Source organism: Cryptomeria japonica, chromosome 9 (genome assembly GCF_030272615.1).
Source record: "Cryptomeria japonica chromosome 9, Sugi_1.0, whole genome shotgun sequence".
NCBI lineage: Eukaryota > Viridiplantae > Streptophyta > Pinopsida > Cupressales > Cupressaceae > Cryptomeria > Cryptomeria japonica.
The window spans coordinates 271,458,939-271,603,117 of record NC_081413.1 but is presented as its reverse complement, the minus strand read 5'-3'; the positions used below and the strand labels follow the sequence as shown (position 1 = coordinate 271,603,117).

At 36.2% G+C, this 144,179-nt stretch overlaps 1 protein-coding gene across 1 annotated transcript; it reads right to left on the bottom strand.

Moving 5' to 3' along the window:
- Nucleotides 1-39,638: 39,638 nt before the first annotated feature.
- LOC131061892 (rho GDP-dissociation inhibitor 1) lies at nt 39,639-134,775 on the bottom strand. Its single transcript, XM_057995745.2, has 7 exons — nt 134,304-134,775; nt 114,246-114,312; nt 113,879-114,097; nt 113,590-113,714; nt 113,426-113,490; nt 40,239-40,269; nt 39,639-39,988 (listed from the first exon to the last, which is right to left on the bottom strand). The coding sequence occupies exons 1-7, from the start codon at nt 134,541-134,543 to the stop codon at nt 39,878-39,880; spliced, it is 858 nt and encodes a 285-aa protein (XP_057851728.2). The 5' UTR covers nt 134,544-134,775; the 3' UTR covers nt 39,639-39,877.
- Nucleotides 134,776-144,179: the final 9,404 nt, after the last annotated feature.

Genomic DNA, 144,179 nt, shown 5'->3' with positions numbered 1-144,179 from the left:
GAAGGAAATGGTAAAACTTCAAAGATAAGAGATAGGATAGAGGTAAAGAGAATCATGTTGCTACCCCAAGATGTTTGAAATTGAAAAACCACCACCTCTAATGACAAAGATCCCCCAATTAAGTTAACTACTTGTGTCATAAGGTGAGGAGAAACATGAGGGTGAGAGGAGTGATGAGCTACCTTTTCACGAAGAAAGAGAGCAAGATTTGTCGAAAGACATATAGGAGAAAGATCACATTGTTCTTGAACAAATTCCTTAAATGCTTTACACTTTCCAAGAGAATGAGAACCACCATGATGAAAAAGATAATATTCGCTACCTTCTTTATGCTTAGTGCTAAACTTCACAAAGGAAAAACAACTTTTTTGTCATACTTCAATTTCCAAAAGATTCTAGTAGCTATTTGTTCGTGATCATCAATAGGTGTAGGCTTATTCTTTTGACATTTAGGACAAGGGTTGTTATTAGAAGAATAAGGATTGTCATCAATGATTTTAACTGCCACTATCAATAAGTTCTTTCATTGCATTCTGAAAATGATGATCATGAGTTTGATGAAATAAACAAAAGAATTTTTTTTTTTTTGAAGAACTTTTAGCTACACGAATGGATTGTTGTCTTGCAAGACGGTCTTTGAAATATTGAATCCTAAGGAGGCCATCCATAGGAGATTTATTATCTTTTCCTAGGCCTTTTGTATTAATTTGTGTAGGAGGGTTTATAGGGACTCTAATTCCTTGTTCAAAATTTCCAAGTCCTCGTCCTCTAAAACCTTGTTTTGATATTATGTTAAAGCCACTCCTATAAGAATATTTTAATTGATAAGGTGGAGAAACATTATAATAAATTTATTTGAAGTTTGTAGCACAAGGATGTTTAGAAGGAATGAAAGGATTAGTAGATGAAGGAGTATCTTGTGAAGTAAGGTTTTCCTTTCTTTCATCATGCATATCCTCTTTGGTAGATTGGGAAATAAGATCCTTATCATCTAAGGCATCATCTTTACTTAATGCTATGCGGGGAGAGCGATCATGAATGAAATGCATAACATCGTCTTCTCTACAAATGTTTTGATGATTAAGATAGGCTCTAGGAGAATAAGGAGGATCTAGAGAGATGGAAACACCAATGTTTTGATCTTGCCCCCTTGCGCTAGGGTATGTGTATGAGGAGAAGATGGGGAAATGTTTCTCTTCAATTCTTTCTCTCCATTAGAGAGATAATTGATAGGAGCATTAGCTCTTTCTTAATTCACATTAGATACCCTAGGAGAGGTACAAGTATTACGTTTTTCATTAGCATCTCTAGAATTGAGATCTACAAAAGCTTTGAGGTGATCTATATATGAAATGCACTTTCCTAAAAATATCACCAGAAAACAACATGGACTATAAATGAAATCTTTGAGATAAAATTGATTGAAAGGAAGGAATTTTGAAACTCTAATAACACAATATGCCAAAGTGCTATGAAAGAGAACAAGCAATGTGAAATGGAAGAAGCCATTATCCAACACATGATTTTGATAAATATAATTGAAAAGCAAGGTAATCATATGTGAAATAGAAAATAAATTAGATCTATTAAATATCATAATGAATGTTTTAAAATTAGATTTGAAAATTGATGTGAGAAATGAAGCAGTCCACAAATCAAATTAATCAAAAATAAATTAAAGTTTTTATGAATTAAACCTCTAAATTTATATAATTTGATTAGAATGAGATCTATGATTTCGAATTTGAATTTTTAAATATTTCTAAATCAGTTATGAAATAATTAATCCAATTTAAACATTTCACAAGCTCAATTTTAGAATTAAAAATTAGGGTTTTGGTAAATTTAACCCCTAATTTTTTAAAATTTAATTGGAAATTGAACTTGTAAATGTAAATTTAAATTTTAAATTGCATAAACACTCATATCTAAGAACATAAATTAGAATTAAAGGTGTAAGGAGTCGAGTTCACCAAAATGTAATGGGTGAAAAATGTTAGGGTTTCCACCACAAGAAGAATGAAAACCACTAATATTTTTACTTACGGACCACTACATTCAAAAGAGGGTTGAATCCAATAGATTTAGTCACAAACCAACAAAGATAAGGACTGAAAAATACTAATTGGATTCAAGGGATGAATTAAATTTGCCCTCTTTTCTAAGTTGAATTGTTGAAATTAGGGTAAAGTGTTGAAAATGAAGGATGAAAATATAGAAACAGTGAGCTATAGTTGTCGGATTGAGACATGCACATGGATTTGATAAATGTAAGCATATTCAAACCCGATCCCAAAAAGAGCTCCTAAAATGTCAGGTGTGTGGCAAAATTCGCCCTGGTCCTCCAAACTTTTCGCACACCAAATGGGGATTGATTCGTCACTGTAAATAATGTCGATTCTAAAAATCACAGCTCTGCACCTATTTCCTGCACATAGAAAGAAGGGGAAAATGGTTGGGAATAGGGGCTTGCCTAAGTCAAACCCCACTTTAAGAACTAACCTTGATTGAAATATTGCAAATATTGAAATAAATAATGGAAGGATATGCCTTAGTTCTACAATGTCTGATAATAATGTTTTTCTTCTTGAATGTAATCACATATGTTGTATGAAATGACGTGAACACGACAAAACCCTAATCACACACACATTCTTGCATATGAATGATGTAATGTTGCTCCACAATTGATGAATAAAGAATGCAACCTTGAAGACCTCTAGAAATGCTTGATGATGAATACTTCACTACTTGAATGAAATATTGCTTGAATGGGCACCTTATGATCTCCAATTATCATCATGTTTGTATATTGAAAAGCGAGGGGAAAACCTCCTTATATACTTTCCCATCAAAAAACATGTTAATTTTCCAACATAGGCTGACACGAGGCTATGTTTCTTGCTCAAATTTGAAATAGAAAAAAGGGTTCAAAATGGGGCCCAAATAGGCAAGACCAAGACATGGTGCCATGGTCCCAATGAGCACCAAGGTGCCATGCCCTAGTCCTACCCCATTTTAGGGTCAGGACAAGGGGGCCATGTGGTGTATAAAGTGAAAACAAAGCCATATTTACATGATGTAAGCATAATCAAGTCTTAATTAAGAATTGGGAGATTATCACTAAGGTGAGGGCCCAAAATGTGGACTAAATTGTAAGGGAGTAAAATTTAGGATGCTACAATTTGTACACAACATGGTTGAACTCACAAAGCTGGTTCTGACTTTTTGGTACGTCCTGATTTTGCTGAAGTCCTACATTTTTTTATAAAATATAGTGATTTAAGCTTTAAGAGGTACCATTTGAAGTAATCAATTGAAGAGAGTTAAATCAAAGGCTCTTAGATCAAAATTTCTTGGATAGAACCTCTCTACTTCTAAATCATACTTGCAATGGAGTCTCCTTTGCATCCATCAAATGTTGATAAAAAACCAATTTTACATTAGCTTTTGGGGGGTCAAATTAATTCATTTAAAAGTTTTTTTTTTAGTATTTAGTCCTTATTATAAGCTTTCCAAATAGTATAACTTTTAATTTATTTAATTTGATTAATATATTTTTATTTTATTTCTTATGAATGTAGGTTTTTCACCGAACATGAACTTCTTTGTTCAATGCATTGGGAAAAATAGTAAACTAACTCAAAAAAATTCTGAAAAATATCTATGCACTAGGTATTGATGTTTTCTTTCTAACAAAAAAAAGAAAATTGAATTTTGATATATATAGAACAAGATATGTGTTCAAACATACATCTATATCTAAATTATAATTAGTCAAATTTCAAAACTTAATAAAATGAAAAATATTCAACATATCACTATCAAACCAACTACATGCCCTAGGTATAGATGTTACAAACCAAAATTTAAAAGAATTAAGTTTTTATCATTTATTGAAAAAAAAAAGTGTTTTGGGATACACATCACTTTTAAAAAATGTTATTTGTTGTAAAAAATTACTTTTTGAGGGAGATGGAAAAATCAATAAAATTTTATTCAAATAAATTTGAAAAAAATATATTAGAATCTACAAACAAGATGCTAAAAATCACTAGTTTATATCATCTTCAAATCCTTAACAGTTTAAAAGTTATAGGTGTTGGAAAGTGGAGGTTATTTTCAAAATATTCATCTAAGTGTCAAAGTTGGTCAAAAAGTGGGAACCAGTATTGTGAGTTCACCCACATATATATAAACATAAGGTAACAAACAAGTGAAAGAGAATCACAACATCACATCTTGCTTAGAAATGAGTGATGTGACATCATCCCTTTCATGTCCACAATAATAAGACATCATAGAAAAGAAATAACATCATCGATAATATCAACATCATAACTAATGTGAACATGAAGTAAGGGTTGGAACATGAAAAACATATTTATAAATAAATATAAGCCACATCACATGATAATAAGTAAACATAAATAAATAAATAAATCATAAAGCTAACATCATCAACAGTCCTAAGTATGATATCATCCAACATAGAAACATAGTGTATCAAAAGTCACCACAAGGTATCTCAACATAATGAGTCTAAAACAAGTCCATAAGTAACCATAATATGCATCATAAAGGAGTGTGTCATGGAAGGGCACTAAAAATTCATCCCTATGATGGTATCACTAGCAAACAAATAGGCAACGAACAGGAAAGGATAAAATCAAGTCATGGGATCAAATGGTGACTAAAACTTTACCAATCAATCACCATATTAACTTGTTCAAGAAAGTTCATAATTTGAAGCAAAAGGAGAGTAGCGTTGAATAATATATTGAAGGGTTTTATTGATTCAAAATTAGAGTTGGTCATGTTGAGGATGATGTTGAGCAAGTTTTGAGATATTTAAATGCACTATGAATACCAATTCAATATGAAATCAGTTTGGCCAACATACATATTGTCGAGGAGGAATACCAATATGTCTTGAAGGAGAAAGAGAAACTCAATATGAAGCAATAGAATAACTCCCAAGGTAGAGGCAAATTTTCACATGGAAGATAACAACCAAATAGTTGAAGAAGTTACCAAGGAAAACAAGAAGAATAAAGCACATGAAATGCAAGCACACACAAAAGTAATCCATAAGAGGGGATTCTTTAAGAGAAAGAAGTGACTAATCTCATGGAAGAGGATCATCTGGAAGAGGTAGAGGAAGGAGCTTTAGTGACACATATTTTCATTGTGGAGGAGTGAGGCATCAAGAATTTGAATGTCCACAAATCCAACAAGATGGAGATAAAGGAAAGAAGGCAGGAGTGCATATAACACAAGCTAAAAAATGAAAAGGAAATCACCACTCAGAAAGGAGAAGATATTGAAGATGGAGAATCATTCATGTTGTGAAGGGTGTTATTGAACCCTAAAAAAGATAAATCAAAGCCAATCCAAAGGCAAATTTTGTTTTGAACAAGGTATAGGGTGAATGGAAAGTGTTGCAAGGTTATTATGGACAACGGTGACACCGATAATATTGTGTCTGAAGAAATGGTGAGCAAGATTAAATTAAAAATAATTAAGCATCCTAACCCATACAGAGTTGTATGGTTGAAAAAGGAGCATCACTTATTGGTGAATGAACAAATCATGGTGAGTTTTCAGATTGGAAATACAAAGATGAAGTCATGTGTGACATAATGCTAATGCACACATTTTATGTTCTCTTGGGAAAACTATGTAAAATTTATAGAAAGGCTATTCATGATGGTGATTCAAAGAATACATATACAATCAATAAATATGGGAAGGAGTGCACCTTGAATCCAATAAAGATTACAAAAGGGAAAAATGAAGATAAAACAAAGGTATGCATAGTTTCAAAAAAGCAATTATTAAGAGAATTCAAAAGGGAGAAAGCATGTTTTACCATCGTTCCTAAGTTTTTAGCGGTTGGTGTATTGATGGAATCACCAGATGGATTTCCACCAATCAGGAACATTAGCCATTGTATGGATTTGATTCCAAGTCCAAGCTTTCCAAACAAGGCACCATATAGGATGTCTACAAAAGAGAATGCGGAAATAAATAGGCAAGTGTAGGAGTTTCTCAATAAGGAGTTCATTAGAGAGATTTTGAGTTCGTGTGTTGTTCCAAACAATGTTGGCACCAAAGAAGGATGGAGATTGATGAATGTGTACAAACTCAAAAGCAATAAACAAGATAACCATCAAGTATCAATTTCATCTATCAAGAATGGATGATTTAATGGATTGTTTGAGTGGAGCTAGATACTTCACTCAGATTGATTTGAAGAGCAATTACCATCAAATATGGATAAGAGAAGGGGGTGAATGGAAGACCACAATCAAGACTAAAGACAAATTGTACAAATGGTCGGTGATTCCATTTGGATTGATGAATTCACCCATCACTCTCATGCGGTTAATGAATGAAGTTTTGAAATCATATCTTGGTAAGTTTCTAATTGTGCATTTAGATGATATTTTGATATTTAGTAGAACAAAAGATGAACATTTTCAGCATGTTAGAGCAATCTTGCAAAGGTTGAAAGAAGAGAAGTTAATGGTTAATTTGAATAAGTGTAGTTTCATGAAGGAAGGCTTGCTGTATTCGGGTTTTGTGGTTTCAAGTAGTGGTTTGAAAATGGACCTAGAAAGAGTAAAAACTATTCTTGATTAGCCTTCACCAAAGTGTATTTTTGAATCACGAAGTTTCCATAGATCAACAAGATTCTATAGGAAGTGTATCAGAAATTTTAGTGGGATTTGTGCATCAATCATGGAAACAATAAAGGGTAATAAAAAGGAATGTGTTTGGACAACTGCAACACAGAGGAGTTTTAATATTTTGAAAGTAAAGGTGACAAAGTAGCTTGTGTTAGCACTTCCCAATTTTGGAAAAGTGTTTCAAGTTGATTCTGATGCAAGTGGTACATCAGTGGGAGGAGTTCTAAGTCAAGACTACAAACCAATAGCTTATTTTAGTGAGAAGTTCATGCAAAGAGGAAATACTCCATGTATGATCAAGAGTTTTATGCAATCATGCAAGAAATCAAGAAATGGAGACCCCATTTTCTACTGAAGGATTTCATTTTGTACACCAATCATCATGCATTGCAATTCATGAATAAGAAAGGTAAGTCGAGTCAAAAACATATGAAGCGTTTTGAGTTTCTACAAAGTTATTCTTTTTTTTTATTGAAACATGGAAGTGGTAAATCAAATAGAGTTGTTGATGCATTAGTAGGAGGTGTTTATTGTTGAATGAGATGAGAGTGAATGTTGTTGGTTTTTAATACTTGGGAGAGTTGTATGAAGAGGATGTAGATTTTAAAGAAGTTTGGGCAGCATGTAAAAGTCAAGTTGAGACAAATAAAAATCCATGGTTGGAATATTTTATACAAGAGAACCTAATGTTCAAATGGAAGAGGTTGTGCATACCTTAAGGTTCAATGAGAGAAAAATTAATGAAGGATAAAGATAGTGGGGGTTTGAGTGGACATTTTGGAGTGGATAAGACATTGGCACAATTGAATGAGAGTTACCATTGGCTATGGATGAGTGCAGATGTAAAAGGAATGGTGCAAGGTTCTTGGATATGTCAACATGCCAAAGGGTTGAAGCAAAAAATTGGGTTATACTAGCCTTTGCCAATACCAGAGAAACCATGGGAATGCATTAGCATGGATTTTGTTTTTGGATTACCATAAATACAAAGAGGTAACAATTCTAGTTTTGTTGTAGTGGATAGATTTTTAAAAATGGCTCATTTTATACCATGTCACAAGTGTAATGATGCTTCTCATATAGCTACATTATTTTTCAAAGAGATATTAAGGTTGGTTGGCTTTCCAAAGAGTATTTTTTTAGATAGGGACACCAAATTTGTTGGTCATTTTTGGCATACTTTGTGGAAGAAGATGGGAACACAATTGTGTTTCAGTTCAGCTTACCATCCTCAAACCATTGGTCAAACTGAAGTTGTAAACCAAAGCTTGATTAATTTGTTGAGGTGTTTGGTTGGAGATAAGCCATTGATATTAGCAAAAGAAAATTTTGCATATAATAACTCCATAAATCAAAGCATAGGAAAGAGTCAATTCCAAGTTGTGTATAGGTACAACCCTAGGAGTGTAGATGAGTTAAGAGATAGTGTAGATTTGAGTAGGAAAAGTGTTGTAGCGAAGAAAAAGTAAAAGAAAATTTAGAAAAGAGTGCTTCCAAATATAAAGATGTTTTGATGTTTATAGAAGAGTGCAAGAATTTAAGGTTGGTGATTTGGTGATGGCACGTTTGAGGAAAGAAAGGTATCCACAAGGAACCTACAACAAATTGAAGTTTAAAAAGATTGGCCCTTATACGATTTTGTGGAAGTTCTCATCAAATGCACATGAGATTGAGCTTCGAGTTGGAATTGATATTTCTTCAATATTCAATATCGTAGATTTGTGCAAGTTTCATGAAGTAGAATTAAATGGGCAACAAAATAGATTTTTAGATTTGGTAGACACACCAGTATGGGCATATCAATTGTCTGAGGATTCTAAGAAAGTTGACAAGAGCATTGCTTCACATGTAGCTAAGAAAATGAGGCAAAAGGAGTATTGGGAATGTTTGGTTTTTTAGAAGAACTGTGCAACAAGTGACTCTTCCTGGGTCAATGTAACAGACTTGGTGAATTATGGGATTCTAGTTCTAGCTTTACCAAAATGTTCATAAGTTGCACATTCATGGAACATTTCAACATACCCAGGGTGTTTGATGTCAGAGCACTTGATTTCATGAGGAATTTGCATCGCCCAAAAAAAAAAATCATTTTGTTATGTGATTTTTTGTTCAATGAATTTTGCTTATGATCTTTTGTTGGATGTTGTCAATTCTCTATAAAATTGTTTGAAGGATAGTTATTCATTCACCTTAATTTCTCCTCACTCAAAAGACAAAAGAGAAACTACCTACATAAGGGATAACTCTAGCCACACCAAGTTTACAAGCATCACATTTGCAAAGTAACACCTTTCATTATTGGTATAATGGCTTGACACCTACAAGAATAAGGAATGCCAAAGGATGCGCTAAGAGACATTTTCTTCATGGAAAGACAAAGAATGATTTGGTGCTACATACGTTAAGACGTATTTTCTTTGACATGTCTATGAGGAAGTGCTCAAATAGCTTAATAACCATGTAAAACTAAGAAAAGGGGAGACATTTTGAAATAAGTAGAAGTTCGTGGAGACGAGGAAAAACGAAGAGTGAGGGAAAAAAGAAGCTAGCACAAGAAATGGGAGAAGAACACACCTGAGAAGACCCAGATGAAATTGGGCCATGTTTTATGTGAAAGGTATGAAACTTTGTGTATTGACAAGGCTGCAGATAGAAGTTAGAAATCTATGCAAGGAAAATAAAAATGGATGTGTAGGAAAAAGTGGGAGAGAGCATTAAGAGGATTATATAAAACAATGGTAATCTATGTGTGAGAACTACTTATGAAGGAGCATATAGTGGGTAAGTAACAATGTGGGGTGATTGAAGTCAGTGGAAATTGCAATAGAAAATAAGGCAAGTGATTTTGTTTGTTGAAACTAAATACGGTTTAACCTAGAAAATTAGAAATCATCCCCGATTTGTAATCAAATCCTAACATTTAATAATTAGAAAGGTGTTTTTTTTTTGTGCTTAGAATTTCATGTTGTGAATGAGTTGTGTTTACTGAATGAGTTGTGCTTAGAATTTAAGTGGTGTTTAAAAGAGTAGTAAAGAAAAATCGCATAAAACACTACTCCAACAATGGTGGGCTACAAGGGTGCCCCCTCGAGAAATTGGGTGAAAAAATTAGAAAAAGTCCAATTTATCAAAAATAATGTCAAGATTAGACCAAGCTGATTGCAAGGACAGATGGAAGAAATGTTAGTAAGAGGAAATTAGACATAGAAGAATTAGTGGTGAAGAAAAATTGCTTTCACAGATGCACAATAGTAGGTGAGAACCTTTATTTGATATGGAAAAATGGATGTAGCACACCATGGCAATGAAGGCCAGGAAGATAATGCAATCCCTTTGCGTAAAGCTGACATTTCGTAGACAAGGAATGGATAAAGACATTCAAAGACATTATGTGTGTCAAAGGTCGAGGTATGTGCGACGTTCACAAAGAGAACGTACTTATCACAGACACCCAAGACATACTTGCCCCACAATTTCATGAAACACTCCTCAAATAGAAAAGAAAAAAACAAAAATGATCATGAACCATCCCAGCCACTCTAAATCACTCAGTGACATCATCGAGTGACATAGGAACATGACCACAAATAAATCAAAGAAAGAAAAGACTCGCAAATTCAAACAAGTCAAACAAGCATCCTGATCTTGGTTGTCAAAAGTGATAATGTTGTGGTAAAAGGATGATCATGCAGCCTGGTTTCAGGGAATGCAGTACCCCATATATGACCCATGATAATGCTAACAAAAGGACCGATAATGTTGACGTTGTTTAGTTGATAGGACAAATTTGACCAGTTTGAATATTTGGTTGGTTGAACAATTCATCTATTAATGTGTGATTTGTTCAAGCACAATGTTTAACTATATTTTTGTCTGTTGTCTGCTCAAAATGTCTGTCTATGTACAAAAGGGACAATTTATTAGTGAAATGAAATGAAAAGATTGTTTTTGGATTTTTTGATATTTTTCAATTTTTAGGGTTTTTGAAGTTTTTTTATTTTTTTCTATTTTTTCGAACATTGTACAATTATTTGTTTGTGTTATTTCAAGACATTTTACAATGTTTTTGTGTTATTTCAGGACTTTTTTTTATTTTTTTGTGTTATTTCAGGACATTTTACAATTTTTTTTGTTTTATTTCAGGATGTTTTATGATTTTTTATTTTATTTTTTAGGACTTTATTCGCTTTTTAGGGATTTTTTCAAGACTTTATTTGCTTATTAGGGATTTTTTCAGGACTTTATTTTCTTTTTAGTGATTTTTTAGGACTTTAAAGGTTATGTACATGTCATAGCTTCTGATTTGTTCACAATGATAACTCCATCAATTGATCATGACAATGGATTTGCCCCCAATTAAGGTCCAAAATATGTACAATGACCAGGATAGAAAACATATGTACAAGGATTGGTAATTGACAAGAAACAAACATGGATGTTGACCAATCACATGCCTAGACAGGGACACTGGGTCAAATCAGAATGGATAGGAATGATATAACTATTACTATATACAGGTAGAATCAAGATAGAGGTGAAGTGATGACCTTGCTACACGTGGCACCTGTTTTCTAGGTTTTCACCATAGTACTTGCCCAAAGCGCCTATTTGCCAAGTTTTCACTAGAGGGCGAATGATTTTTCTTTTTGTTCTTTTTTTCATTTTTCATTTTCTTTTCACTTTGTTTTCTTTCACACAAGGCGCTTGTTTACCAGGTTTTCACCAAGGTGATATTTTTTTTCTTTTTCAATTTTTTATTTTTTTCACTTTGTTTGCTTTCACAGAAGGTGCCTGTTTACCAAGTTTTCAGCAAGGTGATATTTTTTCCTTTTTCATTTTTTAATTTTTAATTTTTTGTTCTTTTTACTTTTTGACTGTTTTGACCTTTTGGAAGAAAATGGACACATGATAGGAGATGTAAGGAGGACTCAAGCATCTTGTTGTTTGGATAGTAGTTTTGAAAAATAGACCATGACCATTAAGGTATGCTCAAAAATGTGGGTAGGATCATGACATAGAAATGAGATGGGACTAAGGCAAGTATTTATGTGAAGGATTGGATTAGAGGAATGGAAGGATGGAAAATATGCATTGGATAATGGATAGGATATTGGAATAATTGGGCTTGAGGGGATGGAAATGCTGGCAAGATCAACATTGGCACACACCTTGAGGGGTGATGGACTGATGGAGGAAAAGTGGATTTGGATATTGGGATTGTGATGGAGGAATAGCTATGGATTTCGGGACATAAGGACCCAAAATGGATGAAGGAGGTGATGGAGGAATAGACTTGGAAGGTTTGGATGGAGGAATAGCAATCTTGGATACCAAGTTTGATGCTTCTTTATACTTTTGTGCTTCAAGGAGCCACTTGGGAACCCACATGGTTTTTTATGTTTCATTCTTTTGTGGTTCCTTGGAATGCATTTCTTGCACAAGGGATTTAGGAACCCATATAGCTTTGACTTTTTTAATGAGAAATGGGCCTTTGTGGCCTATGAATGTTGCTTTTTCTTTTTGGATTATATTTTTCTTTGTTTTGACATGTCGATTAGATTGGACATGTTGATCCTTGAATACAAACAGATTGTTGGACTTATTGATTTTATACTTGGCATCCAAATTGCTTAGAGGGGGAAAGGAATGTATGGATGGATAGGAATGAAATGGAGGCCTTTTGGATGGGTGGAAGGTGCTCAAAGATGTGTGCCTTTGTTGACCCTACATAGAGGACGAAGGGATATAAGGACCTAAGATGGATAGAAGGGATGAAGAGGAAGGCATATGTTTGGATTTTAATGGAGGGACACCAATGCCTTGAGAGTGAGTTGTGTAGCCATGACCATTAATATTTTCTTTGATATAGAGGGGTTTTTGCTCATGAAGGTCTATCCCTTTGCCTTTATGAATATTTTGACTTGAATGATACTCTTTGCCTTCGAAAAACAATGTGAGTCCATTATGAGGTGGATATGACATGATGGGTGTTAGACACAATGCACCACTGAGAGGGGGGTGAATCAGTGGTTCTCAATATTTTCCCTTTAACTAACCTGTGTGTGTATACCGGTTATCAAATCTAAGTCAATGCGGAATTATCGATTAGTGGGGAGACTAATCACAAATGCATTCACACATAAAGGGACATCTCATAACACTAGCATATGCGAGGAAAACCCAAAATGGGAAAAACCTCGGTGAGAAATGTTGTTGGAGAATATTGCTCCAATCCAACCACACAATGAATCTCTGATTAAACTATTTAGGGAACCAACCCAAGGAGAACCAACCCAAGGATCACCAACCCCTAATTTTAGGGTACCAACCCAAGGAGCTACAACCCCTACACCAAGCTCCAACTCAGTGATTACAAAAACATATTTTGATACTAAAGTTATCTTCTTGTTACAAATGGATTTTGTAACTCTTCTTCAAATCTTCCTACTGGATCTTCTATCAAGTTCACTGTCAATTCTCTCTTTGGTTGCCTCTTCTCTCTGTTGTTCTGCTTCTCTCCACCGGTACTACACTTTGTCGGTTCTATGCCTGTCTTCTCTACAGTTTCCTTCACTTCTTCTCTGCCGGTATGGTCACTGTCGGTTCTGCACCTCTGTTGTCGGTTGAACACTTCAACTCGATTCTCCCTCACACTTAGTCTCTTCTTCTTCCTCTTCTTCTTGATGAGCACTTGAATTATTTATTATCACATGCAGCAACACTACCTCATCCAATAGTGGCACTCAATGATTTTGTCTTGCATATTTATAACTTGGTTTTGTCCACCAAGAGCCAATTCAAATTCAGGTGGTTAGGGTTTTCTCATCAAACTCGAGAGAAACCAAATCCAATCAGATCTCATCCAATCTGATCACCTGGATTGATGAACTGTAACTCATCAATCAATGCTGCCATTGTCGTGCCTTCTTGATCATGCCTTCTATCTGTGGCAACCTACTTTTGACCTGTTAGCAGATTTCTTGGTCGATCACCAAGATTGGTTTTGCGGTTTCCTTCATCTTCCTCGATCTTCTCAAACAATTTGTGTTGGATCTCTATTGTTCATTGACCTTGAGCCACAAACCCCTTCTTTACAACTCATGAATCTCACAATTGATATAAATGTCGATCTATCACCATCTACCTCACCGCCTGACACTTCACCGACTTAGCACACCGACTTGTGCATGCATGTCACTTCACCTCCACATGGCAACTATGTCGATATCCACCTTTTCTTGAACACATGTGTCAGTATGGATTGGATAACCAACCAACTCCATTATCGGGTTCATCTATCAGCTTGCTAACCCTACCGGTTAAACCCTTAACCGGTATGTCATCAACCTTGCACTTTGCTTCTCTTCCAGTGCAGCACTCAACCGGTCATCACTCTTGCTAACCTACCTCATGCACATCTTCATCAGATGGGAGTCTTTTGCATCTGCACTTTGTCTGCATTACCGATGGACATATATATCAGTAAACACTCTTGATGACACCATGTCATCAACCTTCAACTAATTCCATCTTAGGCATCTGCATGCCGGTTGTATTCTCTTATCTACAGCTTCTCAGCCTTGCCTTCATCATCAATTCAGATAGCATCTCAATAGGTTTGTCAAAGTGACAAACCCATTACACTTCATCTATTCCAGCAACTCAATCATGCCTTCTCTGTTGGTCCAGTGCATATTCTTGGTTTCATGCACTTGAGACATCCCTTTGATTCACTAGTAGATCTGGTGTGAACACATTCATTGTCAGTCATCTCTTCACATGGTGACTGCATCTTTATCTAGTGGGAGTCTTTTTGTCTTGCATCCACACAACATACTGATGACCTGTACATCTTTCTCCTCCTGTGTTGATGTGATTCGGGTAACATTCTCCCTCTTCATCACAAACAACAACTCAAGCACCTTGCTCATCTTGCTTGTACACTAGTCATAAGCTTGTTGATTGGCGGCTACTCACTATCAACACATCACTTAACAGTTGACATCCTCTCCTTACAGGTGATAGACTGTATCGGTAACCTGTCCATTTCAGCAGCACAAGTCAAACACTAACTTGTGTACCAATGACTCCAGTGATCATTCCTTCGAATGACATTCTCTTCCTTACCGATGACCTACAACACTAGTTGATATCAATGATTGCACATCAACTATATTCCCATACTGGTTGTCCTTCTATACTAGTTGACATCAATGACAACACAATGCCAACAATCTCCCCATTTGGCATTGATGTCAACTCATGTAGTATCTGACATACTATATAGTCTCTTTCATCCTTTGCGTGATCCAACTATCCCCCTTTGTATAATCCATGGATTCTCACACATGTAGTATGCGGTGTACTATAGAATCTTTCTCCCCCTTTGACAACAATGGAAAAGGGCACTATCAGGGTTGCACTCCTACTTGTATCTACCAGGCACTGACATAAATCTTTCTCCCCTTTTTCTTTACCAGATATATCTCCTCCTTTGATACCATTTGTTACATCTTCTCAAGTCACAACACTTGAGATGGGGGCCTCAACCATCAACTGACACCAATTGAGTATGAAAATTTGATACCAATTGTTAAAGCACTCAATTGCAAAAGGATGTGTCGGTGAATACTACTCACCTGTCGGTCATACTGCTTTAGCTCCCATTTGATCCCAAATTTCTTTAGAATCAAATGTGATTGTACTACAAATACAACCAACAAAATGACAAGTAGATACCCTTAACCATGAAATTCTCCTGGGTATTCCTACAACAATTTCCATCATCTACAGTTTAGGCAGTCAGTACACTCACAAGTTCAAGCATGTTGGCTCTGCTCCATAAGCACTTGAACTCCCCCTGAGTTAGATATCTTAGGTCCACAATGTCGGTCAAATCTAATACTAGGGATCCACTCAACTCTATATGTCAGTTGAGTTGTGCATATATGATCATCTGATGATCTTTCTGCACCATTATATCCACCACAGCCTTATGATATGATCTTAGATCTTCACAATGCCATACAATGTCATCATCATGCCAAGAGTTAAACCGGTTAGCCCCAAAACATGCATGCCTGCATGACCAACCACCGGGCCAACATATGTCATTCAGGTCTTTTCCAATACCACCTGGGACATAAAATCCACATTCTATGCCACCAGGGCTAATGCAATGATCTCCAACCTCATTGTCTTACATAACCTACAAGTTCCTATTAGCATTCATGTCGGTAACATCCTACACATATCGGTTTCCTATACAAGTCCATCATCACTACTAGAGTACCTTCCTGTAACTCCATACATTTTGTGTTACGATGCATCTGATTTCAATTTATAATCTCCATCCATTGACACATGCAGTAGTGATCCAACACTGATCTATAGGTGTGTAGTCAAGGCAGCCACTACACACACTTATCTTCTCATTTCCATCAGTCATATCGACAACATCATGTTCTTTCATATGTCCTTCTTCACTGAGGGGATGAATGATAAATTTAGTGTACTACTCCCCCTAAGGTTTCACATCTCCTTTAAGCCTTAGAAGATATCACCTATGCATTGAATGAACAGTGTTGATCCATGGTTGCATCTTCATGCTTCTTTCTCCATACCTGCTTGGTCACATTCTTCTTCCCATTTTCAGTCTTGGGAGAGGGTCTCACCTTCTTTTGCTGATCGGTCCTTCCACTTCCAGATTCTTCAACATAACTGGAAGTAGTGCTATAGTAGCACACAACATCCATCCCAACTTCATGATTGGGGAATCTCTTAGCATACCGGTTTAACCATCTTCTTTTGGTCATGTTGCTATGGCTGGCAACCGAAATTGGTGGACCTCTTGATCCTACAAGGACATTTCTCCTTTGGTTCCATGCAGGCCTCTAACTTCCATATGCTTTTGTATCCATTTCTATGTTGAGCATAGTTTCTATATCAACTTCCATATGACTGTAGGTCTTTCTTCTTGCATTCATAACTTCTATGGCCAATTCCATTGCAATTATAACAAATAATATTTGCATAACCGGGAGAGGGGACATGCATGTATCTACTCCTTGATACATTTTTCTCATATGCATGATTTCTATGAGATCCTAGATTATTCCTTCTATATCTCTTCTTACATTCTTGTTCCCTATGGCCATGACCATTACATGCAAAGTAATAACTAGTAAAGGATGGCATATGACTTACAAATTTATTCTGCCATGCATGGGGAGATCTTACCAATTTAGCATCTCCATTTCTGCTTCTCCGGGAATGGATCCTAGGTTATCCATTCTCTACAACTCTTCCATCTGATCTCTTCTTCTCCCATGCTTTCCTTTTCTTGTGGGCGGTAGCACTTCCTTGTCTTCTACCGGTAGGAGGTCTTCTTTGTTGTCTTCTCATGTTCCTACTTCCGGTGAAGTTGTCTTCTCCCATCTTCCCTTTTCCTTTGGGATCTGCATTGTTCCTCATTCTTGTAGCACCGATCATCATTCTTGTCTGCAAGTCTTGATCGGTTGTGGTTAGGTCAACCTTCTTCCCGGGAGCATTTCTAACTGTGAAGGTCTATCCCTTGTTCTCTCCATTTGAGGAGACAAACAAAATGTCATTGTGGGGGACATTCTTGCTGGTGAAATATTCACCAGCACCACTTCCTAAACCTTCAATGTCCTTGGAATGCTTTTTCTTCTTCAACATCTTGTCCAAGGCATCACTGTTGCTATCAAACCAGATTCTTACCTTGAGCTCATCCTGACACTTCTCAAGGTCATTTCAGAGCACCTCCATTTCTCCAAGTAGCTGTTGATATTCTTTATCTTTTACTTATAGCTCAGAGGCTAAATCATTGCACTGGCACTCCTTGGTGTCTTCATGTTGAATCTTTAACTTTGAGATCCATTTCTCAGATTTTTCAAGGCACCTGATCAACCGGTTGTGCTTCACTATTGCAGCATTCTTGAATAGCTTGTATTCCTTTTTTACTCTACTGAGTTCTTCAAGTTCATTCACAAGCTCACTTTCAAGATCAACTTATGCTTCCTCTTCTTCTTCACCTTGACTATCACTGCCAAACACATCTTGCCGGTAGGAGTGATCTGCATGATCATTCTCAGATGTGTGCCTCTCATCTTCTCATTCTCGAGCCATGAAAAGGTGGGTTCCTTCATCATCATTATTGCAGCTGCTGGCAAATCTGCCTTCATCATCTGCAGATTCATGAGATGTATTTCTCATCCTATCATCACATGTTGGCTCTGCAATAGTAGGCTCATTTCCATAGAGCTTCTTCAATCTATCCCATAAGATTTTTGTCGATCTGCATCTATCCACTTGAGAGGAGACATAATCTGTTAACCCATAAAGTATAGCCTTCATTGCTGCTTCATTGCACTGGTTTCTTCTTTCTATATCTGAATCGGTGGGAGGACTGACTTTACTAGGGCAACCATTTACAACAAACATCCACACATCAAACCCTAGAGAGGATAGGTAGACTTCCATTCTACAACTCCAAATGGAATAGTTTGAACCATAAAAAACTGGAGTAGGGATTGACACTAAACAAACCATTGTGTCCTTAAGCCAGAATCTACCCAAGCTGGAGAAATCTCGTTTGATTAGGAACCTAGACTCTGATACCAATTGTTAGACACAATGCACCACTGAGAGGGGGGTGAATCAGTGGTTGTCAATATTTTCCCTTTAACTAACCTATGTGTGTATACTGGTTATCAAATCTAACTCAATGCGGACATACCGGTTAGTGGGGAGACTAATCAAAAATGCATTCACACATAAAGGGACATCTCATAACACTAGCATATATGAGGAAAACCCAAAATGGGAAAAACCTTGGTGAGAAATGTTGTTGGATACTACTACTCCAATCCAGCCTCATAATGAATCTTTGATTATAATATTTAGGGTGCCAACCCAAGGATCACCAACCCCTAATTTTAGGGCACCAACCCAAGGAGCTACAACCCCTGCACCGAGCTCCAACTCAATGAATACAAAAACATATTTTGATACTAAAGTTATCTTCTCGTTACAAATAGATTTTGTAACTCTTCTTCAAATCTCCCTACTAGATCTTCTAACCAGTTCAATGTTGGTTCTCTCTCTAGTTGCCTCTTCTCTCCGTTGCTTTGTTTCTCTCCACCGGTACTGCACTCTGCCAGTTCTATGTCTACCTTCTCTGAAGTTTCCTTCACTTCTTCTCTACCGGTATGGTCACTGTCAGTTCTATACCTCTATTGTCGGTTGAACACTTCAACCTAATTCTCCCTCACACTCAGTCTCTTCTTCTTCTTCTTGATGAGCACTTGACTGATTTCTTCTCACATGCAACAAAACTACCTCATCCAACAGTGACACTCAACGATTTTGGCTTGCATATTTATAACCTGGTTTTCCTGCCAAGAGCCAATTCAAATTCAGGCGGTTAGGGTTTTCTCATCAACCTCGAGATAAACCAAATCAGATCTCTTTTGATTTGATCACCTAGATTGATGAACTATAACTCATCAATCAATCCCACCATTGTCGTGCCTTCTTGATCACGCCTTCTATCTTTGACAACCTTCTTTTGACTTGTCAAAGTATTTCTTGGTCGATCACCAAGATTGGTTTTGCAGTTTCCTTCACCTTCCTCGATCTGCTCAAACAGTTTGTGTTAGATCTTTGATGTTCATTGACCTCAAGCTGCAAACCCCTAATTTGCATCCCGTGAATCTTGCAGTCGACATAAATGTTGATCTGTCACCATCTACCTCACCGCCTAACACTTCACCAACTTAACACACCGACCTATGCATGCATGCCACTTCACCTCCACGTGGAAACTATGTCGGAATCCACCTTTTCTTGAACATCTGTGTCGGTATGGATTGGATCACTGACCAACTCTGTTACTAGGTTCATCTATCAGCTTGCTAACCTTGCCAGTTAAACCCTTAACCGGTTTGTCATCAACCTTGCACTCTGCTTCTCTTTCGGTGCAGCACTCAACCGGTCAACACTCTTGCTAACCTACCTCATGCACATCTTCATCACATGGGAGTCTTGTGCATCTACACTTTGTGTACATTACTAGTGGACATATATACCGATAAACACTCTTGATGACACCATGTCATCAACCTTCAACTGATTCCATCTGAGGCATCTGCATGGCAGTTGCATTCTCTTATCTACAGATTCTCAACCTTGCCTTCTTCATCATCAAACCAGAAAACATCTCAACCGGTTTGTCAAAGTGACAAATGCATTACACTTCATCTGTTCTGACAACTCAATCATGCCTTCTCTATTGGTCCAGTCCATATTCTTGGTTTCATGCACTTGAGACATCCCGTTTATTCACCGATAGATCCGATGTGAGCACATTCACTGTCAATCATCTCTTCACATGGTGACTGCATTGTTATCCATTGGGAGTCCTATTTTCCTTCATCCACACATCATATCGGTGACCTGTACATCTTTCTCCTCCTATTTTGGTGTGATTTAGGTAACATTCTGCCTCTTCATCACAAGCAACAGCTCAAGCACCTTGCTCATCCTACTTGTACACTAGTCATAAGCTTGCTAATTGGCAGCTATTCACTATCAACACATCTCTTACCAGTTCACATCCTCTCCTTACCGGTGATAGACTGTACCGGTAACCTGTCCATTTCATCCACACAAGTCAAACACTAACTTGTGTACCAGTGACTCCAGGTGATCATTCCTTTGAATGACATTCTCTTCCTTATCGATGACCTGCAACACTAGTTAATATCAATTACTACACATCAACTGTATTCCCATATGGGTTGTCCTTCTATACCGTTTGACATCAATGACAACACAATACCAACAATGGGATCATGAAGTGAATTAGACCAGACCAAAGTGGAGGAACCCATTGTGCATGTAGGGGGTTCTTGAACATCTTGTACCAACATGTTAGGATCAGGAGGGGGACTAGGATCAATGACAATCTCTACATGATATGGAATGGGAGGAATAATGAGATCATTAAAAGAAATGAGATCTTGGAGTTTATATGGAGGATTAAGACATGGAGATGGAGGGATGACAACATCTTGGTGGACATGAAGCTAAAAGGATACTCTGATCTTGACAAGGAGGAAGATCATTGGATTCCTCTTTAAAGGTGCTTTTCTCTTGACTTTGAATGGGATTATTAGGAAGAATGGAAGGGACATGTTGATCTTTCTCAAGGAGTGGAATAACAATAAGACTTAAAAAGGCATTGTGTTCTTGGATAGGAATAGGGGGATCATCAAAGGAAATGAGATCTTGGTCAAATGTAGTATACAATGGAAAATTTTTAGGGTCTTGATCTTGATCCATTTCAAGACTTATTTCTTTGTGGTCTAAATCACCCTCTTGACATAGGGTTGGACTTTGGACATACATGGGGGATTCTGGCAAGGAATCAATTCTTTGACATGAGGGAGATGGAATTTGTATGTGATTCTCTAAAAGAAAATAATCTTGTGGCATTAAATCTTTCATTTCCAAATAGTACAAGGGATTTGTTTAAATACATAGATTAGTGTATGATTCTATTGCAGAGATCCCTTGGGAGGATGCATTATTAGGTGTATCCTTTGGAGGAGATGGTGGAAATTGCTCTTGAAAAACTTTGTGAGATGGAGCAATGGGAGGAGAAATGGAGGTAACTTCAGGCTCAACTTCTTGATGGATAGATGAACCATTGCTATACATGGGTTGAGTTTGTTCCTGGTATTGGACAAGTGGAATTTTTGTCTCTTGTTTTGAAATGTGATTCTAGACTTGATTTGTTTGAACTTGTTGTGGCACACAATTTGCTTGCTCACATGCCAAGGCCCATTGTAGGTTTGCATCAATTACAAAATATCGATTCTCGGGACTTGAGGCTAGGTCTCTTATAATGCGTGGAAATTATTTTTGAGGATTTCTTAAGACTAATTTGTCCAAAAATTCCACAAACTCAGGATTGTTCATTGCCTCAATAACTTCACATTATGTGTATGATTCATCATCTGAATTTGTTTCTTCTTGGAAATCTGGTAATGATTGAACTTGAATATAATCATAGTCTGGATGAAAATTGTGGTGTCCATCTAACAAAGGTCTTTGTGGGTATGGACCTTGACTTAACTTATTTGAATAAAAAAATTGGTGACACATTCGTTGGTGGCATTGGTAAAACATTGCCACATCCTGGTTGTGAAATTGATTCAAAGTGTGGTGGTGGTCCTAATTGAACGATTTCATACTCTGGTAGAATGTTTGTAGGTGGATCAACATTTGGATTAAAGTTTGGTTGTATTGTATTGCCTTGTTGTTGAGTTGGATAGAATTGTGATTGCATTGTCTTATTCATTTCTTGATATGCCAAACTTTGTTGCATCATAGGAGCTTGGAACCTTGTTTCAATAGGCATGTCACTATGCAATGCAATATTTTTGGGATTTTCGATTTTAAGGATGCAATGAAATGCAACTAATGCAACCTAGAAGGATGACAATGCAACTTTTGTTTTTTTTTTGGTCTTTTGGATTTTTTGATTGACAAAGGTATGCAACTAAATGCAACCTAGATGATTGACAATGCAACTTTTTGTTTTTTGTTTTTTGAATTTTGGGCATGACAATGATATGCAACTATTATTTAATTTTGAGTAACGTAAATGCAACCTATGTTTTTGGATTTTTTGAGGTTTGAACAAACTCTTGGAATTCAAACATAAAGATGCAACCTTGGGAAATTTCAATGAATTCAAGACCTTAGTTGACAAAAGGACAAAGGACAAAATGACAATAGGATAATTAACAATGTCTCACCTATACACTTGGATACTAAGCTAGGTTTGACAAAATGATGTTGATAAAAGGACAAATTTTGGACAAGGTCAAGACTCCCTAACAACAACTTAGGGTTTAATCTAGAGATTTGAAGTTTTGAAGTTTTGCAAAACCTAATTTTGAGACTATTATGAAAAGGACAATAAATATGATGAGGACCTAGAGTATGGACCCAAGATATGATATGAATTTGACCTATGGACATGAAATGAAATGACTCAAGACTTATTATACAATGATATGAGATAATGCAAGAGAAGGATATGCAAGACAATAATATGACCTAAGTGAAGACCTAATTTTGGGATGATAATGATAATACAAGATTCAACCTAAGTGAAAGCTAGCTTAGGTATGAAGACCTAGGGAAATGATTCTAAACCTAAGTGTAAAATGAGGATGCTTGCAATGAAATGGACTAAAATGAAGGAAGATGACAATATGTCCTAAGACCTAGGTTGAACTATGCAAAACCTAGCCCTAAGTGACATGAATGTTGAAACAAGGTTGTCCAATGTTTTGATAATCCATGTTTATACAATCTTTGCAATTTGTTGGATGAATACTTGAACAAAAATTTGTTTGAAGTTTGTTTTGAACTTTGTTTGGATGATTGGAACTTGTTTTTGACTTTTTGAATGTTGTTTGAACTTTGAAAACTTGTTTACTTTTGAAAAACAAGGTTGTTTATGACTACTTGCGACAATTGTTTTTAATTCAACCTTTAACAAGCATAGAAGAAAAGATGTTTGTTTGACTTTGACCCAAAACAATCATGCACCTTCAACAAAAAATCCTATGGCTAGCAAGGACAATAGTCATTGGATCTCACTTGGTTTCCTAGTTATGCCTACTCAAAGAGGATACTTAGATGCTTGACCCCACTGGCTCCCCACCATGACACTCACTTCTGTGGGGTAGCCAAGCATCAGTTCCCATGAAAAATCCCCATGGCGAACTTTGTATCTCTACTAATAGCCGTAAAAATGTAAGACGACATTAGAGGTTCGACCTCTTGTACCAATGACTAGAAGGTTTTTGGTCTCTAAGCACAAAGATTCTTAGTCAAGGCATCTGTGTGGGTGGTCATACATGCAACGTTTTACACTCCGTTAAGGAAGGCGTCCTAGCCTATAGAGGTTGCACTCTATAGGGTTTATGGGGATTCATAACGTCAGTACGACATTCACAACACCCGTTGCTTGCAACTTTCATCACAAACACATTTATTTATAGTGGTTTGAAAGAGGCTTGGCCTTAGCCCTGTTACCACTTGGGTCATTCTCTCTCACCAATGCCTATGCAAGGTGCCAGGCAGATTGGGAGGCAAGCCCTCTAAAGGTAAAAGCACACACACAAAATAAAAGAAGACAAAGAAAACATGGTGTTCTTTAACCTTTAGAAAATTTAAGCGCGAGCTATCCTAGAAATCACAAACACTCGGTTTTGATAAGATTCTTTGATTGCGTCCTACACCAAATCAATTAGTAATTTAAATGAAATCTTTTTCCCACAAATGCCAATATGCTACACAAATCATCAATAAAATGTCCAATTTGTACCCCTACTTAGAAAGCTAGATGAAGATTGTGGGGTTAATTTTAACACCTTATGAATTGAAATGAGAATTTGTTGTTGATTCAGTCCCCTAGTTAGAATATGCGATGATTCATTTTGAAACCCTTAGTAGATTGTAATAAGAGATTGTTGTTGATTGACCTCCTAATTAATCTATGTAAGGAATTGATATTGATTCAAACCTCCTAATTAGGCTATGTGAAGATTTTATGTTCATTAAAACCTCCTAATTAGTCTATGTGAAAAATTGTTGTTCATTAAAACCTCCTAATTAGGCTATGCGAAAAAATGTTGTTCATTAAAACCTCCTAATTAGGCTATGTGAAAAAATGTTGTTTATTTCATGTTAAGAAATCCTACATGAATCATTGTTTAGACTCCATAAAACCCACATGGAATAATAGATCCTCACGTAAAACCTGCATGCAACAACAAATTAGTTCAAAAATCATGCATGCAACAATGGATCAACACATAAAACCTACATGCAAACACATATCAATATCTAAAACTTGCATGCAAATAGACTCATAAAATTGTTAGATTTGCATGTTCTTGTCAGGTTCACCAAGAAATGTGAGGTAGGAAAATAGGGGAAAGCATCGAAAGCATAATTATTAGGCAACCACGAACCTAATTTCTAATAAAATCCAATCCTATAACATTCAATAAAGGAATAAAAGCATAACATCAAAAGATAATGCAAACCAAAGTACAGATGTTGCCTCCATTGACCTCCATTGTTTCTCTTTTTCCTCCAAATGTGTTGTGGATTTCACCTAAAAAAAAGTGCAAGTGTGATAGAAGCAAGATGATAGCAAAATCGCCAGTGTGAGGATACTTGAGATGTGGTTTGTTCAAATGATTGAAAAATTAAATCAACTTATAGAGAAAATTGTCTCCAAAATGACATGAGAAAATCAAGGCAAATGGAAGAGGCAAATTGATTCAAAAATGACATAATCGATATGACAAAATATGACAAATTTCTATGACAAACTATGACAAATTGAAGAGAGATTTATGCTTCATGATTTATGACAAATTGGCCTTAAAATTTGCTCATTGATTTATGATAAATTGAGCACAAAAATAGCTTCATGATTTGAGAAAAAGGTGGAGACAAATTAGTGGAGAAATGGTGGGAGAAAATATAGGAAATGAGAAGTATGAAATTAGGAATGACAAATTATGATAAAATCGGGAGAAAATTAAGGGAGAGAAATGTGGGGATAGTTAATAATTTTTCATTTATTAATTAGCCCACAAAAGGGAAATTAGCCAATTAAATAAAATATTTAATTGTGACACAAGACATGGGATAAATGAATAAATTCATTTATCCTAAGAGAAATATTAGTAAAGGATTAATAATTAAAGAATTATTAAACCTTATAAAGGAGAAAAGGAATGAAGTAGGTCAAAACAATGCCATGACACAATTAATTTGATAAATGAATGATGACGATCATGATCAAGAAGATAATTGACAAGGACCAAAAGTTTATTAAATTGATAATGACAAAGACCAATGACAAATTGATCAAAATTGACAAGGATTGATGGAAATTGACAAAAAATGATAATGATAAATGATGATTGATTAACATTAAAAGTCAATCATGATCATGAAATAACAATTGAGAATGACATCGATAAGACTCAAATTGAAACAACTAAATAGGATCTAATAGGAAGAGAGGCAAAGAATGACGTGATGTTGACAAATGATAAAGACAAAATGTACAACATAGAGGAAGTGTTAGTAAAATGTGAAAACCTAAAAGAAGGTAACACAGACATGTTAAAGTGTGACACCACAAGCGTTGACCATTTTTAGATGCTTACAGTAATCAAATCCTAACATTTAATAATTAGACAGATGTTTTGTTTGTGCTTAGAATTTCATGTTGTGAACGAGTTGTGTTTCCTGTTGCAACCATCTCACAATCTGCTAAGGCTAGGATTGTTGAGCTGCACTATAGCATTTTCTAAAGCCTTTAGGACTAATCTATTTTGTGCATATACTGCAATCATCACAATCCATAAAGGTGTTATGTCAAATAGTTTGTGTGTCTTATCTTTAATAAATAAATAGAATTCATATATTTAGTTTTTGGGAATGTGCAACATGAACAAATAAATAAATTTTAAATTTATTTATTTATGATTGGATTTTAGAAATGGAATCGATCAATTGAATAAATAGACTTTATTTAATTAATTAATTAATGTTGAAAAAATAATTAGATGAATTAATTAAATAATCAAAATTATTTAATTAATATTAGAATATAAATTGAGACAATTAATTGAAAAAATTGTATAATTAATTTGATTAATTTGAGAGTAATGTTGTGTATTAAATTGGTAACAATAGAACTATTAAGAAATGATTTTAAATATCTACAATAGATAATGACATTTGCATTAAATTAAAATAAAATTGTGTTTACTTCCTCTCTAGATATATGTAAAGAGTTTAATCAAGATTTAATTTTCATATTTATCATGTACAAGCACTTGAAGACAATAGTGGTATTAAATTAATAGTTATTTGTGCTGAAAATTTGATGATTGTGGACATATGTGGTGAATATAAAGCCTCATGACTTGAGAAATGCATGGTTAAACCAAGAGAGTGTACTCTTATGATGTCTCTAAGTATTAGCTTGTAAAAATTCCAATTTTTTATTTTCTTGAACGTTAATAATACTAAAACTATTCAATGCCATAATCTAGTAGTAAACATCCTTTGGATCAATCATCAATTTATATCATCTATTAGTGTTTGCCCTCTCGGGTGAATAACTTAAAGCATAAAGTACGTAATGCAGAATAAGAACGCCATCGATATCAGACAAGTATAAGATATGCTATTCCATTCATAATTCGTGTGTTGCAAGTTACATTCTGAAGTATATAAAGATACCGAGGGGTTGCGAGCACCAACCGTCGCCCCACAACTACCACCCCTCAGTTGCCAACTAATTAAAACAATTACACATAATTGACTAGTCCTATTCCTGTGTACAATAATGCGGCTAACATCATCCCCCCAAAAAAGAAAAGTCATCTCCAGGCGACTTACAACAAAATGGAGAATACATGCAGCTCGCAAAACCCAGAATAAAAAAACTAAGGAGGTGCAGAAGGCGTCCCTAATGAAGAAGGCACCGGTGGTGGTGTAGCGGTGGACACCAAGTGCCCACGGAGCTCATACACCTGCTCCATCCTCCTTTTTAGATCCTGTTCCGCGACCATCTGTCGCTCCATAGAAGTCTTTACCATATAGGCTACCTCGAGCACCTCCTTATCCTTCTTGTCCACACTTTCCAGTGCACTAACCAACCGAATCTCCAATAGCTCCCTCGATGCCCTCTCCTCGTCCAACTGTATCAGCAAGGTAGACTTCTCTGCTACTAAAGTGTCCATCGTTGTCTGGTTTTGTGCCATGGTAGCCTCTAGCTCTCAAAACCTGGTAGTCAGCTCCTCCCGAGCTGTTACTGCTGCCACCCTCAAAGCCTCAACTGTGGTTGCTATCTGTTGTGACCTTCGAAGCTCTAGATAACCTTCATGGAAGGCCTACTCTACCTCTCTCACCAATGACTACATCTGGGTCTCGCCAACCCCCTCAGTCGGGCGCCAAGCCTCTAGCATCGCCACGCTCTCCATGTTAGGCCACCCGACACACTCAGAACACCTCTCAAACTCAGCTCGGCATCCGGTGTGGGCAAAGGTCAACAACCCCTCCATCTGCTCAACCATGGTCGCATCGGCCTGGAGCGTGGCAGATGATACAAGCCGTTGTGCTCCTAGAGTCATCTCGATAATGAACTGCTCCAACTCTGCACCCTGCTGACTTCCCACAGGCACCCCCTCTGCTCTGTACAGACTGGTTACTACCACCGCAGGGGGTGAGGCAACCCTTTGAACTGCCCTGCTGCTCGGGGAACTCCCTTCCTCGAGATCAATGACATCCAAGGAATACATGGTCCGCCCTGGAGATAGAGTGGCCTCTCCCACTGGTGCCATGGGTGCCATCTGGTAACAGCTCAACCAGTTAGTGAGGTCATCATGAAGAGTGCCTACTATCCTCATTGCCTCCTGCATATATCCGGGCAACCCTATCACATCCTATCCTGTCACATCCGGCACATCGTGCACCATGGAAGCCTCTGCACTCGCCAAGGTCTCCACTCGTGGTGGTGTCATGGCTATCGTCACCCAAGGCTGCTCGAAGCTAGGAACTGGTATCGTGGTGACTACACTCACTGTCCCAAAGGACCGCGACACCGCAAACTGACAAGTCTCCGGTAAGCGGGCTGGTGTAAAGTGGACCTGCACCTGTGATGCTAAAGTAGACCCTACTGTACCTGCCAATTCCACTAACCCCTCTTCAAGAAACTAGTCACCTCTTCTCCCTGCCAGTTGGAAGCTCCCTCCACTTACCTGGGAAGTGTCTGCGGATTCCTCCCTACCACTTTCTGCATCCTCAGCCTCGAACTCTTCTGTGTCGGACTCTATATCAGACATGGTAGCCTTCTTTCTTTTTGTACCCAAACGTGCCATGTGCCAAGACATCCAAGTGTGACCAATATAATATGGGCGGCTAGTCTGGTGCAACACGCCCCTGCGGCTCCAATGGCTATGAGCCTGGGGTGATCTACGTGCGGACTGCGTCAAGGAATAATCCAATGGTGTGATGCGGCATGTAGAAATTTTTGTATTGCAGCATCATGAACTCGTCCATCCTATCCGCCAATAGTGATGCCCAATCGTATACCACTCCATTGTGCAGCCCATTCATCAACACTATCTGTGCAATGCCAACGTGTGACTGGCACATGTGAGGCGACTCTTCACCACCGACAACAGGCATCGCCATACTCCCTTGGTGAAAAATTATTTCTTCACCCCCCGACTCTTGAGGCTATCTTTTTCTCCCTGGGTAAGGTTATCGTGCAACATCAACTACAGCAGTGTGGCACGATTTTCTGGGGATATTTTCTGTGAAGTGTCTATTTTTTTCCCTTTCACCCTCGGTATGCCAAATACCCTAGTGAACTCGCCTGCCATGAATGACACTGTTATCCTCTAGTGTTGATAATCAAATACCGACTGGTAGTGATGTCTGTCATAGCTGCCAATCATGGCATGCAAAACCACCTCAAAGTCCTTTATAGAAAAAACTGGCATCTGGACGGCCCAGTGTACCTGTGTCTGGCGAAGGTTTTTCTTTATCAGATCATCCTGAGGTGTCTTCGCCCACCAGTTCCCAGTCTATTCCATTCAGACCTTTGAACATAATATTATCTACCATTATTTCATCTTTGTCCTTTGTCGCCAAGGGTTTGGGATGATTCTTCTTGCTTTTTTGACTGGTGCTCATACCGAGGCTACCTACAATACACACCCTAGATGGCAAAATCTGTTTTCCTATGTCTGCACTCGTTTCTTTTTGTCCTCCCTACAACTTGTCTTCTAACGACTGCAACCGTTTTTGCCAATCTGCCTTATTCTTGTTTATGTCCATTAGTCCTAGATTACTTCTTCAATTCTGCTTTTATAACCTTTCAAAAACCAAAACCTGTCTACCGCTTTTCAAATAACTTTCCTCGGATTACGCGTATGGTGTTACCGTACGATGCTCCCTTGTGCGGTGTTGGGTCGGGCTATGTGCGTGGGCTTATTTTTTCCTCTTGTGCGTTTGCTGCGGACTTGTGTGGACTTGCGCGAGCTGTCTACGTATTTATTCGACTTGTGCGGGCTATGCGGGGTTTTTAACCCACAGTGGTGTCCACCGCCGGTGGTATCCACCGCACGGTGGTCCACCGTACGGTGGCCCCACCATCGTATGCCCTTTCTTTTTCTTTTTTTTGTCCTTCGTACGGTCATCGTATGACCGTACGGTTTTTTCCTCCGTACGGTCATCGTACGACCATATATTTTTATTTTAATTTTATTTGTTTTGGATTTAGTCTATCAAGCATCCTGACTGGAGGGTCCAAGCTCCCTCCGTTCATGGTAAACCTTTAATTTTGACCCATTGACGGCGTCTGGTATCTCCTCCCCATCCAACGTCCACAACTTAATCACCCCGTTGGCATTGACCTCATGTACCTTGAAGGGCCCTAGCCATTGCACTTTGAATTTCCCAGGTTTGATTTTGTTCCTTCCATTGAATTTCAACACCAACTGCCCAAGAGTAAACTTCATTCGCCAAAGATGCTTGTCGTGCCAAACCTTCCGTCTTTGTTGGGCTGTCTCTGTCGCCCACTAAGCCATCATCCTTCATTCATCCAATTTGTTCAAAGCATACAATCTCTCTTTCAGGCTTTCCATGTCGCCAAGTCGATTATCAATGGCGATTCGGAGACTTGGCACCATGAATTCAACTGGAACCACGGCTTCTTGTCCATACATTAGTTGGAAGGGAGTGTGTCTAGTAGTTACCTTGCAAGTTCTTCGATATGCCCAAAGTACTAACGGTAGGTGCTCCTCCCAATCATCCTTCTCCACTCCGCAAGACTTATAAATCACCGACACGATTATTTTATTGGTCGCCTCGACTTGCCCGTTCGCCTGCGGATAGTAGGGGCTCGATAAGGAGTGGAATATTTTGAACTCCGTTGTTAGCAATCGGATTATATGATTTAAAAAATGTCCTCCTCTATCACTCGTCAGTTGGATTGGAATCCCATACCATGTAATGATGTGTTCATAGATGAATTTTGTTGTATTGACCGTCGAGTTGTCCGGCAAGGCCCGTGCCTCAACCCACTTGGTCAAGTATTTTGTTGCCACTACAATGTATTTGCACCATCGGGCTCTACTTGGTTTAATGGTCCGATGAAATCCAATCCCCATCTCTCAAACAGTTCCTAGGTATTCGATGGGTTGAGGGGCATAAAATCCATCTTCAATGGTCATCCGACCCGTTGGCATGTGTCACAGCTCGTCACCCACTCTCTGGCGTCATTGTGTAGTGTCAGCCACCATAGTCCTGCCAAAAGAACTTTCCTGGCCATGGTGTCGAGCCCCATGTGTCCACCTGCGGGCCCTTCATGTGCTTCCCTTAGGACGCCCTGAATTTCCTCTTCTAGGACGCATCGCCGTAGGATCTGGTCGGGTCCCATTTTGTACAAGAGGCCATTAATGAGTTGGAATGTCCTGCTCCTCAGTACCAGTTTCCTTCTTTCTCCTAGTGGCATCTCCCTCGGAAACTGTGATGTCGACAAGTATTCCCCTATGCTTGCGTACCAGGCGGGGAGGACCGCAATGTGAAATAAGTGAGCATCTAGAAAATCTTCATTCACTCCTTCGGCTAGTTCTCCTACTGGATTCTCGATAGGTGGTCTGATATCACATGGCTCTTCCTGGGTCTTACGATAATATTGAATGTAAATTCCTGCAGCAATAGCAGCCATCGGCTGATTCGTCCTTGGATAATTGGCTTGTTTACTAGGTACATTAACGCCTGGTGGTCCATATAAAATGTGAACGGGGTGGCCAGCAAGTAATGTCAAAATTTTTGGATGGAGTACACCATCCTAAGGGCTTCCCTTTCTGTGGTGCTATAATTTTTCTCTGCCTTCGACAGGAGTTTGCTTGCAAAGTAGACTAGGTGATCTAGCCCGTGATCGCCAACCTGCGCCAGTGTGGCCCCTATGGCAAAATTGGATGCGTCAACATGTACGTGGAACTCTTTGTCCCAGTCAGGATATGTTAGGATTGGCGCACCTAACAACCGTGACTTCAGTTCTTGGAAAGCCTCTTCCTGAGCCGTCCCCTATGTGTATCGTTCACCTTTCCTTGTCAGCTTGTCCAGAGGGAAGGATACTCGAGCAAAATTTTTGATAAATCGCCTGTAATACCCTATGTGTCCTAGGAAGGATTTGACTCCCGTGACATCTGTCAGTGCCTCCATTTCCACTATCAGTCGAATCTTGTCTGGGTCAGTCTTGAGTCCAGCCTTACACACTGTGTCCTAACAGCTTCCCTTGAGGCACCATGAATCTGCATTTTTGGGGATTAAGTGCTAGGCAGGCTCGCCTGCATCTCTCCATGCATTCGCCAAGTGCGGCCAGATGTGTATCTTGGTTACTATAGATGGACCAATCGTTAAGGAACGCCCTGAAGTTCCCTACTGACATCTTTTCAAATATGTGAAGGATTATCCATTGAAATGTCGCTAGCGCGTTGCATAATCTGAACGACATTCAATTATATGCGTACACGCCATCCTCCACTATGAAGGTGGTTTTTAATTTTTCCTCTTCGGCAATGGATATCTGGTTATACCTAGGAAATCCATCCATAAATGAATAAATTTCATGACCGGCCACTTCCTCCAAGATGCTATCCGTAAATGGTATTGGAAATGGGTCTTTTATGGTGACCGCGTTAAGGCATCTGAAATCCACTCAAATTCGGATGTGGTTTGCCTCCTTTTTAAGAGATATCACTATGGGCGACACCCACTCGCTGGTCTACACTTTAAAAATAATCCCGGCTTCGAGCATACGTTCAATTTCATCATTCACTCTCACCGCATAGTTTTTATTCATTCTGTATGGCCTCTTCCATACAGGTACAGCCCCAGGTACGAGTGAAATTTGGTGTACGCACAGTTCTAGTGGCACCCCTTTGAAGTCCTTATACGTCCAAGCGAATACATCCTTGTATTCCATGAATATTTTAAATGAGGTGGCTTTCAGGACTAGGTTCCAGTCGTCGCCAACCAGGATGTTCCTTGGCTCTGCTTCCGTGCCAAGGTTTGTAGGTTTTATGGACTCTTCGTACCAGATTGGTTTCATCATGTCAAACCTGTGTGCTGGTACTTCGTTGACAGGGGCATCCCCTTTGATGTATTCCCCGTACACTGGCAGAAATTTGTTCTCGTCCGGCTCCTCGTCAACCTGCAACATGTTGCACCCATACAACAGCTCGTAGTCCTCCATTTTCCAGTGGAAGAGCCCATTAAGGGAATCAGTCTCATCCTCGGAACATCCTTGGATTCCTAGGATGCCTTCCTCATTCGGTTCCCTTCTGTACTTTCCTCCATCAACTCCGCCCTCACCGTCTGATTCCGATTCTGATGCTAGTTCTTCACTCACAAGTTGTGTTTTCAGGTCGATAATAAATGTTTGCCCGACTTTCTCCATTGACAACATGTTATGCTTCCAGTTGTGATTCACTCTGGCTGCCACCAACCACCCTCTGCCCAAAATGGCGTCATATCCTTTCTTGGCGAGCGGAATCACCACGAAGTCGAGGACAAATGGTTGTGTCCCGATGGTCACTTGTTGCACCATGAGCGTTCCAAGGGGTTTGATACCATGTTGATCCACCCCCAATAAGTTGAAGGTTGATGGCCATAGTGTTGGCTTGCCAAGCTGCTTCCAGGTTTCTTCCGGAAGCACATTCACTCCGGACCTGCCGTCGACAGTAGTGTTAGTCAAAATGGTGCCAAGTATTCCCATTTCTACCACCGCTAGGTTTCGGCCACTGTATAGTGTCAGAACCAATGGGTCTGTAGGTGTTTCGCTGAAAACATCTATATTCTGGGTTGCCTAACTGTGCGGATTTACTTGCACCGTACGTAGGAGTGTCGTACGTAATTGCGGCATCATTTCTAGGAGGTCCTTCATCTTCACAGGTACTTCAATATGCAGCATTTGCTTTTGGATATTTTCCTCGGCCTCAGAGCGGAAAGTACTTGCCACTTCCTGGGTGTTCCCTTGTGCCAACATTTCTTTCGCTACTTCAGCCTTCGCCTCCAGCGCCCGCTGCTTCTCCATGCGGGGGTTCGGGTATGTGGCCTTCTTTGCCTGTGACCGTGTGATTGCCAATACCCGTTCCTCCATCTTGTCAATGTTGAGTAGATTCACTCCAAACTTTGGGTAAGTTCCATCATCGTGGTCTCCAGGCCCACACCATTTGCATAGTTTTTGTGGAGTTTCTTCTGAGGTACATTCCCTAGCAAAGTGGCCCCATTGATTGCAGGCTCGGCACTGGATCATTGGTCGTCCCTTTGCATCATATTGGATCCGGATCCTATTATTATTATTGGTCTTCCCCCCTCGCTGGTTGTTCCGGTATCCACCAGATGATGCACTATTGTTGGCGGTTTGCGAAGTTCCGACGGCCGACTGCTCTTGCATGAAGAGAACTTGTTGGCTCCCGGTTTTCATATTGTAGGGACATTCCTTTGTCAAATGTCCCGCAATCTAACAAATGTCGCAGAAAGCCTTCTTGGGGCATGACCCCTTGGTGTGTCCGTCACTCCTACAGTCGGTACACCACACATCATTTTCTTCAATCTTGCTTGTACTCCCCTTCATGGCTTTGAATTCTTTCAGCATCCGTTCCATGTCCTTTTGGAGAGCGTGCACCTTTTTACTCAATTCACCACTACTATTGCTTTCCCCGTCAGAGTCTTCATCATCGTCAGATGAATATTTATTACTTTTCTTCTTCTTTGATGTTGTGTATTCGCTCTCTAGGTCCATCGCCCTATTATAGGCATCGTCATATGACGTCGGGGGTACAATTTTCATCTTTTTTCATAGGGAGGATTTCAATCCTTCAACGAACCATAGTTTCTTCAATCCTTCTACTGGTTGGCTTTACATTTTACCCAGCAATTCCTTCAGCCTCCTACTGTATGCTCGTACTGTCTCCTTGGTACCTTGTTTGGTACTGTATATCTCCGTTACAATTTCATTGTCATCACGGAGCAACCGAAACTCCTCCGTGAATTCCTTCGGTAGATTGGCCCACATGGCCACTTTTTGCTTGTCCACATCAAAGTACCAATCTATGGCAACTCCACGTAACGTGGTTGGGAACTGCTATACCTAGTCATCCTGGTTTGTCACTCCGTTGGCAGACAAAATGGTTTCACATGTACGGCAGTGTCGTAAGGGGTCTTCCTTGCCGTCCCCTATGAACTTTGGCAATTTTTCTTTACTCGCCATCTCGGGTCGTCTTCCTAGGGGTGGTTGTGCCTGTGTCTGTGGCCCTGCGTTGCTTCCTCCGGTGGTGCCGGTGGTGTGTCCTGCGTGGGTGACTAGAGGTACGGTGTTTTGCCTATCGTGTGTGGCACCTACACCCATACGGTTGCCCTCCCCTTCACTCTCACCCGCACCCACTCCTGGTTCCCGTTGGTGATCTTCACTCCATGGTGTAAGGGATAAGCTTCTAAACTGATCTCGAGTCTCCTTGACTAGATTTTTTCGTAACCTTGTTTCTTCCAGAAACTCTTCGTGGCTCCGCATCCTATGATGCTCTGGCGACGCGTAGAAATTTTTGTCGGCTTCTGCACCCTCCGTGACACCTCCTTGGTTCCCCTTAGGCCACCCTTCGACAGGTCGTCCTTCGACAAGTTGCCTCAGCCTCTGTCTACGTTCTACTTGCTGCTCCAGAATCAAGGCCCTCTACGCGGCCTCCCACTCATCCGTTTCTGCTTTTTTATTTCTATCTTTATTTAATAGGTTGGGCATTAATTGTCGCACATTTCCATAACTCACAATACATAAATCAAAACACGTCTTTATTAATTCATTTTCTCAAATACAACTCGTGTCAATGACACTTTTATTTGAATATATAGAAGATTCAGGGTTCAATTCCTTCCTGGCCTAGTGCCATCCCGTTCTACTTCCCGTCGGCTGTTATCTTCGTATTGTTGAAGGATCTATTGGCATCGCTCTTCCTGGGCAATCTCCTCCAGACGAGCCTGTTGTGCCAGCGATGCCTGTGCAAGCAACCGGGGAAGATGGTTCATCAGCTGATTTACTGTCGGGCTCACCTCCAACGCTGTCCACATAGCACTTGGTGGGATTTCCGCCTCCGTTGGCTCTCGTCGGACGTAGGTCTGGATGGCTACTTGGAGCAGAATTGAAAATTCTCTCGTTACGGTGTCTTCTCCTGTGTAAAGTTCTGTTCGTATGTCATCGTCCTCTGGGTTTATTTCACCAACGGGTAGGCCCATCGTGTCCGTACGCCATCCGCGTCTTCTGTTCTCGAGTACGTCTAGGCAACGATGCTAAATGTTTGCCCTCTTGGGTGAATAACTTAAAGCATAAAGTATGTAATGCAGAATAAGAACGCCATCGATATCAGACAAGTATAAGATATGTTATTCCATTCATAATTCGCGTGTTGCAAGTTACATTCTGAAGTATATAAAGATACTGAGGGGGTGCGAGCGCCAATCGTCGCACCGCAACTACCACCCCTCGGTTGCCAACTAACCAAAACAATTACACATAATTAACTAGTCCTATTCCCGTGTACAATAATGCGGCTAACAATTAGCACTTCACACTTTTGTAGGAGCATTAAAGCCCCTGATATTATAAATATGATCCCTAATACTATTAACATCTTCAAAGTGCATGGACATTAATAATATAAATATTCTCATTCAAATGACTTATTCAAGATGACATGGTGTCAAAAGAGTTACATATCTAATAAAAATAGCTATTGCATTAGAAGAGAGATCACAAATATTAAGTGAATTTTAAAAAAAAAGTCAATTTAAGGTCTATTTAGTTATGAATTTTTTATAGATTCCCTAGTTGAATTTTTTTTCACAAATCAATTACAACTATTTATATATATATAATCTTTATGATAAACAACAAAATGTTTAAAATATTAGTACATCTAACCTATATATCCTTGGAGTATTTGTATAACATATTTTCATAATAATTAATTATGTTAAACTTTTTACATTACTTTTGTAAATTTGAAAAGTATATTTAAAAAAATATAAAATTAAATTATATAAACATATATTTAAGGAACTATTTATTATTATTATTATTATTATTTTCACTTGCAATGTTTAATAATGAGCGATAAAAAATATAAATAATAAAAAATGATAGTACAATTAGTAATCCAAATTAAAACTTAAAACATAAATATAAATTAAAAAAATCATCTCCTAGTATCAAAAGGAGCAATTAAAGGCTTTTACAAATAAGAGAGGAAAGGATGTTGTTAAAATCATATTTTAAAGGTAAGTACAAGTTAAAGAGATAGTAGGTAGGCTTCCTTAGGAAGTCCTTACACAAGATTTAGGGTGAGATTCCTTTTAAATGAGAAGGTATGTTTCATTAGAGGGTATATATATAAGTGTGTATTTGTGTTTTTTATTATTTTATATAATTTTTTATAATAAAAATAGTTGATCTTGATTACTTCATTTGAGTATTCTATCATAGATGTATATCTAAGGAGATATTCTCTCTCTATCCATCAAGTTCTCAATATTTTTCTTCTTCAACAAACTCAATCTTTAAAACCTTTGACCTCCACAATGACTTTTGGGTTTGTAGAGATGTTGGATTCTAGTCAAGGTGGGAGACATGTTAATAAGGGAGGTAGTATTACTACTAGGATCTATAAGACGAATAAGGTGAAAAAAAGTTATGTCTTTATTTTTTGATCGGCTCAATGACCCCCTAGGGGTTTATAAGTAGAGAGAAATGAGGAAATTGAGGAAATTGTCTATGTGGAAGAGGATAACAAGGTAGAAAATGTTGAAAACATATGTGTTATAGGATTGGGATCTTGTAATAGTAAAGAGGAAGTATATGAAGAATATGATATTGAGGAAGACAGGGAGTTAATCAAGGAGTTTAGTAGTATCCCTAAGTTGAGATTTAGTTTTTCTTAAGTGCTCTACGAGGAAGGATTGTAGTGTTAGGAGTTTTATTTTGTTATTGAGAAATTATCATAGAAGATGGGTGGTATGGTAAATGATATTTCTTTTCATCTTAGCATCCTCAAAGTGGGTTTTAATAGAAAATAAGACTTAATCTCAAGATATCCTCACTACCTCAACATGTTGGTGACACTATATCCCAACTAGATTCAATGGGTAATTGTGACATGGCACAATGGGATGTTATTGAAAAAATGTAAGCTTAAAGAAGACGACCAGAAGCAAAAAGAGATAATCAAATTCCTAGAAAAGAAATCACAATCGATCAAGAAGAATATGAAGATAGTGGAAAATGTGAGTAAATGATAATTAAAAACTATACTAAAAGCATTAATATATTTCAAATAGGTTTAAGGAAAGAAGAATGCATGTGAAAGAAGACCCTAATTCAAGAACCCATAGTCAAAAAAAGACTAAAGTAATTGGGATTGACAAGGAGAAAGATGCATTCACGTTTAATTATCTACATTTATTTTTTAGGGATGAATAGGAGGTGGTTTTATACCTCAACTATTTGCCTTCTCTTAAAATTTCTTATGTCTTGTTAACTTGGGTTGGTACAAGTTTTCTAGCTTATGTATGCTCTACTATTGTAGTATGGATTGAGGTAGTTGTTCTCTATTCTATAACTTCTTCCCTTTGGTATTTTTGTCCATTTGATTGTTGTTTTGGGTAGCTCTACAAGATTTTTATCTTCTTCTAGATTTGTTTCATCAACATTGTACTTGTAACTCTTTTCTAGTTCCATATTTGGTTACTCATTTGGTGGTTTCTCTTGGTGCTTTTGTCGTGTCCATTATAAAAGAGTATAGGACCCTTTCAAAAATGCTTCCTTACCCTTAATTAAATAAATAATTAATCATCTCTCCAACATTTGTAACTAGGTTTATTATCTTATTCCTTATTTAAAGATATGTATATTAATTCTTCTTCAAATTAATAGCGGTTGCAATCTTAATTTATTTGTTTTATATTAGTTTTAATTAAATTAGTGACTATATTTCTTAAGTTACAATAATTATGTTGAAAAAATGATTACAATATAAGATTTATATCAATGGGATCAACAATTAATGTTGAATAAACAATTTAAATTTTTGTTGACCATTTTTTTCTTTGAATACTTTCAAATTTGAAAAAAAGATATCATATATCGGATGTGATAGTCATTAAGGGTGTATCCTTGAAAATTATGGATATTTTTAAAAATTACTAATAAATTGTTTGGAACTAAAAATTCCACATTCGATTTTTTCTATATGAAATATTATGGTACTCCTCTCTTTTTGCATGTTGTTCTCTATTTCTCTTTCTTTGTTCATTAAAAAAAATTGCAATGTAGCCTATCATCTATTTTTAATAGTGTTGCTTCCATTTTCTTTTCTACCATTATTGTTATCTCTTGCTTTTTCAAAATTATATTTCTCTCATTTGGACCCTCTTGAAGCTTGCATAGGAATAGACACTAAATATTATGATCATGCAATTTTTAAGTTGAATGTCATTCAAATTTTATTAATGAAAAAAAACAAGATTCAAATGTTTTTAAAATTAAAATTGATGTAATGTGTATGTTTTTAAAATTCAATTAATTTTTTAAAAACTAGTATAAACATATCATCAATTTATTCAACAAAATGATGTAGTTGTCATACAATTTCTGACATAATAATTTTGTATAATTTAGATTTCACAACTATACTTATATTTTTTTCAATATTGAATTAAATAATTTAATAACCCATTTAGAAAATATAAGATCAATTTTGAAAATACATAATATTTAATTTCAAACATTAATATACTTATCACCAACCCAATACACACAAATACTCTTACTTATGAATATTACCAACCCATAATTCATATAAACACTTCCACTTCATTCATTCCCTTGTGCTTTGGCAAAGCAATCAATAGAACTTAAAATATTTGAAACATGAATGACCTTAACTCAAAGAATAATGTTAAAATCATTGGTTCATGCATGTTGTTCATTTATCTACAATTTGTTGATTCTCTTGTTTTCTTTGTTTCCCAGAAAATTGGTATGAAAGATTTAATTGGTGCGATAAACTCCTTGACAACCATTGTTTTTTATGTACCTGTTAAATCAAATCAAATTTCAAGTTAAAAGTTGTAGTAAATTTATCATGTTATTTTAGCATTAATATGCATATTTCACATTCATCTTTCATCTATTTCTTCATGAAAAGGTTAGGTCAAAATTCTATTGTATAAATTTCATAAAGAACAAGTTTAGTTGAAAAAATATATCTTTAAATCTTTAAATCTTTCCATCTAAATTCACTCTCATTATATTAAAAGTTTTAGTATAATTGTAACAATGTGTACCTTGTGGAAGCTTTCAGACTTTTTGTCTTTCCTGCAATTAAACATAATATAATATGTTATTTAATATCAATTTCAATATTAATTAATAGACTCATCTCAATTATGATTATATTTTTCATTAATTACATATAAAATCAATCATCATATTTACAAGCAATTATAACATTTAGAAGTAATTTCAATATTAATTAATAGACTCGTCTAAATCATGATTATATTTTTCATTAATTACATATAAAATCAATCATCATATTTACAAGCAATTATGACATTTAGAAGAATTAAGTGAATATTGCATAAAAATAATAAATCAAAACATTGATAATAAATAAGTGTGAACATTTCATAATATATTAACACAATTATATAACATTTAATTTTCATATTGATTTCATATCAATATTATTCATATCATCTTCTACTAATATTTTTTGTGTCTTGACCTAATGGTATTTATGACATTTGAATATAACGATTCAGAATATTAAAATGTTTCATTTATGATCATTATATATTTAATATTGGTCATGATATGTAATGATGAGTGCTTAGTCAATTTCCATATGGTTGAAATTTATAAAATATATTATTTAAAATTATTGAATATAATATTGAATGTTATATTTGGTAACAAGTGTTTGATTGATTGTCAGAGTAGTTCTAAAATGGGGGGAAGAAGATCAACTATATAAGCTAATGTTGCTTCCATGGCTAAAAATATTGATACCAAGGGTAAGGACATTATGATGGAACGGGAGGAAGATGATGAAGATGAGGAATTTTCCCTCAAAATGATGATATGGTGTTTCAGAAGACGATGAGGAGGAAAATGAATTACAAGACTCTTTTGAGGAAGACCTTGGATTGGGAGTTGGTTGTTCTAAGGGTGAGGAAGAAGGAGAGAAACAAGAGGAAGATAGTGAGGATGATAATGAGGAAAAGAAAGAAAGGGGTGTGAAGCAGGTTACTATCAATATGTTTGCTAGCAAGAAAGAAGATCTTTAGGATACAGGTAAAGAAGAGGACAATGAAGATAAGGATTCCATTAATGTTTTTCAAGTCCAAGTGGCGGATTTGCAAGTAATAATGATAGATTTGGAGACTAAACTAGAAATAAATAAATGTTGTGATAAAATGAAAAGAATGGAGTTGGAATTGGGTAATATCATCTCAGTGACTGAAGCATTAATGCATAAGGCAGTTCAAAGAATGGAGTTGGAATTGGGTAATATCATCTCAGTGATTGAAGCATTAATGCATAAGGCAGTTCAATGTTAGGCCATTCAAAAATAGGAAATAGAGAAAAAAGGACAAAGACAAGGAATCTTAGAAGACTATGAACAAAAAGGGTAGGAATTATAGACCTATGAAGATGGGGAGGAGTTGCTTGAATCCCTTATAGAAAATTGGAATTTATAGACCTATGAAGATAGGGAGGAGTTGCTTGAATCCCTTATGAAAAAATGAAATTTATAGACCTATGAAGATGGGGAGGAGTTGCTTGAATCCCTTATGAAAAATTGGAATTTATATACCTATGAAGATGGGGAGGAGTTTCTTGAATCCCTTATGGAAAATTGGAATTTATAGACCTATGAAGATAGGGAGGAGTTACTTGAATCCCTTATGGAAAATTGGAATTTACAGACCTATGAAGATGGGGAGGAGTTGCTTGAATCCCTTATGGAAAATTGGCCACCTCTATTTTTTCTAGTGTTTAGTTGTCTCCTCAAGCGTGCATGTCTATTTTGAGTTTCATCTGAAATTGTGTGCCCCTCTTGTTTTTTATTCTTTCTTGGTTAATGTTGTTGTGAACTTTTGGGATCAAGGTCCTTTCCCTACTAACTTAATAAAAAACAAGTGTTTAATTGATTATTTGCGGTTAAAATCTATAAATAATTATAGTTTTTATATATATCATCAAGGCTTGAAGAAAAATAATTGATGAATAATGGTTTAACTATAAACATTTTTCAATTTTCAATTATTGTGATCAACTATTAAATTTATGATTGTTTTATATCTAATATTCACTAAAACAAGAATTTAATTGATTATATTAAGTTGAAATTTATTAATTTTTATGCTTCTGAATAAATATGGTCTAGGCTTGAACTACAAGGATTGATGCATGATTTTGTGGTGGATGTAATGCCTCAAAAAGGAACCTCCAAGGATATGAGCTAAAAGACATCAAAATGCATGGAATTTTTTTTTTGAAACATTTAATATTGACATCGGCGCCACTGCGGCTGGGGTTAGGGCACGGCCGCCCTCGCCCCTTCTTTTAAAATGTGTTTTTGTTTTAAGCAAGTTTTTTTTAATAAGTTTTTTTTCAATGTATTTTTTTTATCACTCAAAAAAAATGCATTTGATTTTAATATCATGTCAATGAATATTATTTTATGATTAAGTTAATTAGTTCTTAATTTTGATTAAGGAGGCATAATAGTGGCCAATGTTAGTTGATATTGATTAACTTTATAATGGAGTTATAGGCTAACTGTTATTCAACGTCATTTCGTGACGTATGCCCTCTTCTTAATTAAGTCCTACAACTGTTAACTTCGCAACTAAATATCATTGAATATATTCTGATCGATCTTGGATTAATGAATCTAGATCTTAATCATTGAAATACGATGTAATTACTGATTGATGTTGTTAAATTTTATCGTAGAACATATCATTTGAGTAATTGTAAAGTAGTGAAATATTTATCGTTGGGCATTAGAAATTTAACGATATGCATTGGGAATGACTATCTCCGTTTAGATTCTCTTTCTACATTTTTATTTCCGTAATCCGTATTATTTAACTGGAATTGAAATTATGAATCTGTAGAGATTGAATTTAGACCAGTATGTTAATGACGTTTTGGATTGGAGATTAAATATCTTATTTTAGTCGATTAATGGTTGTCTGAATTTTATTAATATGAATTGGTTTAAAACTCGTTATGACTTTATATGTCTGTTCGATGCTTGAACCTTAAGAGTTAGAAAACCAAGAACAACTTATCCCTTGATGAGGTAGATAACTGTAATCTGATTGGATCTTGTAGAAAACTTGATCGTCTTGTAATGATTAAATCAATTTGAGGAAATATTGTCTTTTCTGATTATTGCCTTGCGAGTTTAATTTCTGTATTCGCCTTTAATTATGAAATGGCATGTTTTGCTTTGTTTAATAGGACCCTGTCGTATGGATTGACTTGGGGTACCTATTTCAGTCCTCGATTCCGAGTTGATTGTTGTATTGTGGTAGTGTCTTTTTGGTCATATCCTCTTTGTGTGAGTCGAATGATGATTCGTGGTTAACCTTAGTTGTCAGGTCTCTAGTTAGAGTACCGTCAATAAGTGATTACCCTTGAGTCGTGTTTGACCAGATGATTGTTTCTCTCTTCTTGAACTCCGTTCGTCTGACCATGTGTATTCCCTGGTTTTGAGTTCGTCTGAGTTAGTCTAGTGTCGTATGGGAAAGTGGCTTTCGATTGGGGGCCACACCCAAAGTGGCTGCTGGGTAACCCGTCGAAAGTGAGTCTAATAAGTGATAACCTAATAGTAGATTAGAATGTAATCTCTAAGTAAGATAACTGTGCCTCACACATGGGACGAGTGCTATTATAGACTCGACATGCTATGAGAAGGCCTGAAATGGCAAACCATCTTCCTGGTCTTCACGAGAGGATGTGTGGGTCCACATGAGGCTTGGATGGGCCGGGAGCTCGGATTAGGTTGCCAGGGTAACCCAGTGTATGGGACCGGGACCTATTAAGACTTGCCATGGTATCCATACCAGGTTGTGTGATGACACTTGTCCCTACGTTCGCTAGTGTGTTGTTGTTTTGTCCTGTTAAGAGTACCTTGGTGAGTCGTCCTTTTGTCTCTGCCCTTGTGAGTGTCGGTTTCATGTTAGACCTTGGGTGGTGATGGCTCAGTTTTATGGATGCTCTCATGGACCTCTTGTTTTAGCTTTGATTATGTGCAGCTGGATCCTGTTCTTTTTAAGGATCGTTTATGTATTAATGGACCGATGTGGTCGTTTGTATATGGTTTATGTATCGCCTTGATGGCTGGATTGTATAGTGTAACCTCTTGTATTCTTAACTTTATTATTTATCGGAGGGGTCTTGCAGTTGAGCAGACCCGGAGATGTAGCCCTTTAGGGGTGAACTTCGAGATCATTATGGTGTTATGTGATGTATTCTCTTATGTTTCCTCTATTCAGCTTTATCATGTATGATTAACTTATGTTGGAATGGTTAAGTGGATAATTGGAATTAACTATATATGCTTATATTCAGTTCCTTCTTGAATGCCATGATTGATCGAATGCGTAAATGGTATAGATGAGATTTATCGTAGATGCTAGTATGCAATCGTCCGTAAAATGCAATAAGTTGGAATATGGAATAATGTATCTTAGAGTAATGAATTATACTCAGTTGTTGTTAAGGAATTTAAATATGCTTGGAAAGATCTCTTATGTTATGATGAAATCCTAGTGTATTAGAATGTTAAATGTATGGTTTGTAATTCTAAATGAAAAGATTGAATGAAGTTTATGAATGGATCTTAAATGATGAATCTTCGCTTGTGATTTACATTTCCCTCTTTTGAAAGGAATTATCCTGATTATGAATTATCTCATTATTAAGATATTCAGCTTTTGGATTAACTGTGTGAGTTAAGTGAATTGTGAAATTTAAGTAATCTCGTTGGGAAACTCTTTAGGTGTTAGTTGATGTCTTCCGCTATGTAATCTGAATCTTTGATGTCTTGTTGCATCTTATGTGTTGTATCTTTAAAAAAAAAAATTATTGCACTCTATTCTTGTGTTATGGCTTAATCCCTTCGGGGTTTCCTGGCGGGGCATTACATATGGATCTTGTAGAAGAACAATATCCCAAACCTTGAACTTACGATAACGACAACTTGTTGACATGCGACAATGCACAAGCAGAAGACTTAAACCATGAAACATCCATCAAGCATAGGGAAAGGTCTCCCACCACCTTAGCCACGGTTAACAAGGTGATTATACACATACAAGACTCTCCACAAAGTTACAAGATCCTACTTGACAAATGGAATTAAAAAGGTTAGAGTATTGTTTTTTATTAAAAAAACAGCGTTAACTAGGGCGTTGACCCTTTACATAGCCAAAAGGCTATCAAAAATTTAAACAACAACCCAAAGGCAGCAAGAAGACCAAGCAAGGTTACAAACCCCAAACAAACAAAGTTAGACAAACCAAACAAACCTGCAACAACCCACCCCGACTCAAGAGTGGGGAGAAACACCCAAATCTTGACATAGGTGGGGTTGGGAAAGGGGGGTAGATTTTCCCTTCCGCTTGCGACAAACAATCGTCTAGGTGACACTGTCGTTAAGAACATTCAAAGAAAAATCATGCGGGAAGGACCCCACAGAGTATTGTTATTTACCTAATGACATACTCTTTAGATGGTGGAAATATAGATTAACATACAAAAAATATATCAGCATACACCCATATCAACCAAATAAAGAAATCGTGTGTATTCAATATCATTCAAAAATGGCACTTCCTTATTCACTTCCTCCCATGCACCTAAACCATATCATAACCATTATCAATAGCAAATTGAGGGATTAATATTATAGAGGGTAAATTAAGATAAATACTAATAATTCCTAATCAATGAATTCCCAAAAAGTGTTGACTCAAAATAAATAAATTTGCATTTAATTCTAAATGGGTTGGCCCCATTTTAGTGTCTCTCGGAAGAAGAGACAACACTCTGATGCTAGTCGACCTACCTATGTGGAGCATTGCCTTTGGAAAGAATAAAATTAAATCTATTAATAAACAAGGCTGACCCTTTTTAAAAGGTCACCTTCTTTGGTGAAAGGGGTGCTTTATGTATACAAGTTGTGTGGGGGAATCAACAAATATCCATCCCCGTCTATTGCAGAAGCAGAGCATATTAGCTAGCAAGGAGGATCAGATCAGAAAGTGGAAGATCGGCCCAATCGACATTAACATTCATCCAAAAGACCAACAAGTTAGCATCCAAGAGGAAAAACCGTATAAGATCAAATCTACCTGATTTACAACAACAAACTGAAATCGTATACCCTACAATAGTCTTAAATTCTACAAGTAGAATGGTATTAAATCAAATAGTAGAATCGATCTACGAGTGTAATGGTATTAAATCAAATAGTAGAATCGATCTACAAGTATAATGGTATTAAATCAAATAGTAGAATCGATACTCAACTCATATAATTGTTTCTGTGTTAATATGAAATGCATACTCTTTATTATTAATCTATTTATAACCCATCAAACAATCAAGTAGAGAAGATAAGGAAATGCAAGAGAGGGAGAATAGATATGGGATCACCATCCCCATGATGGATGACTGACGTGTCTTCCATATGTGGGTCATGGGGGTATAAATTCCACTCTTGGGCTTAGATAGAAATTACGTGTCTTCCATATATGGGTCATGGGGGTATAAATTCCACTCTTGGGCTTAGATAGAAATTACGTGTCTTCCATATATGGGTCATGGGGTATAAATTCCACTCTTGGGCTTAGATAGGGGGATTTTTGGGCACCCTATTGTGATTTCCTCTCCAACCTCTAGGATGATTGATTGATGTAGAAGTCATAATCATAAGTGGGTGAATTAGGTGACATGAATAAGAAAGGCAGGGATGAGCATTTCCACTAGGTAGGTCACCCCATGATGGATGATTGGTGTGTTTTCCACATGTGGGCCAAGAGGGTATAAAGATCGCTCTTGGGCTTAGTGTGAGGATTGCTTTGGGCCAAACTATCATGCTCCCTCATCCAAACCCTATTATGGTTGAATACAAAAATGAATATAGATGTGGGATGACTTATCTAATGGATTATGGTTATTAATATACACATATTTGTACTCCTATGTTTGATTTCTAACCCTTGTATAAATAATTGGTTTTATGAATTATATCTACCCAAAATTGTTTAATATGATTGCAAGATCTACACCAAGGTTTATTTTGACAACAACATTCTATTGATACTACATTCCTTATTTTAATTGAATTCTAATTCTAGGACAAGATTTAAGGCAATCCCAAAAAGGGCACATTACACTTCCACTTCCACCCATTACAAGTTCTATCACACCACATCTTCATTATTCTCTGACATGTGACCCTATTATTTGTGTGGATATTATTGGTATTGGTTGTTCTATCCAAGCCTTCCCCTTATGAACATTGTTCCATCCCCGATGTTATCATTAACAACTATGAAAAATGATGTTTTCATGTTGTTTAACTAGGTGCATCAAGTTCTAGAGTGAATGGTTCATTTTCCTAATCAAATTCAAGTGCCCTTGGTAGGGGTGTCATGTTACCTGTGTCCGTGTAATCTAGCAAGGATTATTTTTTGCCCCTTATGTTACCTTTTTTCGTGGAATCCAACAAGAATAGGCCTTGGAATCAAACATCTAAATTTAAGGGCTTCCCCTTCATATGTAGATGATTATGTGCCATTGGACACAAGGATTTTGATTGTTTTCTCTTCAAATGTAAGGGAACGATGATATTGTGGAGAAATTTTTATGAAGATGACTTGACTATTCATGATTTCCATTCTTTGGTTGATAGTTCCTCTCAAGATGACAAGACTTCTCAAGATGTTGGATCTTCCCTTATCATTCCTCTTGCAGTTTTAGATGAGGTGTCTCATGTAATTGGTATGATTTATTTAAATTCCCACTCCTTTTACCCCATCAAATTCTATTGGTGAGTCTCAAACACCTTCTACTCTAGTTGGTTAGTTTATTGTTTCAATGGCTTTAGCTTTGCTTTAACTTACTCCTAAGGTTATTACTTAATGTTCGACTACTTTGGCTTAGCATTCCTCTATTCGTGTTGTCCCTATGGATGAGCCATTTTATCTCCCAGATTTGAGGACTTAGAAGATAATATTTCCTAGACAATAGTACAAAGAAAAAAGAAAGCTCTTCCCAAATTGGTCTCCCAATCTAATACTAGAGTGAAGGGTGTGAGATTGAATAGCGTTGGTTTTGGCATTATTTAGTCTAGATCCTTGGGTACTCTTTTGTTTCATGCATTTTGTATGTAATTATGTCGGTTTGTGTTTGGCATCTTGGCTACAATTGTGTCTTACTACCATCTAGGAGGTTTTTGTATTCACTTTGAACTATTCTTTCAAATGTACAATGTTTTGGTACTTCAAAGCTAGTTTCATTTATGTCTTACCTATGTTCTTGCTTAGTAATATGGTTAATACCCTAGTTTCCAATTTTATCTAATTACAAACATCTAATAACATATTCACCTACTTTTTGTTGAATTTTGCAACACAAGCACCTGCAAGATCAAATGGCAAACAAGAACAACTTACACAAACGAGAGCTGCACAAATGAATGTTTTATTACTCAAAAGTAAAGAATACAGAATTACATGATGAATTACAATTGTACAATGAGGTGCTTATGAAGAAAGCACATAGATAAATTTAGGAGAACTAAAGTGCAAGCATGAGGAGCTAAATAAAGCTCAACTCTATCTAAACTAGATGCATAAAAGCTAAACTAGGTGCTCAACTAAAATAAGCACTCCTGAGTGGACTTAAGCAAAAAAACATAACTAGTTGTAAAAAGAAACTAATAGCTAAATATGCTCTAACACTTTTTTACTTAAGTTAATTGCTATTCTCGCAGAGCAAAATAAACTATTTTGTTATACACATTTTGAGGTGAATAGATGACATCAAATGTAGTGAAGCTATTAACACGTATTTTTCTTTGAAGCTAACTCAATGCCTTGAAACAAAACAAAAAATAATTATGATCATCATATGTTTAAAAGTAAATAGAAATAAAATTAAAATAAAATTCTAACTAGTTTATGTTATATGTTAATAGCGAAACTTTTCTACATATCCTTGAACCTACCATTTAACATAAAAGCACTTGATTCTTTGTCTGCCAATAAAGTTTTCAACTACTTCTATAAACATTCTCCCACTTGATGATAGAAATTTTACCATTAGACAACGTATGCATTCATAAAAAATATCTTCACTGTTTTTATTTTTATTTTTATTTTATATTTATTCAAGATCACTCAAATTGGTTTACATTAACAAGTTTTGCCAATGCATCTACAACACTCTCACATGTTAATCTACATGATTTTTCCAAAGACCATTCCAATAACATCAACAATCCCATTCTCATGGCTTAAAACAATGTTTACTTATATTTCCTAGTTCACAATACTTCTCAACACTCCCCAAGGCTCATGATATCTCCAAGATCATCCATCTACAATGCCCTTAAGTTATGACCTTAGATTTATTGTTTGTTTAGTATTGTTTAATGGTGATTAACCATAGATGAATTGTGGGAAGTTGTACATGAATTTTTATAATATAAGACAAGATGTTCTTTCTTTTGAAAAAGATAATGTTTATCCATGAAAAGATTTTGAATAAATTAGGTGTATTTCATTGTATTCAATAAAATAATTTTAATTGTGAATAAATTTTAATTTTGAAATGCTGGAATTGAAATCCTTTTGTATAATACATGATAAATGAGGAAACCGGAAAAATTATCCTTTAAGTGGTCAAATAGAGACTCACTATAAGAAAGTGCATTGTGTTTTCTATAAATAGATTGGTAATCAATATTCCCTATGAAGAAAGAAAAGTTTGGAAAAAAGAAAAATATATTAAATGAACTTGGTTTTGTTTGAAAAGTTCAAGGTATTTATAAACCACCTATATACAAATTATTTTATGTCATTTGGGGGTTTGACTCGTTAACTTATTTGATTGGTAAACCTTAGTATTAAGTATAATGTTTGGTTGTCATTTGGCCCTCACCTTTATAAATAGCATGTGTCATACAAAAATGGTTGTGTTTTCATTATTTTTATTTAAATATATGTATTTTAATTTTAATTTTATCGACTTAAATGTGGTTTTTCAGATCCATGCAACTCTCTTATGGATTTGGATGAAGGTTATAACTACAAGAACAATTTGATAAAACTCTTATACAATTTTTGAAATAATAGAAAGAAGTAAAGTGGAAAACAATTAAGAGGTTATAATTTAGATGTTTTTGAATAAGGGAAAACAGGTTTTGATGGGCCCCTGAAACCCATTACAACCAAAAGATCAAAAGATATACATTAAAGCGCATCAAAACCCAAAAGACAACAACTTAGAAAAGGACAGTTGACGAACAAAAAAAGCCAGCAAAGTAGAGACAGCTAACAAAAACAAACAGGGCCGACAGAGGGAGCCCAAAGTTAGGTTAAGTTCTGAAGCATCTCAGCTGCTTCCTGCTCTAGTTGTTCCATATTAGCAATCGCCCGCTTGATTTCCTCAATTTCCTCTCTTTGGCTTTGCATCTTTCTGGTGCTCACACACATTCTTCTTCCAAGCCCAGTCTCCTTATCCTCAGGGGTATCTTCCTTCTCTTGAATGATGCCCGCCAAAGCCATATCCCCATGGTCATTCCCAAGCTTACTGATAAGAACCTTCATACTAGCTGGGGTGGCCTTAAGGATCTTATGAATTTGCTCACCAAACTTTTTGAGCATGTTCTCGACTCTTTCAAGTCTATTTTCAGTAGCCCCTGCTCTGTTCTTCAAGTTAAGAAAGCTATTCCAATTAGCATTGATGATTTCCTCTGCATTACTAATAGCTTTGGTGAGCTCACTGAGACAATCTGGAAGGGAGTTGAATTTACCCAAGCCAATTGCTTCTAAAGTCTCAATTTTACCTGCTTCCTGGGCTTGCTTGGTTTTAATGCCATAAATTTCCTTTTGCATCCAGTGGAGCACCTTGTTGAAGCTATTTGTGCCTTTATTGATGCAGAGTTCAATATCCAGGTGATGATCTTCCTGGGTCTTGTCTCCAGCAGGCTCTAAATTCACCTGAAGACCCACCTCCTTGACATCAGAGCTATGAGTTTCTTTCATGGTCGTGTCATCCCCCATCAGGCCCTTATCCTTAGAGTCAGTTGTGAGAGGCGACCGATTCTTGGTTCCCATCTCCTTAATTTTAGGATTTTTCCTTTTTTGCTTCTAGCTCGAGAGGATTTGGACCTCCTCACTTTCAGTATCCATGTTGTTATCAGTCTCATTATCCTCTTCATACCAGCTATCCCCATCCTCCCCTCTCTGCTTCCTTTTGGCCGACCCTTTATTCTATAGCTCCTGCCCTGTTTTTCTTTTTTTCCTGCTCGACCCAACAGTTTGGGGGTCATCCTCTACCTCAGCTTTCGTGTCATAGCCATTGCTTTCCTCATCCTTTGAGTCATCGAGATCCTCTTCCAACTTAGAAACCTCAGCTATGCTCAGATGGACGGTAGTGTTCTTGATGTGATTATACAGAATCACAATCAAACCCTCATGCATTGTTGGATTGGTATTGGGGTTGGATATTGCATCCTTGAGCCCAACATTTAGGGCACAGAAAAAGATAATATGGAATGAAATTTTTTTCTTTATACCGAAAGTGGTTTAGGATGACAAAATGATAGTTGTAAACCCTAGTAAATCTACCATCAAGAGTGATAAATTTCATAATAGCAAGCAAAACCCTTCGCCAAATTAGCTTAATTACCTTTGGCGAGTAGTAGGCATGGCTTCCCTTCACTAGTCTGGCTTTCTCCTCCTCATCCTTCGGAAATTTCTTCACGACGACGTCTGAAATCTTCCTATCCCTATAGAACTTGATGTCATCCATCGGAAGACCTGTAGCCTCAACGATCATAGTTTTAGTCACCTTAACCTTCCTATTGCCTATGATCAATGTACCTTTATTCCAGCCCTTCTTGAAAATTCTCGTAATTTCGGGTCGTTTTTCCTGCATTCTCTCCATGAAATCAGCCATCTTGGTAGCTTGGAGTACCGCCCAGACCTGAGGACGATTCCTCCATTTTTCAATAGTGGTAGCCTCCATTCTCTTGCGGTTTCCCCCCATAATGCTATTGATGTCAATCAACTGTAAATTCCTACAAATACCTTTCTTCACAATGAACTTCCTATGAGAAACCACTAGAAGTCTGTGGAAATTTCTAATACTTCTATTCGATAGGGAAAAGAGCACCCATAAAGCATCCAAAGTGATCCTGTAATTATTACTGTACCTCCTTCTCAGCTACATACAAAACCGACTCCTGCTGCCACAACCACCCCTATCACCTCGGGGAATGATTTCAAATCTGACCTTGCTTACCATGAAATCTTTCATAAGTTAAGATATCACATGTCGCACAAGGGAGCTCCCCCTCGCAATTCCAGATCATGATTTTCTCTCTTTGTACTGCCTCATTGGCAGCCCAGTTAGCACACCTATTGGCCTCTCTATAAACATGGGAAATGTGGCATTTATCAAACCCCTGAAGCAACTCCCTGGCAAAACCAATGATGTTTTTAATTGTCCACGAGGTTGGTGTTTACCAAGGAGACAAATAATAATGTTTTTAGAGTCTCCTTCCAACCTTAACATTTTGACACCCAAATTATAGGCTAATTTAATAGTTTGGAGGGCACTCATGGCTTCCACTAGATGATTAGTCTGAATCCCCAAGGGATAGGCAACCACCCCAATACAAAAGCCAACACCATTCTAGATAACTCCACCACAACCAGCAGGTCCAAGGTTCCCTTTAGCAACACCATCAAAGTTGGCCTTAAACCAATCATTAGGGGGAAAAGACCAGCTACACATACTTATTTTGATTTGGTTGATGTTGGTGCCCATGTAGGTTGGGATGTTCCAACACTTGAAAACATCAAAGTCATCCTTATTATTACAACAATGTTCACCGACCCTAGCCATCACATTCTCAACACAATTATATTGTATCTTGGTCCACACCAATATTTTGTTATTCCTCTCTTTCCATATACCCCAAAGGATATGAGCAAAGGAAAACTTCCATACATTTCTTATGGTGGGTTTATTGGTAGTATAGTGCCATCTTTTGAAACAGTCTTGAATGTCCTCTGGGAAAACCCAATTCAACCCCAAATTTTGAAAAAACATCCCCCAGATAGGAAGGGCAAAGGGACAATGTATAAACATATGGTTCACAAATTCCTCATTATTAAGACAAAGATAGCATCTATTAGGGATACAAAAGCTCCTATTTCTCAAATTATCACTAGTTAGAATCTTATTTTGCAAAAGAATCCATAAAAAGATATTTATTTTAGGAGTCAAACCTAGAAACCATGTCTTAGCCCAGCAAGGAGCAGGGTCTTGGGATTGAGCCAACAAAAAGACAACAGATGAGACCGAATAAGTCCCTGAAGAGGTCTCGCTCCACACCATGTGGTCTTCCCTTCTGGTATTTATGGTTGATCATTAAGTTTACCTACTTTAGGTTGGGATCAGTTGAGCTGAGGTCCACCCACTTTTGATCTTTCCAGTAATCAGCCACTTTAGCACCGAAATTCTCCTTACAATTCTGGATGAGCATCTGAGGGGTACTCTTATTAAGAGGGGCTCCTCCAATCCAAGCATCATCCAAAAAATCCACCTTCCTGCCATCACCTATGGCCCAGACATTGCCTAAACTAACAATACCTTTAGTCTGGATAACCTTGTTCCAAATGAAAGAGCCACTTGGTAACTGATCAGAGACAAGGAAATCTTCTATGGTGGGAACATCTTGTAAGTACTTAGCCTTCCAGATATCATTTCATTCTCATTTTCCCTGAAAGGTTCTATAGATTTGTTTGGAAAGAAGAGTTTTGTTCAAGGTTCTGATATTCCTTAAACCCAGACCCCCCTTCTTTTTGGGTTTACACACATTATCCCAGGCAATGAGAGTCATTCTCTTCTTCTCCTCGACCCCAGACCAAAGGAAGGCTTTCTGAATTTTCTCAATAGATTCAACATATTTTCCAGGGATTTTGAAGAGGCTTAAAGCATACATTGGAAGACTCTGGAGAGAAGATTTTAAAAGCTAGATTTTTCCAGCTTGACGAAGAAGGGTACCTTTCCATCCAACCAACATTCTACTGAATCTATCCACGAGACTATTCCAGAATAGCTCTGAAGGTTTCATACCCAAAGGGAGACCAAGGTAGATAGAAGGAGGCTTACCAATTTGGCACCCAAGGATCTGGGCCATCCTCATTTGTCTGTCCTTCGGGGTGTTGAAGAAGAAAACAGAGCTTTTCTCCCAATTGATAGTTTGACCCAAGGCCGAACTATAAGTATTGAGAAGGTTCTTCAAATTGGACACTTCTTTGATAGATGAAGTACCCATTAAGATGGTATCATCTACAAATTGTTGATGGGTACAAGCTCTAAAACCAGAAGAGGGGGAGATACCACAAAGAAGCCCCAGAGAAACAGTTTTGCTAATAAATCTACCCAGACATTCAACCAGAATGATGAAGAGAATAGGGGATATGGGATCCCCCTGCCTGATGCCCCTAGAATTTTTGAAGAAGGGGGAAGGCACACCATTCACAATAACAGAGAAAGATGGGGTCGAGATGAGTTGATCAATCATTTGAATAAACCTAGCCCGAAAGCACCAAGCACCTTACCCAAGAAGCTCCAGTCAACACTGTCATAGGCTTTTGACAGATCCAACTTCACAAGAAAGCCTTGTTTTTTTTAATCCACCAACGAGTGAATGTTTTCATGGAGAGCAATGATAAAGTCAAGGATTTGTCTGCCAGGAACAAATCCACTCTGTTAGGGTGAAATGATCAAAGGTGAAATGATAAGCTTATCAGATGGAACTTATCCATAGAGTCAACCCCCGAACATTTGGGGATTAGAACCAAGAAAGTAGCATTGAGTTCCTTTAAGATAATTCTAGCCCCAAAAAACTCATGCACACCTTTAACCACTTCACTTTTGAGGATGTCCCAAAAGGCTTGAAACAAGAACAACGGAAATCCATCCGGGCTCAGAGCTTTATTACCATCCAAAGAAAAAACCGCTTTTTTAACTTCCTCCTCAGAAGGGATGACCACCAAAGCCTTGTTCTAAACCTCATTAATGATTGATTATAATATAGATGTTAAGGAGGATTATTTAATTCCATTTCAAGATTTATAATTTGATAAGTAATAGTTCTTTATTTACTAAACACAAGTTTTTAGATTAAATCCTTGAAAATGCGTCAACTTTCATGTGAAGCCTTGCAAACAAATTCTTTGAGTATTCCACAATATTTTTGAGAATAAAAGATGCTAAAATTGACCTAGGACAAAAATAAGTTGTTAAAAAAAAAAAATGTAGAAGTAAAAACTCTCTAAAAGGTAATTTCCCCCAAAAAATCATGGTCTAGCAATAATGTAGATTGTGTGATTTGTAGAAACCCACAATCTCATCACAAGGAAGACCATGAATTTCCTAACAAGCCATGGTCCAAACCATTAATATTGAGAACTCATGGTCAAACCATGTCTACATGTAAAACTCAAGATATAAAGAGCAAAATGGCATAGTCTAGTAGTTGTGGAGACCATAGATTTTTTCCTAGAAGATTTAATATAGTCCAAAATTGAGAGATAAATAAACTTTAACTACCTATAACTAACTAATTAACCATACAGAACATGTATTAGTAAATTAATTATATGTATAAGATATTTGGCTAAAATAACTACATTTGACATTAATTTTATGGATATGGATATTCAAGCAATTGTTAAACAAAGATATACCTAGGTCAAATAAACTCGCCCCTATTTTCAAGCATGTTGATGGACTAAGGATTAAAGATAACATTTACATAAGTAAAGGAGAAGTCTATCTAAAAGATAATGAATGGAAAAATTAGAAAGAAACAAAATTATAAAGTGATATACAAGGTCTAACTAGGTCAAATCAACTCACCCCCATTTTCAAGCATGTTGAATTGGACAACGAATTAGAGATAAAATGTTCATAAGATTTTCTCCAAAATGATTTCTCTAAGAAACACTATTCAGTACATCTAATTTAAGCACCACATTAGATTGAAAAAAACATAAAATTACCACAAAAACTCAATGAATGTATCCCTTGTCAAAGAGTCTATAGTTACTTGTGTTGTTTCTCTATGTAAACCTAATCATGAATCTCACTTTAACAAAAGTTATCAACATCAACTCTATAATACTTTCCTTTCCAATTATTGACTACCTTATAAAAAATCTACCAATGCCATCATGGGATTTGCAAAATGTTCATAGTATTGTCATAGGACATGGTTGATAGATCTCTCCTTACATGTCTAGTAATCCAATCATAATTTTTAGTATCACGACCTAATGCGTTCCGAAATATCTCTTCATATATTGATATCTTGTGATCCATTCTAATGCCATGGGATTTAGATGAAATGATTCTTTCTTCTTTATTACTTCTAACTCCAATTACTCACAACAAATGTATATATCTATGATAGTAATTATAAGCATGATTTGTACCTTTTCCCTTGCATCTCCCTCTCCTATACTAATCTAGTCATTTTCATGGGTAGTATTTTTTTCTTGTCTATAGGATTTGATATATGATTCACTAGTCATCTACTTCATAATGCTAGCACCTTCCATTGCACCATCATCTAGCCTTAGTCTTAGAACACTTGATGCTAGTGGTCTATAAGTAGCCAATATTACAATAGTGAAGTGGCCATATCTAGAATAGAAATGCAATCTTGTAATACTTAGAGCATGTGGATGATAGATTGAAAACACATTAAAGACATAACATGTTTTATTTGTGATATGGTATCAAAGTCCTCTAGAAATAATTGGTTGTGGATAATGTAGTTAGGTCATGTGGATTCCAAGTTATGAAGAGATCCATGAGATAATTAGAAGAGTAGTGGATCTAGTGAAGAGATCTTTAGTATTTGTGATAGTATGTTTTGTACTACACAACTTTATATTGGAGTTTGATGCAAGAGCATCCAAGGTCAACAATTGAATCTATGTCAATCAAAATGTGTTTTTTTGTTTGTCATATTTTGTGAGTGTTTTGCATGTGTTTCAATCATTTGAAATGGTCACGATTATATTTTACTATTCAAAATTCAAATCCAATGAACTCAAGTTTAGTGTTCATTTTAAAAGAGGTGTGTGATAATACACATATATTTAATCACCATAACAATGTGAAAATAGAAATCCAATGAACTCAAGTTTAGTGTTCATTTGAAAAGAGGTGTGTGATAATACACATATATTTAATCACCATAACAATGTGAAAATAGAATATTTTGAGCAACATGAACATGGCCACATGTGATGATTTATTGTAAGCCACATTACATTTCATTGTATAAAGGTGTTTTAATTAGACATTGCACTAGATTATATAATCCATGCACCGAATAAAAAGGTTACCTAAGTATATGTTGGACTTAAAGAGGTTCTCTTCAAGAGCTACACCAAGAGACACTTATACTAATGTACATCATACATGCTTCAAGGAGATGCACCCAACTCCAAGGAAAACTCAAAAGCTGAAATCATTTTATTTGGGTTCATTGATCTTGCAATTAGAGTGGTGAGCTACATTTTCTCGTGGTAACAACTCTCTACTTATTCCTTATAAGATCGTCAAGAATTATTTTGAGGTACTCCTACTATAGGTACTATATATTAAAATAAAAAACTAGAATGGTCAATCAATTAGTTTGAGGGTTGTATGTTGATAGAGATCAATAGATCTAGGTTGCAAGGGCATGTGCTTGAATGCATTAAAGCTCATGAAATTATGATTTGATGGTTTTGATGTAATACAATCAATCTCATTATGAGCATTCCACTTAGTCATTGCATAGGAGTATTGTGTGTTGTCATTAGCTATGGTTGGGTAGTTTTTCATTAGAACCCATAGTCACGACTATGTCAAATGTTATTATAAATTGAATTTGGATCCTAAAAAAGGAGAGGAATGCATTAGTATGTCAAACTAGACATAGTCCCTACAAAGTGTTGAAGAAAAGATGAAGGGGATCAAGGAAAGGTTATCAAATCATGAAAGGTCAAAAGTATATTAGAAACTAATTTGAGAATCATGTGGGTGGATCTAAGTGTGAAGTTGAGATTTTGAAGAGCACTAGATTGAAAGAAGTTGATTGAGGAAAGAAAAATGTGAAGGAATCTCCCAATATTAAGTTCTTGGGTAAAATATAGGAAAGTTTCTTAGATGTTGACAAAGTGTCGAGCGTGAGGAAATCGACATCAATTTTGTAAAGAATTGGAAAAGGTTGAGAAAATAGATTGTCAACTAAAAGGATATTTACAAGAATAAGTTCGAATAGATAACCCTATAGATAGAGCATAGGAAAAGTGATGTACAAAAGAAAAAGTTGAGATTTGAAGGTAATTGTTAAAAGGTGGGTGGATAAAATGTAAAATTACGAGGTAATGTATGTGAGGTGTTAAGTGTGAAGATAGATAAATTTTAGGTAGAAATGTTTAAAAACAAAATTATTGATAATCAAAGGTTGAGACAATATGTAAGTATTTATGATTTATTGTTGTCACGAAGATTAGAGGAATCACTATGAAAGCTAAAGTTAGAGTTGCTAGTTTAGAAAGAGTGTTATAATAGAAATAGGGAAAGTTAGAATTGATGATGAACAATGTAGTATATAGACTTAAAAGATACAATAGATTCAAGCAAGGAACAATAAAGGAATAATGGACCTAGATTAGTGGTCTTCATTTTAATTCACCAAGTTATATTTTGGGATACATGAAAATAACCACGTGGTCTCTTCATGTACCATTTTGTAGTGGACATGTTGTATCACTTGTATTGTTGCATACTTAAGGGTTTGGGCTCTAATTGTCAATTTCATGTTAGCTCTACACTATATCTCTATATTTTTTTATTAGATTCACTTGATCTTGTTCATGCTAGATTTTGGAAGTCATATATAATTCATTATTAACCCCATAACATTTTAATACTTTGGAAACACAAAATTATTAGATCATGATATTTAATGAGGGTTTATTATATTGATGCAGTCTCTCTCTCTCTCTCTCTCTCTCTCTCTCTCTCTCTCTCTCTCTCTCTCTCTCTCTCTATCTATCTATCTATCTATCTATATATATATATATATATAGAGAGAGAGAGAGAGAGAGAGAGAGAGAAGAAAAAAAGAAAGAGTGAGAGAGATCTCCAACATCATCTATCGTTTTTACATGTTTTAGCTTGATCTTGGATCTCCCTAATTTGAAGTGTTGCACCTTGTCAATCTCACCTTTAATCATGACACACCTTGTGGAAACCCTTAATAGTCTACTTGTGTGTACTAATCCACATCTTATGAGTTAGTTATAATTATCTAATTTTTCACTATATTTTGGTATGCTCAATGGGACAACTCTAACTTAATGTAATGGTTTACGCCTAATTTTCTCTTATCCTAATCTTCTAGACCTATAACATCATTGTGAGTTTTCCTAGTATTTAGTGTTGTCTTGAACAATGACAGTATTTATTTCCTTGTTTTTCCACAACAATCCCACTTCTACTCCTATTTTCTTTTTTAGGTTGGTCTAATCTAAATAATCTATTTTTTTAATAATGATCTTGTTATTTTCATGTATTTTACTCTCTATTTCTATTTTTCTAATCTCGATAATTCTATACTTCTCAGTGATAACTTTTAAAAAACCCCTCTCAAAAAATTGTATAAATCTTGGCGAATATTTTCATTTTTTACTATTGCAAAAAAATAATAGTATGCATTAATTACTATTGCAAATCCTTTAATTTTTAAAAAAATTTATAGAAAAGTAGAGGCCTAAAAGTGGAAATCATTAATGAATTTAAGGGGTAGACTCTACTTTATTTAGTTTCTATCATTAATTTAAAATAATCTAATAGCCCTCTTTGTATTTTATGAGATAAAATGTACCAACAATTTGTAATACTCATGGGCCAAAAGTTGCTTTTAGACCATTGATTTTCAATGAGGTCAACAATTCAAAAGCAATTTTGACTCTCGTGAGCATTACAACTTGTAGGTACAATTTACCTCATGGAATACAATGAAGGTCATTAGATTATATCTTAAATCAATGGTGGCAATTAAAGATTGTTGATATAACCCTAAAGTAACTAATAATTATTATATATTATTGGCGAATTAATTTAAGATTTTCACAATAAATTATAAAATGTTGGTGAATCTGATCCAATCGTGTATTGAATATTGTGGCGAATCTTTGACTTACAAAAAGTAATAAAATAAATTCTCTGGCAATTTAAATAACACTAAAATAAAAATTTGTAAAAGCGTGGCAATTCGGGTCACCTTTAAAGTTGAACTTATTGGTCAAATTTTGATTCCCAAATTTAAATAATAGCCAATTGGCGAATATTAGCTGCTAAAAAATCACCGATACTTCTATTCATTGATCATATTCCTTGTTTCACTTATCTATACCAACATCTCAATGGTGTTGGTCCTATAATGACAAGGGCAAAATGTTTAAAGGCCATTAAAAACATGAAGCCTAACTCTAATATGATGATGACTACTTTTCAAATACATCTTATTAGAATGCTTATCTCCACTCAAGTAAGTCATCACATCATTCATTCTTGGTAAAAGAATCTAAACTTGATAGTGATATTTATATCTCTTGTACTCCTTTGTTCAACTCTTCATTTTTTTCTAATTTCATCCTATGAGCACCTTTATTAGATAGGCATGCTCCTAGAATTAGTTCCATTTGGTGATTGATACTACTTACTAACACTAATCCTTCTACTAAATTTTCTAATAGTGTATCATTGTACCCTATTAGCAACTCAAAAATACATGTTTATTGCAGCTCATCTTTGTCTACACTGTGTTACATCTTAGGAACTATATAAAAACGCATTGTCATGTTTCGGTCCTTCAAGGAACTTCCTACTATCCACCAAACATATTCTAGTGGCATTGCTAATCTAATCTCTATTGTCAATATATGTCTCACCTCCCTTCATTAATGCATATATATTTTTTCTTCTATCACATGTGAATAGTATTCCTATCAAACTATTGTGGTCTACCCAACTTTAGGTGACAAATATGATTTTGTTTGAGCTCGGTGGAATTTGATTTCCTCTCTCCAACTCCAAATTCTCTACCATTTCATGCATATTGTTCTAAATAAGAAAAATCTGAAGACCTTACAAAACTAATTAACTCCTGGAATTTATACTTAGAATGATTTACTATCATCAAACCATTTATAAATAAAATCTGATTTCTTCAACAAAATCTAGGAAGGCACCAATCCACAAAGAATCTATCCCTTGGATAAACTATGGTTATCATAGAAGATAGCAAAGAAGTACAAGGAGGGAGAAACCGTTATAAGGTCCTCTTCTAAGTACACCACCTCATAATGGATGACTAATAGTCCCATGAAGCCAAGGGCATGCAAAGTGTGCCCCACCCTTGGGCATAGAAGTGAAGGATTCTCTGGACACCCTATTGTGACTTCCCCACCATCCTCAACAAGGATTGATTATTGAAATGGCTTCAAAGGGACATATAACCATGTATTTATCCCATAATCAATCAAATGTAGAGTTGGAGAAAATAAGCTAGTGAGATATGGTTTACTGGCTCCCCTAAATTAAGTAGACCACCCCAAGAGATGGAACTGGTCATAGTTGGACGTTCTTGCGACTTGTGGGCTGAGAGTCGAATAGATTACCCCAAGGGATGGAATTGGTCATAGTTGAACATTCATGTCACTTGGCAAATAGATTACCCCAAGTGATGGATCTAGTCATAGTTGCACATTCCTGCCACTTGTGGGATAAGAGACGAGTTGCCGTGTTTGGATGTTGCAAGCTCTCACTTAGTTGAGCTGAGTAGTTTCCAATTTTTCCCACCAAACTAACTTATGATTGCTTATAAGATAGTTAGTTGGCGATAAAACTTATCATAATCTGCTTATTCACAAATTGTTGTTTTTGTTCAACATCATTCAAATAATTAATATTTAATTAAGTTCAATTTAGAATGTTGTTGGAATTGTTGTTTTTTGTGCAAAAATAAGTAAACTCCAATTTGGGGACATTACAATATTTATCATATTTGTAGAGCCTAATCTACCTAAACCTGTCATACCTTACTTGAGCTCATCTTTTGATAAGAAATATCAATATCTATGATTATAGGATCCTTAATTATTTATGGCAAGGATTAACTGTGTGTAATATTAAAAGTTATTGTAATCCCATCTTGTCAAGCTCTTGGGTCATCAAACATGGGTGTTTCTAGGTTTTTGTCTTATTGGTCCCTTTTTAGGTACATTCTCTGTATACATTGATTCCCTTTAACTTATGGATCATATATTATAGAACCTCCTAGGATAATGTCTTATTGGCTACACTTTAGGTACATTCTCCGTATACCTTAGTGCCTTTAATGTATGGTTCATACCTTATGGTTCTTTTATTGAACCTAGTCCACCTTGGGCAAATGTAGGGATTAGATGAGATAAAGCCAACATAAGGTTAATATTTGTCGCATATGAATAGATGGGAGTTGTCTCATCTAATCTTAGCATTCAAAATTCATGTGCTAAAGCCAGCCTAAAGTTCGCATTCATGATTCATGTCCTAAAGTGATATAGTGATAATTGGCATACTCCTTGTACTATCATGTTTCTCTCTATCAATGTTGAACCTAGTTCACCTTGTGTTTATGGAGATCAATGTGACATAATGCCAACTTAAGGTTAATATTTAAACTTATAGCATATGTATAAATGGAACTTGTTTTATCCAATTTTGGCATTCAAATTTGTGTATTAATGTAATGAAACAACCTGCACAATATAAGAATATAATAATAAATATGGTGCAAATACTTGATGATAATATGTAATTTTGAGGGGGCAACCTCCTAAACCATTTTTAGGGGGACACCTCCAATAGTATTTGTTAAGAACAAAATACTCAACATGATTATAATTACTAGCCACTAGCTCCTATTTGTACCTAATTATGTCTTGGCTGCCACCCAAGTTGACTTATACTCTTAAATATAATCCCTAGAATGATCTAGCTACCTATATATGATTATAATAATTATTACATTATTATTTAAGAATTAAGGTAGCATAACCCAGTACACAATATAGGATCAATGGTATAACATCCCCCCCCCCCCCCCCCCTCCTCTTTACAAAAGTGGTGTCCTCAATGTTAATCAATTGTGGATGCTTCTACATAAAATCTTCATCTTCCCATGTGGTAACTTGGACTAGAAAATACTTCCATTTAATTAGCTACTTTGGGATTGTCCTTATTCTCAACTTCTTTAAGTGTGTTTAAAAAAAAACTTTTGGTTCAAGATGTGTGTTCCCTTTGGATTTAGCTTAGGTAGTATTGTCTATGTTAGGATTTTGCATTGCTCAACTCAACTCTTCATTTTATTTTGTTCTTTTTCCATGTTTTCCTTGATACTAGAGGGCAACTTGTTTTTTTTTGTTTTTTGTTTTAGAAATGCCTGGTAAACTTTTTAACGTGACCGGCGACGCTGGCATGACACGCCCTCTGGCTCCACGTGAAATGCTTTTGACCCGGAGCTATGAACCAGTGAGGCCACAATCGGGGGACCTCATCCCCACACTTCACTTGTTCAAACCCGCGAGCACAACGACCCAGTGAAGACACAAGGCCTGCAAGCACAATGGTCCAACAAGGGTTTGAACCTTGGTGGCCGCTTCACCAACGAAGTGTTTTAACTGCGACACTACATGTCCGAAGACAGAGGACAACTCTTGTTGGTGTTGATGTTTTTCTTCTATTTCTCTAAACTTTTTGTGACCTTTAATGAATAGTTGAAGGAAAGTAGATGGTACCCTAACATTGATTGAACACCATAAAATGGAAAGTGGAATCCAACGAATTGACAATAGGGATGTCACCTAAAAGTATGGCATACCAAGGATCAATCCTTTGCAACTATTGTGGATTCAAGATGATTAAAGTCATCAATTGCTTCAAATACCAATTCACACGGATTGATGGTTGCAACATCAAATTGTATCTAAACATTGAGTTGGAGGTAATACAAGAAAAGAATGAGGCACTCTTTGGTGGAGAAAACAATTATTAGAGAAGATGGGGACAAACACTCCATTTTGTAAAAATTATCAACGATGGGGGTTTCACTGGCTAGGTAATATTATATCACGTGCATTCATATTGGGGGGTTTAATATCTAAAAAATCAGGGTGCAATATATTGCCTATTGGTGAAAATAGGGGGGTTTTAATTCCGGATATGAAAAAATACAATATTTGGTGAAAATAGGGGGGCTTTTAATTCGGGTTGTGTATTGGGAGGGGGTGACAAAAAAGGAGTTTAGGGTAACATTTTTTGAAAATAGGGGGATTATTTAGTATTCCATGAACACACGTGCTATAAACCAGGTTCACTAAGTGAAGGCCCCGTGTTATCAACACTCTTGTCAGTCTAACATGGAAAGTAGCTAAGCATTATAGTTCTCTATCCATCAATTTCATGTCGTAAGAGAAATTTATCATTCTAGGAACTCATTGATTAGCTTTGTAAATTCAATGGATGAATGTTGATTCTAAAAGTCTTGGTCCATAGTGAAAAGTGTCAAAGTGTAATTAACTAAGTATAAAACAAACTAACAAGATGACTCTTTGGGCACATTTTGCCAAATTTGGGAAAAGTATCTATCAAAAAAGTCATTTTAAACCCAAATGCACATGTTGTTGGTGTGTCTACTATGGCAATTAACCCAAACATGTGCTTTAGGTGAAGTAACCAAAAATGAGTAAAATTGAGTAAGGCATGGGAAAAGTAGCTAAGTGACCCCAAGTGCACTATGGTCTATAAACTACCACATACTCTTGGACAACTCCTCAATTTCAGAATTTCTTATGCTAGAAACTTGAAAATCCTCCATTTGAATGTAAGACAAACTAAAATCCTTAAAAACATGAGGTGGTCATAACTATGCAAGAAAACATTATACCGAAGCAAGAGAAAACACGAAAATGAAGAAACATACACTAATCAATGACTGGATTTGGTCAAGAGAAGGCCTTGAAGGGGAAAAAGTCCCATTTGAATGTAGGTCTAAAGGTGACCTTTATAACTCCTCAACATGTGAAAAGAGTTTAAACACTCATCCTTAAGCTACTCTACTTCATAAAAACTCCTTAAGTAATTCTTATTTGCCCGAAGAAGTGACAAACAAGAGCCCTTATGCTTGGAAGTTGAAATGAAACAATTAAACCTTTCAAGTTCTTTGCCATGTTCAAACTGGAGTCACTCACCATTTTACTAGTAATTAATTTGTCATTTATTTAGGGCATTCGATAGGGCAGATAATGGGATTCATCTAAGTGATTGGTCTATTCAATGGAGAAAACAAGTCATGCTCCCTATGGGAGTGGAAATATTGTCAATGTAAGTAAAAGACATCATTTTTCAACTTGCATACAAGACCATCATCTCTCCCAAGATGCTTTTGATAACCCTAAGCCTTCAACAATAGTATATACTTATTGAAAAAAACCAGCTCTCACACATAAAAGTACACCTTGACTAAAATGGGGAAAAACCAATTTCTCAATTGTGACCAAGATCCAGTTTTTGAATCACTCATCTCCAATTAGCAAGCTTTCATCCCTTAAAGCTCATAGACTCACAAGTTGTGGAAATTTATTTCCAACATCATCTTTAGGATACTACTTTTCTTTGCTTGGGAACCGTCAGTTCAAAATTCAAATTAACCAACCACGTTTCTTGTAGCACTCTACTTGTTTGACTTCTTCTAAAGTATTGCATCCTACTCAAGTTCTTCCAATGGACATAGATTGAGATCCTCCATGGATGGTAACCCCAACTCTTATTCCTCATCCAACGTCAAAGAACAATCTTATTTTTTCTACATTGATCAGCAAATACACTTTCATGTAAGGTGGCAAGTAAAGCCAACGGGCATTTTTACCAACTTATTCGAAAAATATAAAAAGATCCATACCTCAAAAGTTTCATCTTCCTTGTTGATCCCTGAGGTTTGTCCTTACTTAAATACAACCAAACTCAATCACACAACTTGAATTTGTGTCAGTGCAATACTTATCATGCCACTTCTTATACTTTCCTTGGCTTTCATTAAACTTCTCTTGCACCTAGAGCTCAAGTTATTTGATATATTCAATGAATTTCTTGGCCTTCTCAACCTTTGACCCATCATTCTTAACTTTCTCATAGGTCTGTCTTGGAAATACATCAGTTGTCCATATGTTTGTGGATGGAAAATTGTGTTTCTTTTCAATTTGGTATCTATTTTATTACGAAGTGTGCACGAAAACTTACCAAGAATCCTCAAACATCAATCTGAAATATTTCTTTGAGGCAAACCAAAGTAAATCTAAACATTTGCAAAGAATAGTTCAGCTGCATCCTTACCTGCAATGTCTTTTTACATGGAGTTAAAGCACATATCTTACTAAATCTATCAACTACAACAAATAAATAACCATGCCCTTTCCATGTCATGGGCAGTCCTTCAACAAAATCTATTGAAATGTTCTCCCATGGATGGATTGGGACTAGAAGTTACTGATACAATCCTAATTTTCAATTGTTAGGCTTGCTTACATTGCATAATTTGCAACTACAAACAAATTTTGCAATATATTTTTGCATATAAGGCCAATGAGCATAGTGCTGCAAATTTGAAATTATTTTTGCACCCCCCAAAATGACCACCTATTCTAGAAGTATATATATAAGTGTAATTTGCTATGCATGTTTCATACGAAAATCAGTTTTTGGCCAGAAAATATCATGCTTAGCTTCTTTTATTTTCTGGTATAACTCTATCCTCATGATCATTTGCACAAACCTCTTTCCAAAATGGCTCAAGAAGTGATAAAGTAGAAAAAGCTGAAATTAAAGGTGGCCTGCATAACAAATCCAGCAAGTTTATTTGTTGTAAGTGGAACTAGTGAAGGAAACCCATCCACTTGTAATGTCTCACTTGCAGTACTATTGTGTCTTTGCCTATTTCATCGTCTTAACTGCTTTTAACAATGCATACAACTCTATCATTAGTGCAATACCCATGAATGTACCCATGAAAAAACTTGGAATAGTAGCAAACTGGTCTTCCACCTTGCATAAGAACAGCCCCCACAGCACAAATGTTGGCGTCTATTTCCACATCAAAAGGAAGTTACGTATTGGACAAAGCCAATATAGATGCATTGTCAAATTTCTTCTTTTTTATTGCATATTGCTCCATCTTATATTCTTCCCATAACCTATAATAGCATGCAACGAAGCTGCAATAGAAGAAAATACTTTCACAAATTTAAGTAAGTACTGAGTTGTTCCAACAAAGCTCCTTGTTTTGGTTATGCTTGTAGGTTTGAGTTAGTTCACAATGGCCTCAACTTTTGTATGGTCAAATTTAACTACACCATCAACAACCACAATACCATGATAAACCAAATTCTATTTTACAAATTCATATTTCTTACCTTATAACTCAAGCTTGTTCTCCTTCTGCCATACCTTTTCCAAAAGTTGAACATGTTCTTCATATGTCCAGTTGAAAACAAGAATATTGTCCAAGTAAACAATTACACACTCATCAATGAGAGGGTGTAGCACTTCAAACCACATAAAAATTGCTTGTGCGTTGCACAACCCAAATGGAAGTAGCCATTCAAATAACCCTTGTTTAGTCTCTAATGGAGTTTTCCAAATATCATCTTCTTTTACCCTCCCTTGTTAACAAAAACTCAAATCTATTTTTTATTAAATTTCTTCCATGCTGCAATTGGTCTATTAAGTCATCTTATCTCTGTATGGTAAAGGGTACAAAATCTTTATCACAATCTTGTTCAAAGCTTGATGATCATTGCATATCCACCAAGTTTCATCTTTCTTCAGCACCACCATGATTGGAGAAGTGCATAGTGACATACTAGGCCATATAACTCCACATTCCAACAAATCACTCAGCTGTTGTTTTAGTTCATTAGCCTTTAACATACTTTGTAAATATAATCCTATGTTTGGAAGTGGGCAATCAGGCAATAAATGGATCCATGCTCAATGAATATGTGAGGGGGCAATCCCTTAGGCTCCTCATAAATCCCACTAAAGTGATGTATCAACTAATCTGCATCCTTCTTTTCTTCGCTAGAATGCATTCCATGCACTATTTTTACTTCCACCATTGTCCTCTTTCTTTCTCTGCAACATCAATAGAGAAAATTTTCCAATAGCATTTATGAGACACCTTGCTTTGGTAAAACTTACCATGGATACCTTTGATTTACCCTTATATGATTCAACCATCATCTCTTCTCCATTTTTACTAATTGGTACTTATTCAGCCTTCAAAAGAAGATTGCATCCCATTCATAGAGACATGGGCTACCAAGAATAATCCCACATACATCTAATTGTATGGTATCGATGGTTACCTCATCCTTGAACTACAACAAATATGAAAATCCAATCATATTGTGTCTTAACTGGAATTTCAACTTCTTGCTTCAGCCAACCCAAGGAATATGGTTTTGGATGCCTCTTTGTATTAATCCAAGCTGTTTCACCAAATTTTGGGAAATTAAATTTTCTTGAGAACAAGTATCAAAAAGAGCATAATTTTTCCTACCTTTCAACTGTACCTTCACGTGAAAAAGCTTGGTAGAATTGTCCTCATCTTGAACATCATCATTAACGACATTTGCTTTCTTCTACATATTGCACACAAAATTCTATCACCCCTGTCTGAAAGTACATGCAATTTCCTTCACTTTACATGAAATTACAGCACCTTTGTTCTTGAATTTTTTAAATGAGTATAACTCCAGGTATAATTTCCAGCAAGTATCTTCATTATGACCCTCTTGTCATAGTGCTTGAAAAATCACTTTGCCTTGCCTTTATCACTGTTCTTCATGGTGGTGTAAGTGGATTTTTTACTCTTCAATTTATTCTTCCCTTAGTGTGACTATTTTCCTTTCCGCTCCTCTTTCTTACCCTGCAGCTTATCCTTTGAATGAAGTAGAGTTTTTCTTTTGCATATTCCAATAATGGGCCTATGCACTAGCCTCATTTATATTTTGAGTTTTAAGCATTAAAACAACCCTACAAAGATGCCCAAATAAGTCTCCAAAATATTTCATCAGCACATCCCTTCCAAGATGAAATTTTTCTTTCAAAATTAACTTGTATACTCCTAGATGCTTTGCCCTTGTCATTGAGAAATGAAGTGAAATTGGATTGATCTATCATCTTCCTTGAAAATCATGTAAAACTGTATCTTCAATAACTCTTTGAAATCTTCCTGTTTTGAAATTGAAGAAGCCTTTCTGAATTGCAAGTAATACATATGCTTCATAACAGGTTAAGGCATGCTCAAATAGCTTTAAATGAGAAAAAGAAATTTTCTGAGAGGAATTTAGATTGTACAGGCTAAAATATACCTCCATTTGAGACTCATCGATCCAACTTCTCTGCATTTAATTCACCATCAAATGGTTGAATCTCACTCTTCACTTCCACTTTGAATGAAAGAGCGTTGTTGTTGCACCATGCTTGTATGTGACCTTGGGCTGCTCTTCTTCTACCTTTGGAACCTCTTGAATGCCCAATTTCTAAATTATGGCCATTAAAACACTTTCAAACAATTCAATGTTTCCCTTATGATGGCAAATCATTACATCTACCTCTAACATTTAAAATCTCTCCTCTGCCTCATCAATTTCTCTTTCATTCTCACATGCCATCCTTCTCTATGCTTGATTCCAAATATAGGTAACAATCTTAGGTTCAAATCCTCCTCAATCACCTTTGCCAATAGATCATGTGGTGGCCACTAAAAAGAAAAAACCCACCAAAATTTTGGATCTGCATCATTCTTTTAGAAGCCTAGCCCTGAGAGATAAGTGTCAATTCTTTCATACCAGGCCTTGGGAGCCTGTTTAAGCCCATAAAGAGCTTTCTTGAGTTTACATACATGAGATTCTACATCATGAATCTCAAACCCTTCAGGTTGCTCTAGGTATACTTCTTGTGCAATCTCTCCATTAAGAAATGTTGTCTTTACATCCATCTGATGTACTTTCCATCCTTTTGCTACTGCAATGGCTAAGACTATTCTTACTGAGGTATATCTAGCTACAGGTGCAAAGGTTTCTTCATAGTCAATTCCTTCCTTTTGTCAGAACCCTCTGGCTACAAATCTAGCGTTGTGTTTCTCAATGCTGGCATCTGCAGCATGTTTGATTTTGAAGAGCCATTTGGAGGTGACAGCAGATTTTCCAGCTGGCCTAGGAACAATCTCCCAAACATCATTTTTCATAATGGACTGGTAGTCATCAGACATGGCATTCTTCCATACTTATTGTTTAAGTGCACCTGACACATTAGTAGGTTCAGCTTTTGAAAGATCATTCATGAGAGCAACGTAGTTGGTAAGTTTGTTACGCCTTTTGCTTTCTCTGAAGGTTCCTGAAGGGGCAGCATAATTTTGAGCTTCTTCTACAGTTTTGGTGGCCCATAGTGGTCTTTTCTTGAAATTTTTTCTAGGTGGGTTTTGAGTTTCATCTTCAATTTCCTCAAGACTCTCCCTCTGAAGCTCAGGAGCAGAATCTTCATCTATGCTAGAGGTAGAGATATAGACTTCAGGTTCTATTGAGCTTTGGGCTCTTTTTAAGGCTAAGTCTTCTTCAAAGATTACATCCCTACTCAGTTCAATATTCCTCTGACCAGGTATATAGATTCTGTATGCCTTGGAGGTTTCATTATATCCTACAAGTATTCCCCTTTTTTCAGACGGCTCTAATTTTAATCTTTTCTCCTTAGGTACATGAATATAGACAGGACACCCAAATATTCTAAGGTGGCCGATATCTGGCTTTGTTTTAGTAAAGACTTCCTCAGGGGTTTTATCTTCAAAATAGGAATGAGGACATCTATTTTGTATATATAAAACAATGCTGGTTGCTTCTGCCCAAAGATTGGTATTTAGATTCTGATCAAGAATCATGGCTTTGGCAGCTTCTACAATTGTCCTATTTTTCCTCTCAACTACCCCATTTTGTTAAGGATTATAAGGTATAGTAAGCTCCCTCTTAATCCCAACATTTTTACAAAAATCTTTAAACAAATCTAAGATATATTCCCCCCCATTGTCAATTCTTAAGGTTTTAATTTTATTTCCTAAGTAGTTTTCCGTTAGTGATTTAAATTCTTTAAACCTATTAAGGATCTCTTCTGATTCTTTACATTTCAGAAAGTAGATCCAAGTTTTTCTAGAGTAGTCATCAACAAATATTACATAATACAAAAATCCCCCTAAAGAAGGTACGGACATAGGTCCACATACATGAGAATGAACTAACTCTAAAACTTTGCTTGTTTTCCTAGTACTATTTTGAAAAACACCCTTAGCATTTTTACCTAGGACACATCCCTTGCATGCCCCTGAATGATATTGCTTTAACTTAGGTAGGCTTGTGACAAGGTTTCCCATTGATGATAAAGCTCTAAAATTCAGGTGACCTAGTCTTCTATGCCAAACTTCATTAGCATCTGTAGTTTCATGGATTAGGGCTAGGTTGGGCTTTGTGCACAGCTCATACAAGTAGCCTTGTCTTTGACCAATGGTTTTAGCTTTCTTGATAGATGAATTCTTTGGCCAAGCCAACACTCTGTTGTCCATGAAGGTCAGTCTGTACCCATTATCCTCTAGTGCTGATATAGAGACTAGATTTTTCTTGATGCCTACGACATATAGTACTCCTTTAAGTTGCAATGATATACCTGAATTCAGTTTGATGGCAGGTTCCAACTCCTCTGACTAGATGTGTGGAGTCATCTCCGATAGTCACTTCCTCATCATTCTCCTCTATCATGGAGTCTAACACTTCTCTAAACCTTGTAATGTGTCTGGATGAGCCACTGTCGATCACCCAGGAGTTAACCTTGTTTGATGCTTGGTTTGTAAGTGCTGAGTAGAGTACATACTTCTCAGAGTCATCTTCCCCTTTATATTTTCCTACTTTGGCAAATGTGGCTTGTTGTTTCGCTCTTTCCGGACATTTGGCAACATAGTGTCTGAATTTGTCACATCTGTAACATTGAATCTGTGAAAGATCCTTCTTGAAGGTGTTCTTGCCATGACGACCTTTCCTCTTCCTAAATTGTTTCTGCTTGCTTTTCTTTTTGGAGTTTGTATTTAGGACTTGAAGATCTTCTTCTATATTCTTTTGTTTGATCCCTTTCTTATTTAACCTTGATTCTTCTTGGAGACAGTCTGCCTTTAGCCTTTCAAACTTTGGAAATTTAGCCCTTGCACTGATGCCTTGGACGAATGTTTCCCATATACTAGGTAACCCATCTAGAGCAATGAGTGTTAATTCTTTGCTTTGGATCTCATATCCAAGGGTTGCTAGTTCATCCCTTAGGGCTGATATCCTCATGAAGTAGGCATTGACTGACTCCCCTTTGATCATAGCTATATGATTTATTTCTCTTTTTAAAGCCAAGGTTCTACTTGCATTGGATATCTCAAATGCATCTTCAAGTGCTTTGAACATGTTGTAGGCTATTTCATGTTTCCTTATGATGGGCATAATATTATTCCTCACCCCATCAACTATGATTTTGATGGCCTTTTCATTTCCCTCTATCCAAGTTGCTTTGTCAGGTTCAGTCTCAGGTTCTGTAGTTTCAGCTTTTACAAATGATTCGACTTTATTTTCTCTTAGAATCATCTTAATTATGAACTTCCATACTGAGAAGTCATCGCCTCCTCCGAGTCTATCTTTGAATCTGATGGTGCTAGCCATTTGGAGAAATGTGATGTTGAATATATGCTTGTCTTGAATTTTCCACAAAATTGAATAGCCTCAGGTTCGATTTAACTATAGCTCTGATACCATGTAAATGTATTTCTATTTTCAATTCAAGGTGCAAGTTATATTTAAGTTATTCTTCATTTCAAGTATATGTTAATTCACAATATAATAAGTCTGATTATTATATGGAATGTTGCAGATGGAGAAAGAGCATTTATTAATTTCGATGTTCTTCCCACATTTCACCGATCGATATATATATGCAAACAAAGGAGATCAAGCAATACCTTGACCGGTCATGTCAATCAAGATATTACTTGATTGTGCCTCTTCAACTATAATCGAATTAACCGATACCAATCGGTGTGTATGCACTTAACAACAAACCCGATACTAATCGGTGTGTATGCAGTAAACAATAAACCCGATACTAATCGGTGTGTATGCGATTCTCAATAAACCCGATACTAATCGGTGTGTATGTGATTCTCAATAAACCCGATACCAATCGGTGTGTATGCATTTAACAATAAACCCGATACCAATTGGTATTCTGTGCATTATGATTTGTAACCGATGTTAATTGGTATTTAGGCATTGGTTAAGAACCTGATTGTTAATCGGGATTTATATGCAAGGTTATATATATGAATCAAGGGATATGATCACAACTAGATCGTATATCATGCATACGATTGATGATAAATATATGATAACTGAATCATGATCATAATCTCATGTATATATATGATAATTGAAGTCTTATCATAGTTTATCGATGAGATAGATGATTGAATGAGAGACTTCATTTATCTCTCATTCAATCATTTATCTTACTGAGGCTATCATGTATCAACATATTTGACCTGCAACAACCTTGCATTAGACCCGCAACCAAAATGTTCAGACCTATGATGGAGCATATAATAGCTATATAGTGTCTATCTTATTAGCTATAATTATTCCAGCCTCTATCTTAAGATACTTACTGCAGTTCATTGTTTGGGTGTTGGGTATTATGTATTTGGACAATTTCAGGAAAATGATTTACACAGTGCCATTGATATCAGTACACAAATTAACATGGTAATTCTTGTATCAGCCATTTTGACAAACATTATTTTTGATGATGTTTTAATGTCGATTCTCTCTTATTTGGCAAGAAATATTAAAAATAAAATCTAGGTTGGTTATTACAACCTTCACTTGGCATTTACGTTTAGTATTCCCTTTATTTCTACATCTTGCCCCTAGTTTCCTTCAACTTGTTGGTTCATGTTCCCTTCCCACATTAAGTCACATACCTAAAACCCTAGTGACTACCGCATTTTTCATAGATTACATCTCAATCCTTTCATGGCTCACATTCCTTTTCTCTCCACTATTTCCAATGACACTAGTGATTTCTTCCCCACTGATGAGAATTTTAATCATGAAGCTCATATCACACATGGGTATCCAACGCCTTAAGATAATATCTCAATTGCAAGGCATAAAGGATGTCGTTAACCCCATTGATGGCCCTAATCCTAAGTGAATTGGGGAATCTTTTGCTCACAAAGTCCTCTAGGTTAGAGATGTTGCAAAACATAAGAAATATTCTATATGTCAATGCACCCTCCTCACATCTCTTTCCACCTTCTAATTTACTAGGTACATCTACTTTTGCTATTTCCTTGGTTGCACCCTCCATTTCTATTGATACCATCGTTGATCCTCTTACTCTCCCATACCCCTAATTATCACCAATGCAACTAGTTGGCATTACCTCCACATCCTCGTTCCCCATGGATCACCCTTCCCAACCTTCACAACCTTCGCTTCACATTCACATGTAATCACTTGGTTAACTCATTGGAAGTTATGCATGAAACAAGATAAAACAAGAGAAATGGATTAACTTGAGTAATAGTATACTCCCTCTCATGCCTAGAGTGCTTGTATATGCTTAGGATGAGTTGGAAAAGATGTGATCATCCTTGGGACGTTGAGTTTAGTATGAGAGAGTCTCCTCGTTTCCTTGAGAGGACCACTCGGTTCTGTGTGAACCATATCTTTATGCTATGTGATGACACTCGCCCTCCATGACTCTAATACCTAACCCCTTCTATATCGAGTAGCAATTGAGAGATCTAGCATTCCTATTCATATATGTGTTTACTCCTTGATTATTGCATTATGTGTATGCTATGTGACTAGCGTGCATGTAAGCCTTTCTCCCCAAGTGTATGATGTGTTCGTTGTGTTTTGGCCGTGTGACGATCTCCATAGCATGGTGGGGTGGGCCTATGGGTTCCACATGGTCGAGTGGCGTAGTAGCCACTATTGGGAACTGGAGGCTTTGGCATCAAAGACAACATCAATCGCTCTCTCCTCATCATTCCTTTCTTGCACTTTAGTTCTTAAATTTATGGCAGATGTATAATTCAAGGACCTTGTGTCCTACGCTATGTAACTTGTAATGTGTATATTGGACCCTCATTATGAAGGGATTGTAATCATTGATAAATGAGATGGTTAAAGTAGTTTACATATCTCAATGTTGGTGTTGAGCATGAAGCAATAGTTAGAAAATGTAATCGATGGTATTAATGAATGTAGGAACATTTCCTTTGGCTTTAAAATGAACATGATGTCTTGGTTGATGTCTAGGGTGGAGTTGTGTATCCCATCCTATGTTCTCTTATCCCTAGATGTTTGTGCCTAGGGTGTTGGGTTTCTTTGGGTCGTTTTCACTCTCTAATGAAGACTTGTGAAAGTCATAGGTGTCACCCTTCTTGCCTTTGTTGAGGTAAGGCCCTACCCATGGACCTCATTGAGTTGCCCTTTTTTCCTAGCGTTTCGAACTTTGAGGATTGGGCCTATGCCTTGCAAAGTTGGTTAAATATGTGGGAAAGGTAAAGTGCGGCCCTGACCCCAAAAATCTTCCTCTTCATCGTTAAAACCTTCTAAGTGTTTCGAGCTTCATGGATTGGACCTTCGCTCTTTCAAAGTTCCCCTAGTGCAAAAAATGTATTGGACCCTTGATCCCCAACCCCCAAGACCATCTTCTCCATTGTCCAGTTTTCTTGGAGTGTTAGGCATCGGCCATCAAAGATTTGAGTTTCATATTCGAAAGTGGTAGGTACTCCCTCAATCCCCAATCCCAAAAGGTAGTTTTTGGGCTTGCATCCCTAGTGGTGTTTGGGCATCAGGCATTCCAATGTTCGTATTAGGCTTGGAAGGTCAAACCCCTAGCCCCAATCCTTGATGAGTGCCTATTAGGTACTAGATGTCAAAAGTCCTAGGGTGTTGAACATTAGACATTGCGCCTTCGCAGTTCCTTGTTTAGTGTTGGGTAAGCTGAATCCCCGAACCCTGAACCTCAAAGCCCGATCTAGTTCGTCAGTCTTAGGGCTTCAAACCTTCATCCTTTTGCCTACATTATTATTGTAGGGGGGTAAGAGTCAACCCCAATCACCAAACCCCAATTCTTCTTATGATATTTTGAGGATTGGCCCTCAAGCCTTGAACCTTCTACTCTATAGTTCTCTCTTTTGATGCTTGAGGTTAGGTGAGCATTGAAATTGACCTTGAAGCCTAACAAGGTCAAACAGGTGTAAGGTCTCTTGGTTAGTCAATCCCTTGTGTAGGTTGGCCTAGTGTTTAGGAATGTCTTGACTCTAGTGGAGTGGATTGGAGATGCTAATGCCCTCATCCTACTCCTTGTCTTAGATTTTGTCAGTGTTGTCATCTGATTAAGCGGTGTTGGCTCCTAAGATATTTTTCTTTGTTGTTAATGTGTGTCGAGTGCAGGTTTGAGGATGATGTTCCCTCATTCCATCCTTGTGTGGTGACCAAAGAGAACATGACCGTGGGCTAGAGCCTGATTGTTGTTGGTGTTGTTCCCACTCTCATAGGTCCTCCTTGGTGAGTTGCCCCTCAGTTCCTTAGCCTTCTACTAGTTCCTCCTTGTTTATGCATTTGTAATTTCATTCTTGTTATCATTTCCTTCATGTCATTGTGTTCCTTATGACACTTGTGTGCACCTTGTTGTGCAAGTGTGACATGTTATGTTGTGACTTTGGTGTTTTGGTTGTGTTTAAAAAAAAAAGTTGTTTTGCCAAGTTTTGCCTTGTACCCGTGGATGGGGCATTACAAGATGCCTAATAATAACTATCATGGCCATCTATACACTAAAGGGACTAGCAATCATGTCTATAATAATGGAGTCTTAGTTGAACCACCATGACACCATGTTTTCATCTTTATGAGAATTATGTGGAAAAAAGGCTTTCTATCATGCACATGATCCAAAGCTATATTTCACCCTATGCTTCCAAGGGTTCCTACCCTCCATTTGTAGAAGGGTTTTGACATTTGCCTTTTTGAATCCACCACTTCTTCTTTGAGACCTATTTAGGTTCCCTATGTAACTCCTCCTCATCCTCCATGTAACAACCAGCAAAGGAACTGCCAACCCCAACCTCCTCCACCTAAGCCTACCCCTTCCATTCCAATTCCTTCAACTCGTCCTCCATTGTTGTCTACACCTTGCATTGTTTTTATTATGAATCCTCATACCCGTTGCCTTGCTCCACCCCAACTCAAATGTAAACCACAGTTTGCACCACACTAAATTTTATAGATACTTAGATCTTAGTCCATCCCTCCTCCTAATGCTTTGGTTTCTTCCATGACATCCCTCCTTTATTTGCTAGTGTTGTAAAGATTTCATCCTCCTATGGCTCACATGTGTATTAGCATCCTTGACAATCATCCAAGGCCTCTTTCTACTGTTTTCAAGACACATTCTAGAGATGATTTGGTTCACCATGTTGATTCCATTTCTATTGAGCATCCCCTTATTCATCCTACCAATTCAATGTTGAGGAAAAATTCAATAATGCCTTCAACATTTCCTATTATTCCTTCTCCTTGGGAAGGCATGTTTTGATAGTATTGTTGAGCATAATATCCCACCATTGTCTTCTATTTTCATGACTAGTTTAGATCAACCTTCCACGCCTCTCACTTCTAGAGTCAATGTTGAATTAGCCCACTTTGTTGCTTTCATACACAATGATTTTGATAATGATAATGGACAATAAGGCCCTACCAAATTCATTGAACAAATAGTTGATTTTTATTATTTCTTCTAGTTTATCATCTCCTTTTTTGGGCTTGTGTTTGTTGTCCCCCATATAAAAAATAAGCTATGATGCCTTTTTGTAATTACTAACATACAATAAGAAGCGAAAAATTGATGTAATATGTCGTATTCATATTCATCTAGTTGTTCCCTAGCCTATTCTTCCCTTCATGTACAGTTCCTACTCCTTCCTACAATATTTGGGGATGATAAAAGGGGCAACAAGGTATTCACACCCTTTTTATGTTGACACAAATTTTAGGATTATTGGTATATGTTCTATATTCATCTATATGTTGTATCGTTACATGTGCTTGCCACTATTTTTTGTCTACATTGTTGGTGTCATTCCTCTTTGTGTGCCTCTCAAAGGCAATACAAAATATTAGAGCTTAAAATCCCTTCTCATGGACATGCAATCCAGAAATATCACATAGTACAATCCAGAAATGAATAATGTTAACATTATGGACCATGGAAATTACATGACTTTAATCCCTTCTCATGTTGACCCAAACCAAAAATATTTGTTCACCTTATTCGATGTTGTATTGTGATTCCTGTCTCTTTCCTCTTACATGTATGTGTCATTTTAATGAAAATAAAGTGTGATGATCCTATATTAGAGATCATAATTATATAGAATCCTATTAGGATTTACTTTTATCTCATAGAACCCCATTTGGCCTCTTATGTAAATAGATTTTATTTTCTTCTCTCTTTTATGTTGTTGCCTTACATACTATGATCTCATTATAGATCACATTTACACATCTGTGACAACTCATAGCATTTTTATTTCTTTTATTAAACGCACTCAACCTTCCCTCAAGGGCATGCCCTCTTGACGCTTAGGATAGGAAGCATCACCTCAATTATACGTTCTCCATTTCCCTAGGTAATTGTCTTTTCTTATTTCAACTATACTATGGCTCATTCCTGATTCTTGACACATCCTACTGTTACCTATAACATTTTTAAACTTTGAAAAGCTGCTCCCATCCGCTTTTTCTCTTTTTAGCTCTTATTGCGGCCTTTCCGAATTCCTTAACTTCTGTCGCAAAGTTTTCAACTTTTAGAACTACCTAATCGACCAACCCGCTTAGGGAAGTCTACATAACACTGCCTTTAGGAGGTCAGGCTTGTGGATACTTTTGAAAGGAGTTTGATAGTTGTGAAGTTGCCCGATCTCCCGACACTCCTTGTGTTGTGAATGTCTAGCCCTCTCAAGAATTTTAAGGACACTTTTGGTTCTAAGAAAGGACATTTGGTGTAATTATGTCAAGTGGTTTCGGTACCTTGGATGGCGACACGAGTAATGGTACGGATAGCTTTCGCTTGGGCACCGACGGAATTGAATGGGGCTGTCAAAATGATAAGAATAACGGCTTCTTGTTGTCCCTCCTCCCACCTCGTCGATTCCACGTCATGCTTTATTTTAAGGAAAAAAATCAAGGCAAGATTTGTGAAGTACCGTCATTAATGGTCTTTAAGCAATCCAAATATGAAAAAAGGTGGCGACATGCGTTACTTCATTTGATGTTGTCATTCTTGCGGAAAACATTGAAGGTAGCCGAAGGAGAAAATTGTCATCATATTTACATGCATCAGAATGGTCTTGCCTCATGATGATGAACTGCCTTTCCACAATCCAGATTCGAATTGGCCAGAGATAGAGCAAGAGGATATAGTTCGGCAGTTACGGTCTTTTGCATGGAAAGCACAAACCGATCTCAGTCAATATAGGAAGACCGTCACCCTATTAGATAAGATTGCAGAACAAGCTGAGAATCATGAACAACGTCTATGATACAAGCTAACGGCAGGAAGAAACCCGAATAATTAACTTCGGCAAAATGGTACTCCCAGTTGGAAGAGGTCTCGTATTGCAGCCTGATGCCAACCCAATACAGTGGCACATTCTTTTGAGCATGTCTAACTTTTTCCGAGCTACTATTTTTAATGGGGAAGAATTTGAAGATATCTTGCTAACATTGGTCGAAGAAGAAGAAAAAATAGATGAGATCGACAAGCGGATTGCAGAGCTGAACCCGGTACTTAATGATGAAGCCTGAAGGTCTTGTAGGCTTACCTGTTGTGAGGCGGTTTATATTTTGTGTTTCTCTTTAGGATTTTTGTTTTGAAACAGACATGATCAAGACCATTAGCTTTACTAACCGTTTCTTGGAAACGGAAAAGACAGGAGGGTTATAGTTATAAATAGGTAGATTAGTTAATTTCGGGGGATCTTTTGGGCAAACTTTGTTTTTCTCATTAGAACATCAAAACTTCTATGCATATGGTTATCTGCTACTTTAATATGTAACTTTAATATAAAGGAACCACTGGTGGTTTCCGTATATTCATAAGCTTTGAATTATGGTGTGTGGATGCTTTTCTGTTCTTTGAAATGGATATCAGTTGGTGAATTTATGTTGAAATGGTGGATGATTTAAATTTTCAGTTGCTATGGAATATTAGCTGTGAATGGTATTTCATAGTGGCTTTATTTTAAAATTTGAAAATTCTAAAAAATAGTAATTAGTATTTGTAGCGTCGTAAAGTGTACGCACTTGCTAGGGTGGTACAATTTCACACCTAGTTTAGCACCCGCCTTGGCACATTTTGCATTTTGCATTGCATTTCCCTTTTAGCACTTAATTAATTAAATTAATTAGGTCTAAGGTTCTATTTTATCATCTCCCATATCATAAAGTTGGGCCCTTTTCATTAAAGTGTGCCCCTTTTCATTTTATTCTTCCAATACATCATTTAATCAAAAACCCTAATTAGGTCCTATTTTGAACTTGGGGGCTTGATTTCAGGGGTCAAAACATCTCGAAATCAGCTATAACTTCGAGATTCTCTCTAAAATCATCATATCTGACAGCCCTGAAAATTTGGTGAAAAGTTGTCAGGACCATGGCACCGGCGTGCACACGGTCCCGGACATTTTTCCCGAATTTTTAGGAGCGCAATCCAATCATAAAATAAAGCTTAACCCCAAGAAATTGGCGGGAGATTCAATCTCTAGGTCGGCCAAAAGTTGAAATTAAGACCTAGGGTCTCATATATAAGAGCTCTCTTTCTTCATTTGAAAGGATCCAGAATTTTGGGTTTCAAGGACCTTCTATGCAGCGAAAGAGCAGATCTTTGAAGACTTCAACAACATTCAACATCCATCCATCAAGCATTCATCAATTTCATTCATCCATTTAGGGCTTTGAAGGCATTGAAGAGCAATAAGGGATCACCGACTGAAGATTGGCTTGTACCCCTCCCTTGGGGTTGGGTATGATTTCATGTTGTTTTCATGTCTTTGCATAAGCCTCATTATATCATTGGTATTCACGCTTTAGATTACTTTGCATCTTGATTTGGAGCATTTACATTATCATGTACAAGCAATTAGGGTTTACTTTCTAGGTTGCTCTAGTTTGCTTACTTGCATTTTAGGATCTTGCACACACACAAGGTCTGCACACACTACTTTTACAATACAACTTGGCTATTCGTGGAGGTGGAAATCACCAAAGCGGGGGTTTGACTAAGGCAAAACCCTATATAGCCGCCCACCATACCTTTTCAGATATAAGTGCAGATTTTCGAATTCGAAGGACGTCGCAAGTTGCAAATCTGACGGAAGCAGACCGAGACAGAACTACACACCAAATTCTAGAGAAAAAAACCAGGACAAGGGCGTGGGGCACCCTGGTCCTGCCAGGACAGGGGTGCTGGGCGCCCTGGTCCTTCTGTCAGACAACAAGTTTCAGCATGTTCCGACAGCTTTTCAGGTTGCAAAACAACAGTTTCAGGAGCAGAATCAGGACAGTGGCACCTGCGCCCCCGTCCCGAACATTTTCACTCAAATTTTAACTCCAGGTACGCATCTGCATTCTTGTCTTGTCCTTGTGTTTATAGCTTTCCATTGTTTAATCTTAATCCTGCAATCTTGTTATTGGTTCATACTTGCACTCTAGGGCTAGTAGTTGAACTTGCATCATTCTATCTTTCAATTACAACAAAGGAATAGAAATCCTACTAGGTAGCCCGTGGCTCTCTCTTCTACAAAAAGAAGTAGCCAATTGTGTGATACCTCTAGGCTCTTTCGTATTCCACAAATGTGTGTCAAAAGGTGAGATTAGGGCATGTTTGCTTAGTGTCACTTTTTCCCCCACACAGTATTGTGAATGCCTTTACAAAGCGTTCTGGTTAAAAGCTCTTTCCTTATTTGCTTTCCGGTTAAAAGAATATGAGTTGTTTGTTTATTCACTGAAAATCATTAGAAGGTAGTTGTGACCTTGTAAAATAAGTAGAGAATCAGTCAGTTCATATTTTGTTAGACTGGTTCAACTGTGGTTACAGTTGTCATCTCTGTGGGCGTGAGAATATAGAGTTAGGTGACGAATTTGTTAACCAATAGATTTTTGAGGACTCTGCTCAGGAAAGATTTTAGTGTGCCTTGGAAAATATTTTAAATGTCTTTTGATAAGGCTAGCAACTCTGTTGATTTCCTACCCAGAGAAAGGTTTTCAGTTTAATGCATGGTCAATCATTAAAAAGAGAGAAGAGTTGCTGAAACGGGTTGCATGAAATGCCCGTGTTATGTAACCGGCAAAGGCAACCTCGAAGAAAAATATATCTAGAGGAAAATGTAAAGGCAATCCTGAGGAACTATTATCAAATTCTTTTGAAGAGGAAGTGACATCAGGAGAATTTAAAAGGGCTCATGTTTTAAGTTGGCTTTGTCGAGGTTTCGATATTGACTTCCGATGTGGTGTAGTTGACGATAAAGGTCACATCATTGAGATCAAAGTCGAAAAATTCATAAGATTTTTTTGTGGGATTGGAAAGAAGGAAAGATTGCCTCAAGATACTTTACAAGATGGGCTCTTGCATGTGAGAGAGGATGAAATCCTCCCAAAGATTGACCTTATGCTTTTGGAATAAGAGATGTCATCATGTACTGCTCATGTGAGTCATGTCCTGCCTATTGATAGGCTAGGAAAGGATACTCTGTCTAAAGGTTATTCTATCAGCTTGGTCAACCCTATACAGAATGAAGCATGCGAAGAAGATTTCTTTTCTCTTTTGACTTTCGAGGGGGCAGTTCCCTACACAAGGGATGGAGATTAAATGGAACCCTTCGAATCCCCTATATTGCCCTGCAAAATCTTTTAAGGATGCCCAGAGAAGAGATAATCCTCTTTTTGAAGTGATTAACTTTCAATTGAAAGAACAGTTGCCTTTCCTCCATATTTTAGAAGAACCTGAAAAAAGTGTCCTTAAGGACAACATTGATGGTGATGAATTTCTTTCCTTATGTTGTCGCACGGAAAAAGGGGGTATGGATGTTCAGTTCCCGGTTCCTAAAACTTGGACCCCTGTTAATGATCATTGATTTATTCATGAAGGAGAGGATAAATCTTCGACTGTTGAAGGTTTTGAGTTGTCCTCATGTGAAGTCCAAATACAAAGTCATGATGGTTGTGTTGTTTTACCAAGTTATGAAATGCATGATCAGGGACAGGATGCGCCAGTTAGATCTTCTCAAGAGGATTATTGTCAGTTATCTCAAGCAAGTCATGAAGAAGTTAAAAGTCTAATTCCAGTAGCCTATCATGAAAAATGGTTGTTTGGGCATGAATACATCCATCAACTTTTGTGTAGCCGTAAGTGGAAACTTGGTCTGGGAATCGTCATTCGACCTGCCTCATTGTATGTCATGTCATGCCTTCCAAATCCCCTTTTCCGCACAGGTATATATTTTTCCCAACCTATAAATGGTTTCGCTTGAGCAATGTTCTCCTTCTTCATCATAAGGGCCTTATTGCCGTGTACATATTTAGGTCCTTTTTGGTTTGTTGTAGGCATAGTTTGTTTTACTTTCGGTTTTTGGCTTGTTGGCCTTGCCTTGCGTTTTGCCCAGTCGCCCCTCCACCCTTCTGCTGAGCAGCACCCTTTCCTTTTGTTATGCCCGACTCTGTTGCTCATTTTACATGCACTGGTCCAAGTTCTGGGATTCTCTCTGTCCTAGTCCTTGTCCCCATTCAGAGCCTATATGTTACCTATAAAAATTTTAAACTTTGAAAAGCTGCTCCCCTCCACTTTTTCTCATTTTAGCTATTATCGCAGCCTTTCCAAATTCCTTAACTTTTATTGCGAAGTTCTCAACTTTTAGAACTGCCCAACCGATCGACTGGCTTAGGGAAGTCTGCATAACATCGCCTTTAGGAGTTCGGGCTTGTGGATACTTTTGAAAGGAGTTTGATAGTTGTGAGGTTACCCGATCTCCCAACACTCCTCGTGTTGTGAATGTCTAGCCCTCTCGAGAATTTTAAGGACATTGTTGGTTCTAAGAAAGGACATTTGGTGTAATTATGTCAAGTGGTTTTGGTACCTTGGATGGCGACACGAGTAATGGTACAGATAGGTTTCGCTTGGGCACCAACGGAATTGAATGGGGCTGTCAAAATGATAAGAATAACGGCTTCTTGTCATCCCTCCTCCCACCTCGTCGATTCTACATCATGCTTTATTTTTAGGAAACAAATCAAGGCAAGATTTGTGAAATATTGTCATTAATGGTCTTTAAGCAATCCAAATACGAAAAAAGGTGGCGACGTGTTACTTCATTTGATGTTGTCATTCTTGCGGAAAACATTGAAGGTAGCCAAAGGAGAAAATTGTCGTCATATTTACATGCATCAGAATGGTCTTGCCTCATGATGATGAACTGCCTTTCCACAATCCAGATTAGAATTGGCCAGAGATAGAGCAGGAGGATATAGTCCAATAGTTACGGTCTTTTGCATGGAAAGCACAAACCGATCTCAGTCAATATAGGAAGACTGTCACCCTATTAGATAAGATTGCAGAACAAGCTGAGAATCATGAACAACATTTGCGAGACGAGCTAATGGCAGGAAGAAACCCGAATAATTAACTTCGGCAAAATGGTACTCCCAGTTGGAAGAGATCTCGTATTGCAACCTGATGCCAACCCAATACAGTGGCACATTCGTTTGAGCATGTCTAACTTTTTTCGAGCTACTGTTTTTGATGGGGAAGAATTTGAAGATATCTTGCTAACGCTAGTCGAAGAAGAAGAAAAAACAGATGAGATTGACAGGCGGATTGCAGAGCTGAACCCGATACTTGATGATGGAGCCTGAAGGTCTTGTAGCCTTGCCTGTTGTGAGGCGGTTTATATTTTGTGCTGCTCTTGCTTTAGTAACCGTTTCTTGGAAACGGAAAAGACGTGAAGGTTATAGCTATAAATAGGTAGATTAGTTAATTTCAGAGGATCTTTTGGGCAAACTTTGTTTTTCTCATTAGAACATCAAAACTTCTATGCATATGGTTATCTGCTACTTTAATATAAAGGAACTACAGGTGGTTTTCGTATATTCGGAAGCTTTGAATTATAGTGTGTGGATGCTTTTCTGTTCTTTGAAATGGATATCAGTTGGTGAATTTATGTTGAAATGGTGGATGATTTAAATTTTCAGTTGCTATGGAATATTAGTTGTGAATGGTATTTCATAGTGGCTTTATTTTAAAATCTAAAAATTCTAAACATAGTAATTAGTATTGTGAATGCCTTTACAAAGCTTTCAGGTTAAAAGCTCTTTCCTTATTTGCTTTCTAGTTAAAAGCATATGAGTTGTTTGTTTATGCATTGAAAATCATTAGAAGGTAGCTACCACCTTGTAAAATAAGCAGAGAATCAATCAGTTCATATTTTGTTAGACTGGTTCAACTATGGTTACATTTGTCATCTCTGTGGGTGTGAGAATATAGAGTTAGGTGACAAATTTGTTAACCAACACCTACATAATGAGAATTTCCCCACCACTTTGGGGCATCTCCTATGCATCCCCCTTTTCCATCCATTTCCTCATTACACATACCTTGACATTTTCATTTATCACATTTACAATTTACCATAAATTGATAGGCTCTCCTCTTTTGCCAATTAATTTAAGGATGGGCATATCAAACATATCATCTATTCTATGCAATCATAGGATTATCACTTGACCTAGCTTGGCCTCTTTTGACCATTGGTGTGCCATATACACATAGTCAAGTATGACACCTCATTGTCACAATTATTTTAGATCTATTCTAATCTACTAGATGGTGACAACGTAACCATCATCATTTACCATTTTATTTTGACTTTTTGGCATGGCTTGGCCCAATTATTCAATTGCAATAACATTGCCAATATTACATGTTCTCTTTAAAAGGAAAGAGTGAATTTGACAATGGGTGGAGACATAAAAGATATCTAACGAATTATCAGACAATCTAATGATATTGTAGCTGAAGTTGCTTTGGAGGTTGTGAAGTCCTTATCGTCTTCTGAAGAAGGTAAACACAAATTTGTGTATTGATGAATCCAAGGGAAGTGTCCTTGTGTTCGAGAAGGAAGCAGAAAAATAGAAAATTGATAAAGGGAAACCGTTAACAGTTCCGGATAGTGAAGTCCATCTTGAACAAGTTTTAACTATTGCAGAAGAACCGATGGCTAAAGTTGAACAACAAAATGTGGGTGATAGTATTCCAATGAATGCTCCTAAAGGTTCATGTGATCAAGTTATAAATGCATCACTACTTCTTTGCCATACACCAACTCATAAGGAGTTGTCTTCAACACCTACTTAGGGGTGATGTGATCAGCCCATAAAGCCATTTTCAAGTGTTTGTGCCAATCCTTTTTATGATCTGATCCTTTTATTCTTTATCCTCACTTTCTTTACACATTTCAAACCCATGCATGGAAACATGAGTGCATATACTAAATAATTATTACTGTGTAGTGCTTTTATGTTTATAAAAAGTTGTTTGTTACATTTTATAAAGTTTGGTCAACATTGGATTGTGGGCAATACATTGGATCAATTGCCTCCAAAGTCCCCTAACCCTAACTCATTAGTCTACGGGAATCCAACTAAATAGGCTAATGGTCCACCCTACTAAATAGGGTAGGAAAGGGACATTACAATCCGCGCCTCTCTCTTACATATTGGTGGCTACAATATAGCCAAGCCTTTGTTGAGGTGTCTTCTCTTGTGTGGCTCATCCATAGATTTTTCTCCCTCATTTTGCTATCCCTTATGGTTTCTCCTTATTCCCTCTCTAGTGTTGTCACAATAGCCATATTGATAGTTTGAAGGTGTGTGTGTTCCCCTGAAATGTTTAGCATCTTATTTCAACTTAGTATTCTAATCTATTTTGATATGCACTCCCCTATTGTGTTTTAAGACCATTTCACATGATTCTACGTTTTCCCTTATCAGAAAAGAATAAAGCAATAAGTCCCTACCTTAAATTCACCTCATCTATCAACTCTAGAAATTTGGATCCTTGACTCTTCAAGAACACCTACACTACTTGCACTACTATATGTGTTTGAATTTCAAAATGTAAGTTTACCAAACTCTTTGTGCCTTAATCCTTACTATTTTTTGATGGTCATTTTATCGAAAACATAGTATTACCACTTTCCCTCTAACACTCACACACTTGCAATTGGAAAACTTAATACCACCTCACTCTCCTCCAACACCAGTGATTTGTAGAGACCACATAAAAAAGGCAAGGCAGCAAAGTAGGAATCTAAATTTTGAAGATTGTAAAACCCATTATGTCATTCAAGCTATGGATTCGGTGTGATCTCCTTTTCTTCTTTATATGTCACCATAATCCTTAAAGGAAGGCATTAGAAGCCAATTCCCTTCACTCTACCCAAGCCATATTTATAAAAACCCTTCCCATTGTTTCCCTAATCAGATCTAGACCATCCTATATCTTTTTCCTTGCATTCTTCATTGTGATCCTCATCATGTCATTGTATCTCCATCACATCATACATCAAATTGTTCTTAGTTTTTCCTCTAGGACTTTGTCTTGTGATCACCAAATCTTGCACACATCCCACACTTTGCCACTAGCTCTGCACACGTACCAAATTCTCTTTTGTACTCTATGGAGGTTGAAATATACCAAACACCATTACCAATTGAGGCAATATCCTTTACAACACACCATCTTCCCCATTGTCTTTGTATTCAACTTAGGATTTCTCATCATCACGATCAAATATGCACATTCTGCAAGTGGTAAAAGAATCAAGGACTGAAGACAAACAACTACAAATTTCAAAGCTCCTAGAGCCTTGATCACCTACATCCTTGACAAGCAACTACAACCCTTGTGCATTTGCAACATCCTTGCTAAGCAGCAGCAACCCCAACAATTACGGCTCCTAGATTTCACAACTTCTCATATCAAGCCCAAATTTTCACCAAAGCAATCTTCCAATTTCCTTAGCATTTCCAGAGTCAAAATCCATTCATTATAGGTGCAAATGTTCATTTTACGCATTTCCTTTTTATATCATTTCAAGTTACACCTTTCATCTCCAAGATCCTGTACTTTTTATTGTAGATCAAATCATTTTAAGTTTTCCATACTATATGTTGTAAACTGATTTGCTTAATAGTTAGTGCAAAAGAGAACTAATCTCCTAGGCCTTTTAAACGCACCAAGAGATTCCCAAAGAGGATTTTTCAACTATGAGGTCAGAAGAAGGAAGTAAAGTTGTTTGGCATTGCACAGATTAGCCTCCTTCACAAGGGAGAATGTGCCCAAGGACTTGTTGGATTCAAAAGAAAAGATTGTCTCACCACACTTGTTGCTGCCTAAATAGATCAGCAGCCATTGCCCCCTATTAATTAGGTTGTCAAAGGAAATATCTCAGCTGAAATAATGAATAAAATGGTCATGGATTGGACCAAGAGCTCAGTTTCAAGCTGACAAGCATTCACTGGATCAGATGAACATGCTGTAGGAGGAAATGGTGGAGATGAAGAAAGAAGGAAAAAGATAAAATCCTCTTGTAAAGTGGATGACTCTCCAAAGATCTGACAAATCAAATTGGTGACAAAGAAGTTTCAAGCATCATCCCCAAGTATAATTGAATTCAATTCATTCTCCTCCACCTAATTCTCACGCTCTTATTCTATTTCTCCTCCAATCCCCTTTTTTACCTCTACCCATCTTTACCCTTCATCACATCATGATGATTATTCACTACCATCTTCATCGCCATCTAATGTTCATAGTTCATCTTCCCCTAGTACATCCTTTCCATTGACTTAGTTGACTCCTATTCAACCCATAAAGGAATCCGTTACCACAATTCAAATTCATGAGAAAGAGGTTGAGGATGCTTCAAAGTCATTTAAGGACCCTTAGATTGGGAGTTGTCTCACTCTCTTCTATATTAGTAAAAGAAGAAATCAAAAGGTATAGAGATAGACCAGGTTCAGGAAAAATGAGTAAAAGTAAATCATAGTTATGACAACTATACCGCCAGAAGACTAAGTTGTGCAAGAGGTACAATCTGCTAGTTTCCAGATTACTCAAATTAATTTGGGGTCTTCAAACAAACAAGGAGACATGGATATGTTGCAATTTGAATGATAACATCAAAGGCAGGATCACAAAGATGGTGAAGAGAAGGCAACCCTAAATGTGGAGAACAAAGAATTGAGATTCTAAATTGCACACCCGGTCAGTCCTTGGTCAAATTTGATTCTTCTCCATATTAATCACCTCTAAGGGTTGAAGAAAGCTCACAAAGGAAATAGCTGGATAGACCTGTCACATATGGCAATGGTACTCAGCAATGGATTGGATGATTATGCTATAGGTGGCTGAAAATCATTAATGAATCAGATGAGATACTAAAGGATATCAATGGAGAACAAGACCATGTGGACAAGTTAGAGAATTCCATGAAGATAATGTTTTTCTTGTGGAAATGTCATCATTCATCTGGAGTCAATTGCATCATTGGGCACATAGGAACTAATTAGGTTGGACATGATTGTTTATTCAAAAAAAAGGCCTTCTTTCAGACTGGATGGTGGCATATAGGTTGGTGACAGAACTAGGTGTTCTGATAGTCAAAATGAGTAAAGAACATAAGGGGAAGTTGCAAACTATGTGACAAGCCCTTATTTATTTTGTTTCATCAATCCCATGTACTTCTATCAAAAATGGTATGAAGGGCTAAATTTGACTAATTAGTTCAGGAAAAACTTGACAGTTCTTCATTTGATCCAAATAGCATGGATGAATTGATGAATCTTTCTATAAAAATGTCAGTGCAAGAAAAGGAAATACCAATCATCTAGGATATGATAGAAAAATGAAGAAGTTGCATACATAATCCAGGAAAAGTGTAATTTCAAGGCTTGTAGATGGAGAAGTAAAAAGTTATATTGACAAAGTTCAGTGTAATTAGGAAAAGGACATAGCACTAGCTCTAGATTGGCCAAAATTAGAGGATCTTTCAAATTAGCTATTTTCAACTAATTTTATGTTTAGAGTTTGAGTTTAATTTGTGGGAAAGATTCTCGATGGCTTATTTTTAGTCAATCTTTTAACAAAACTTAATTTATATTAGTTTTTTCTTTAAAGTGTTTTTATCTTCATCTTTTTCAGATAGTTTAAATGAACTAGCTTTGAAGACTTGTTTCTAGAAAGGATTATAATTTTTATCCTAAATCCCGAAATACCCTTTTTTAAACTTAAAAATAAGTGCTTTATGCACAACATTTTCTTAAGGATGGTTGATGCTATCCTTATGCTGCATAAATTATTGTTCAGTTCTTTAATTTGAATTACACATATTTGCAATTAATGTGTTTCTATTTTCTTATTGAATTGAAAGTAGACTTTTGTATTCGCATTATTGTTCTCTTAAGTTACAACTTCATATGCAACTCTAGTCTATACTTTCTGAAACCTTGTGTTTTTTGTGTTAGATTGATTTATTAAATTATTCCTTAAACTTCCATATACACAAACACTGTTAGTGACTAGAATAAGTGATTTTTGTGTTCAAATTAGTTGATCCCAGCAGTGGTGAATCATAAAATATAAAATCTCAACTATAAGAGGTCAAATCCCAATCTTTTGCTCATAATCAAGGCCAAAAAGTTAGGGAAGGTTTTGTTTAGTTTATTTTGCATAGTGTGAGTACTTGTAGATTATGTCCATAATCTAGCATCTACGGTTAGTTTTAGGTTATAAGGGAACCTGCCCTTCCAATTTGTGTAGAGGTTTATCTCACATACTATTCCATTTCGTATTGTATCAAAAGGTACAAATTAAAACACTAGCACTAATGAATCCCAACAAGTTATAGGGATCCAAATCAAAAGCAAAGACAGAGGTTGTAGGCCTCTCCTATAGTACAAAATCAATGACATGTCTACTTCATCAAGCTCCAATGGAATGCAATCACAAGAACTTTTTGTTCTACAAAACAAACTAGATTTGCAAACTTCACTTGACGGTACAACTTGGAACAAGGAGAAGCATGACGAAGCAAGAAGCATGGTTTGTAACTTTGTGCAAATTTGGTACTACAAAAACCTTTCATTCAATGTGGCAAGAAGAAAATATTGGAATAATTTGTTCATGGCCTTAATAATTGTAAGGAAAGGGTTCGAGGGACCTAGTTCACATGACTAAGTTTGTTGATGCTCCAAAAATTAGTGGACAATATAGAGGTGATTGTGCAAGAGAAAAACGAATATTGACACAAGAATAAAAGCACTATATTATCCAATGAGTTGACAAATGGAAGGAACTACACAACCTTCAACTTTCTAGTGGCTTCAAATGATTAGATGTTGTTCTTGATTCTATCAACACCTCCAACAAAGTAAAGACTATTGAGAATCAAAGCCGAATGTTGGATATTGTCTTCGAGTTTGGTATAGAAAATGTAGTCCAAATTGTAACAAATAATGCAATAGCATATGGAGCAACAAGGAGACTACGTAAGGAGAGGCTCCAAAAACTTTTTTGGAGCCCTTGCACTTCCCATTGTCTTGATCTCCTATTGGAAGACATGGGAAAACTTGAATGGATGAGATCCATGGTGAAAGACACCAAGAACATCACAAAGTACATCTAAAATCACCCTTGGCTCCTTAGCTCAAACAAAGTGCACACCAAGCGAGAGGAGCTTGTGCGAGAGGGTACCACATGGTTTGTGACTAACTTCATCACCCCGTTGAGAATTTATAGTTTTCTAACACCTTCAAAGATGTTTATTAGCTAACAATGGATGTTCTTATTTGAAGGAGACAAGCGAACAGAGGATCACAAAGATGGACTTTTATGATGTCTTGTGAAGAAGAGGACTAATGAGATCATCAAAATAACTTCAAACTTCTATTTAAATTTTAAATTGTAGAGTATAAGTTTAGTTTTTATCAATTCAAGTTACTAGATACCCTTCAATGTTTTTTTTTCCAATTTTATATTTAATTTTAACTTTAGTTTATGAGCTTTTAATTGCAACTTTAATTTAGTCTGATTTTGCACTTGGTGGATGGGAAGAAAGACCTAATGGATTATAGGAGATAGAAGAAAATTCAAAACCATCTTGAACATTATGGATTGGAGGTGGAAAAATCAACTCCATCAACTCCACCAACCCATTAATGCACCAACATACTACCTCAGCCAATTTTTCTATAGAAACAACTTCAAGGCTAAAGGGTAGATATGGATGGCATGGCCTCACAACTGCATTGAGTCCAATTGGAGCTTATTTGATGCCATTCAAATGAAGAAGCACAACAAGTTGACACAAAAGAACCTTATGAACTTATCTTTGGGAATTACAACCTTTTCATTCACTCAAAAAGGGGAAGAAATCAATTTTTTATGTGTTGAAGATGTTATAGATACGGTCGGATTCCTCTGACCAACCTAGCTAACCCAAATGTCTAATTGGCCTATTGGCCTTAGACATTTGTATGTATTCAATTTACTTCCTGTTAATATGTTCTTAACTTGCAGATCAAATAGGCTAATTGTGATGACTGATTTGTTATTCTAGTAATCATTGTCATGTTTACTATAGTCGTGTATAACCTATTAACTATCGATTTATATTAATTGATTCTATTTTGTTATCGAGCTGTTTAATATTATTTATGTAATGATCAGTATCGGTTATTCATAACCAATTGTATGTGATCCCGGTTGAACATAATTCCGATTATATGAATCAGTTTGTAACAAATTAATCTAGTGAATGGCCATTGTGTCTCTTCGTATAGAGTCGCGGCTTCATTGAAAGCCATCGGGTATCATATATCTACATGGTGTGTTTCCTTTGGAGTAGATGATACAGTGATACGATAAGGAGTTAATATACACCAGTCTGTGAATATAGCAGTGCGTGATTATCACCAACTTGGAGGAATTCAATAACCTACAGCAATCAGTGATCACTAAAGATCGTGGCTATAGATATAAACCCAGCAGATCATATATATGATGACAGATTGAATCAAATTCAATTGTGACATATACTCATTAATTCATGAGATTCACTCACAACGAATTCAACCTATATTCTACATATTGGATTCATATCTTACATAGTTTGAATTAATATCAAACTGAGATCAAAGTTAAAATAAAAGTTAAAATTACCTACTTGTTAAATCTGATCAAAATTTAACATTATGAGGCAACTGACTTGGATGACGTTGATCCATTTAGTGACAATTGTTTAGGATTAGGACACCATGTTTACACAAGATGAGATTGTTAATTTTTAGAGGCAAGCAAAGGAGGATGCAAGAAAAGTAGAAGTAGGAGCCATTTAATTGAATGACAACATGATTAAGGATGATGATGATCTACAAGAGTTATTTATCTTCTAATTTGAGGATGGATCCACGAATAATTGCAAGTAGGACCTCAACCATCACTAAGATGTATATAGGGAGAGGAAAATTATTGTGTTACATAGGGACATGTCCTTGGATCTCTTCTAGATGTCCCCACCCCCCACATGTTTCAAGGATGTAGGGACACCTCAAAAAATTGCTCAATGTTACCTGAGGACCCTATCTAAACTACAAAAATTATGTATTTGGCCACAAGGTAGGATGACATTTGGTTTCCTCCAAGACAGACAAGGATGTCCTTCAACCATCCCAAGGTTGGGCAAATGTTGTTGGATTACAAGCCTTCTATGAAAATCTAATGTTAATGTGGAAGAAGGCACCCTTATTTCTTCAGAATGGGAGTCACACTACAATCAGTTTGCATGATGTAAATCTACTAGCATGGGCTATATGTTGTCTAAAGAAGAGCATTTTCCCATAGTTGCTAATTTGCATGGCAATGAAGAATTGTTGGAACAATCAGTTGCTTCATGATACTCTAAATTTTTCTAAAATTCAAGATACTAGGAAAATAATTAAATATGTTGTTTTGGGGGAAATGTCTATTGTTAATGACCTTTGTGTTGTAAAGAGAACATTGTGTGTGGCAAGATGTGTTTGGGATAATCTATGGAATCATGCATCAAAAATGAATGTTTATGTTTATGGAAATTCAAGAAACATTAAGCCACTTTTTATCAATTTTGGATAGAGAAATCCTTAAATTAGCATATTAAAGTTCAAATAGAAGGAGAAAAAACATTAATTAAAGAAACTATTTACAAGATTGCAGAATTTGGGGAGATAGACAATCTATTGGTTATAAATGGAAGTCACGATTGTGCATTGGACTTGGTATTAAGGCTGCCAAGAAGTCTTTACTTCCTAGTGGTATAGTTTTGGATGTTAATAGTTTAGGGGCAACATATTTTATGGAAACTAATGATGGATTGGACCTAAATAACATGGAAGTGCAACTAGTTGCTTTTGAATGCCTGGACAACTAAGAGGGGGGCTAAATCAGTTGTCAATTAAAAATTTTAATTCTTTCACACATCCCTTTTGAAAACCTTGACCAATCAAATATTTGTATAGCCTTCCATACCAAGCTCTAGAAGCTTATTTTAATCCATACAAAGCCTTCTTCAACTTGCAAACAATATTTGGATCATCTCTCAACTTAAATCCTTTTGGTTGTTCAATATAAACTTCTTTTAGTTCTCCATTCAAAAATGTTGATTTTACATCCATCTAATAAACTTTGAAATCCTTAAAAGCTACAAAAGATAAGAACATCCTAATAGCTTCCATCCGAGCAACTGGAGCAAATGTTTCCTCAAAGTCAATGCTTTCAACCTAAGTGTAACCCTTGCAAACCAACCTTGCTTTGTTTCTTACAACCTTTCCATCTTCATCCAACTTGTTCTGGAATACCCACTTTGTTTCAATTACATTTTTATTTGCTGGTCTATGTACAAGTTCCCATGTCTAATTTTTCTCAATCTGGTCTAGTTCTTCTCTCATTGCCTTCATCCAATTTTGATCATTGCAAACTTCTTCTAATGACTTTGATTTAGTCTCAGAAAGTAAACATAACAAAACTTGTTCTTGAGCTGCCTTACTTGTGACAATTCATTTGTTCTTGTTTCCAATAATCTAATCCTTGGAGTGATTTCTCTATACATACTGTTGTGACCATTTCACACATCACCCCATCAAGATGGGGACCCCCTCTTTTTTTCAAGTCCTAGCCTCTTAGTCTAGTCTCTCTCCTTTTCACAGGTGAAATGAGTAATTTTATAGGGTCTAGATGTCATGTAAGTCAATCAAGAGCTCATTTGAAGAGTCTAAGGAAGTTGCTAGTTAGTGACACTCCAAGAGTTAAAGGTAAAGATTCAATTGCTTCTCTTAAGTAGCAAAATTCACTTTAAATATCCTTGGTTGAAGTTGCTCCAAGAGGCCTCATCATGCAAGATTGAAGGGAGAAAGTGAACCAAGGTGATATGCAAATAAGCAATTTTAGACATCAACTCACCTCTTTCTCCAAGCCTCAAAACCTTAACTTCATGTTGAGAGGTAGATGAGCGAATTTTCCCTTGAGCGCATTGTTTGAGAATGTGTAAGATGAGTTTGACCATTTGAGCGAGATAGTCTAAGAATTGAGTTCATATGCAACAAAATGATTGACAAGCTCATTTGCAATCTACTTCATCTCCAAGTTTTCCAGAGGTTTTAACTTCATGACTTGCACTTTTGGAGCGAACTTCATGACTTGCACTTTTGGAGCGAACTTCATGACTTGCACTTTTGGAGTGAACTTCATGACTTAGCAATTTGGAGTGAACTTCATGAGTTGAGCTTTTGGAGCGAACTTCATGACTTAGCAATTTGGAGTGTGACTTGAGCTTTTGGAGCGAACTTCATGACTTGAGCTTTTGGAGCGAACTTCATGACTTGCACTTTTGGAGCGAACTTCATGTTTGAAAGATTTGGAGCAAACTTCATCAATGAGCACACATGAGCGAACTACACCTTCAAGCCTACATGAGCGAAATAGAAAGAGGAGCGAAAGAAGTTTGATGGCACTTACCTTGAGTGGATTTAATTTGAAATGAACTTCACGAACTCAACAACACAAACAAACTTCGTGACTTGGCAATTTGGAGCGAACTTCATGAGTTGACAAATTGGAGCGAACTTCATGTTTGAGACATTTGGAGTGAACTTCATGAGTTGATGATTAGGAGCGAATTTCATTCAAGCGAACTTCATGAGTCAAGGAAATGGAGCGAATTTCATACAAGGTGAACTTCATGAGTTGTGAATTTGGAACAAAATTCATGATTAAAGGGAGAAGAGCGAATTTCAAGCATATTGAGAAGCATGAGTGAACTTCATGAGTAAAGGTTATGAGAGAACTTCATGAGTTTGAAAAGAACTCTAAGAATGAGGTAAATGAGTGAATCTTCTTGATGCACTAATCCAGCAATAACAAAATTCGAAATTCAAACAAGAAGGTGTAAGTCGGACAAGGTAATTTGTTATTCTTATTTATTAAGACAAGTCAGCCTTATAGGAAAAGACATCACTTTTCACCTTGATCGCCTATAAGAGGGAGTTCGAATCATTCATTTTACCATCAGATCAAACAACTCTTCTCCTTCTTCAGCGAATTTCACCATCAGCAATTAGCAAATTTCAAGTGCAGATCAGAAAATTTAGAAACAAGAAGGCAAATTTACTCCAAAGGAGCAACCATATCATCCTTACAAAGGTGAGTTTTAGCAGATTGGAGGGCGAATTTCATCCTTCAGCAACAAAGAATTAAAGAGACAACGATCCTTTGAGCACCAGCATTCATATCATTAATTAAATTTTGAAGTTAAATTTCAGAATTCAGAAGTAAGTGCATGATTTGGACTGGTATAAAGTCAGGAGCAGGTCTGATTTAGATCTAATAGTGATTTTGTTAAGGAAAATTAGACCTCCCTAATGCATCTCTTGAGTAAATTAGTCTTATTTAGCAATTGATTTCATATTTAAGATGCAAGATTCATTTCATACTTGAATAAATAGGCTTTAGTCCATCAATATTTCACCACTATTCTAACTCGCATATCTCTCATAGGTGAAAGATGGCGGCTCCTAAACCAAACAAGACCCTCTTTTGTCAAGTGCTCATCAAGGAGGACTTGAAGAGTGGAGCATTCGAAAGGAAGATCATGTCGCATTGGGGAAAAGTAGGGGATACCAATCTCGGGAAGTTTGACACCAAGAAGTTCTGGCACCCATCATACACAAGTGAACCTACAGCTACAGCCAAGAAGATGATTGAAAGTGGAATCATAAATGCAGCTGGCTTTCCTCTTGCGGTGCAATGCTACGAGCTGATTGTGGAATGCGCTCAACATTATGACTCTACCTCAAGAAGAATTATGGCGAAGGATGGGGCAGTGCTCGCATATCTCTCTGAGACGACAATCAATGAAACATTTCATCTACCCGAGCCTAAGGACATGGTCTACATAAGCCTAGAAGGAGCTAAATCTGCCTATGATGATGATCTAGATGCTTGTGCGAAGATCATTGACATGTTTTGGTTGAAGAAGAGTAGAGGTGGTAGAAGCAGATGGCCCAATAGACTACATAGGATAGACTTCAATGATGAATTCAGAGACTTCGTCACCTTACTCCATCGATTGGTTGGTGCACCTGAAGCTTCATATTTTGAGGATTGGATGTTCCACTTGATTGAAACTGTTACTCATGGGAAAAATGCAGTAAATTGGGCAAGGCTCATCAGCAACAACATCGATCTACATTTAAGGAGGTTGATGCGCACCAGAACATTCTATATGAGCTCCTACATCATATACTCTATTGCAAGAAATTATGAGTATCCAGGACTCATGTACATGGGCATAGTTGGAAAGAGACCTGGACAGATTAAGGTATATGATTGTTATCCACAGCTTAAGCATCAACCAAAACAACACTATAGGAGGGTGAATGATGCATTCACTATGCATATCACGAGAAGATTTCGAGGTGGATTGCAACAAAGACTCTCCAAAAGAACAAGCATTGGTAGAGCAACATGGTGTGTGGTTCATCCAGTGATTCATCTAGTTCCCGAAGTTCACATATATCAGAGTTCAAGGATGTCCTGTTCCTCCCTACATGTTGCCACGCTACCCAATGAATAGAGTGGTGCTACTTGAAGTGGTGAGACAGTTATTAGCATATGTCAAGGCATATAGGCATAAGCATGGAGCTGGTGTTTCTTTTCCTATCATACTTGGAGATTCTATTAAAGTATGCCCCTCCACTCATGCAGCAGAGGATGCCGAGAAAGAGTTAGCATTCCATTCACTCAAGCTATTCACTCCTAGAGATTGTTTCGACCCATATGATAATGTGAAAGCAGTTCTAGCAAAGAAATATGGACACCAGTGGCATCTTGAAGACTATTGGATAAACATTCAAAATGATGTGGAAGTGAAGAGGAAGATGTATTCTAGGCTATCTCTCGATTTCATCAGGAAATGCAAGTTGTTTCATGTTGCCGATCAAGTTCAAGATAGCGGCAAATATCTTCAAGTAGCTTATGCCAAAGAAGACAAAGAGATCAATTCAAATGGGTCGATGTAGAGGTTGATGACTTGAAGGAGTTAATGAAACCAGTTTTAGAGTACACCCGCATATGGATAGATATACAACATCAGAAGTTGAAAGAGAAGAATATAGCACCGACAATCCACTTAGAAGAAAAAGCGGATGATGAAGATGAAGCAAGTGCAAGTGAGAGTGCACCTCAACCATCTCATTCAAGAGGATCAAAGAGAAAAGAAGATCATGGAGAAAAGGAGATCTCAAGGAAGGAGCATAAATCGAATTCAAGTCATCCTTCCTCCAGACATAAAGAACAAAGGGTAGAAAAGGAGTTGAGTCAAGGGACTAATGAATCAGCAGAATCCATAGTTCACAATGATAAAGGAAAAGAGAAGTTATTACAGGAATAGGAAGATCTCACTCATCACACCCAAGACACCGAAGGAAATGAGGAAGGGGACAACGATGAGACTACCTCACCACCTAGAGATGAACAAATGCATGAAGAAGCACAAATTCAAGAAGGAAGATCCTCCATTCTAGAATGGCTAAAGAAAGACTAGCTCAAGAAGTGATAGTAGTAGAGGAAGAGAAAACATATGATATAGCGAGTCTTCTAAGCCCAGCTCAAGAAATCATCGAGAAGAGGAAAGCTACGAAGATGTCTAAGGTGATTAGAGATGATTCAGGATCAAGGAAGTTGCAAATAGCTACTTCAAGGGTTGAGAAGTACAAAGGTGAGATACAGCAGATGAGTATGATATGGAGGCTATCAATTTGGGTCCACTCACCTCTGAACAGGCTATAGGTGATGCAACTGATTCATTGAAAGCAGTTAATGACATGTTGAGAGCTAAAATAGAAAAGAATAGAAGATTAGAAAAGGAGATAAGTGCATGGAGAGATTATGTCCAACAATTTCAACAACCATTGAGGCATCAGAGTCCAACAGCTACACCACCACCTTTGCTCCCTCTAGAATCAGTTGATCATATGGAGAAGATGAGGAACTCCGCACAGTTGATGGATGCATGGATAGAGGATTCATATACTAGAGTTAGCAAATTCATGAAGGACATAATGCAAATACTCGATATAGTCATAAAAGTCCTTGGGAGAACCCATGTCCTCATAGAAGCCTCCGAAGCATTTGCTCATGCTAGAGATGTAATCATTCCAGTACTTCAAGTAATAAGGAAAATACCGAGGGAAGTCCTATCAAGAGAGAAGATAAGAAGAGAAGGAACTACACCTAGCCTTCTACGATGGAGTAGCTTACTTCGCACAAAAAAACCATTTTTGAGGAGATTTGAAACGGATGTAGTCAAGTTCAAGATGATAAGCACCGAATACATGATAAGATAGTGTAAGTAGCACAAATTATTTTGGGAAAAAAGATTGATCCTGGAACAATTATAAAAGCTAAGGAGTTGGAGGAAAGAATAAGAGCTATCTTCCATGGGGCTGATGGAATTATCACCAAGGAATGATTAAATGATATGCTTGAGTTCGTGGTTTTAGCAAGGAAAACTCAAGAACTCGAACCCGAATGGGAGGATGCCATCGTCAAAGCTTTCAACGAGGTCATGCACATGGAGGAACAGCTGAAGTCTCTGCCTGAGATCCCGATGACAGAGATAGATGATATGGTGACCAAATTCATCGAATATGCTAGAAAGGAACGTGAGAAAGGGAACCAGATTCTAGAAGACAATTTCTTATGATCCCATTTGGCATTTCGTTTTCCTATTGGAGGATGATTCCTCGATTTCCATGTCGGCACATGCTATTTTCTCATTGGTTGTTTCCATGATAATGATTATCTAGATAGGGTTTCATTTGTATCAAACCCTAATTAGGGTTTAGGTGGCAAAATCTTGGCCCTTGATCCCCATTTGATCTCGGCCCTTCATTGTATTTGGGAGTCCTATATAAACTCCACTCATTTCATTTGTAAAGGTTAATAATAGAGAATAGAAGAGAGAATAGAATAATAGTGCTAGAAAGTGAGAGAGAGATTTTGATTAGAAGTCAAGAGTGATAAGAGAAGGATTTAAAGAATTGTTGTTGTTTGGCTATTGGATTGATAAAACATTGAAGTTATGGTGATTGTATTCAATCTTTGAAGTCTATTGCATGGTTCTTTATCTTCACAAGGAAATCTTTGATGTTAGTTTAAGTATTTAGATGGAATGATGGAATGTTGCACTTGATGTATTGTGAAACTCATTATCCATACCACTAGCCTCTTGCTAATTGTAAGTGCACCTTGTGTGGTCAACTGGAACCTTTGAAATTGCTTAAGTTTGATTGCTGCTCAATCATTGATATGCATTCAAGTAATGGTGTCTGTGATTAGTAATAATTTGAAAATCTCCAAATATCCTTAGAAGATTGCACTAGTGCTAGTAAAGTTGTTCTTGTATGGCTATGCTAAAACTAGTAGAGTTTCACTTGTGTCATTCTTAGGACAGCTTAGAGCTTCTCTAAAACCTTATCTTTTGCATTTTTTTTTAATAAACATTCAGTAGTGCTAGGAAAGAACTTCATTGCATATCATTCACAAAGTATTCTATGAAATCTCTCCTTAAGTAAAATGCCCCTTGATGAAACGGTAATCACAACGACCAACAGAGCTTATCCACACGTAGTGATCCTACATTCATGAACCTTGGAGTCTTCTCAAGTGATCCTTAAGCTAATCTTCAGTATTTGAGAGATTTTATTCAAGAGAGGATAAGATACTTTAGGTATTTTATTATGTGTTTGTATGTGCCTAAAAAACACATCAACACATACCTTGGGGTTTTGATGTAGTTGCCGGAGCATCCTAAGTTTCATTTTTCTTTTCTTCTTTATTTTCCTCTTCCCTTCTTCTATCAAAGGACTCATCTTATTCATATCCTGCTAATTTATCAAAGCCTTTAGAAATGTCTTCATCAACCTTCACATTTGCACTTTCAACAATTTTGTTTAGTCTTTTGTTGTAACATCAGTATGCCTTGCTCCTTGTAGAGTATCCTAGGAATATGCCTTCATCTGCTCCGTTGTCAAATTTTCCAATATTGTCCTCATCTCTCTGAAGATAACATCTGCTTCCAAATACCTTGAAATACTTCACTATCGGAATCCTCCCATGCCATAGTTCATATGATGCCTTCCCATGTCTTTTCCGAAATAAAATAATGTTAAGGGTGCATACTGATGTATGTATAGCTTCTCTCTAGTAAACCTCTCGTAGTTCTACTCATTTGATCATCGTTATAGCTGCCTCTTGTATAGTTCTATTCATTCTTTCCACTACACCATTCTACTGTAGTGTCCTAGGGACGCATAATTGTCTTCTAATTCCATGTTTCTCACAAAAATTGTTAAACTCATCAGAAATAAACTCTCCTACTCTGTCGAATCTCAAACACTTAATTCTTCTATCAACTTCATTCTCAACTCTTGCCTTGAATATTTTGAATTTTACTAATGCTTTTGTTTTCTCTTTTAAAAATGCAACCCATGTCATTCTAGATTGATCATCAATTAAAAGCATAAAGTACCTCTCACCTTGTATACCCCTTGTTCTGGTAGGACCACATAAATCTGTGTGCACCAAGTCCAACAGTCCAGTAGGAGATTGTCCCTTTCCTCTAAATGTTCCTTTTGTTTGATTTCCCTCTTGACATTCTTTACAAATATTGTTATCCAGTTTGGTCAGCCTTGGTAAATCTCTTACTGCACTAGTTGAGCTAATCTTTACCAAATTGTCAAAGTTGATGTGACACATCCTTATGTGCCAAAACCAACTATCATTGAACTGAGCTAACAGTGTCATGTAGCTCCATTTAGCAAACACATGTTTCCACTAGTCCTTTTCCCTACTGCAATAACAGTTCTAGATCTCTTCCAAATCTCACAGCCACCATCCTGAAAAACAACATTGTAGCCATTTTTGCACATTTGTCCAACACTTAGCAGATTATGATGCAAACCCTTCACACAGTAAACATTGTTAGTATTATGTTTTCAATCAAAGGTAATAGAGCCAATTCTTACAATCTGTGTTGTTTGGTCATCTCCGAACCTAACAGAACCTCCATATTTCTCAAGTTTTACAAACTTGCTCTTATCACCAGTCATATGATTTGAACATCCACTATCAATCAACCATTCATTTCTATCTCTCCTAGCATGTAAAGCAGTAGCAATAGTTTTAACAGTCTCAGAAACATCAGTCTTAGGTACATCCTTTTCTACCAAAAACAAATAGCCATCCCCATAGTCTAATTCATAATTTGATATACCAACATCATCTTTAACATAATAGGCTTTCTAATTAAACTTTCCTTTTTCTTCTCTAAACTTTTGTCTTGTTCCTTTCTCTGGACATCTAGTAGCTAAGTGACCAATCTTTCCAAGTCTAAAACATTTTAAGGGTAACATACCTTTATATTTGTCAGTGCCTTTCTTCAGCTTCCTCACAAAGTTTTCTTCCATCTCATCCGAGCTTTCATCATCCAGGTCTTCCTCAACAACTTTAAAGGTTGTCTCAGATTTAGCTTTGTCTTTTCCAAACTTCCTCATCTCAAACGCAGTCAGAGTGCCAAACAGTTATTCCCTAGTGAACTTCTTTGGATCATAGACTTCTTCAATAGTAGAGATCTTATCACTGTAGGTTTCTGGTAGGGTCATCAAGATCGTCTCCATTATTTCTTCATCATTTAAGGTGCCGCCAAGTTCTCTGATTTCATTTACTACACTATCAACCCCCAGAAAATAACTTGTTATACCTTCTCCCTCTTCCATTCTCAAGTTCTCATATCTATGCCTAGCAATCAACTTCTTTGATAATTTAACTTTGTCATTTCCTTCATAGATGTCTCTCAACTTTTCCCAAACTTCATAAGCAGTATTTAATGAAATAGTCTTTGTTAATTCAATTTTTGATAAAGCACTAAAGATTGCATACCTTGCTTTTTCATTTTCTTCATAAGTCTGAATCTCATCAGGAGTAGTAAGACCATTTGTCGGCAATACATACTTAGTCTCCACCGCTTTCCAAGTGTTGTAACCCAAGGAGATCAGGTAACCTCTCATCTTCACTTTCTAGAAGCCATAGTTGGATCCCTCAAAGATAAGAATAGTTAGTTTATATGCCATTGAATCTACCTCAAGCGGTTAAGCTCTTTTCCAAGGAACCAAAGCTCTGATACCAATTGTTGAATGCCCGAACAACTAAGAGGGGGGTTGAATTAGTTGTCAATTAAACTTTTTAATTCTTTCACACATCCATCACAAATACAAGATTCATACACTACACAAATGTCGTTACACAATCTCCAATTCCGGATCAGACCAGACCTAGAATAATGCTTCTCAACTTAGCAAAAAAAGAACAGAACCAAGATTAACATGATTTCAAACAATCAACACCATATCCAAAAAATGGAGAAATCTTGATCACAACCAACACTATCAATTACCAGTCAACACTGAACATCATCTGAAGCACCAATCAACTTGGGAAACATATTCTGTATCACCAACTCAAAAACCCATATGTTGACATCAATGACAACCATTAATCGATAATCATGACAAAACATATCAGTGCCATCAACATCACATTTGCAACAGTTGCTACAAAGTGATCCAAAGAATGTGCTATATTGGGCAAGATCTCTAAGAAAGCAAGTGAAATCACCAAGATAATAAATATTTTATAAAGGTCCATGGTTATAGATCTTTCTTGTCCTAGAACTGGTCATACTTGTTGGCAAGGGGTCATGCATCCTATTTTATGCAAAAAGAACATATTGTAGGAAGTAGTTTTTTAGAAATGGGGAAGAAGATTGAAATCAATGAAACTCAATGTTCATTTGTTGATATTATTCAACATCCTATACTCTTAGAGCTTGCACTTCAAAAACCATATTCCATATTAAGTTCTCTACGGCTTCATTCATTTTACCAAAAACAAGATCAATTCAACTTGGGAGGGGATTTGCCATTCTGGGGAGGGGCCCCTACAATTCTATGGGCCGAGAGCTCTAATGACAATATAGTGAAACTACTTGTGCCAATAGATATCAATAAGACCCCCAAAAAATTATCTAATACAATGAAACTCTAATGTTATTTAGTTTGGTTCTATAATGTAAAATGGTTATTGAAGACTCTAATGTTATAGAGGGAAACTTGTTCCCCTTCTTCACATCTCCTTATGCTTTTAGTCTCATATTGTTAATACTCTTACTATATTTTTTCTTGTAGACCTCTTGTGCTCTTTGGTGATATCAAGTCCCTATTGCTTTACTACATAATCACAATAGGGAGGCATTTGTTGGTATGTGTACCTCTCATATATCCTTGAGCTTCATCTTGATAAGGAATCTTATATTGTATAATGTACTCATTGGGTATATGATATGATGTAGGGTTGCAATAGTCATTGTTGATGTTGACCTATCATATATTGATCTATGGAAAATATTAATGCCATTGATTTGATATTGTCATCTTTCATCCAAGAATAGTTGTACCAAAATGATTGCTATCTATGCTCCTTGGAGATGTTATCATCCTTAATCTAAGGATGGATTGGATATTCATTCAGCAACTATCTTCTATTATTAATGATTCATTAAATTGTTTGTTAAAATGGCATATGGATGATTTGTATTAGTGTAATCATTAAAAAGCTTAATTATTTGAGATGTTCAATATTCATGAGGTGCCAACAAGCCTCATAATATAGAGATGCAAATGGGCTTGGTAGATTTGGAGATACTAACAAGTTTTCATGACTAGATACCAGCACACTTGGAGATGATCTTAGTAGAGTAGTTGCTTTGCTTCTACCTCTACAATCACCTCTCTTGATATAATTCTCTTTGAGTGTATCTCAAGAAGGGATCTCATGTGGAAAACACACACCAAAAGCTTGCTATGAAAACATTCTTTATATCTGATTTTGTATGTCCCAATTGAATTTGTTCCTAACTTTTACAAATCTCTAACAAAATACAATAAACCCTCAAACTTTTTGATCACCCAAATCGTGATGTGGATGAAGTGAGCATATGATGATTGGGAAGTTTATAATACTATAATGAAGATGCAAACCCTCACACTTTCTGATCACACATATCCCGATGTGAGAAAGCTAAGAGCATATGATGATTGGAACACTAATTTATTGCATGCAATACCTGGAATTGAAATTATTGCCTTGGCAACATAGCTATCCAGACTTGCAATTTATTCTAAACTGGCGAAAAACTGTCTAGTTATACAATATAAACAAATAAACATGCACTCAATAATTTCAGTTTATATTTGTAATTGCGGCAACAACAAACTCCTCTGAGAATGATTTATATAGATACTACTAAGTATTGAAGCCATAGAGCTGCTATAAGGTTGTAGATTGAACCTAGAAAATATGCTCAAAACTCTCCTTTAACTGATTGGACTGACTATAAGAGAAATATATTTATCATAAGTTGTAAAGGACAATGTCACAAGTGCAATTGTCACCTACAGCTCAAAATTATCCAATGCTTCTACCATGATGAGTTCTAAAAACTGGTTGAAAAAACAGAAATACATAGGCGTAGAAATACAGCAGAAGGAGAATAGGAACTGCGGCCCCTTATAGACTAGTCTTTCCCTTTTTAATTGTTAGAAGAAAATGGTACAACTAAAAGAAAAGGATTATCAGACCAAAAAATACGGATTGTCAGACGTGTCCCCTCATAAGGGTATAACAGAAAATAATTCCCTTCTAGAAAGAACTGTAGTTTTCTATTGTAGCTGAGTTGGATATGGTGGAATGACAGATTATTCTCTTTCAAATATTCCATAAGGTGAATCAACAAGTTAACACAGTATGGACCTACAAAGATGTTTCAAGCTGCTGCTGCAGCGCTTTTCAACACAAAATTGCCCTTAAATGGGTCGTATGGCCTGTATGAAATTGTATGCCCAAGCACATAAATGTCCAGCCAACAATGTCAATAATATTCTTCACAAACAAACAAATATTTATTTTTCAAGGCAAATCTGCAAACTGAAAATAATACTCACAAATAATTATCTTGAAATCCCACACAAAATACTGAAATACTAGAAATCTTCACAGCAACTGAAACTGAAAAATGGGAATGCTAATAAAGTTTTTTGTAAACCCTAAAATAGAATCACCCACTAAGAATCTAAGAGTTTTCGTTCTCATAATCAAATAAGAGCTCAAGGGTTTTCGTCCTCGGGTCTTGCAACCTCAAGAGGTTCCATCCTTGAATCTTATAACCTCAAGGGGTTTCATCTTTGGATTGGTTTTTGAACACAAGTGCTTTGAAAATGAGAGAAGTTAATAATATAAAACTGGATATCTCCTTCGATATTTCCCCCTATTTAAAAGATTCATTGAGAAGATAAAAAATATTAATTCTTTACTTTCTGATTTTCCCTGCACTACTTTGTTTTAGAGTTTGTAATTCTCCTCCTCTATAACTCCCATCCCAAAAAATAATAATAAAATATTTCTAGGACTTATAAAAGGCTTTATTGTCCCCATTTAGGCTGCTCATAATAATAATATTAAGTTTCTCTTTAAATGTCCCCATTTTTACACAATATTGTTCTATAAGCATTTGGCCCGTTTCCAAGTTTTCTCGTAAGCCTCTGGGTGTGCTGGGGAGCTCCAAAGATCACAGAAGGATAGGGTTTGATTGTTCTTGGCATCTGATGATGGAATTAAGATCAGTTGGTGATTTGGATTGTAGTGATTCTTTCCATAGCATTTTTGGCCTCTGTAATGTCCCCTTCCTTGTGATGTTGCATTCAATGGTCCATTGGCCTATTCCGGAGACCCGTAGGCTATGTGGAAAGATGAATTAAGGGTTCCCATGTTCCTTGGAGTCCCGACCAGACTTGTCAGGGGTGGAATGTGAACTTACTATTTTTAGTAAGTTAGGGTTTGGCTGTCAGGATGGTACAAAGTTGCTAAGCTTGCCAAGGCTTTTCTCTGGTTGCGAAGATAACGATTTTTGGAGCATTATTTCATGACTTACTATTTTTAGTAAGTAGCAGTTTGGGGTATTCTATTTTTGGCAGTCTTGGATTTGGTCTTGTCCCATTCAGTGATCCTCATTGTTCAACCTCATCTGGATTCCATTAATAATCAGTACTGGAACTATAAGCAATTTAATTAAATATTATTCCTTATCCTAAGGTTATTATTTAATTATTTTATCAGTTATTGATGTTATGGGAAATTGTGCAAAATATAATATTTTTCCTAAGTCATGTCTGGGCAATTTATTTGGAGATTAAAAGGAGACTTCATTCTTTATATTTTAAAGAGTTTATAATGTCAAAAATAGTGGCCCCTCTCCTTGGTGTGATTTTGACTTAGGAAAGTGGGCCACTTTGGGTCCACCATGAAATGAAATGCAATTGGAATGAGGCGAGATTGGGAGGCAGTTTCATTTGAATTTCAGATTGGAAAAGCTATATAAACAGAGGTTGGGCTCCTCATTTGGCATCAAGAGAAAATATATCGTTATGCTGTCGGAATGACTCCAGACATTCTTCGAGGGTGAATACCTCCTAGATCCTTCCTTCCGGTTTTGAGTGTGACACATCACTCCTAGGTGTTGTGAGCTTCTTGGTGATTTTTTGGGTGTGTTGGTGAAGATTTGTGTGTGCTGCTGGTTTTTTTCTGTATTGCTGGTGTGTGCCGGCTGAAAGTGTATTTCACTCATAGCTGCCTGTGTTGAATGCATCATTCTGGGTGAGGGCTCGTTGGAAGCGTACCAGAGAGACGATAAGTCTCCTATATTGGCGTGGCATTTGGAGAACTCTCCAATTTTTAGTTGCACATCGAACTATTCAACAAAAATGCCATTTCCAGAATTGCATTGGGATGCGTTCCTTTCTGTTGGTGCTCTTCATTTGCAGTTTCAAGGTATTGTTTTGTTTACTTATGTCATACGCTTCATTTGCTTCTGATTTGGCATGATTCTATGGGGTTTTGAGTGAGTTACAAGCAATTTAGTGGGTTTCGGGATGGTTGGTTTTGCGTTTTCCTTGTATTTGATTTCAGAACAGCAAGTAGTATTATTGGTTAGAATGTGTTAGTGAATTCATAATATATGTACTTCACTCTATCTCCTTTCACATTTCTATCATTGTAAGAATTGCTTCAGTAGTACTGACCAATTCATTCTATGTTGTATTTCCCACTGAACAAATGGAAGAGGATGGCTTAGCCGCTTGTATGTTTGTAATTCAGTTTTGTCCTCCCACTGAGCAAGTGGTTGAGTGATATTGTGCTCCCACTGAGATATGCGGTTGAGTGATAGTTCTTTTTAAAAGTCCTCCTGCGGCATAAGCGGTAGAGTGATTTGGTTCTATTATGCTTTGTTGCCTTGGCTGTTTTACCGCCAAGTTTGTGTTCTTCATCCCGTTGAAAAGTGGAAGGGGATGGCTTGCCGCCCAGTTTTGTAATTGCATTGTAATTTCCAGCGGATTAGAAAGCTAACGAACCCCTTGTCACTGTATGCTCTCACCTTCCCACATTGGGCTCTTGGTGATCAGAAAGTGGAAGGGTTACCTTTCAGTAGCATTTGGTTTTCATTTCCTAACCATAACAAGTGTTGTGTTGAATGTAATTGTGGAAAAATTCAAAAAAAAATAAGAGGGAATTTTACAGCCTCTTAGAATATTCTCCACACTTCTTGAAGAACACCTTTATTTGTAGTACGTTCCCGTTTTGACACCAGACATTTCCCCAGCTTCAATTACTCCTTGGTGTGATCAATTTTAGTTTCCAATGCCTTGGCGGTGGTTTCCACAACATGGTCACAAATATTTAAACGATCCAACTAAAAAAGTATTTCATCTTAGTGTTATTTTAATAAAGTAACTTTATGTCCACTCAAGCGGATGCCTAGGGAAGGTGGACTTGGACATAAGTTAATTTTAAATTGTCAATAAGAACATTTGAGGGAAAATGAATTATTTTGAATCTAAAATTCAATTATTTTCCCTCCAACTCTATAAAAGAAAGTCATGGGCTCTTGTTTCCTTTATGTAGAAGAGTACACATAACAAGATACTATCAAATTGAACCGGAGAGTTCTTCCAAAGATCAATTGAGGAGGAAAATCCTCATCAAATAAATAGTTTTGGATCTGAAGAATTGTCTCTAGCTGGTTGGAGTGCTTCTACTTCAGGAATCACCATTACTATTCACAGTTTTGCAGATTCAAAGTTTCAAAAAGAAATGATCTTCAAGGTATCTTAGTTGCAGATTTTTGGGGGTTGCTTATGAAGGATCTTGCAGAGTCTTTTGTGTTTTGAAGGTGATTTCAGGGACTCTTATTGTTGGCCAAACAACAATGGAATCCAGGTGATGCCCTAGCTAGGCCGTACCACTTTAAATGCAAAGGAAATTTATTGAATGGTTAAAACATCATAGAAGACAAATTTAGCATTGCTTTTTGTGGCTGGGTGAACGGGATTGGAGGATTTTTTGTTTGGTTTGTGAATGGCACTATTTTCTATGCTAGGCCCTACCATTATAGGGATTGCCTAGGAGTTGGCGTGAGGTTCCCAGAGTCCAGCGCTCAGGTTTTTGGAGGGTTTTCACCAATGTGGGAGGCGCTCAGACTGCTGTTATCATTTGCAGGTGTTTGTGTGTTGAACTAGCTCAGTTTGAAGGATATGTGATTTTATTGCTAGTGACCCCTGCTCTAAGTGCCAGGGATTAATGACACTGTGCAAGTCTGAATTTCAGATAACAGACCATTTCCTGCCCTCTTTTTCCTATCAGCTTGGTGTATTTATCAATGCTGCATATGAAACAGACAGACCAGTAGCTTGAAAGAGGGTACTAAGCTGAAAGGAGGTGATGTTCAGTGCTTTTTCCATGCTGATACGCCCTACAAACATCCTACAGTTGACCTACAACAGCAACTACTGACATATCAGACCTGTTATTTCTATTATATCTGCCGGTAATGTGACGTCTAGAGTTGAAAGGGGTTAGGATCAGTCTTGAAGTGTTGTGGGGTAACTTTGAATATAATATTGGGGCCGAGCAGCTCAGGAAACATGCTATTTTGAATGTTGTTGACTGATACAGTCCTTCTAAGTGCTAAAGAAATTATAACAGACTTGTTGTTATCAGGTATTCAGACTTTGGAGGAGGGTAGAGTCAAATTGAAGTCTTCTGTTCATTGTTGAGAAGTTGGAGGCGAGTTTGGGGTGTTTGCATGCACTTTTTGCAGCCATATAGACCTAGGGGTGTGGACTGAAAACTCTACTTACAGATCAGTATCCTTGCTTGCCAGTGCTACATTGCATTAGGCAGAGAATAGAGGCATTATCTGGGGTATATCAGCTCCTACCAGCAGTGGGGAGTGTGGTGAATGTAGTTGAAGGCAAGCTGGGCACCTTAACATTGCTGGGTTGACTGATGCAGAGTATTTCTTGACCATTCAAACCTGTAATAATGATTCCAGATTTCCATTTAAGGTATTACTTGTTCATTACATGTAGGTGTTGAGATTAGACAATGTGGGTAGACTTGGGAATAATCTTGTGTGTTAATCCATTTGCCAGCACCTTGTATTGCATGATTTGTCTTTCAAACTTTGTAATAGAAATGTAGAACAGTGATTAAACATATCACCAATGAATGCCATCAGTTGCGACTCAATTTAGCAAGTACATGTTATCATTTCTATTTGTCAAAAACTGCAAAAAACATTTTAGGGGTGACCACTACACCTTTACAATAATTTTCAAATAATATTAAGACTAACTTAAAGAATAAGAATACCCCCTAGGCTCACTTCCCTAAGGACATAACATTGGCCCTCTTTTAAAAACAACATATACATTGTCCCCTTATTAAAATGTTATAACATAGAATGACTCAAGACAAACTTGAATTATTATTTTAAAAATTATATTGCTCACCTTACCCAAGCTCACGAAAAGTAAAATAACAGGCTTAGGTGCACTTGATTAACTTTGGTCGAAAAAGGGGACATGAAAAATTCATGTGTCACCATAAAAACCAACCTACTAAAAAAACTTAGGATTGAACATCTCTAGATTATTCTAAGGTCCCCCTTTGGCTCATAATGTGACCCCTTTGCGCAGCTAATTCCATACTTGGTGTAGCTAGATGATTCTAAAGTTGTTTAGGCTGACCCAATAAACTTTGAATTTCATGTCACTAAATAAGTCCAACTGTCCAAGGTTGTGGAAGTTCTCTTGGCTCACAATGTGAGCTGGCTAAACCAACTAGCTTTAGATTTGGTATTTCCAAATTATTCTAAAATTCTTCTTTAACATTTCTCAGGTTGGAATCCTATGATTTACAAACATTCCTCCAAGCTTTGGTTTGTGGAGAGTTTGCAATGCTATTTTGAAGTAAGCCTTGGAGGATGTTGGATCATTGCTTCCTATTTCCCCAAGAGTTGTTCGTCAAAAAGATGTTTGCAAGAGTGGCCATCTTCTTTCCTCCAAACCAAGATCAAGAGGGGATGTTGATACATAATGTTCCATCCTTTTGTTTAGTTGTGCAGCTCATGGTTAAGTAGGTCATTTAAGGACATTATTAAATGTTCCAACATTAGCTTTGTATTGAGAAATATGATTCATGATAGTTTTTAAGTTTCTCCACTTTCAGTAGTGGAAAGCACTCCTCATAATGTACAAGTCAACACATATTGAGAAAGAAGAATATACTTTCTTAGGTGAAATGCAATATGTATGAGTGACTAGTTGGTTCCATCCAAGCAATAAGGTCATTGTTTACCGATTTGGTGGTTAAAATGATGTCTTGACAGCATCATGGAACCAACCTAAGGTTATGTGGTGTTAACCACTTAAATAGGGTACATTACTACATGAAACCATTTCAAATAACAGTGGTGGGGTTTAACTTACACATGGAAATACATCTGTCGGATTGTTGGAACTTGGCATTAATAAAAAACCATTATGAGAAGAATAACACATTACTTAGGTGCACATTATACAGCTGAAGCTGTGTTATATGATACGCTTATGAGTTGTTCCATCTTGGTATTCAAAAAAAAAAGAGCTGCATTTTATCATATGTGGAATGATACCATGGCTATACCAAACATATCAGCTATCTCTGTGAATCATTCATTTAATTAAACTAGTTCATTCATTTTTTACAGACATCTTCATGGCAAGCAATTAAATGTGTTAGAAGTTTCTACCAGTCTTTCTGAATCTCAAATGAGTATTGCACTTCAAGGTAGCATTTTCCATCATCGTCCATAAACTGCAGATTAGAATGTGCATTAGATGGACTCTTTTAACCATAATAAGAGAAGTCCCAAAGAAAAGTACAAGTAATCCATCATATCTTAAACTCATTTACCTTTGTTTTTGCTGTGTATGTCCCACGAGCAAGTATTCCTTTTGGAGTTGTGTCTTCCTCTGTGATATTTACATAAGGCTCTCTTCGTGGACTAAATGTTCCTAGCATGCCTTGTGTTTGATCTACTGCTTAGGATACCACCAAAATACAAGCAAGTTTCAATATCTGAGATTGAATTCGTTTAAGGAAGACTCAATTTGTAAACACCTGTTAAGAACTAATCATTATAAATATATTCTAATTTTTTACTGTAAAATTCACTTTAATGCAGTCTACTTGAGTATCCTACCTCGAATTCCACCTCTCCAGACAGTATTTGTATATGACAAACCACAAACTATGTTGTGATGAACCATGAATGTAAACTTCAGATGGTAGTTGGAGCCTTCTTTGAGGATGAAGCATACATCATTTGATTTTTTATCAAGAGGAAGTTGCAAAGTTATTTCTGGATAGCCTTTAGACACTATTCCTAGAGAAAGCACTGTAACATCGGGTTCTATTTTATCTGTAATCAGGAAACGAAATCATGCATTGAGATAAAATCCAACTGAGCATAGGATTTATATGTTAAATATATCAACATGAACTACTATATTTTGAAAACATTTATCTAGCTTGAAACTATGGCATGAACAGGAGAGAAATATGCTTACCGTCATTCAATTCAAAGTCAGCAAATCCAAGCAATTGCTTCTTCCACCTTTGAATGCTTTCATCTTCCTGCCATGCAAATTAAAATCAAACAAAGAATTAGCATGTCTGTTCAAACTAATTTTTACAATGGTAACAAGCCCACAAGATACAACAGATATTAGGAACCACATCAATGTACACAAGAAATTTAAAAATAAAAAACACTCAAATTTCAAATAATAAATTAAGAAATTGCTGAAGAATTAAAATGAAACCCTCAAACCATGTTTCTAACATGAAAGACAAGAAATCATCTAAAATATAAGCTGAAATTTTTACATCCAAAGCAACATAGTGGGATCTGCAAGATATATCATAGATCTGTTATTGCAAACTCATACACAACTTGCAGACAAATTCTACCATGAGCCATTACAAATTTAACAGAAACTTGAAAAAGAAATGATGAATATATTCAGGCTACAGTTTACATGAAGAGGTATGCTGCCTAGGGGCATTGGGTTAACAACAAACACAAACAAAATAAGTCACCATGATGTAGTTCTTCGGAAGATGTAAGATATGTATTTTATATTTTGTACGTTTTAAAGCCCATATAGATAGTACATCCCATGATAACAAGGCAGCCCTTATAGGTGATTTTTTTGGCCATGTTGTTATACCCATTGTATTGTTCGATGGCATAACAATTTCCTATATTGATGTGCCTATAAATAGTTGCACATGTATTAGTTGCACATGTATTAGGTTTAACCAAATGGGAAAAATATCTTATTGTATTGTGAATGATTGAGTTAATACTATGAGTGAGTGTTATATTTTATTACTTTTTCCAAAAAGAATTTCCTAGAAAAAATTTCTTACTATTTTGTGTGTTCCATTATTTCTTTTTGTTGAATTTAAGTTAATGTTAGAATTAATTTTTCTTGCACAGTGTTGATGTGTTTTTCATGTATGATCAAACACATAATAAAGTATTGAATACTCTATCCCCTCTTGAACAAAGACTTCTCAAATGCTGAACACGAAAAGGATCACTTGAGAAGACTCCAAGGTTTACAATTTCATGTCTTGGCATGTTGGATAGCTTCAATGGTGTGATGTGTTTGTTGTACCTTCAAAGGGACTTGCGTATTTGTTCATGAAACTTCTCAAGCTCAAGGAATGTTGTTCTACGAATGATGTTGCAATATCACACTTTCCTACTACTACTAATGATCTTTGATAAAAAAGTGAAAAAGGGAGTAAGGTTTAGTGATGCTAAACTAACACTAAGAATGCAAGATAATGGACAACTTCAAGTGAGCTCAACTAAGCTTTGCTTCGACATGCAATGAACATCTTCACAAGGCTAATGCAATCTTCTAGGGGTAGCTTTATGATTTTTAAATCACTACTACAAACATAGATATCATCAAGATGAAGCATATCAATGAAGGAATAATAATTGAAGTTAAGCTTGGCTAAAATGAGTTCAGTTGACCACGCAAGATACTTCACCATTGATGAAATACTTGTAGTATGAATGATGAGAGATTCACTATCAATCATGCGCATGCATCTTTCATTGATCTAAATACTTAAAAGCAAATTCTATTCTATCTCTTTTTTTGTCTTTTCAATTTTAAGTTCTCTCATAAAAGGATGAAGAAACAAGAAAATGCTCCAAACCACAATAAGTCACCAACAATTACAAATGAAATGAGTGGGGCTTATATAGCACTCCCAAATACAATGAATGGTCAAGATTAAATCAAAATCAAGGGCCAAGATCTTGCCACCTAAACCCTAATTAGGGTTTGTTACATCAAAACTTAATCTTATTGCAAATTATTTAATATCATCCAACGGGAATGTGACATCCATCGAGCACAAACTTCGAAGAAAAATCCTCCAATAAGAAAAAAGATGCCACATGGGATCATAACAAACTATCTTCTAGAAGTTTGTTTCCCTTATCCTTTTCTTTTGTTGCAAATTCAACAAATGTGGACGTCATGAATTCAATTTTGGTTATTGGGGCAGTAGGCACATTTTTCAACTGTTCTTCCATGAAGCTCACTTCGTCCAAGGCAGGGGCAAAGGTTTTCTCCCATCCTGGCCTGAAATTTTTAGTCTTGTTGGCAAGTACCATGAATGAGTGTATGTCTTCCAGTTGCTTCTTTGAAGATGATCTGACTGTTCCGAAGAATATGATCTTCACTCTCTCAATCAGGCGATCCGCATCTATGCGGATTCCTTCATTCATCTCCTTCTCAAGTATGATTTCGGCCACTTCCACAATGTTATCATGTATTAAGTTTATTGCCTTGTCCACTTGGGTGCATCCACTACTAATATCTTCAAAGATAACCTTCCTTATTTGGAGTAAGTTATACCACCACTGGAGATCAAGCGATTGCCCATCTTTCAATACTCCACCACTCACCAAAATCCAATTGGGTAGATTCTTCATTGCTTGCAGTCTTGACATAGTGTAATCTCTAGAGAAAATGAAAGTATCATAAGCTGCCATGAGGGTTTGAGTTCTTTCAAAAACACTTGTAACTTTATCAAATATCCTTACTAGCTCCTTCACAAACGCATTCACTCTCTTAAAATTTGTATTTATCCAACTTTCCATTAGGTGAGTTGAAGTTCTAATCTTTTCTAGATTATCAACTAAATCTGGAGGAAGCGGCAATGGTGGCGTAGTTGAAGGATCATGTTGACTTAGCGATTCCTTGAACTCTTGTAAGTAGCTTCTTAACACACTCACTTCTTTTTCTAGTTTCTTGTTCTTCTCTACTTCCAACTTCAACATATCATGGATTGTCTTCACTGTATCATTCAAGTCTTACATTGCCTGTTTGGTGGTGGGAGGACCTAAGTCAATAGTCTCCAAGTCATAATCTTTTGTTGTGATCTCATTTTCAAGCTTATCTACTCTTGGAGCGGCGATTTGTATCACTTGAGGTCCTGTATTGTCCTTTGTTGTCTTCAACATCTTAGTAGCCTTCTTCTTCTCAGATGTCTCTTGAGTTCTATCCATGAAGCTTCCCAAATCATCAATAGGATCTTCCTCTACTACTATTACTTCTTTTGCCAATCTTTCCCTAAGCCATGCTGGGATAGCGGATCGTTCTTCTCCCACTTGCACCTCCTTGAGGTGTTGATCTTCTCGAGGTGGAGAGGTTAATTCTTCATCTTCATTCCCTATATCCACATATTCATCTTCACCTGCCTTGCTATTAGCTTGCACATGTGGAACTGGATTATCTTGGACTTGTGGTTGCTTACCTTTGTCTGTTTTTTCGCCTCTACTATTCTGGACTGTAGACTCCATGGATTCATTCACTCCATGATCTATGCTTCCTCTAGGTGGTTGACTTTCTTTATTAGCTACCTGATTCATCTCTACATCATGTATGGAAGAAGTGCTAGTGGAAGGACGACTTGAATTTGATTCTTTTGTGATGATCCTTCTTTGTGACTTTCCTTTCTCTTTGATAATCTGGAGTGAGTTGACTGGGTGTCACTTCCACTCACGCTCGTGCTTTTTGTATCTTCATCAGATGATTTTGTTTCTCCCATCAATTCAAAATTCAGCTATGCATTATGGCTCTTCAACTTCTAGATTTGGATGTCTACCCATCGTCTTGTGTATGCTAAGACGGGATTCATCAAATCTTTCAAATCGGTGATCTCTACATCAATATAATTGACTTCCTCCTTGTCTTTCTCTTGCTCATATACCAGCTGAAGGCATTTTCCACTATCTTGTGCTTGATCCAAGATGTCGAAAACTTTGCACATCCTGACGATGTCAATTGGTAGCCTTGAGCACATCTTTCTTCTTATATCTAGATCATCTTGGGCATTCATCTAGTAGTCTTCCAACTATAGCTTGTTCTTGTGTCTTCTTCCGTTAGCTCTTCTCATGTTGTCGTAAGGATCAAATTTCTCTCTAGAGAAGTATTGGATAAGGAAGTGAGATCTCAATCATCCCATATCTTACACTAAACATGTGAAATGATCAATTTAGGGGTTCTAAAACATGATGCAAGATAATCTCTATGCCTGAAACTTCATCCAAAACCCTAGCCGTGTAGCTATATCAGCGAATTAAGGTCCAATTTAAATAAAAATGATCAAAAACAGCTTCTTTCAGACCTGGAACTGAATTCTAAATTGACTGCTAATTCTGATTTTGCCCTCAATCTAGCAAGATTGCCTTTGTCTTGGTGTGCTATCTTTGTGACTGATGCTGGTAATGGTGATATTGAGGGTTGAATTTGCTGGTTTTTGATGTTGATCACCTCCTTTTGACAATGTAGGATTGCTGGACTGCAAGTAGTGAATTCACTTTGACTTGAATGCAACAAGTTTGCTGGTTGAAGATTCAAATTCGCTGTCTTAGGATAACAATTTGCTTGGCAAATGGTGAGTTCGCTGAATCTTTGAATGGAATCACTATCTCTTGATCAAAATCGCTTCTCATAGAAGGTAATCCACTTTCCAAATCGTATGTTGATCAAATGAAATGATCAACCTATCTTTATAGAGATTGGGAGGGATGCATCTATTCAATCCAAGGGCTGACTTGTCCTTTCATTTAATGTTTTGCAACTTTACATTTTATTTTTAAGAAGGCCGACTTGTTTTCTTTTGAAATTTGAATTAAAACGTCTACCTTACGTGGGTCCCTCCTCATGTTGGCGCTAAAATTTATGCCTCCTCCTTTATTGTGGATGTTGGGGATCACAAAGAGTGATTGGGCTTTTAGACCAGCATAGGAAGTTCTGGCTTTTAGAGCCTCATTGACAGAGATCAGGCTTTTGAAGCCTCAAAGGCAGTTTGTGCTTTTAAGAGGTCAAAGGAACTGCTCATAAGCTGGATCAGGTTTTCAAGGGGGCAAAGGAAGTGCCCAAGCTTGATCGTGGATTTGACCATGCAAAGGAAGTGCTAGGTCAGGGTTTCAAGGGGTCAAAGGAAGTAACATCAAATGTTCTATTTTGCTCATTCAATTACCTTGTCCTAACTCTTTTCATGATTGTTTAGGCCTTAACTCATCCTCCTTCCAAGCATTCACTCTCCTTTAACAATTTACCTTAATCAAACTCAGCCCTTCATCTCTGATTTTGCAAGCCAATGATGATGATCAAATGGAATGATCATGATGAATTGCTCATATCAAAATTATTGAGGACTAAGTCAACTCAACCTTATCAAATCTAAAGGATCAGACCGTTGCCAAGCCTAACTAAAACCTAAAACTAAAAGAAAAAGAGGGGGTCCCCATTTGTGATGGGGCGATGTGTGAAATGGTCACAACACATAGGTTTATCAGTATTTTACTATTTTTTTGGTATTAGAGCTGGGGTTTAGCCAGTTCTTTGAGAGCAAGGGCATCTTGTCTCTGTGATAAATATATTTTTAAGTGAGTGCTCTGCATAGGTAAATCTTGTGTGTGAAGGAGAATGGCAGTACTTTTAAGGAAGGAAATAGAGAAACTTAATGGAAATTGCAAGAACTTTGAGTTATGGAAGCTTAAAAGGGATTTTCTTGTTGACAAAGATCAGTAAGCTGCATCTTCTAGAAAAACTCCCTCAAGTATGACAACAGAAAACTAGGTGAGAACGGTTAGAAAGACAAAGTTCAATTAGGTTCTACCTTTCATATTTAGTGCTGTTGAATATGTCAGCACAACCCAATGCTAAGGAACTATGGGATAAGTTAGGGTATTTGTATCAAACAAAGTCCTTTGTAGTAGAACACTATTTATGATTGAGACAAGCACTATGAGCATTAAATGTAGTGGCTTTATTGTTCCTAAGCTTTGTAATGATATAGACAAAACCCATTTATGGCTTATAGAGAAGACAGTGATTGAGCGTGAGAGAATGGGGCATAGTGGAAAGAAAGGCCTTCAAATTTACACATTAACTATATGGCTAGAGGAATTATCAATTGCCTCTTAGATTTTGATTTCTATGAACACTGTGTATATATGGTAAACAAAACCAAGTTTCCTACAAATGCTACAAGAACAAATGGAATTTCACAGCTCATACCTAATGATGTGTTTGGACCTGTCCTTTTTGTTTTATGTTTGTTTTAAAGATGATTTCTCAAGGAAAACATGGGTATATTTTGTCCATCAAAATATGAGCCATAAGGTTCTCTGTAACTTCAAGGAGTTTAAAGCCCTTGTAGGAAACCAATCAAAGAAGAAGATAAAGTTTTTGACAACAAATAACAGAAATTTTTTCTCAAATAAACTCAAGTCATTTTGTAAGCAATGTGGAATAGGCAAAAAACAATTCCACATACATCAGAACAAGATGGAGGTGCATAGAAGAACACGATGTTGATAGAAAAATCAAGGAGCATGCTCGGTAGTGGAGATTTAGAACAGCAATTATAGGCAGAGGTGGTGAAGACGGTATATTACCTAATCAATCAATCACCCACATCAACACTTGTCAACAAAAATCTGTAGGAGACATGAACTAGAAAGAAACCCTCTCTTCTACATCTTAAATCTGTTAATGCATGACAACTTCGGTAAGATAAATGATTGAATGAGAGATAAATGAAGTCTCTCATTCAATCATTTATCCTATCAATAAACTAGGATGAAAAACTTCAAGCTATTGTTCCTTCATTTGATGATCATTCTTCATTTGTATATGTTCAATCTACTTAGTTCGATCAATGCTTAACTATCGATAATCATCCTATAGCATAGAATACCGATTAATATCGGTTTACACTATAATGTATGGACCCCGATTAATATCGGTTATCATATTAATTGTGATCACCGATTATTATCGGGCTAACCAATGTATTCCGATTTATATCGGTTGATATATTAAATAGTGAACAATAATGGTTATCGGGATTAACTAGTATACACCGATTGGTATCGAGTGGCAAATTAAGCATACACCGATTGGTATCGGGTTAAGTATACACCGATTGGTATTGGGTTAAGTATACATAGATTGGTATCGGGTGGCAAGTTAAGTATACCTCGATTGGTATCGGGTGGCAAGTTAAGTATACGCCGATTGGTATCGGGTTGTTAATTAAAGCATACACCGATTGGTAATTGCAACGATGAGTCAAAGGGTGCGATCAAGTAATGTCTTGATCGGTCATGTCTAAAAGACATGACTAGTCAAGGCATTGCTTGATCCTCCCTGCTTGCATATACATATCAATCGACATTTGTGAGAAGGACATCGAAATAAAAAAAAAATGCTCCTCTCACTTGCAATATAAAAGAAGATAATCAAATTTATCATATTAAATAGATAATACATAGTTAAAAGAAAAGATAAACTAGAATATAACTTGCATTTTGAATTGAGAATTGAATAACATTTACATGGTATCAGAGCTATAGTTAAATCGAACCTGAGGCTGTTCAATTTTGTGGAAAATTCAAAACAAGCATATATTCAACATCACAATTCTTCTAATGGCTAGTGCTATCAGATTTGAAGATAGACTCGGAGCAGGTGATGACTTCCCAGCATGGAAGTTCAAAATTCAGATGATTCTAAAAGAAAATAAAGTCGAATCATTTGTAAAAACTGAAACTATAGAACCTGAGATTGAACCTGACAAAACAACTTGGAGAGAGGAAAATGAAAAGGCCATCAAAATCATAGTTGATGGGGTGAGAAATAATATTATGCCCATCATAAGGAAACATGAAACGGCCTACAACATGTTCAAAGCTCTTGAAGATGCATTTGAGATATCCAATGCTAGCAGAACCTTGGCTTTAAAAAGAGAAATAAATCACATAGCCATGATCAAAGGAGAATCAATCAATGCCTACTTCATGCGAATAACAGCCCTAAGGGATGAACTAGCAACTCTTGGATATGAGATCCAAAGAAAAGAATTAACACTCATTGCTCTAGATGGGTTGCCTAGTATATGGGAAACATTCGTCCAAGGCATTAGTGCAAGGGATGAATTTCCAAAATTCGATAGGCTAAAGGCAGACCGTCTCCAAGAAGAATCAAGGTTAAATAAGAAAGGGATCAAGCAAAAGAATATAGATGAAGATCTCCAAGTTCTAAATACAATCTCAAACAAGAAAAGCAAGCAGAAACAATTTAGGAAGAGAAAAGGTCGTCATGGCAAGAACACCTTCAAGAAGGACCTTTCATAGATTCAATGTTACAGATGTGACAAATTTGGGCACTATGTTGCCAAATGTCCAGAAAGAGCCAAACAACAAGCCACATTTGCCAAAACAGGAAAATCTAAAAGGGAAGAAGACCCCAAGAAGTATGTACTCTATTCAGCACTTACAAACCAAGCATCAAACAAAGTTAACTCCTGGGTGATCAACAGTGGCTCATCCAGACACATTACAAGATTCAGAGAAGTGCTAGACTCCATGATAGAGGAGAATGATGAGGAAGTGACTATCAAAGATGACTCCACACATCCAGTTAGAGGAGTTGGAACCTGCACCATCAAACTAAAGTTAGGTGTATCATTACAACTTAAAGGAGTACTATATGTCCCAGGCATCAAGAGAAACCTAGTCTCCATATCAGCACTAGAGGATAATGGATACAGAGTGACCTTCATGGACAACAGAGTGTTGGCTTGGCCAAAGAATTCATCCATCAAGAAAGCTAAAACTATTGGTCAAAGACAAGGCTACTTGTATGAGCTGTGCACAGAGCCCAACTTAGTCCTAATCCATGAAACTACAGATGCTAATGAAGTCTGACATAGAAGACTAGGCCATTTGAATTTTAGAGCTTTATCATCAATGGGCAACCTTGTCACAGGCTTACCTAAGTTAAAGCAATATCATTCAGGGGCATGCAAAGGATGTGCCCTAGGTAAAAATACTAAGGGTGCTTTTCAAAATAGTACTAGGAAAACAAGTAAAATTTTAGAGTTAGTTCATTCTGATGTATGTGGACCCATGTCCGTACCTTCTTTAGGGGGATTTTTGTATTATGTAATATTTGTTGATGACTACTCTAGAAAAACTTGGATCTACTTTCTGAAGTGTAAAGAATTAGAAGAGATCCTCAATAGGTTTAAAGAATTCAAATCACTAACAGAGAACTACTCAGGAAATAAAATAAAAACCCTAAGAACTGATAATGGGGGGGAATACACATCAGAATTATTTAAAGATTTTGTAAAAATTCAGGGATTAAGAGGGAGTTAACAATACCTTATAATCCTCAACAAAATGGGGTAGCTGAGAGGAAAAATAAGACAATCGTAGAAACTACCAAAGCTATGATTCTTGATCAGAATCTAAATGTCAATCTTTGGGCAGAAGCAACTAGCACTGCTGTATATATTCAAAACAGATGTCCTCACTCCCATCTTGAAGATAAAACCCCTGAGGAAATCTTTACTAAATCAAAACCAGATATCAGCCACCTTAGGATATTTGGATGCCCTGTCTATATTCATGTACCTAAGGAGAAAAGATTAAAATTAGAGCCTTCTGGAAAAAGGGGAATACTTGTAGGATATAGTGAAACCTCCAAGGCCTACAGGATCTATATACCTAGTCAAAAGAATATTGAACTAAGTAGGGATGTGATCTTTGAAGAAGACTTAGCCTTCAAAAGAGCGCAAAGCTTACTAGAACCTAAAGTCTATATCCCTACCCCTAGCATAGATGAAGACCCTGCTCCTGAGCTTCAGAGGGAGAGTCTTGAGGAAAATGAAACTCAAAACCCACCTAGAGAAAATTTCAAGAAAAGACCACTATGGGCCACCAAAATTGTAGAAGAAGCTCAAAAGTATGCTGCCCCTTCAGGGACTTTCAGAGAAAGAAAAAGGCCTAACAAACTGACCAACTATGTCGCTCTCCTGAATAATCTCTCAAGAGCAGAACCTAGTAATGTATCAAATGCACTTAAACATCAAGTATGGAAGAATGCCATGACTGAAGAATACCAATCCATTATGAAAAATGATGTTTGGGAAATTGTTCCTAGGCCAATTGGCAAATCTATTGTCACCACAAAATGGCTCTTCAAAATCAAGCACGCTGCAGATGGCAGCATTGAGAAACATAAAACTAGATTTGTAGCCAGAGGGTTTTCTCAAAAGGAAGGAATTGATTATGAGGAAACATTTGCACCTGTAACTAGATACACTCTAGTAAGAGTAGTCTTAGCCATTGCAGCATCAAAGAGATGGAAAGTTCATCAAATGGATGTTAAGACAGCATTCCTTAATGGAGAGATCTCAGAAGAGGTATACCTAGAGCAACTTGAAGGGTTTGAGATTCATGATCCAGAGTCACATGTGTGTAGACTCAAGAAAGCTCTCTATGGGCTTAAATAGGCTCCCAAGGCCTGGTATGAAAAAATTGATACCTATCTCTCAAAATTAGGCTTCTCCAAGAATGATGCAAATCCTAATCTCTACTATAAGCAAAACAAAGGTGATATGCTAATATTAATTTTATATGTTGATGATTTGTTAATCACAGGAAAAGACCACCTCATAGATCAGTGTAAGAAAGACCTTTCTAAAGAATTTGATATGAAGGACTTGGGACTCCTTCATTACTTCCTAGGGTTGGAAGTATGGAAAAATACTGATGGCATTATACTAAACCAGGGTAAATATACCTTGGACATTTTGAAGAGATTCGGAATGCTAAACTGCAGACCCATGACCTCTCCAATGGAAACAAATCTTCATAAACTTAAGGAAGCAGCAGTAGAATCACAACCATCAGATCCTACTCTATATAGGCAAATGATTGGGTCTCTGATGTATCTTGTAAATACAAGACCAGATATATGTTATGCAGTTAATGCCTTGAGTCGGTTTATGTGTGAGCCTAAGGAGATCCACTTGATTGCAGTAAAACACATTATGAGATACTTACAAGGTACTCTAAACCTTGGTCTCAAATATGAGAAAGTTGATCTAGACTTACACGGATTTACAGACTCGGATTGGGCTAGAAGTGTGACTGACAGGAAAAGCACTTCAGAGTGTTGCTTCAGTTTAGGCTCAGCCATGATATCCTAGATCAGCAGAAAGCAGTCTTCTGTGGCTCAAAGTTCCATCGAAGCTGAATACATTGCAGCTTCCATGGCTGCCCGAGAGGCAGTATGGCTTAGGAAGTTTCTTGTGGGATTGTTTGGAGAGCCTATGAAACCTACTATCATACATTGTGACAATCAGAGCTGCATAAAACTTTCAGTAAATCCAATGTTCCATGACAGATCCAAGCATATTGAGATTCCATACCACTATGTGCGAGATATGGTAGATAGGAATGTGATCCAATTAGAATATGTTTGTAGAGGAGATCAAACTGCAGATATTATGACCAAACCTCTTTCCAGAGTGAAGGTTGATCACTTCAGAAAAGGTTTAGGTATGATAGAAAGGTAATTTGCTTTGTAATCTGTATTTACATATCAATAAGATATTTAATGTGTAAACTTCTTTGTCATGATAGGACATTGTGGATTTTATCCCCTAGGTTCATATCTAAGAGGTGACGATCTCTCAAGATAATGAACACTTGTATGTAGACATTATAAGGTGACGATCTTATGATGTCCAAACCAGTTATCATGTTAGATCTCTGGTATGTCATGGATATGCCATGATTGTGTTATGGTAAAACATTTGTATAAGATGTTAGTGCACATACCACAACTTGGATAAGATGAGAATTTAATCATTCTCATATGTTTATCCTTAAGTATTGCATGTTTAGGCAATACTGATATCACATGCTTAGGTGATATCCTGTCATCACAAGATTGATGTGATGAACATTTGTATCACGTGTTTAGGTGAAACTTCATATCATGTGATTAGATGATATGGTTTTCTAAAGAGTCAGATTGTGTAAAGAATACTAACCATCATTTGAATTGTGATGTTTGACATATTGTTTTTCATTTATCTTACCTAGCTCAGAGGGAGTGTTAATGCATGATAGCTTTGGTAAGATAAATGATTGAATGAGAGATAAATGAAGTCTCTCATTCAATCATTTATCCTATCGATAAACTGATAGCTTCGGTAAGATAAATGATTGAATGAGAGATAAATGAAGTCTCTCATTCAATCATTTATCCTATCGATAAACTATGATGAAAAACTTAAAGCTATTGTTCCTTCGTTTGATGATCATTCTTCATTTGTATATGTTCAATCTACTTAGTTCGATCAATGCTTAACTATCGATAATCATCCTATAGCATAGAATACCGATTAATATCGGTTTACACTATAACGTATGGACCCCAATTAATATCGGTTATCATATTAACTGTGATCACCGATTATTATCAGGCTAACTAATGTATTCCGATTTATATCGGTTGATATATTGAACAGTGAACAATAATGGTTATCGGGATTAACTAGTATACACCGATTGGTATCGAGTGGCAAATTAAGCATACACCGAGTGGTATCGGGTGGCAAGTTAAGTATACCCCGATTGGTATCGGGTGGCAAGTTAAGTATACCCCGATTGGTATCAGGTTGTTAATTAAAGCATACATCAATTAGTAATTGCAACGATGAGTCAAAGGGTGTGATCAAGCAATGTCTTGATCGGTCATGTCTAAAAGACATGACCGGTCAAGGCATTGCTTGATCCTCCCTGCTTGCATATACATATCAATCGGCATTTGTGAGAAGGACATCGAAATAAAAAAAAAATGCTCCTCTCACCTGCAATATAAAAGAAGATAATCAGATAATCATATTAAATAGATAATACATAGTTAAAAGAAAAGATAAACTAGAATATAACTTGCATTTTGAATTGAGAATTGAATAACATTTACAAAATCTTTGGTTGTGATATGCATGTTCCAATAGAAAATAAAATTAAGCTGAATTAGACAGCAGAGAAATGCATCTTTATTAAATATAGTGATGATATAAAAGGATGCAAGTTTTGAAACCCAAAAACACAAAAGACTATCTATAATTGTAATGTAATCTTCACAAAGTTTAAAAAGCCTCTAATGCAAGAAAAACAACCAAGAGAATCTATATTTGAATAGGAATCAACAAAAGAAGGTGAACCAAAAAGGGAATAACTACATACCTTAAGCTTGAAGAGATCAATACAAAAAAGAAGGCAACCATTATTCTCTCGATTATCATTATTCTTTTGTTTTATTGACTACTAAGGATGATACAACTATTGGGGAGGCAATTGATACGCTCCAGAAGAAGGTTATGGATGCAGACATGAAAACCTTGGACAAAAGCATAACATGGGATTTGATTAATTCACCTAGTGGAAGAAAACCCATTGGTTGCAAATGGGTGATTGAGAGGACGTTCTGTTAAATTTATGGATCAGAATTAAAATTTATCTTTGATATTATAAATCTGAAGCAAAATATTAATATGATGAGGATATTAATTCCTCTTTTAGACGCTAGATTCTCCTAGACTGCTAAATTTAGTTATATGAATTTGCTGATGATCATGCACAGCATATGTAAGTTTGGTTTCCCCAATTATGACAGCAGACTGTATACTTATGTAGTGTCTATATGAACAGCAAATAACTCTATGAATTATACAGCAAGTGAAGGATCTGATTCCACACGGATATGCTTCTGCAGGCCACGAACTAATTTGTATATCCTTCCAAACAGCATAGCATTCTCTCCTTTTACACCCAATATAATCGGTGTATGCCAAGCGGTGTAAGTAGTATTACAACCGATGTCTATCGGTGTTGGCTTAATGCTAACAGCCAATAGTTATCGGCGTGTTAGCCTTAACAACCGATAACTATCGGTGATCTTCGTTATGTTGCCACCCGATTATCATATGCAACCCGATAATATATGCAGCCCGATATATTATATGCAACTCAATATTTAATCGGTGTTTTCATTAATCATTTATTTAATATTATTTATGTTAATCGATATATATCTAAATACAAGATTTAATAGATCAATGAACATAACCAGAATATATAGTATTAATTATTATTATCTAATCAATTTAACAATAATAATAATAAATAACATAATGATATATATAATTAAATGTTGAAGGCCTTAAGGCCAATTTAACATTTAATTTTATCCGACTGAAGCTATAAATCATCAACACTCCCTCTTAGCTAGGGAGGATAAAAGGTATTGGGAGCAATATTCATAAATCGTATGATGCTTATCTTGGGACCATAGTTTCAAGATGTGAATTTCCTCTGTCGGCGATTCTATCCGTAAGCTTTTGTGTGGATTGCCTCAGTCGGCAATTCTATCCACAAGCTCTTGTGTGGATTGCCTCAGTCGGCAATTCTATCCATGAGCTCTCACGTGGATTGCCTTAGTCGACGATTCTATCCATGAGCTCTTGTGTGGATTGCCTCAGTCGGCAATTCTATCCATGAGCTCTTGTGTGGATTGCCTCAGTCGGCAATTCTATCCACAAGCTCTTACGTGGATTGCCTCAGTCGACGATTCTATCCACAATCTTGAGTTATTGTAAGATCGTCACCTTCCAATAATCTCAAAAATACAAGTGGAAATCATTTGGAAGTCGTCACTTCCTTATGATTTACACAGGGCCCATAAAATAATTATTAGTATTAATAATAATAATCAATATTTGCAATTTTTACCTCAGAAGTGCTCAATCTTTATTAGTAAGCTCCCTCTCAATCACAAGGTATCTTGAGAACATATTTTTCTGAACATACGTCTGAATTTCTGACTTCAGCAAGGGACGCTTGTAGTTTAAGTTTGAGACACCTTCAAGTCTGTCTTCGAATCTAATTCCATTCATCATTTTAATATACAAACTTTCAAGGAGATATCAATCTGATCTTAATCGGATCTTCCTTCAGGCGGTTAGGCTTTATAGAAAGAAACCTGGCTCTGATACCATGTTAAATTTATGGATCAGAATTAAAATTTATCTTTGATATTATAAATCTGAAGCAAAATATTAATATGATGAGGATATTAATTCCTCTTTTAGATGCTAGATTCTCCTAGACTGCTAAATTTAGTTATATGAATTTGCTGATGATCATGCACAGCATATATAAGTTTGGTTTCCCCAATTATGACAGCAGACTGTATACTTATGTAGTGTCTATATGAACAGCAGATAACTCTATGAATTATACAGCAAGTGAAGGATCTGATTCCACACGGATATGCTTCTGCAGGCCACGAACTAATTTGTATATCCTTCCAAACAGCATAGCATTCTCTCCTTTTACACCCGATATAATCAGTGTATGCCAAGCGGTGTAAGTAGTATTACAACTGATGTCTATCGGTGTTGGCTTAATGCTAACAGCCGATAGTTATCGTCGTGTTAACCTTAACAACCGATAACTATCGGTGTAGACTAACACACCGATAACTATCGGTGACCTTCGTTATGTTGCCACCCGATGATCACATGCAACCCGATAATATATGCAGCCCGAGATATTATATGCAACTCAATATTTAATCGGTGTTGTCATTAATCATTTATTTAATATTATTTATGTTAATCGATATATATCTAAATACAAGATTTAATAGATCGATGAACATAACCAAAATATATAGTATTAATTATTATTATCTAATCAATTTAACAATAATAATAATAAATAACATAATGATATATATAATTAAATGTTGGCCTTAAGGCCAATTTAACATTTAATTTTATCCGACTGAAGCTATAAATCATCAACATGTTCAACATAGAAAGTAAAGTGGAGAAGTTCAAAGCTCACTTCGTAGCAAATTGATTTTCTTGGGTGGATGAAATTGAGTTAGTTGAGACTTACTCTCCTAGTGCTAAGTTAAGGTCTATAAGATTTTTTATGGCAATAGCTGCTACTTTTGATCTCAAAGAAGAACAAGAGGATGTGAAGAAAACATTATTATATGCAGATCTTGGAGAAGAAATCTATGTCATGTAAGTATAAATTTTTATAATTGAAGGAAAGGAGGACCTAATTTGCAGGTTGAAGTAGTTCTTTACAGGCTAAAAAAAATGACAAGGATGTGGTATCAAAGTTTGGATGTTTATATGTAGGAAGTTGGATTTGTATAGAGAAAAGTTGATCACTATGAATTACACACAAGTTCACAACCATTTTGTTATTATGGTATTGTATGTTGATGATATGTTGCTAATTGGAAACAAGGAAATGATCGAACACATTATATCTCAATTGCCTTCTAGGTTTGATATGAAGAATCTTGGTGCTAACTAAAAAGGATTGTTTAAAAAGGAAACTAAAGTTGAGTCAAAAGAACTATGTTGAGACTATATTGCAAAGGTTTGGAATACAAGAATGTAGACCTATCAATATTCGTATTCCTCTTGGTTTAAAGTTACTTATGGAACAATTTTGCAAGGAAAAGAGGATATTGAGGACCTGTCTTATGTTCCTTATGTTGGCGATCTGAGCTTGCGAGCACCAAATCCCTTAGGTTGGATAAATATCCCTAGTGTTAAGAGTGTCAAACCTAAGAAGAAAATCACAAAACCTATGTTTAGGTTGGGCAACTGAACACCAATTATTCAGATGGGTAAAACCTCCTTCACTTTTAATTCTAAAAGGCCAAAGGGGGTTTCCCTAAAGTGCTACTATCAATATCACCCTTAAAATTAACTTGCCCTACTACAGAACCATACCCAATCCATAGTGCACCCCTATTTTAGTTGTCACTTACTGCCTAAATGTTAATGTGTAATACTCAAGGTCGGTCGCCTTACTAAAGCACATGATCTGCCATATGAATGTCTACAACTGTTTTATAATAATCCTTACACTCTCATCATAGATAGATGTGGCAGTGAATAGAAGTACAGGATATTTTAGTTTAGTTTGTTTGGTGTGTTATTATGGTGGAGAAATAAGAGATAAGAGATAAGAGAATTGGGAAGAAAACTGCATAAATTGCAGGGACTATAAAGGCAATAAAACTAAAGAGAATTTGAGAGAAAACACTCTTTACCCATAAGATCACATGCCTAACAACCAATTTTGCCACTGGTAAAGGGGACACTCTCTATACATGTGTGCATTGATAGAAAAAATAAAGCAATTTGGAGATATGTCAGCTATGTATCTATCATTTTTACACATACATCTTGACTCTTTCTCTTGTCATTCTTCTTGTACAACCCCCACCAAAGGCAGTTTCAAGTTGGTTCTTTGATGATCTTAAAGTGTAGATCTACTATTTATATTAGATATTTGCACAATGAGACATAGAATTAATGACCATAGGATGGTAGATAAGCACTTCCCTGGAATTGAGTCCTTGTAATAACACCAGAGGGAATGTTTGTGCTAGCAAAAGTATATGAAAAGGTTGACCCATTCTACTACATTCATGGTGCTGAACACCCCAATTGCATGTTACTTCACTAGTAAAGGCTTCGTGAGCACATGAATAAATCCCACAACATCCTCTTTTTAAGCACGTAGGCACCTCCTTATGATGTCCTCTTGAGCAAATGCCAATATTTCCTGCCAAGCTAAGATCCTGGCTACCCCTGTTTGTGGAATCCCCTCCTTTCCTATATTCCTGGGCTCCTGTTTATGAGGAGATATTCCAGGACAAAAAAAGGTATCTTACTAAGTTCCATAGTGAACTCATGTTCTTTATTATCATGTTACAGGTCTCGGCAACCATGGAGATTTCAAAGTACCACTTCATGCCTCTGTTGAAAGAGGGCATAACAATAGTGTACAAGTCAGAAATTCAGTCTATTCACCTCTTTCCCTGTGGAAGAAATAATCTGAACAAAGAAGACCTTGAGATACTCAACGAATTTTTAGAGAACAAGAAGATAGAAAGACCAGATCTAAGGAGATTAACAGACCAAACAAGTCAGATTTCCAGTTTGATGCTTTGGAGGCCGACCCTAGCCAGATTGTGCCTTCACTGGGCACATATGATTATGATCAGACAGAACCCAGCAAAAATGTAATTGGCCTGTGGGTAAAAATAGACTGTATCTTGATCTCTTTTGATATATTATTGGTTTCTTCATATTGTAACAGACACATTTTCTGAGAATCTTTTAGTGTAGACGATTGAATTTGGTGGAGCAGCTATTCCTTATAATGTATATTGACGTGGTACACTATTTTCAATAGAAATTAAAAAAGTTGGGTGCAGTATGGGTGGAAAGACATAAAAATGGTTTTCAATTTGGCATTTTTAAAGTATGGAAAAGGAAAGCATGTTCCATATATTATGTTACATAGCTGTAAGCCTTATTTCAAATCAATGCCTGTCTTTTCTAGATCTCCACCATTTTTCTCTAGATCCCCTGTGGTTTCTTTGCTGAGCAAATTTTCTGACTACAAATTGGTCTCAGACAGAAGCGCTCTCTACCACCTAAGTTTTCTCCGCTTACATTAGGTTCTAAGCACCACATAATCTTTAAGGAATGTTCTTAAATCCTTGGCTAAAATGTAGTTTCTAAAACTACAGTGCACAATTGAAAATTTTCAGTATAATAAGTACTGATTATGGATTTAAAATTCAAAGAACAGCTTGTAAGAATTTTTGTCATTAATAGTAGGGAGAACACTAGAACCTAAAGGAAATATAAACACTCTCCCATCTGTGCTGTAGAGGAACAAATTCAATTTCAATTTGGGGACATTGTTAAACCACTAAGTACGTCCAAATTAAAAATTAAAAATTAAAAAGCCATCTCATCTTTTAAAATGCTCTAAAAACACATATATACAACTCGATGATTGCTTCAGCTGAAAGCAGAAAGAGGAGACATAGTTGGACAGTACCGAGACTTATCATTAATGATTTCACCCAGGCATTTTTTTTAAACAGAACGCCCATCCTAGCTTCCTCGATTGTCAACATCTGCTCAAAACTCTGTTTGTTCGGTAGAGGGAACTCTCACATGTAGAGCCATTTATGGGTATCCGCCAAATGGAGCTTTGATGCCAGGAAATAATATCAGAAACTAACTTTTAGCGCAATTTATTAGTAAGCCCTCAACAAATTTGTTTTAGCCTAATTGATAGTAATTCACTTTTCCCGTTCTCCATCTTAAATTGGTTCAACTGCATCAATTTGATCAAATTTGAAATTTGCTCCAATTTCAAAACTCTGTTGAGGGTAAAGTCAACATACGTTTGACCAGGAGATACAATGCTAGGATCTCTAAGTACCCCCCTTAATCCCCATTTTATAAAATCTCAGGTTTCTTTAAATTCTGTACAAAATTATCAGGCAATTACGTTTGAGTCCCCTGACTGTTGTAGTCCAGCGATAAATACTAGGAATTTCATCATGCTGGCACAAGTTCGAGTCATGACCAGAATCCTTGAGACAACGGCGCCCCTTCCTGAAGTTGCAGGAAGGGGAGCTCAAGTACTCTCTTCAACCACATTAGAGTAAGACAACAACAATTCACTATTCCTCTTCATTTGACACCAGCATGAGCTTAGATTTACTTATAATTTTATATTCTACTCTACAAGATCAGGTGAAACAGCATTACGATGAGACAACTTGATCAACCAGAATAAGTAAACATTACAACCTGTCAATGTCCGAAAGACCTGCAACTCAAAGCAACGGGAAAACTTCAAGTATTGTGAACTTTGTCCCCAGAATAAGACTCAGAAAAGACTCAAGCATAAACTACTAAACGTAGTTGATCTCGATAAATAGTCCAAGAATGTTGCTCTATAAAAATTCTTATTGCTTAGAACCTTCGGATGCTCAGAAATATTTTCTATACAAAGAAAAGTAAATAAATATTTTACAGCCTACTTTGGAGGAGAAAATGTATCCTGAAAATAATAAGATTTTACAGTACTTACATATTCTAGCCAATCCATAGCATTAAATACATTATCAATGAAAACGTGGGCAGCATTTTTCTTTAAAAAATTGTTGAAGGGGCTGTAATATAATATTTTTTGGCAAATTATCAAATTCATCAAAAACAACGCACAGAAATATTCTGATGTGCAATGTCTGAGTAAAGAACGTTATGACAGGAAATTCGAGCGTCTAAATTTGAAATTAACATACCTTGTCGCGCTCCCAATGATCTTTTAAAGAACACATTGGACCGGGGACAAATAATTCTCCAACAGTATCAGCAGACTCGTCGTTTTCTTCAGATGAACCATCCTCCTGCTCTGTTCCTGCTGTTTCTCTTGTTGAATCGCTCAACGACAAGCTCGATAACTGTCTTTCCAGGACTCCTCCTCTTCCTCCTTCTCCTTCCTTCACCAACTCTGCCCTCTGTTCGATTCCCACGCCTTCCATTTTCTCTCTCAATCGAACTAACTAAACGGCATATGCACTATTGTGGCCTTTGAGGCTGTTAGTTTGCTTTGAGCTGTACAATCCCTTGGCCTTCTAAAACAGAATTCATCACGGTGGGCTCCTAATATTATTGGACAGTATATAGTAATTTATTGTCTCTGCTCATTTTTGGTGTGTATGGATTGGAAGAGGATTTACGGGTGAGGTTGGTTGATTTTCGGCGATTGACGAGGAAGGAGACGTTTAATTTCTCTATTTATTAGGAGGTTTTCGCTATAAGAGGAATTTTTCACCCCGAATTATATGTATGTTTGTTCTTATTGATGCCACTACCTAGATTTTTAGTAAATCCCTTGGAAAATCCACAAAGTGGGTTCTATCTTTAATAGAAATTTGCTAATATTGGCTAATTATCTTCGTAAGATCTATTCTGGCTAAATGTATTTAAAAGTTAGTGGTCTGAAATAGTTTATAGAATTAAAATATATATATATATATATATATATATATATATATTTATATATTTATTAAAAATATTATTTGCATATTTTTTAATTTTAAATTTATATATTTTCATAGTAGAATATTTTATTTAAAATTATTAAATTTTATTTTTTAATTATCTAAATATTTTGATTAATGAATAAATATAATGAATTATTTAAAATGATGTGGATATAATTCTTTTTTTTTTAAATTATAAATATAAAAATAATTTTAATTACAAAATAATAAGATAATTTTATTTTTATTTATTTTAAATAAGAAAATTTTTAAAGATTTTTAATGATTATATATTAAAATTTATATTTAAGTTTGTAAGTTGGAAATTAATTTATTTTAATTGTTTTTATTGTGTAAAATATGCACATCCTCTCTTTCTACTCTTATTTATATCGTTCACTTATCTTACATGCATTTGTGTTTAACTCATATTTATTTGTGTTATAAATATAATTGTATTGGACCCATGTGCACACATATTCATTACATGGAGTTGGACTTAATGACCACAACGCCATTTTATTTCTAAGTATTGTTCTCCACTTGCTATTGAAAAAAAATCATAGATTTTGATTTCTTTGTTAGTGTATAGGCATTGATTTTAACTAATATTTCACCCTTCATTTATTTACATTGCTATATTTTGAAAGGAAATAGACATGATAATTTGAACACATAATATTTTATAATGAATAGTGTCTACATTATCATTTATGAAATAATGTTACATATACACAAAAAAAGGTGGGTGGAAATAGTCATGCCCCTAAAGTCTAAATGGGGCTACAACCTAGAGCATAAAACATTATAAAATTATAATACAAGAATTGATGTTAAATGGATATGAATCAATAATACAATAAAATAAAAAAAATCATTCACACGTAAAACACTAGTTATGCTTCAGGAAAACTTTTTGGAAAATGTAGACACTCAAAATTGGTCATCGCTCCTATGTCACTAACTTAATTTTTAACATGCCTTCTATGTGGCATTCGATCTCCATCATATGTTGACATTGTGTCATTCCTCTAGTTTCAATTCATTTCAAATCCAACCCTAATCGGTCTTGTTCATTCGCATTTGGTCCTAAATCATTATGATTGGCATTTTATCATTTTCAAATCATTCGAATTGGTCTCATCTTGATAATTAGACTCAATTCCCTCTTTTTTGATAATTAATCAGTCATTAATTATCAACCTCTTTATCGATCAATTTCAATCGGTCCTCTATGACACTCTATCAACCTTTCATGGCACTTTATCAATTAATCTTATTAGTCTCTTATCAAAATCATTATCAAACTTGAGTCTTTTTCGATCTTTGTCCTTTTTTGTTGTCAACCTCAGTCAATTGTCATTAATTTTTATCAATTATTAGCCAATCAATCATCACTATTAGGACCTTATTCAACAATCTGGTCGGGATTCCTTAATTGTTTTCACCTAGATTGAATAATTAAATAATTAATCATTCCCCTTTCTTACTAACATGTCCTCCCTTTTGAATAAATAAATGAATATTCTTTCACTTTTTTCCTACAATTAATATTTTTATATATTAATTGGCTGATTTGAGTTATGATTGGATTTAATAATTTTAAATTAAATTAATTCCACCTCATTTGAGTTTAAATAGAATATTTGGAATGCAAATAGAAAATTCCATTTTCTTTTTTGATTTAACTCCTTTTTCTCTTCACTTCTAAAGACAATTTCCATTTTAACTCATTCTTGCATGAAATCTCAACCATTGGATTGAGCTAATCTTGTCCGTTCAATGTGATTTCAAAAGTCTATAAATTGAGCTCTCATTGCTCATTTTTGACAACCACGCTTCGAGTAGTCTTATGTTGTCACTTTCAAATCACTTTTTCGCAATCATCTTGCTTTCAATCACTTGCATTTGTAGGTGACACCCACATCAAATTTGAAGGTGAAAGAAGAACAATGGAGGTCAATGAGGGAGTTTTCAACATGTGGTTTGCGCTTTTGTTTTGAAATTTTATCTTTCATTCTTTCATTGAATGTATTAGGATAAATTTCATAGCTTGTTATGTTTCGTGGTTACATAATTTGGGCTTTGATGTTTTCTCAATTTCCTACGTATAGAAAAAATAGCAAAAACACAAAACCATTCAATATATTAACAAAGAAAATGATTACAATTTAATGAGAATTTTAATTATGCAAAAATGTTCTATTCAATCTTGTGCTTAATTCAATTATAACATGTATCTATTGCCAAAAAACCATGTACAAATACTATGTCAAATGCCTGATTTATAAGCAAGAAACAAACAAGAAACCACCAAATGGCTCCCAATACCATAGACCAAAATCTTGGTCAAATTGCGTTAACCAAACCTATATGGCCCACCTCATGAATGCAATTTCAATGCTCCATCATGATTCCTTTGACCCATGTAAACAAGAAGTTAACTAGTCAAAGCAAGAGCTACATTTTGAACAATCATTTCCTCTACAAGATGCTCTTGTGTGTGGCAATTTTTAATCAATTAAAGATGGTCCTTCAATATCATTTTTAAACACCAAAGTAGTTGTTCTTCCAATGTAACTCCTATGTCATAGATGGCATTCCAAGTGGCAAGATCAATCTTACAAGGGGAATCTTGAGATTTTTCTACAATGGGGTGCCCCATTCTATGAGATCTCAATATTATACAAATAAAAAAGTTACTATACAAGGTGTAGAACACACCCTCACAATAATCCCCACATGTTGCTTATATTGAATAATGGGATCAATAAACAAACATAAACTAGTAACTAGGGGTAGAAATTTCCATAGCTTTCCTATAACAACCAAAAAATAATTCATATTCACTTCATTAGAGAATTTGTAACATTCACCAAAGTGTCACTATTTTCTATGAATACCTTTTGTTCTTGCACCATGTCTTGAACAAAATGACATTAAATATTAATATGCTTTGTTTGAGCATGAAACGTAGGATTCTTATTCAAACTAGATATATTCTATCACAATCTATTTTACAAGAGGCCAACATCTAAAGACGATCTCTAAAACCATTCTACTTCCTTACAAGCATGGGCATTTTTCATGTATTTTACTTCTATAGTTGTCAAAGAAGTAATCTCTTGACCCTTTTGTATTCAACTAATTTCTCCACCAAATAAGGAAAGTGTGTAGTCATTGGTGGATCTCATGTTGTTAATGTCTCCAATCTAATTTACATCCAAAAATCCTTACATATTCACCATCCTAGCCATCTCATGTCTCTCACTACATAAAATAGAGTAATATCTAGTATTGTTTAAGCATTTAAAGACCCTCTTAACCATAGTTTGATGTTCGTTTCTTAAATTAGACATTAACTTTATCAAAACTCTCATTGCATGAGAAATGTCTAGTTTAGTATAGATATATTTAGATCTTCCAAAGCTCTCATGGGTTTTGTTAAAAAGGATTGATGAACATGGTGATCTATTGATCAAATTATAAGTGGTGTTCACTACTTTTACCTAAGAAATTCTCTAAATCGATAGGACTAATCATACCTCTTATGTATCTATTAGTGTCAAGTTCATGTTTTTTCTACAACCCCATTTTATTGTGGATTTGTCTTATGGCTAATTATACTTTTCTTGTGAAACTTCTTAAACTTTTAAGAAAATCTCTCTTTGTTAATTTTTCTCAATGTCTTTATATTTTTCTTCTCTTGTTTCTCAACAAGAGACTTGAAATTTTTAATTTAAATAATATTTTTTTATTTTAGAAACAATGGACACAACTGCTAGACTTTGAGGGCCTCCCATTTTATAGCAGGAAATGCTTCTCTACGGGTCATCTTGCCTTGAACTGTTCTATCTCACATCATAAAGGAGCTACTACATAGTGGAAGGATGCTACTTATGACCACTTGACTATTTTTGTGTCGGATTCAAACTGTGTAGATTCCTCTCATGATATAGAGGTGCCTCCTCCTACCGTTGATGCTACAGATAGGGTAGTTGAAGTTACTACCCCTATTTTATAGCCTTGCTCTATTGTGCCAACTCCTACTCCTGATGTTGTTTCTCTACAACAACTTGCCTTTGTTGCCCTACAACAACACTCTACTAGCAATACTAATTGTAACCCTACGGGGTCCCTTCCAATTGATCCTTCTATTGACGATTGTATTGCCTGGATGATTGTTCATTGTAGGTGGAAGGGGAAGTCTTCCCCCCTAACCCAATCCCCTCTTGTTCAAAGCATGAGTACCTTTGCCCCTCCTTGATTTGGTTACTGGGTCTAGGTTTGACAGGTTGTTTTCTTTGTCTGTCTTTTTGTTTGTGACAACATTTGTGTTGTTGTGGAAGTGGCTTTTTGGCTAGTCTTTGTATTGAGTGTCAATACCCTTGTTTTGTTGCTTTAATATAAAAAACAATGGCCAAATTTTCTTATAAAATTCACCTATAAAAGAAACATAATACAAGGATTTTTAAAATTGGAGTGACAAGATATTGGTCCAACACCATTACTACGAATCAAATAAAAGTTCTCTTAAGCTTTAGCAATACTAGAGAAAACTTAACCCATTCTAATTGCAATAAACATGATGCTCATAGAAAGTAAAATCCATGGAACAATAAAAATTCGATCCATATACCCTTTTACTATGAGGACCATAGGCCTTTCTCTCTAATGTTTCATAGCCTCTCATACCAACATTATCTTTTCCACAAGAAATTTATGGCTCTCACTCTTAGAAACCATGGTACAATTCTATTAATTTCTAATCCAATCCTAGCATCCAATTTGATTAGAGTTCCATAGTGGACTATCATTTCCAACACCATAGCTCCTCTAACCATCTTACAACTACCCTTACTAAAGATAACCTAGACGCTTCCATATTACAAGAAAATATTACAAGTTACAAGAAAATATAAGATTGCTAGCTAAACAAAGAACTATAAAATTCAGCAGATTCAACCCTCCCATCTCTCAATATAAAACTGATATTTTCATGAATAATGAAATCTTTTGAGAGATATTTTCTAGACAAAAAATACTAACTCCATTATAGCTTTCATGTACAAATAAGAACTCCTCAAGTGAGGATTTATATGAAAGAAATATCCTAAATCAATAACCATGCATCATCACATGAGTGCAAGGTCAATGATACCACTTGAAGATGTCTCCAAATTATTCATTTGGGAACTTTGTATCCGATGTGTAAAAATTTCTTTTCTTTAAATAGTTTCAAGATTTTATCCTAGACCTTTTGTTGGCACTTTGATATGCTATAGCTTTTAGGTGAGATAACTTTTAGAATTGTTTAAGGTCTTTTTAACATGTTCGATAGTAGATTGGTAAACAGTGTGAGAATCCTAATCCATATAACTATGGTAAATTTATACCTTGGTGGATTCACTTGATAAGATAATAGAATAAAATATGTGTTTGTAGTGCAATAATAAACACCAATGATTTCCTTTCTAGCCCTCAAATCTATATTTTTTATATCCCTTATGTAAAGGCTAGTATAATCAAAATATCTCCCTATTTTTTTCAAGTATTCAATGTACCTAATTTTTTTGTTACATTTTTATGTCCCTTTATTATTCATACCATGTCAAATAAGGGCACTGCACATACCGTCATTTAACTCAAACTAATTTTGACTACCATCATATACATTAAATCCTTGACACAAAAAAATTAGATGCTCGATATGATAAACATTTATATAATCCTATAGAATTTTTTGATAAGTTTATATTTCTCATCTCTTAAACCCTTTCCGCACTAACTCTAATAATTAACCCTTTAATAACTAATATCTTAATTTTAATATGCATATTACTCTAGAGTATAGTGGACGGATTTTAGAGATACCTAGGGATTATTTTGGGTAGGTTCATGGAATCACCAAAAGGTTTCAAGAACTAGACTTAGGTAAATTAATTAGGTAGGATAATCCTAAAAATGTATGAACTTAATGTGACCATTATTTCCTTTTTTAACTACAACAAATCTGGGATTAAGTAAGAACTCAAAGGATTTTGATTTTCTAACATAACAAAATAATATATGATGTAGAAAAATGATATCTTCACAACCCTATAAAAACTAGAATAGTGAATTGAATTCCTTCTTATTTACCTATATAAATTGGTCTACATAGGATTTGGAAAGTCACCTACAAACACCTTGTTGGTGCATAAATTTTTAGGCTCCAAAATCTTAAGGGGTGTCAAACTCAAAGCAAGCAACTTGTAACTCCTAATTAGGCAAGGAAATAACTAACTAATTTATTAAGAGTGGGTAATATATCCTTCAATTAAATATCACCTAGACCCAAAGGGGGTTTCCTTAGAGGTATCCTTAATAAGATTGATCACAAATGAAGATAGATAAATATAAAAAAGTGCAGTAGTACCCAATGTATGCTTGGCCCTAAAAGTTTTCACTACACTAAAGACTAACCAATTGCTCATAAGACCTATAGTAAGTTAATGAACACATTATTACAAATTTTATGATGTGGGTATGTAGAATATGATTCTATATTATGATTGCAATTATAGATTGCAAAAAATATTTCCTTAGTTATAACACATAATTATGAAATGCATACAAACTACCCCCTACTTCTAATCTATTGGTATTATGTGTGTTTGTTTTGAGTGTATGGTGGATCATTACATCCACTTGATCAATGTGTATTCATTTGGTTACAAAGTCACAACACACCATGATAAAAAAAATACAAAGAAATCAAAAGGACTATGAGTTGTGCAAACATGTACACCACAAATACCATGATTTCAAGAAACTAAACATATACATAGTAATCCACCCCCAAACTATTAAAATCCATATGAAATAAATAAATAAACCATTAAAAATCTTATAATACAATAGAATTTCAGGTCATGAATCCATCTGATCACTATTGCATTCATAGCAACATGTGTGGCAAAAGGACCCTAAGCTAAAATTCCCCTAAAGATATACAAATAGAATCATGGAGACATACAATTACATGAATCATTCATAGTATACACCTCCCTATGATTTACACGACATTTCTTAATGGGGACTATATTTGTAGGAGTCAAAACCCTAGAAGCTCCTTCATCTTGCAATCATATGCAAGAGAGATAAAATAAGTAACATTTTGTTTATAAAATGATCTAGCATATATAACACTTTGTTAATTGGCATGTACTTTGAAAATTAAGTAATAATTTTTATTTAATGTATGAAGCATACAATGTAATATTATATCCCACAAAATTCACTAAATGAGCAATCTAGAATAGGCTTGAGGACCCTCAAGAGCTAGAACTCAACCACCATATCAATTAATACACGAGTTTACCCCATATTGCACCATTGAATGTATTTCTTAATCTATGCCCTTAAGATAACCAACTATTTTTGGGTGGGAAAACCCTCTTGGAGCAGTGCCAACATCAAATTTGTTCATTAATGGAAACCTAGGTCATACAAGGAGGTAGGTGGGAATTAATGCTATATAATACAAGAATCATAGAGCTTTTAGGTTTTTCAAGATCGACGATAAATTATATTGTTTGTGGTGCATTCTCATAAATTTAAATAGATAAAAAATTATATAAAAGGAAACATGTCAAAAGTTGGGGATTACAGGTATCCATGAAACTAATGACATAAAGGATGTGGGAAAAAGGATGGCTAAAAATCTAACTCCAAAAAATAACATATTGAAAAGGATTGAGAATCATGGATTAAAGGAAAAGCATTATAGTAAGGGAAAGATCTGAAAACCAATATAGGGACAAGGGAAAATTAGGGGTCAAGGGAAAGGTATGATAAGATGGAAAACTCTAAAAAATCTAATATTTAGCATAATGTTTAAATTTTTTGGGACTTACGTGCAACTTATAAAACATCATATGTATGTAGAGGATGATGAGAAATAATATGTGTACAAAATTTGACCAAGGGATACCCCTTAGGAGTTATCTCATTTGACTATCTATGAAGGGAAAAATAATGCCAAATACACAGTGGACTCAAACCAATAAAATTATACGAAGTGAGATTGGGTGCAACACACCGCACCTCTTTCACATGCTTCACAACCCAAATACATACTTAAAAATTATATTAATTAAAAAATCACCTTTACCCCAATATATTGAAGAGATATATATTAAGTCAATTTTTTGCTATTTAATAAACCCCAAATGCATGCACATGATAAGTAATTAGTTTAAAGGTAGATCCCATAGGACTTAGAAATTGTGATATGGCATGGAGCTATGTTGTAACAAATATTAATGTTTTAGGAATTAGGAGACTTTTAGTGAAAATCTCACTACAATATCATGAATTGATTTAGTTGTTGGAGCATGCATGTTAGTGTAGGTGGACATGCAACATTAATGGAGTGCATGCAATAAAAATTGAAGATATGTATACATCCTATGAGGTACTCAAAGGTACCATAAGACATCAATAATTTTATCTTTATATTATATCAAGTTGTGGTTTGATTTTGTCTATAATCCAAGAAGACATGTTTTACATTCAAGTGTTTGGTTAACAACCTTTGACTAGTCTTTGTGGGAGTATCTAATCTAATGTGTTAGTTATCTATTTAGATATTGTTGGCATGATGATTATTTTTGTATCTGATGACTTTATGTGTTGTCATTGATGGCATACATATGTTTTGATTATCATAGTCATCTTTGTATACCAGTTAGGTCAAATCGGTACTACTATTAAGTCTTTGTATTGTAAACCGGTATCATTTGTAAAGAGTAAGTCTAATTGGTATGAAGGTGTCTAAACCGATATATGTAGACAACTAGTATATGTAGTTAAGACAACGGTTTTGGTCAGTTCCATTGTTACCAGTTTCAAGATACAATGGAGAGAGACAAGGAGGCACATGAAGACAGTCGGCCTATGAGTTTGAAGAGGCCAACACTCAACCAGTATCAGTGTTCCAACCGGTTTCCCTAGATTGTGTGATGAGTTATCACCTTTCATGATGTGTTACCACCAACTGACACTTTGGCGGAGATTTGTGTCGTGTTAAGGAAGATTGTCCAGATTCATTGAACCTAGGAAATTGTGTTGAGGTTTAGGAGCCGACAT

Bases quoted from the DNA above. Each gene is read 5' to 3' on its own strand.
- LOC131061892 (XM_057995745.2), bottom strand. From the start codon at position 134,543: ATGGAAGGCGTGGGAATCGAACAGAGGGCAGAGTTGGTGAAGGAAGGA. The intron at 113,491-113,589 runs GTAAATGAGTTT...TCTAATCTGCAG, and splicing joins CATACACAGCAAAAACAAAG to TTTATGGACGATGATGGAAA. The intron at 40,270-113,425 runs GTAGAAACTTCT...GTTTAATTGCAG, and splicing joins TTTGAGATTCAGAAAGACTG to GAAAGACAAAAAGTCTGAAA.